Raw genomic sequence first — 140,551 nt, 5'->3', positions numbered from 1 at the left:
CCCAAGCCCTGCTTCCATCACCTCCTTTAAACCCTGTGATGTTCCTGGGGCTTGAGTGTCTCCAGTTGTTTCACAGTGAAGGAAACTGAGGTTCAGACTGGCCACAGCACCTGCTTGCACCCAGACAGCCAGCACCTGGCCTGAGCCCCAGCCCTGCTTGCAGAGCAGCGTGGGGACAGACCCTGAGTGGGGCACAGGGTGCTTGCCAGGGAGTGCAGTTTCCACCCCCAGGGGCCGGGGGTCCCACCTCTCCGTGGGGACCCCATGTCTCCACAGCTGATCCGCCGGAGTCTCCTTACTACAGGGAGCTGGGCGAGGGCTGAGCCCTGGGAAGGAAGGGATGCCGGGGGTCCACATGGAGCCCGACTGGACCCCGTGCTCCCTGGGCATCCCAAAGGTTTGAATTTCGCTCTGTCCTCTCTCCTCTTCTCTCTCCGTCTGCCTCTCTCTTGTTCTTTCTTTCCCTCTTGCCTCCTCTCTTTCATTCTCTGCCTGCCGCCCCCTCTATCTCTCTGAGCTCTGAGTCCTCTCCCCACCTGAGACCGTGGCAGCTCCCTGCCCCTCCCCTCCACACTGTCCCCTCCTGCCTGCGATTTTAAACTGTCATCCTCAACCTGGTTGCTGCAACGAAAGCACTGGCTAATCAAACAGTGGGATGGCTGTAAAATAGTTTAACACGAGGGCAGCCATGAGACAGGAGCCTAAATTGAGAATCCATGTCAGAGAGTGAGCCGCACTGTGGCAGGCACCAGACCTTCCCAAGGTGAGGCATCGGCCCCTGGGCAGCCAGAGGCACCAGCATGGGGACATGGGCGGGTAATGAGGGTGGTTTGCAATAAGGCAGTCGTGGAGCTGCTGGAGGAGGCTGAGGGCTGAGCAGAAACCTCAGTGTCCGCTGGAGCCGCAGGATGCTGGAGTGGACTGGCTGAGAGGCGGAAAGGTTATTCCAAGGCACAGGAAAGGGCAGGGCAGAGGTGCAGAGGCACGAAGAGAACGGATGCGGCCTTGGCGTGGCCGAGACACCAGTCCGAGGAATTAGGAAGTTTGGGCTTGTGTTCTTCACTGTGCTGTACTTTCTGGGAAAACCTGACCATGCTACTTTATCTCTGATGGTTTGGGAAATTGGGGGGAATGAATGAAGCCTGAGTGCAGAAGGCTGGGAGCAGCGGATTGGGGTAATGGTGAGGTGCTTCGGACCCGTGAGAGGCGTGCATACCTGGGGGACTCTCGACAGGTAAAGACTATCGTTTGCAGGCTCATCTGCAGTGTCACTGCCGCTTGCTGTCTCCCTGCAAAGGACAACGTCCCCAGTGCCGGAGCTTCCAGAGCTGTGGCAGGCTAGCAGAGGAAGCACAGGTTCCCCAATATTCCCCAGCTCCCAGAACTCTTTGCGTCTTAAGGAACGATGACAGTAGCTCCACTTATTGTGTGCTTCCAGTTGCCGTCTCTCCGGCCCTCATGATAGTGCTGCAAGTAGGGCGTTGCATCCACTGTGTGATGTATACACGTACAAATGAGGAAACCAAGGCATGGAGAGGAGCTGTGTGGCCCGGATGGCACAGCTTGTGAGAGACAGAGCTGGGATTCAAACCCAGCTCCACTTGACCCCAATTCTCTGCCTGGTGCAACGAGCGCTCAGCAAATGTTTGTAGACTGATGGACAGTCTGATAAAAGATCAGCAGACACAAAAATTGCATATTAGACCCATCGGCTGGCGGGGTCGGGAGACTGTGCCGCCCCAGTTGCTTCCTGAGAGCCCTTCACCCTCAATCCTTGATTACCTTCAGTGATGGAGGAGCTCAGCAGGGAAACCTGAGCTCCAGACCTGACAGTGGCACAGCTCGCCCAGGACCTTGTGTGGAGTGGGCATCCCTCTCTGGGCCATGTTTTGGCATCTGAAATATTTGGGAGTAGATCCGTCCAGCTGTCAGGCACTGCCCAGCTGGAATCCAGGTAAGCGTGAGGGCAGGATACCTATGTCCAGGTGAGCATGCCCAGAGCCTGACCTGGCCCTGGGAAGTGGGTCACGGGAGGAAGGAGAGATGTCCTTTTGCTTTGCTTCAGGTAAGGTGGGGCAGGGAGGGGGGTGCAAAGCAGTTAGAAGAGGATGCAGGGAGCTGGTTGAGAAGAGCAGGCCAAGAATGGCTTCTCAGAGTCTGTTTGGACAGTCAGGGAGTGGTTGGAAGGGCTTAGGGTCAGGGATTGTTCAGGAAAAGCTGGCTCTGTCTCGTCTAGGTGTGGAACCTACCAGAAGTTCCCCGCCTCTGCAGAGAGGACGTCAACTTCTTCACCTCTCTGTCCTCTCACCCTGGCCCTAGCCCCTGCCCCTTTCCTCCTCACTCTCTCACAAAACTGAAATGCTGTGGCCCCTTGCCAGGCACACCATTTCCTGTCCTTGCTCAGGTTGTCCTGGCTACCTAGGGGACCAGCTCTCCCCTTCTGTCCCTGCTGAGTCCTCCGCCTCCTCCTGCCACCTCCTCCAGGCAGGACCCAGGGCCTTCTCCAAGCCTCCCTGTCACCCTGTGCTGCCTTCTCTCAGAACTTTGACTCCAGGTTGCTGAAGTGATCTGTGCTAACCCCCTCCCCAGACTTGGTCTCCTGGTCTCCTCAGAATGTGCAGTCCTGGCCTCATCCCGGCAGTACTCAGTGAATGTGCCATGGACAGAGCGGGGAGGGTCCAAGGCTCCAAACATGGAATTTGCCCACTTGACGTTTTGGGCAGAGGCATGCATGTCCCAGCTCACTGCTGCCTCAGGGCCTTTGCACCACTGACCCCGCTGCCTGGGGCATTCCTCCCCCAGCTCCCAACGTGGCTTGCTCCCCTCCCCTATTCAGATCTCTGTTCTAACGTAACGTTTTTGCGAACCCATCTCCATCCACTCTGTCCCAAAAAGAGCTGCCAAATGAATGAATGTGCTGTTCTGGGGGAGCTGGGCCTATTCAAGTAGAAGTCCAGTGCCAGAACAAAGGAATATGTCCAGCAGCTTGCTGATAATACATCTGTGACTATATTTTACAGAACACGGCCGGGTCACGTGGCCAGGGAGAAGCATAACCCCAAACAAGCTGCTTCGCCTCGCCGGGCCTCAGTGTCCTCATCTGTGAAATGGGGACAGGACAGGACTGACCTGCAAGGGTTAGGCAGATCCTGGCCCTCAGCAGTGCCCTGTGAAGGTAGGGTCCTGGCCGGTGGGGTAGCCTCGGCCCAACTTCACAGTCTCTGTGAAGCTCCGTGCGGCTGCCTGGGGTCGGGTCCCCAGCTGCACTGGCCCTTCCTCCTAAAAGGGAGGCTAGGGGACCGTGAGTGACAGGCTGGCACTCGGAACCCACAAGCCAAGGGCCCCAGGCAGAGGATCCCCGATTCCAGGTGCCTCAGAGCGTCCTGGGGACTTGAGGTAAAGAGGCTCCCAGGTTGAGGCTTAGTAGATGCTGTAACGTGGGGCCTGAGATGCACCATTTGTGCAAGCTCCCCAGGGACTCCCACAAGTGGTTGGGGTGCTGGTGACAGTCCGTGGGGTCCCCCATGGTGACTGTGCCCAGGGCCCCGGTGGCCACCTCTGGCCCCTTCTTTCTGGTCTGACCCGGGTTGGGCCCGGGTTCAGGACTGAGGAGGCTGTGGGGGCAGCTCTGAGCTCCTGGCTGGGAGACCAAGGACTGCTCCATCCTGTCCCACCTCCCGCCAGCGTCTGCAGGGAGCTCCGGCCTGAGCCCATGGCTGGTCGGGCCTGTGGTCTAGCAGGGGAGGCCACGCTAGAGGCCCAGAGAGGAGAGAGAGCAAAGGAGGGTTGGGGCAGCCCCAGGATGGGGGAAGTGACCAGGAGCTGGAAGCCATTGACAGGCCGTGGTGGCAGGAGAAATGGGGGCAGAAATCAGGTTTCAGTTCAGTTTAGGGGGCATCCACAGTGGGGGCAGGCGGCTCACACACTTGTCCGTGGCTTCCAGGCATCCATGAGGGGCAGACTGTTAAGTCCTGCCCTGTCTCCTAATTTGGGATCCCCTCCCCCTTGAGACTCCACTCAAGACGCCTCCTGGGGCTGCTAGCTGCATGCTCTCCTCTCACCCCAGGCCCTGCGGCATCCCCGCCAAGGCTCTCACCACACCCAACTCTGATGTCCGCAGCGTGGCTGGCTCCCCCATAGCCCGCATCATTTTGAGGGGTCCCTCTCCTGGTCATCTCTGCTCCCCCAGTGCCCCTCTCTGCCCATAATGAGGCTGCCTCCATCCAGAGCTTCCCAGGAAATATTCCTGGGGTGACTAGGGGTGCAGGGGTCGGGGAGGGAGTGGGTGGCACCCACAGAAACTCCACAAGAGGGTGGTGGAAGACAGACTGGAGGGAGAGAGACCCTCGGGCGGTCCCCAGAGTCGGTTGAGGGTGGTCTTTAAGACAGGCTCACCAAGGCCCGTGGAGCATGGTCTTAAACGGCTGGGGCAGCTATGACAAATGCCACTAACTGGCTGTCTTAAAGGACAGGCATTTACTGTCACTGTTCTAGAGCCCAGCAGTCCCAAGCCAAGGTACCCGCAGGCCACGTGCTTGCCCGGAGCCCGCAGCATCCTGGGGCTGGCCTGCTTCAAGATCAAGCCCTGCGTTCCTTGCATCTGTGTCCTTCAGCTTCCCGCAGCTTCTGCTGAGAAGACCAGGGAAGAGGAGGGAGGTACGCCAACCCTGGGAAAACCATTTGGGATTGCCTGAGTCAGGAAGTGGGGTCCGCCTCTGCAGTGGGTGGGGATCTCAGGCTCAAGAGCAACGCAAGGAACACACTGCACTTGACTTCGTAAATTGTTTCCCAGAACTGTAGACTCTCCTTCCAGGGTGCTGACCCTAACCTCAAATAGCCTTTATTGGGTGGGAATGAAAATGGCACAGGGATGACCAAAAGCCAGAAGAGTCTCCTAGATTCCCCAGGCAATTCTGCACTTCTTCATTCAGGCCCATGTTGGGGGGAGGAGACCCCAGGAGCCGGGCCAGCCCAGCAGGGGTGTGAAAGCACCCCCAGAACCTGACCCCACCCTCTGCCTGGAGTCCCATGGCAGAGCAGACTTGGGGCATCCACAGAGCCAATGACACCAGATGGCATGTGCCTTGTGTTCAGTCACAAGTTCAAGGGCTCGAGCAGGTCTCGTGCAGTCAGTTACCCTTTGTGCTGGCTGGACTGGGCTTCCCGGTCATCTAATTAAATGCTTATCCAGCCATGGTGCAAAGGAATCTTGTAGACGTGGCTACTAACATCTGCCATCAGGTGACTTTAAGTAAAGGGCTTCTTGCCCAAAGAAGCGAGCAGTCCTCATCCAAGCGGCTGAAGGCCTTAGGAGCAAAAACCGAGGTTTCCTGGAGAAGGAAAAATTCTGCTTCAAGACAGTAATAGCAGCCCTGTTTGCGTTTCCAGCCTGCTGTCTTCCCTACAGATTTCTGACTTCCCAGCCTCCACAATTGTGTGAACCAGTTCCCTAAAATAAATTTGTTTCTCCGAAAAGCTTTGCGATTGCCTTCATGTAGTGCAGCTTGGGGCACGTGTGTGCCAGGCCTGTGTGAATTAACGCAGAGTGTCTGCTCCTCACCAGCCCGCCATGACCCCTCGGGTGCCAGCGCTCTCGTCTCATGTCTGGGCCCCTGCAGTGGCTTCCTACAGGGCTCTGTTCCACTAACATCTACTTCCTGCTTTTGGCACTGGAAATTCCACATCCCAGGAATCCCCTAAGTCCTGGGCAAACTGGGACAGTTGGTCACCCTAATTCACGTCTGCTCAAAGTGAAAGCCAAGTCTCTTCAGGGGCTCCCAAGCCCCCACATAAGCTCACACCCCCAGGGCCCCATCGCCAATACCGAGACTGTTCTAGTTTGCTAGGTGACAGAATGCAAAATACCAGAAACAGAATGGCATTTAAAAAGGGGAATAGTTGCTAGTTTACAGTTCTAAAGCCGAAAAAAATGTCCCAATTAAAACGGGTCTATAGAAATGTCCAATCTAAGGCATCCAGGGAAAGATACCTTGGTTCAAGAAGGTTGATGAAATTCAGGGTTTCTCTCTCAAGTGGAAGCACACATGGTAAACACAGTCAGAGTTTCTCTCTCATCTGGAAAGGCACATGGTGAACATGGTCAGGGTTCTTCTCTCATCTGGAAGGGCACATGGCAAACATGGCATCATCTGCTAGCTTTCTTTCCTGGCTTCCTGTTTCATGAAGCTCCCCGGGAGGCATTTTCCTTCTTCATCTCCAAAGGTCGCTGGCTGATGGACTCTCTGCTTCGTGGTGCTTCAGCATTCTTTGCTGTCTCTGAATTTCCCATTCTCCAAAATGTTTCCAAACATCCTCCAAAATAGGACTCCAGTAAACCAATCAAGACCTACCTAAATGGGTGGAGACATGTCGTCACCTAATTCAGTTTAACAACCACTCGTGACTAAATCACATCATCCAGGGAGATGATCCGATTACAGTTTCAAACATACAGTACTGAATAGGGATTCTTCTACCTTTGTGAAATGGGATTTTGATTAAAACATGGCTTTTCTAGGGGGCATACATGCTTTTAAATTAGCACAGAGACCCCCTGACCCCAGCCCTCTGCTCCAGCCACATGTTGTCCTGAGCATTCCAGCTCAGGACCTTTGCATCTGCCGTTCTCTTTGCCCACCATCGTTTTCTCCATGCAGCCTCACTGCTCTCTCTCCCTTCCCTGTCAGTGAGCCTGCCGTGTACAGCGTCTTCCCCTGCTGGTCTCCAGAGAGGGCTGCGTCTGCCCCTTCCCTGCCCTAGAACCCACTGCTCCTCACACCAGCAGGGCTGTCCTTTCCCTCCCCTTGAACCTGGGCTGGCCTTTGACTCCTTCCCCCAGCAGATTCTGGTGGAAGTGCTGCTGTACCTGTCCAGCCATTAAGAGATCTGGAGGCTCCATCCCTCGCTCCTGAGGGCCAGTTGCCCTCTCAGAAGCCTAACTGTCCTGGGGCCACCACGCCGGGACAAAGCCTTGACTTCCCCCTCCAGCTTTCACACCCAGTGGGGACCCCCGCGGCCAGCCATACATCTTGCCAGGCTCTGCGGAAAGGGAGAAGAATAAAACCCAGACCTTGGAATAGTGCCATAGAGAATGTACCCAGTCTGGAGTTCGGTACCCAGTGTCCGCTTGCTTACATTAAAAACAAACAGAAAAAGTAACCCCCCACTGTCTCGTGGTGGGCTTTCTCATGTGCCACCACATCCCCCCTAACTAGGGCTGCTGCCTCAACTGCTGGGAGTGCCGTCTCCCCCAGCCCGCGGGCACAACCCTACCAGGGTATGGAGCTCACTACCTTGTCCAAGGCCCCGCCTCGGCCCTGTGAGCCACAGCTAATGGAACTGCCCATCTCAACCCCGCTCAGAACTACTCTGAAGAGCCAGCCCAGCTCAGCACCCCTCGTGGGGTAGGCCAGCGCTGGTGCCCGGACCACATCCCAGCTCCACCGCTTCCTCTGCTCCGCCCTGCCTGCTTCCGTCCCCTCCGGTCCCCCAAGGGGTGCCCCAATAAAATCCTGCCCGTGGATCTCCATTTCACTTCCTTGGGAATGCAGTCTGACATAACGCCCATCCTCAACTAAACCAGAGGTCTCCGATCTCATCAGCTTTGGGAGGTCAGAAACCCTCGCAGGTTTGCAGGAACCAATCCGAATCACATCCCTCCTTCAGGAGGGACCTTCTGAGCCCCCCAGGCCCAAACCCTGTGCCAAGCTCTGGGTTACAGATGTGAATCCGATACTGATCTCGCCCTCGGAGACCCCGGAGTCCCCGGAGTCCGGCAGGGGGGGTGGCAGCTAACGCGGGAATACACGGAAAACGATTTGCCAAAGCAGCCTTGTTCTCTGGTGGATTCTTTCAGGAGGAAGAAGTCAGGAAGAACCCCCATGCTGGCGGAGGTTGTGTTGCAAGCCAGGTTGGCATCCATGGGTGAGTGGACAGGATCACACCCCAGGCCAGGGGACAGAGGCTGGAGGTGTGAACAAGAGGGACATTTGGGGGAAGGGAACTAAGCAGTTCCAGCATTCAAGGGGACAAGAGTGCTGACAACTGGGGGCACCGAGAATAGAAGAGCAAAATCCTACCATTGTCCCAGCAAAGGGCTGAAGTGGGAACCAACTGAGAGAGTAACTGTGCAAACTACAAATACGTGCATATTTATACATAAATACATGTGTAAAATATCCATGTGCAATTAAGGATATTTAACCTTTACAGAGAAAAGTTAAAGAACAATAAAGACGCTAAATTACAGCTCAAGACAGTAAGCAGAGGAGTGACTATCTCTACTGTAAACCTCTCCTTTCCCCCTTCTCGCTCCTGAGGGACATGTAGTGAATTGAACCAGCCTCACAAGGGATTCATGATCAATTATCAAATGCTTGGCACCTGAGGGCCCAGAAAGAGGTTGTCGTTTCACGGACACCTGGAAGGCATTCACAGGGACAGCGAAGAGAAAGTGCTAATTTGTTTTACTGGGTGGTTATGACAAGCTAAGTGTTGAACATGCCTCCTGTACTCAACCTTTGGACACATATTAATGAATATCTATTTAATGTGGTGGAATCTTTCAGCCCACTTGGCCCAGAGTCAAAACCTAATACTTAAAAGGAAAATGAAAACAGTCCTGGGCAAGTGGTTCTCAACCCTGGATATCCATGAGCATTTCCCAGGAGCTTTACACAACTCCTGATGTTCCAGTCCCAGCCCAACAAACTGAGTTATGTCCTCTGGCCAAATGCACTGGGCACTGTTATGTTTAAGAGCCCCAACCCCTCTGCCTAGATGTTTCTGATGCATAGCTCAAATAAAGACGTTCTGGTTTAGATTCTAGAAGGGTTGTAAAGAATTTTGATGGGACAGAACAGTTATTCACAGGGAAGTTCCTGAATTCCTGAAGATCCTTCCATAAAACAAAGGAAGGCAAGAAGATGGACTAACATTTTCAAAAGAGCCATAACACAAAGGGTAGCCTATAGTAAGAAAATAAAAGATAGCAGATAGTGGGAATAGAACCCCCAATGTTTAACTGAGTATAGGACAGTCAAGAATGGGGGCCCTGTCCCAGCCTCCATTGCTGTTGGGGGGCCATGTACCTAAGTTTTGGTTCATGGTCTGTGAGCGGAGGTGAGATGCAGAATTTCCAGGGTGTGTCCTCTGGGTAAGCACACAGTGATGCTCAATTAATGCTGTGGCTTGAATAACACAATAGGGCAGCAGTCAAGTAAATGCCAGGATCTGTGGTAGAGGGTGATTGTTGTCACACTCTTTGGAGATCTCTTGCTAAACGTATCTCCCCAGGCAAAAATGTACTTCTGAAGGAAGAGACTAATAAAATTACTTCTAACGGTGAAGAAAAGAAAAAACACGCATGTACGCATAAGTCAAGCCTTGTCCATATGCCAGCCCTGTGTTAACCTTTTCTATCTCATTTATTCCTCATCACCCAGTTGGATATGGGTAATTGTCCCAGTTTAAGGTGGTCTCAGAGAGGTTAAGTTACTTGCCCTAGGTCACACAGCCAGTGCCTCACGGGTGGCCTGGCATCATGTGATTGTAATACTCGCCCACTACGTCAGTCAGTCCAGTTAACACCAATGGAGGAGGAAAGGGCCCAGTGGGTGAGAAACTAAAATTTTACCATCCCCTTCCACCCTGTTTCCTCTACCCCCATACCACCAGCTCTTTGGGCCACCACATCTCAGGCAGTTTCAGCCAATGGGAGGCATCACATGTGGTCCTCGCTGGGGCAGGCGGAAACGGCTGTCACTGCACAGGCTGTTAACTGATCAGGACTTATCTGGTTGGACTCTATCTCGATTTACAGTGGAAGTCATAAAACAAGTGTGAGTGAACAGGCCATTTCCCCGCCTGGCAGAGAAATAAGCTCCACTAACATCATAAACAGCCCAGAGGTGGGCAGCAGTGGGAAGGGACATGGAACCAGCTAAAACCTGCTCCAAGTCTTTGTTTCTCAATCCTTGTGTAAATACCTGACGTCTAGCCATTGTGCAGAGCAGATGGAGGTGAGTGGTCAAGTCTCATGTTTAAAAATACTTGCTGGCCGGCCTGGGCTGGGAAGCCAGGACTGTCCAGTCCCAGGGCACTTTCTTTCATTGTTCTCAACTTCAGTTTCCTCATCTATAAATGTGATGATCATAATGGGATCTGCCTTTGGGTAGCTGTGAATATTAAGGACATAATTAATAGCAATCACTGCCCAGTGTCTGTCCTGGGGCAAAATGTGAATATCATTCTATTAGGAACAAAATTAGATGTAATGGTTGGAGCTCTAGCAGCCATTGTGGATTATGAGGTGACCTCAGGGATGAAACGATTGTAACATAGAGCAACATGAGAGAAAGAGCCTAGAGTTCCTTGATTCCTCTTACCAGCCCTGGACAGCTGCACCTGGACACGGTGGACATGAGGGAGAAGTAAATTTCTACATTAATTAAACTACTGCTGCCTGGGGGTGGAGGGTGGGGAGTCTATTATTTGCAATGGGACACGACCTCAACTGCTGCAACCATTTGACCAAGAAGACACATGAAGGATTAGTCAAGCGCCTAATCTGGGCCAGAGACTTCATACATGTTGCTTCCAAATTCTCGCGGCAAAACAGGAAGGCAGTGTGATTCCTGAGGCTCAGAGAGAGCACAGCATCAATGGAAGGGCTGGACAGTAAGCACACATCCCGGTTCTGCCCTGTTGTTCTTTCTCTCCCAGGCAGGGTCGCCAGGTCTGGGGAGGGCTGGTATCATTTGCACCACTGAGATTAAAATCCCAAATCAGATTGACCTGAGGCATTAAATATCAGCAGGCTGCGGCCAGATCGAAGTCCTTATTTGAAGTCCAGTGCCGTGTTTCAAAGGACACAAAGCCCGCTCCCAGCTGCCACCTCTCATTGTCCCTGCAGCGCTGAGGTCGGTGAGACGGGGGCGGGTGCCCCAGCGTGGACTTGCAAACCTGGGCTCTGACCATGCTTCTGCCTCTTACAGTCTGTGTGTCCTTAGGCAAATCCCTGCTACCTCTGAGTCTGTTATTTCCTCCTCTATAAAATGGGAAGAGAGAGAGGAACCAATCATTCCCCAGCATCCTTAAGGAAGAAAATCAAATGCAGGCCGATGAAGTGGCTTTCCTAAAAATAGTAGAGTAGGAGAAGCAGAGCTGGGCACTGAGCCCCAGAGCTGCCCCTGATGCTACGGCTCCAATTCCCTGACCCGGACCGTGCCTTGCCCTACTGCACCCCAGGTGCTGTTCTAAGGGCTTCAGATGCTCTAACTTACTTCTCCCTGTGCATCCCTAGGAGAAAGGCACCTTCGTTACTGTCAGTTTTGACTTTACGCTGGAGATTTACTAGCTCGTCCAAGCGCATGACTAATAAGATTTAAGGTGGGGGTTGAAACCAGGCAGCTCGAACCCAGCTTCCTTGATCCTACCCCTGGCCTAACTAAAATGACCTGTGCAGTTGTCCAGGCTGTGCACTGTGCAAGGATGCCTGGCCGTGGGGAGACATGGAGGGGGAAATCCAGCTGGAATTCTGTCTCCTGTGCAGTGTCCACTGGCGTGTGTTGCTTGGGGAAAGAGCCACCTTTGTACCTTTGTGTGATTTGCATGTGAGGACAGGTCCCCTGGGAATAGCAGCTGCTGGCCGCACCATGGCTTTTGTTATTTGCATGATTGATTTTTTTTGGCTTTAATCATGACCTTCTCAAAGCCATCTCAGAGCCCAGATAGATAGGCAAATGTGGGTGAAGGCTGTGAGATGGAACCCTGCCACCTGCTGCAGGAAGGCATTTAGACAACACCCAGATCACACCTTCTTCCTCAAGTTGACAGAAGCGGATGCTGGAAGCTTCTTTCCAGGAGGCTGTTTGGCAGGGCTGGGGAAAGGGGGAAGGTTCACACCTTTGACCTGCTCCCCTCTTCTAGGAACCGGTCCTGCTGAAACGCTTAACCGCTCCTGCCAAGATACTTGTGGAAGTATTGCTTGTAAGAGCAAAAGCCTAGAACCACCCAAATAACCGTAAGTAGGAGATGTGTTAAGTTATGAGTTGTGCAAAATTGGAATACCAAACAGACCTTAAAACAAAGGAGGCATGTGCTTGTAAAAACAATGGAAGTGGCATGAGATCCACTTCAAGTGAACATTGCAAAATACTAAGTATGCCGTGAGACTATTTTGATAAATAATACTTTTATGCAGCTGTGTGTCCCCGCCTCACACAGCTCGGGAGCAAACCTGGCCTCAGTCTGATACCACAGCCAGCTGCGGATCAGCCCGTTACTTAACTTCCTGTGCCAAGAAGGGGGTAAGGGCTCAGACCAGAAGCAGGTGGTCTGGGCTTGAATCCCGGATCGACCGCTTTCTTTCTGCGTGACCCAGGCCACGTAACTTGCTCTTGCTGTGCCTTGGTTTCCTTTCCTATAAAATGGGCATGCTGTGGAGCCATTGTGAAGATTAAATAAGTGATACCATGTGACACTCTCCCAGTACACCTGGAGAGTAGGGAGCGCCTGGTGAGTTCCATCGAGGGCTGGAAAGCACTTCCAGAGGAATGTGCTGGGCCAACGCTGATTGTCTCCGAGAAGCACTTCTGGTTGAGCTCACACATTCTGTAGCACTTGACCGTTTTGAAAATAAGAATGAATTGCTTTTGCAGTAACACGTGTATATATATATATATATATATATATATTTCAGAAAACTTAGGCTTGCAAACAGCACTCTAAGAAATGCAAATGTGTTCTTCTCTCGAATCCCTAAAGAGACCCTGGACTGGCCCCGCTCTGCTGCCCCTGCTCTGAGCTGCCCTGGCCGCGCGCCAGCCCTGGGGCCCTGTCTCCACAGCTCAGGACTTCCAAGGCTCCGCAAGCTCAGCCTCTATGAGGCTCCAGGGTCTGGTCCAGTGCCTGGCACACAGTAGGTGCCTAATTAGGGTTTGCCAAGTGAGTGAACAAGCGGCCCAGGGCTTATGAAAGGAAATTCCTTCAACAGCATCCCCTCTTACCCCTTAGAAATGCTCTTGGAGTGCCTCCCCAGTCAGGCTGGAAAAATGGACACTGTGTGTTAATTATGCCACAAAATAACACGTTCCAGACCCAGCCTCAGGACGCCTGACCCTTTGGTGCCACGCGGTCAGCCAGCTGCTGCAGACGCTGTCCCGGGAAGCGACCTCCAAGCCCCTAGTCCAGGGTGGCCCCGGGGCCTCCAGGGCAGGCCGGCTGGGTGGCCACAGACTCGCCCTGTTTGCACGTAAACCACACAGCCAGAGCTTTCACTTCCACAGGCACACACAGAAAGCAAAACTCAAGGAAGAATAGAAGAAAGAAAGAATGTCTCTCTGCTAATTTTCTTAAAAGCAAGCCCCCTCTATCTAGCTTTGTTTCATTTTTCACCCTGGAGAGACACAGGCCGTCCTGTCCTGACGACCGCGGAGCCAGTGTGCTCATAAGCAGGGTGGCCGGGGTGGGGGTGGGCAACAAGGCCTGAGGGGCCTGGGGGGAACTAGTGCCCCATACAGCAGGCCGCCACTTCTGCTGAGAGCACAACCCTGGGCAGCTGGATTTCTATATGAACTGTACTGATTTAGTTTTGTAAGTGCAGGATGCAGGGCACAGACAGACATGTTTGTGGGCCGTGGAGAGCCTGTGAGTTCTAGATGAATGACGCTCTATATCCCCATTTCACAGATGTGTAAACTGAGGGCCAGAAAGGGGTTCCAGCTGGCCCCGGTCCATGCAGGATACAGGACAGAGGTTTCTGCCCTTGGGGCCAAGGGTCCCACCCACCCCGGTGGCAGGGTCTCTCGGGGGAGGCCCCAACTCACCCTCCTCCCCTCTAGCCCCCAGCCCCCACCTCTTCTCCGATCTGCCAGAGCCTATGCGGCCAGCCTCAGGAGGGGGCTGGGGGTAAGGGGCTCAGGCTCTTGTGACGACATTGTGACACTGCTGCTCTGGCTGGTCACGCACCGGGGCCAGGCAAGGCCCAGCTCTTAGCGGCTGGCTGAGCTGGCCTCCGCTGTGGAACCAATCTGGTCTTCAGCGCACTCAGATTGACAAGGGGATTTAAAAGGCTGGCTGCAAAATCAAGTTCCTTTAAGTAAGGCCCTAGGCTCCCAAGCAAAACTCCTTGGGGAAAGAATTTGGGCCTTCTGGACTTGGTTTTTGCAGGAGAAAACAGAGCCAGAGAGCTCTGTGCAGTTTTAGGGGTCTGCATTAGGGGAAATTCTCACCCTCTGTGCTGAGGCTCTGTGGCCAGTGCTGGAGGTTGTGCTGGGAATAGAGACTACTCAGGGCTTGTTAACTCAGCCCCTACATGTGCAAGGGAGAGGAGGGGGCAGCATGGGGTGGGGAGACTTTGGGCTGGGGTGAGAAGGGCACAAGCCCAGGTAACAAGGACTCTCCTTTTATCGAACTCAATTAGCTGTGTGACTTTGGAAAAGTTATCTAAAGTCTCTGTTTCATAGAACAGAAGCAGTAGCATGCTGCAGGCTCGTTGGGACTGGTAACTGAGTGTGTATGACGCTAGTGCACAGTAGGTGCATAATAAATGTTACTTCCTCAGGGTCCCCAGCCCCATGATAGACCAGCTGGGTGGCTTCTCCTCTCAGGACCTCGTATTTCCCCAGTGGCAGCCTGCTATACCACGGTTGTGGTTTTCTACATAATCCAAGTACTTTGCAAAATTCATTACCCCATATTTTGTGAAAATTTAATGGATTCCCTTGTATAAAGTAAAACTAAAGACTTTAAATGAAAACATTGTATCACTGCTCTAAGTGGAGAAGCAGTATCACTGGCCATAATTGGAAAGTCTTGGGGAAAAAGAAGCAGTCAAAGCCAAGCGAGGTGTGGAATTCCAGCTGGCTCCGCTTCCCGGGGGCTCCCTGAGCCTGGAGGCGGCTCTGTCCTGCCTGAGGAGAGAGGAGCAAGTGCTGGAGGGCGCTGAGGCAAAGCCAGCCCAGAGCTGAGACTTGCTCCTTTCCGCAGTCAGGGGGATGTAAGGGATTGGCTTGGGAATAGTTTCCGTTCTGTGATTTTATTGTACCTGACGCCTCGGACATGCGCTTCAGAAGATGATCTGGGAGGCCCCCAGCCCCTCTCCATGAGGACGCTGCTCTGGGATGCACAGGCCTCGGGGCCCTTCCAGCTTAGCCAGTAAGGCGGTGTGCTAAGGTGTTAGGGTGCAGAGGTGCTGGGGTACAGGGGTGCAGGGGTGTTGGGGTACAAGGGTGCCAGGGTACAAGGGTGCAGGGGTGCTGGGGTGCAAGGGTGTAGGGGTGCAGGGGTACCGGGGTGCAAGGGTGCCGGGGTGCAGGGGTACCGGGGTGCAGGGGTGCTGGGCCGCAGGGGAAGGAGGGCAGCTGAGGTGTGCAGAGGGCCTTGGTGGAGGGCAGGCAGAGTTGGGACCTCCGAGAGTGCAGGCCCCTCCTGGGGACATCGCAGTGGCCCGAGCTCCCCTGGGCAGAGGCTCCGTGCTGTGGTGGCCGCAATGCCTGGGCAGGGCAGGTCAGGAGGTGACGGACATCAGGAGGACATGGTGTCCGGGGGTCCAGGGGCCGCAGGACCCTCAACCTGCACCTGGTGGGCGGCTCCGTCCCTCACAGACTGAACAGGGCCCCTGGGGACTTCCCGCAGTGGGCTGGACAGCGGACACGGTTTGGCCCCCACATCCCCGAGCTGATTCCCACCTCCCAAGGCTTGTGCAGAACCCCCCGCCCTCCCCAGCGTGTCTGTGGCGGCCACCACGCTTTGCTCATGAAGGGTATAAGCCAGCCCATGTTTCGGGCGCCTGCCTGTGCCAGGCCCCTGCTACCCACCTTGCGGGCAGTTCTCTCCGACCTCACCGCAGCCCGAGGGGCCGTGGCATCCCCCCCACGCCTGGGAGAGCAGGACCCGAGCGGCGCCCTGGCTGGGCCAGAACCGGCCTCCCAGGGTGTGGACACCTGCTGCGGGGGCCAAACAGCGCAGACTGAGGCCCGAGGACGGACAAGGGCTGGAGGCAGGTGAGGGGCAATGCCCAGCAGAGCAGCTGGGGCGGCCTCGGCCTCCGCGGGGGTCCGGAAGCCCTTGAGCCTGTAAATGCCGACCACTGGCTCTGCTTTAGCAGCCGGGAAACTGGAGCAGCTGTGCTTCTCTCCTACAGTGACAAACAGTCCCCCTTGATTCCTCAGTGACAGGCTCCCCTCGGGCCATCCTGGAGAAGCCAGGCTCAGACCCCAGCCGTTCGCCTCCTACAGAATGGAGAAGGGTTGAAGAGAGACCTACACGTGCCCCCCGGATGTCACCACCCCAGCGGCAGGGTGAGTGCACCCATGCCTCCCACCTCCCAGAGGGCACATCCGCGCGGCATTCCCCGCCACGAGCCCATCATCAGGGCTTGGCACACGCCTGTCCCCCTGAGGCCTCAGGGCCCAGGGCCCGGGGCGTGGAGCCAGGCCAGGAGGGGCCGTCCCTGCGTGCTGGGTGTCTGGGTCAGGGCCACTCAGCAAAACTCAGTAGGTGGAGAGGCTGCCCTCCTACCCTGCCCCCTTTCCTACCCCCTGGGGACTCCTCCCTTGCCTCTTCGCCCACCCCGGCCTCCCGTGAGTAGGGACCTCAGGCCAGCCTGACCCAGCACAGAGGGATCCTGACCCACTCATGGGCTTGGGGCCCACATGGCTCAGGTGGGTTCTGTTCGGGCTGCTTCTGAGTGGTGAAGGGCAGCTGAGTGAATAATTATGAAGCCCGCTGTCATCTGTTAAATGGGCATAATGGAGCGCATGCCACAGGGTTGTTGGAAAACTAAAGAACGTCCTATCTATGACACCATGGTGTAGTGGCAGGTACCTGGTAGCTGCTCAAGTTTGGAGTGCCTCCCACAGGTACCCTTTGACCCAGTCGAAACTCCCATTGCTCAAAGTGTCTCATCTCCTCTTGGAGTTTGGAGAACAGACAGAAGCAAACTAATTCTGATTAAAATGTGAGCGACTGCGAGTCCCTTCATGAAGGCCCTCTTTACTAAGTCTTTGCATTTTTAGGTACTGCATAACTCAGAGGGATTTGTGTGTTCATTCACTCTGTGACTATTTACTGACCACCTTGTATGTACCAGGCATTGGGCTCAGTAATGAAGATAAGATGACAAAATGCAGAGTACTTGCTCCCAGAGGGAAGTTTGTGGTGCACTAAAATAAAGGGACTGTCCAGCAGGATAGGGGCAGATAAAGTGGTGCTGGCAATCCAGGAGGACCTCATGGAGGAGGGGGGCTTTGTAGGATGGGTGGGTAAGTGACCCCACCATCTGCTCAGTGGCTCTTGCCAAAAACCGTGTGTCCTTTGGAGTTCTGTCACTTGCGTCCCACATCCAGGCACATGTTATTGCTACCTTCAGAGCTCGCCCCAGATCCCTCCTCCATCCCGACCTGGTCTAAGCCGCAGGGTCCATTCCAGTGGCCCCACCCCTTGCTGCTGTGCCTCAGTCCTCACTGCCCTGAGCTCTGATCACCGCATGACCTCCAGGGGGATCTTTTTTAGAAAGTAGATCTGGTGCTTTATTCCTCTGCTCAGAACCCATTCCCGGACTCACGACGACTCAGTGTACGGCCCAGATGCCCGCTCAAGGCGCCTTGCTGAGGACCCTCCCCTTGGCGCTCTGCTGCAGCACAGTGGTCTCCTCGAAGCTCCCTGTGTGAACGCTCCTGCCTTGGGGCCTTTCCACTGGCCAAAGCCTCTGCCTTCCTTTCCCCGTGTATCCGGAGGCAGGTTCATCTGGAAGCAGAGTGAGGGGCGCATTAGAAGAGAAGGACAAAGGGCTCAGTAACTATTCCCTCAGCACTCACTGTGTGCCAGGCACAGGGCGGCCCCAGGGCTGCTGCCCCACCCCCCAGGAGACAGAATGCTCTAGACTGTCAGGGGTGGGACAGATGTCTGAGACCAGGTGGGGGGGCAGAGAGAGGCAAAGCACCCTCCAGTTGTCTGGGGGTAAAACTGAGACTTCCCTCTCCTTCTTGTGCAGCCCTAGGTAAGTGTTTCCCATCTCTGGGCCTCAGTGTCCCCACTATAAAGCAGGGACCATGAACCCTGCCTCACGAGGGTTTCTCAAAAGGAGACCCTGCACCTAAGCTGACCAGCGCCAAGAGCCTGGAGTGGCTGTTCCCCCGGCAAAGGACAGAGCCTGCACCCCTCAGGCCTGCAGCTGCAGGCACGTCCCCCGAGTCCCAGCGGGAGGAGGCAGCCCTGGGCAGAAACCTCAGCAGGGCCCCGGGATCAGCGCTGGGGCCGAGTCACCCAGGCTCCAGGGAGCCACGTGCCGCAGCTCTCCCCTCCCCGGTTAAATATTTGCTTGCTTTGTTCCCTTCCCAGAGGGGGTCAGCCGGTCAGCCCCGCAAAACCATTTGGACCTGCCTTCTGCACACGTGGCCTCCGGGCTTAGGCAGCACTTTTGTTCTTAGGGTTTTTGTTTAACGAGAATGATAATAACAATGAGAGTGAAATAGACCCATTTTCCCTCCCCGCCCCACAGCCCCCACCCCACTCGGGCCCGAGGTCACCCAGGGGCTCTCAGATCACCCTGGAAGGGGACAGAACAACAGGTCCTGGTGCAGAGTCCCGCATCTGAATTCTCTCTGGGTCACTGGGCAGTGTGTCTTGGGCAGCTCCCTTCACCCCTCTGCGCCTGTTCTCTGCCCTCCTGCCAAGGCTCGCGCCCAGCCCCTGTCCCTTGCTCTTCTCTGCTGAACTCACTGTGGCTCTAACGGGCAGTGGGTTCCCTTCTTTTTTTTTTCTTTCTAAACTGTGGTAACACATGCACATCAACAGATTTTTCCATTTCAACTGCTTTCATGTGTGCAGTATACTAATCACATCCACAATATTGTACTACCATTGCCACCAGAATTACCAAAACCCTGTACCATTAAGCAATAACTCCCTATTCCTGTCCCCGTCTCCCCGTCACCTGTAATCTACTTTCAATCTTCTTCTAGGCATTGCATATAAATGCATCATAAAACACTGGTGCTTTTGCACCTGGCTTATTTCACTCAGTGTGATATTTTCAAGGTTCATCTGTGCTGTACCTTCTTTTAATGACTGAATGAAGTTCCATCAGATGGAAATATATGGAAAGACCACAATTTGTTTATCTATTCATCTGTCGATGGACACTTGCATTGCTTCTGCATTTTGGCTTTGTGAGTAATGCTGCTGGGAACACTCTACTGTACAAGTGTCTGTTCGAGTCCCTGCTTTCAATTCTTTGGGGTATAGACCCAGTTCCACCTAGAAGTGGAATCGCTGGGTTATATGCCAGTTCTATGTTTGAATTTTTGAAGACCTGCCAAACCATTTTCTACAGTGTCTGCACCATTTTACATCTCCACTAAGAAAGCGTGAGCTTCTATGTCTCTGTACCCTCTGACATTTGTTATTTTCTATTTGTTTGTTTTTTAAATAATAGCCAATCTAGTGGGTGCGAAGGGCTATCTCATTGACGCTTTGATTTGCATTTCCCTAGTTGGTAATGATGTTGAGCATCTTTTCATGTATTTGTTGGCAATTTCAATATGTTCTTTGGAGAAATGTGTATTCAAATCTTCTTCCTATTTTTTAATTCACTTGTTTGTCTTCTGTGGTTGAGTTGTGGAAGTTCTTATATATATATATATATATATATATATATATATATATATACACATACATATATATATGTTTGTTTGTTTGTTTGTTTTTGGCATGGGCAGGCACTGGGAATTGAACCCAGGTCTCTGGCATGGCATGGGAGAACTCTGCCACTGAGCCACCGTGGCCCACCCATCTTTATATATTCTTGATACTAGGCCCCTGTCAGATATATGAGCTCTTTCCCGTCTTGACTTCTGCTTTCCTGCCTGTCCATTCCCCCCCGAGGCAGCGAGGCCCAGAAGTGCAGCCAGGCTCCAGGGTGGGTTGTGTGGGCTCCGGTCTCATCTTCAGCTCCGACCTCTTCATCTTCAAATCTCATCTTCATAACTTACCTGTTAGGTAAAGTTATCTAGCCTTGCTCCACCTTGATGACCGATCTGTAAAATGGGGACAGGAACAGAGCCTTTTCAGGGTTGTTGGGGTACACAGAAGGTGATGCATGCTCTGAGTTTTCACTTTAAGGAAACTTGATAAATATCAGCATCACTGCAAAGTATTCCACCCCAAGCCCCTTTGCCCAGCTCAGCCCCTTCCCAGATGCTTCCCTCCCTGCCCCTCCCATTCTGTCTGTTCCTCTTTCCTTCCCTCACCCTCGCTTGGGTAAGGCACTTCCTCTTTGTTCCTAGAACCATGCTTACCTCTTATCCCACAATGGGTTTTTAATCATCACTGTTGCCTATTTTTCACCGAGTACCTCAGGTCCCCTTTATCGTCCCCAGGGCACAGCCCTTGATTAGAGCCAGTTTCTTGAATGAATGAATAAATGGGTGAATAAATAAATGAACTGCCAATGACCTTTCCAGCCCAATGGGAAAGAAGGTCTTGTCTTCACCAATCAATAGTGATCTGTGCTCCAGTTTCTAAGCCATGCCCTAGAAAATGATTGCTGGGCTTTACAGGCATGGCCCAAAGTTCACTAGACTGGACGGCCTGGCTGGTGGAGGAGACGGTGACTGAGTCCTCAACCCCCTTCCCCCTGCAGTGCATGGGGTATGGTGAGGGGACAGTGCACAGGTCCGTGCTTCCATTCAGCCCACCCACCGCGAGTGCTGGGACCCTCAGGGAAGCTCCTCACCTGGCCTCTGAGTGCCCCCTGGGCGAGCCTGTGTGGCGTGCGGCGTTGCAGTCCTGACCCCAGCGTTCACCCTCCCTGTGGGGTGGCCCTAAAGGTGCTGTCCCAGCCTGCTCAGAACCTCGGGAGGATCCAGGCCTATGGTTCCACTGAGGCTTTTTCTTAAGGAGCTTTATGAAATGCCAGGAGAAGACCCAAGGAGATGACCTAAAAGCACAAGCAGCATCCCCAAAAGTCCCCAAAGGTTCTGAGCAGGAGCTTTACGAGCCAGTGCTCAGTTTGTGAGGCCCCGTTCTCTTGGGGCAGTGGTGGAGGAGGAGACAAGGTGCAGCCTCCCGCGCTTAAGGCGTGAGTAGCTGTGTGGAGCGCAGCAGCCCCACCCACGCCCATGCCACGGGATATGAGGGAGCCAAGGTCATGTTCTCCTCAGCCACCAAGACTTGAGGACTGTTTGTTATCACAGCACCCCTAGCTTATCCTGACTGTCTTTCTTGGGAAGCATGTCTCCCTCTCATTGAATTCTTTCTCCCTCCTCTGGCCCACTTAAAACTCTTAAAATCACCCTCTGGGGCTAGCACAGGGTTGTCACAGGTGCTTTGTGAATGAATAAGCATTGACTTGACCACACTAGAGGAGAGGGCACACCACGCCATCCCTCCGCCCCCTTCTCATGGCCCCTAGTGCCCTGGCCAGACCCGACCACGGGGCCTTTTGGGGAAATGGTGGGATGTTGGGCAGCTCTGCTAGGGTCATTCTCACGAGTCTGGGGCTCAGCTGGCTCCTGGACCCTCCCTCTGGCCTCTGTGGAGCAGGACATCAGCGCCGCCCCACCCTCCCTTCTGAGGGACATGGGGGCCTGCATATTCCAGCTGCAGAATGTTCCCAGGCCCCCCAAGCTCTGCCTGTCCTGCTCCCACGTCTCCAAGATACCAGGCAGTACCTGGGGACCAGAAGGCCAGGTGGGCGCATACCTACTTTCTGCCTCCTGGAATTCTGGTTGCTGCAAAATACCTTGACTCCCACACTATGGAATAACACACAGCTGAGTGGGGATGGGAGCTACCACTGAAAAGAAAAAGATAAAACAAAGCAAAAAGAAAACAAACGAATAAGAAAAGGAAAAAAAAATAAGGAAAAGGAGAATCCATCCAACAGTGATGTTTTTACTTATAAACAAAACTGAAATGATTTGATTATGAAACTAAGAGTGGCAGAAAGTCAAATCCAGAGAGAAGCACGTGGACCAGTCTCCCGGCTCTGCCTCAGAGTCTATGGGGGTTGGGATAGGTCACCTCAGCTCTCTACTGCTCAGTTTTATCACTTTTAAAATGGATATTAGGTTGCAAATGAGATAGTATATATGGTCTTTATTTTTTTATTAAAAAAAATGTTTCCCATTAATTCATGGATACATACCCAGCAAAGATTATTTGCAAACAAATGGAATGTAACAAAATGAAGTTACCTGTAATACATGTGCAAAACACTCACAGTTTTCATTGTCTTATTTATTTTTTTTATAGAGTTGCAATCCTACCCCATTTGCAGAAACATCACCATTTCCACTTCCTGAACACACGGACAATCGAGGAAGTGAGACCAGTTCCGGCCAACGGAAGGTGGGCAAGACACCTCAAGCCTGGCCATAAAAGCCCTGTGGGGCTCTGGTGCTCTCTTTCCCTGTGTGCTGACGCTGGGAACACGAGTGGAGATGGTGCCGGCAGAAAGTAGAGGGAGCCCGGACACCCAAGCCAACACACAGGTCAGAGGTGTCCCGGACAGCTCAATGACCCTCAGTAGACTCTACTTATGCAAGAAATGAGCATTTTTTGTGGTGGCCCCTGAGAGTGGGGCTCATCTCTTGTTACAGCATGGTCTCGCATAACCTGACTAAAACGTCATAAATATTCCTAGACTGAGGTTTATCCACATGTTAGATATTTTCCAGTACGTTACAAATTGTTCATAAACATGACTAGGCAATGCAGCTAGACACTTAAGAGTTTATGACATGGAGCCAGACAGGCCTGGTTTCCATCTCAGTTTTCCAGCAATTAACTGTGTATTCTTCACACACCTTGAACAAGTTCCTCATGCTTCTCTAAACCACAACGGCATTATCTGTAAGAGGGGAATAATAATAGAAATAATAGTGACTGCCTCATGTTTCTCAAGGGAGCAGTAGCTTTAAACAGCATAATGCTTAGCATGATACTCAAAACATAGTACATGCTCATTAATATTAGCTATTTCCAGTAGCTAATGATAAATGTCCTCTTAAGAAAAAAGGCAGATGGAGATCTGAGATGCTGGCGGCCTCCCAGCACGGTCCGCAGAGCACAGGTGCTATAGCTATGTCTTGACTCCTGTCCCCCCAGTCCCAAGCCCCCGTGCCTGTGGATGTGACCCCATTCGTAAATAGGACCCCTGACGGTCAGTTACGGTGAGACCCGGCCAAGCCAGGGAGGCCTGAACAAACACGCCTGCAGAGGGGGGAGGTGAGGAGACCCAGCCTGGCCACACAGGTGGGACAGAGCTGTCAGTGCCGGCCTGCCCGCCAGGACGCCACAGGTCCTGTGACCCTGTGATGCTTCCAGTTTGGATGTGTCGCTCCCCAGCTGGGAGACAATAAATTCCTGTGATTTAAGCCACTAGTGTTTGCTATAGCAGTCCTGGGAAACTAAGAGTTATCCTGTATTTTAAGTTACTTTTAGTCTAGTAAAATGCCTCACCCTCTCCCCTGCACCTTTCTTTGCTTCGCATGCTTTCCCTGAAATTGGCTGCAGGATGAGCCGGCAAGATGTCGCAAAAAGTCGTAGGCTCTGGGTGGCTTCCGTGCCCTCCCAGCTGGGCTGGATGTGGTTGTTCTCAGAGCCCGATACGGCTGGTTGTGCTGGCGAAGGGCCTGCCGGGGCCATCTCGAGATAAGGTAAGTGGGGGTTCCGGGGGCGCCAAGAGGGGCTGTGCCGGGAGCATGAGAGCTGCATGGTCACATCACAGGGGACCGAGGAACAAGGCGTGTCCAGCTCTCGTCCTGGCCACCCCATACTGCTGGGGCTGTACCCACATAGCTGCCCCTCACTGTCCCCTCCCCTTGGCCGGGGACAAACCTGAGAGCCACGGACTGACCTCTCCCCTGACCTGCTTTTAAAGTAAGTTCTAGACCGATTAAAACTTTTAATATAACCCAAAAAATAAATCATTAAAAATAGGAACAGAAATATGGGTGAGTGTTACTGTTTGCTTTGTTTTTGTTAGAACTCAGCAAAATAAAATTCCAATTATTGATAGACAACATTGTTTCACTCGTACATCAAATAGGCCAAAAATAAACGAACAGCAGCTTCATAGAGAAAAAAGAAAAAAACCTTACCTTTGGCCTTTTTAACCATCTCACATAAATCAACTACTTATAGAACAGCTAAGTAAGTACCCAAAAAAAGTTACTGGAATGCTCAGAATAAGATTGTATTTTTTTGTCGTTTTTGTTTTTTTTACAAGGTTTTTTTTGTCCTTTGCGGCTATAATAAACACGGTCATGCCACAAGTAAAGTCAGAAGTAGGACCGAGAATGCTCCGAAGGCTGGTTTACTCATCCCAGATCATTGAAAAGGGCTGACCCTGACAATATGGACAAACATATAAAATGCAAGTAAAAATACAAACAGATTTTACCTTTTAAAGCACTTTTAAGAAGAGAAGCAGGGCCTCGGCAGCTTTGGTCCTTTTTCCCTCCTCTGTTACAGGTCCACACTGTGGTTCTGTTTGGTGGCAGAGGGCGTGGGCGGGAGGACGGCGTGGGCTGGTGTGAGCGTGGGCTGGTGTGAGCGTGGGCTGGTGTGAGCATGGGCTGGTGTGAGTGTGGGCTGGTGTGAGCCTGGGCTGGCAGAGGGCGTGAGCTGGAGTGAGCGTGGGCTGGAGTGAGCGTGGGCTGGAGTGAGCCTGGGCTGGTGTGAGCCTGGGCTGTCGGAGGGCAGGGGCTGGAGTGAGTATGGGCTGGAGTGAGCATGGGCTGGTGTGAGCGTGGGCTGGCAGAGGGCGTGGGCTGGAGTGAACATGGGCTGCTGGTGTGAGCCTGGGCTGGCAGAGGGCGTGAGCTGGAGTGAGTGTGGGCTGGAGTGAGCGTGGGCTGGAGTGAGCCTGGGCTGGTGTGAGCCTGGGCTGTCGGAGGGCAGGGGCTGGAGTGAGTGTGGGCTGGAGTGAGCATGGGCTGGTGTGAGCGTGGGCTGGCAGAGGGCGTGAGCTGGAGTGAGCGTGGGCTGGTGTGAGCCTGGGCTGTCGGAGGGCAGGGGCTGGAGTGAGTGTGGGCTGGAGTGAGCATGGGCTGGTGTGAGCGTGGGCTGGCAGAGGGCGTGAGCTGGAGTGAGCGTGGGCTGGTGTGAGCGTGGGCTGGTGTGAGCCTGGGCTGGCAGAGGGCGTGAGCTGGAGTGAGCGTGGGCTGGTGTGAGCCTGGGCTGTCGGAGGGCAGGGGCTGGAGTGAGTGTGGGCTGGAGTGAGCATGGGCTGGTGTGAGCGTGGGCTGGCAGAGGGCGTGGGCTGGAGTGAGTGTGGGCTGGAGTGAGCGTGGGCTGGAGTGAGCCTGGGCTGGTGTGAGCCTGGGCTGTCGGAGGGCAGGGGCTGGAGTGAGTGTGGGCTGGCAGAGGGTGTGGGCTGGAGTGAACATGGGCTGCTGGTGTGAGCCTGGGCTGGTGGAGGGCATGGGCTGGAGTGAGTGTGGGCTGGAGTGAGCATGGGCTGGTGTGAGCGTGGGCTGGCAGAGGGCGTGGGCTGGAGTGAGTGTGGGCTGGCAGAGGGTGTGGGCTGGAGTGAACATGGGCTGCTGGTGTGAGCCTGGGCTGGTGGAGGGCATGGCCTGGAGTGAGCGTGGGCTGGAGTGAGCGTGGGCTGGTGTGAGCGTGAGCTGGTGTGAGCATGGGCTGGTGTGAGTGTGGGCTGGTGTGAGCCTGGGCTGGCAGAGGGCGTGGGATGGAGTGAGCGTGGGCTGGAGTGAGCGTGGGCTGGTGTGAGCGTGAGCTGGTGTGAGCGTGGGCTGGTGTGAGTGTGGGCTGGTGTGAGCCTGGGCTGGCAGAGGGCGTGGGATGGAGTGAGCGTGGGCTGGTGTGAGCCTGGGCTGGAGTGAGCGTGGGCTGGAGTGAGCGTGGGCTGGAGTGAGCGTGGGCTGGTGTGGGCGCTGCCTGGGGACGGGACGGGGGCTGCACCCCTCAGTGATCAGCTTAGACTCTCGGGGGGGCTGCGGCATGGGTTGGCCACGGCCATGGCAGCGCATGCCTCCAGCTCAGCGCTTTCTTGTTACTGTCTCACGTCCTCATCAGCCCGCGTCTGTGATCTTCCTCGTCCTCATCTCCAGCCGCCCGCTTGCCCGAGGCTGCCTCAGCTCCTCATCTCCTTCCTCCTCCTTCCTCCTCTTCCTCCTCCTTCCTCCTCCTCCCCCCCCACCACCTTCTTCTCCTTCCCTTCCCTCGTTGTCAGCGTCCAGCCCCCCTTTTTCCTCGCATGCACCCCATCCGCAGGTGTCTCTCCTCTCCGCCTCCTCTGCAGCTTCCTCCTTCTCCTTTCTGTCCTCCATGGTGACGTCCCCCTTCTCCTTTACCTCCAGCACGGCCCGCCTGACGTGGGCACGCGGAGGAACTAGGAGGCAGGAGTTCGGGGTCACCATGGGGCTGCCGGTGTCCCCGCAGAGCCCGGCCGGGAAGAACGCAGAGGTGGCTTCCCCAGGCGGAGACAGAACCTCCCTCAGCAGAACTGTCGCTTTTGAGTGAGGCCAAGAAGACTTTCAATCACGACTTCCGAAAGTGAACCTGCAGAGAAGAGTCAGTAACCAAATAGATCAGCGCTATACTCAAAGGAATTGTGGAAACAAATTTGCAACTGTGACTGTTAAATTTTGATGCTAATATACTCAATATGTAAACCTTAGTCTGTATAATTCTTATGAATGGTCAGTGTTTCAGTTTTCTAGTGCTGAGTAACAAGTGACCCTAAACTAGTGCCTGGAAGGGCAATCCTTTTGTTTATTTGCTCACAATTCTGAGATGTGGATGGGACATGGCTCCTCTCTGCAATGGGTGCCACCAGCTGGGGTGACTCCAGTGGTGCTGGAGGAGACACTTCAAGACGGTGCTCTCACAGCAGGCACGCCAGTGCCAGCTTCCAGGAGCTCAGCCCGGCTGTAAGCTGGAGCCTCAGTTTTCTTCCAGTGGCTTCTCCACATGACCAGGTTAAACTTCTCACAGGCTCAAGGAAGGTGGACTTGTTGCATACTGGAGGTTTCCAAGGGTACAAAGTAGAAGCTTCTCAGCCTTCTGAGGGCTGAGCCTCGGAACTGTCACGTGTGACTCCTCACATCCATTGGGATAAAGTAGGTCTCCAGAAGCTGCCCATATTAGGGGAAGCTAATTAGGGGAAGCAGGAGCGCAGTTTATGGACAATAAACAAAATCCCAACAGAATTGACAGAGGATGTGAATGAAGAACTCACATGGCCAATAAATATGCAAAAATATTTTCAAACTAGCAAATAATTAAAGAAATGCAAACTTGAGATTCACCCAACTTTTCTCTACCCAAGAGCAGAAGAGGGTGTGTGCTGATTTGAAATTGTCATGTACCCTAGAAAAGCCTTGATCCTCTAATCCTAATTCAATATCGTAGGGTGAGCACTTTGATTAGATTGTTTCCATGGAGACAGGACCCACTCAATTGTGGGCGTGATCATTTGACTAGAGGGAGCTGTGGCTCCACCCGTTTCAGTTGTGTCTTGATTAGTTTACAGAAGTCCTTTAAATAGGGAATCCTTTTGGACAGAGTTCAGAGCCAACAAAGCCAATATGAGACCTAGACATTTGGTGATGCAGTAAGAAAACGCCCCCAGGGGAGCTGTTTGAAACCAGAAGCCAAAGACCCCAGCAGATGCCAGCCGCGTGCCTTCCCGGCTGACAGAGGGGCTCTGGACCCTTCAGCCTTCCTTGAGTAACCCTGGATGCCTTAGTTTGGGCATTTTTTATAGCCTCAGAACTGTAAACTTGCAACTTAATAACTCTCCTTTACAAAACCCATTCCATTTCTGGTGTACTGCATTCCAACAGCTTTAACAAACCAGTACAGAGTGGGACGAGGACTGAAGGCCACCGTGCTAGTTTGAAACTGTAATGTATCCCAGAAAAGCCATTTTCTTTCTATCTTGATCCAGTCTGGCGGGGCCAGACCTATTATTTAGGGTGGAAGTTTTGACTAGATTGTTTCCATGGAGATGTGACGACACACCTAATTGAGGGTGTGCTCTCTTGATGACATGTTTCTGGCCTTAGAACTGTAAACTTGTAACTCAATAAATCCCCTCTATAAAAGCCAACCCACTTCTGGTAAAGTGCATTCTGGCAGCTTTAGTAAGTAAAACAACCACTGTCAAAAGAAAAAAATCTACAAATCTTTTGGAGGGAAATTTTTATTTGTCTCAACAGTCTCTAAAATTAGTGACTTCGATTCAGCAATCCCACATTTAGAACTTTCTAGAACATTATAAAAAAGAAATAATCAGGCAAGTGAACTGCATTGTTTAGAATACTGTAATATTGAAAGGAACATGGCAATCCTTTAATAGAGAACAGGCTAAATGAACTGTGGCATCGATTTGGTGAAATACCCTGGAGGAAAAGCTAACTAAATGTATTTCACTTTTATGCCTTTGATTTTGCCTCAGAAAATACTTTCCAACTTTTCCCGACACATGTCATTCATCTATTGACCACCCAGTCCTGATTTTCTCATTCAGTCCAAAAATTTAATGCGGGCCGCCTGGAGAGCAAGACCTACATGGAAACATCCCCTGCTTTCAAAGTGTTTTCAGTCTTTGGAGAAAATAAGTAGAAACCTTAATTATTAATCTAACACAATGCGGATAAAATGGATGCACACACACTGACATCCACACTTCCTTGACCCAAAAGCCAACCAACAAAAGCCAAGCATGAGCCAGATAAAACCCAGTGCTGGTGAGGATGAGGATAAACCAACTCTGGTGGTGGCAATGGTAGTTGGTGTATCGTCCTATCTTTCAATGTAAACTGTATTAACTTCAAAAAAAACCTTTTTTATTGTAGTAACATATATACAACATAAAATTTCCCATTTTAATCACTTCCAAATATTAGCATTTTCATGGCATTAATTACATCCGCAATGTTGTGCTGCTATCGTCACCCTCCATTACCAAAACTTTTCCATCTGCCCAAGCTAAATAAACTATTATATACACATGAAATGGAACTCTATATAATTCTGAATAGAGACTGTTGGTCATTATATCCATAACATTATTAATATTAATAAAAATATTACAGAATTTGTACAGTATGTCTAAACAATTCCAATATCGTAAAGCATATAAATGGAAAATTGTTAAAAACATAAGAAACCATTTTGTGAGCAGAAGCCTCTGAGTGTGTATCTTAGGAGACAGTAGGGAAACTCCCTTTTCATTTTAGCCCCCAGGCACTAGCAGAATTTATTTTTACCCCTGTGTATATACATATGTGCATTTTATAAAAATAATTTCATAAAACATTTAAAATGTATCAATGCACTGCTTCACTCCAGTTCATCTCACTGGCATCTTTTAAACTCATTCATTTATTCATCCTTTGTTCATTGATTCACTGGCATCAAGCACCTGTGCGGCGGGAGGACTCAGGAGAGAGAAACTGAGCTCCAGCAGCCAAGCGTGTGCTGCTGGGCCCGGGGAGGGCAGCTGGAGGTGGCAGGCTGCAAAGAGAAGGCTGCGTCTGAGCCGGACTTTGAAGGGCATGTTCCCGCCGTGAGGACGCCAGGCAGGAGCCCTGGCTCCCAGCAGCACGCACGGTTTACGCTCCCAACTCAACTGACCTCTAGGCAGGAGTGAGATATTCACAAGCTAAAGGGAGGTGAGAAGGGAGAAGCAGCATCCCGACTGGAAGCAATATGCGGGACATTTTAGTGCAGGAGACCTTCCTCAAGGCGACTTACCATGGCAACCGAAGACCGGTCTGCTCAGAGTGATGGATGTTTGTCTTTCCTCTTCCAGCATAGCTCAAAATGCGATGACCTCCAGCCCAGTGCCACCCCTGAGGATAAACCACACCCTTTCTTAGGCACCGAAACACACGTCAGTGACACAGCAGCAGGTAGCTGAGCAGTTCAGTAGGGTTCTCGAAATCCTGCCGTGCAGGGCACTGATTCACGCAGGGCAGATGTCGTCAGGCCTTGGTTCCTGGAGGTGTGACCTTGGGCACACTTTCTTCTCTCTGAACAGCGAGCACTACCAGGTCTACTAACTCTCAGGATTGGTGCAAAGATGAAATGTGACACTGCCTTATGTCAGTTGCCACTCATACAAAATTCATCATCAGCTTGCTTCTCAAATGTCTTAGGTGTGTCTTCTGCATTTCTGGGTAAGTATCCCCTGCCAAGGAGCTGTTGACAACAGCCACTCAGGCTGCACGTCCAGTCAGTCTTTTCTCTTCGCCCTCCTTCAGCATCGTTCAGACCAGTGGCCTCCACGGCCACCTCTCTGTTGGGTTATCATCCAGTCTCATTAGGGCAGCCCATCAATAGTCTACTTGCCTCGATTCTTCCACTAGGCAGTAGGAGATGTCAAAGCATTCTTTGTAAAACACAAATCTGACCAGGCCACTCCCTGGCTTGCAATCACTTCATGGCTCCCAGTTGCCCAAAGGGCAATCAAAACTTCTTACTTAACATTTATGTCAGTGTCCAATTTCTTAAACTTGATAGCTGTACTTAAGGTTGTTAAAATAAAAATTACTCCTTACAAGGGCATACAAGGGTCTTCAGCGCTTTGCTGCACGAGTACCTGTTGTTAATTTTTTGGCTATATAACTAGGAAGCACAGCTGGGTCATATAGTAATTCTATGGCTGACTTTCTTGAGGAAATGTCAGATACTTTTCCACAGTGGCTCTACCATTTTGCATTCCACCATCAATGTACAATGGTTCCGACTTCCCAGTATGTTCACCAGCACTTGCGATTTTCTGTTTCTTTTTGTTTGTTTGATTTAGTAGCCATTCTAGTGAATGTGAGGTGGTAGCTGGTAGTTTTGATTTGCATTTCCTTAGTAGCTAATGATGTTGAGCCTATTTTCATGTGCTTTCAGATCATTTGTATGTCTTTTTTGGAGAAATGTCTATTCAAGTCCTTTGCACAATTTTAAAATTGGTCTTTTTGTTGTTGACCTGTAAGAGTTCTTTATGTATTCTAGATATTGAACACTTATTAGATACATGATTCACAACTATTTTCTCCCATAGGTTATCTTTTCATTTCTTTGACAATGTCCTCTCATGAATACAAATTTTTAATTTTGAATAAGTTTACTGTATCAATTTTTTGTTGTTGCCTGTTCTTTTGATGTCATGTCTAAGAATCTACTGCCAAACCAAGTTTATGAAGATTTCCTCCTTTGTTTTCCTCTAAGATCTGTATGATTTTTGCTCTTATATTTAGGTCCTTGATTCACTTTGAGTTAATTTTGTATATGGTGTGATATAGGGGGTCCATCTCTATTTTTTTTTTTTTTTTGCATATGCTCAACTTCCCTTTTAAAAGTAAATATTTTGTGACACTTTCTTTAATATCCAGATATCAAAATCATGGATAGCATGATCTACTTATACAAATAATTTTATGAAACTGCATATAATGCTCTAACTTTGGAGGGGGAAAAGGATCATGATTTATAATACAGTAATGTGTATTTCAACAGGCAAATACTTGGGCCTGACTACACTGGAAGATGAAACGAGGCTGTCAGATCACCTGTATCCATAAATAGCACATCATTTTGAATTCACAGAAATGCAGGCGGGCTCGGGTGTTTGCTGTGACTCACGACTGAGCAGCACTGCTCTGAGTGATGTGACTTTCCAAAACAGCAAACGGCTCTTGGAAAGATTCCGGACAAAACAGAACCCAAATTTCCCTTGATTTACACAGGTTTTACACCCGGCAATATTCGGGGTCTCTTTTGGAAGAGAAAAACCCCTTAGCTACAATAGAGCTAGATTCTGGGGTCCGATCATCATGATTATTAAAATCATTACTTTTAAAAGACGTTTACTTGGATGTCCCGTGGGGCATTCGGGATTTGTGTGAGGTGCAAGGCAGTCTTTGCTGCATGGTAACCAAGGAGCAGAGTTGGGGGCGCAGGTATGGGCTCTCAGTCACCAGACCAGGTGCGTTCCGGGGGGCTGGGGGGAGAGCTACAGAGAGACGACTAATGATAATGAAGATAGGAGCTGATACTTGTGTCGTTTTCACTATGTGCCAGGGACCGTGCAAATGCTTCCACTATGTTAACTCATTCAATCCCACAGGTTTGGTCCTGGTGTCTTCCCCATTTTACACTGGGGTTCAGTGTAAAGTGGGGACTTGTTCAGTCAGGTCCCACTGGAGGAGAGGAAACTGAGGCACAGGCGGGTTATGGGACTTCCCTGAGGTGTAGGGTGTTCAGTTCAGCACAGCAAACATCCATGAGCCCCGAGTGTGTGCAGACTGCACCAGGACCGGGAGTGAAGAGCTCGAGCTCGGGGTCCCCTGAGAGGGGTCCAGCCTGACCGCGCACCAGGGCCAGTGCTGGGTGGCCTGCCAGTGACACCTCAACTCCTCCCCCTCCCTCACGGGCTCTGCCTGCCCCAGCCCCGCCACCCCCTCTCAGTGGGACAGGCCAGGAGCTGCTCTCTCCCCTGCCTTTTCCAACCTTGTCCTCCTGTGCCCAGGGGGCAAAATGAGGCGCACATGTGTGGACCGACGCCCTCGCCCCGTGCCACCCACCGCCAGGGGCCCCAGGCACGGCCCTTTCCCGCTCACTCTGGCCCTGCCCGGCTGCACTCCAGCCCGCACGCTCCTTCCTTCCCCTCCTGGGCTGGGGTGGGGGGCAGTGAAGGGTGCCTGGCGCCCCGGTTGTGCCGTGGGCGGGCTGCGGGCTGCTTCTCTCTTCTCCAGACCTCGGCTCAGCAGGCGGGGCCTACTCTGAGTTCTCCCCTGAGGGGGGCAGGCCCGCCCAGCTCACCTGCTGTCCTCGCGCCCCTGCGAGACCCTTGTTACTTACCAATGGCGTTGTCTGCCGGCTCAACGAGCATGAAAGTTCCCTGAGGGCCAGCAGGCCATGTCCTGGGTGAGTTCTCAGTTCCTGGCATGAAGTGGGGTCTCAGTGTGAACAAGTTCAGTGGGTGTGTGAGAAATAAACTATTTCCTGCAGGACACCCTCCCACCCAAGCCCTAAGGTGAGGGTCAGCCTCCTTGCTTTGAAGTGAGCATCTGGAGCCCTGAGGGGGTGTCACTGCCCCCAAAACGAACTCCAGTGGGACTTAACCTGAACCCCAGATTTTCCCAGGGGTCCCCTCACTCCTATGGGGTCCCAGCCCCAGCCTGGGCAGGGAAATGTACTGCCGCAGGAGCAAGAGAGGCTTTGATGGTGCCCCTTGTGGTGCCAACCGGGGCGCTTCCTGGGGTGGATTCCCAAAGCCTGGCTCACCCTCTTCCCAGGAAAACTGAGGCACCCTCGGGCCACAGAGCAGGTGAGGCATACGTGCGTGTTTGGGACTCAATTCCCTCTACCAGCCCTGGAGGAGAACAGAGTCTTTGCAGCTTAGCTTTCCAGGCAGAGGTGAGAGGTACAGACAATAAATCCTGGGGTGCCTTGTCAGGTCAAGATCTGATTTCTAAAGGTCCACAGTTTCTTTGCTAGGTTTTGTAAAACTCTGGCCAGAGAGAAACTCCCAGAAGGCCAGGGTAGAGAGTGATGACGGTGGCTGAGACAGGGAAGCAGGAAACGGGCTGGGTAAGGAAGGAGACAGATGGAGTCAGCAGCCCTGGGGTCCCCTCCCCCACCAGCTGCCAGGCCTCCAGAACCTCAGTTTGCCTCATCGCAAAGGGGAGCAGGCCACAGCAAGAGAGAAGGATGGAGGCAGGCACTGGAGGGCAGTGTGCCCCTCCCCATTTTCCCTGGAGGGGGAACTTTTTAAAGTCCAGACCATGTTTTCTTTATTCACTGAGGGAGCATGTCTGAACATTGCTCTCTCTCATCTTAAGAAGGCAGCGTTCTGGTCCAGGAGTTGGGGAGGGAACTTAAAAATTCCCAAGCCAAGGCAACCTTTATGGGGTGAGGGCATGGAGTGGGGTGGAGGAAAGAAGCAGCCCTGTGCATTTTGCCCAGACTTGGTTGTTTGCAGAGTACTTTCACACTATCACAAACAACTTGGTAATATTATGTCTAATATATGCTTAACATACAGAAGCTCAGAGAGGTTAACTAGCTTGCCCCAGTCACACAGCAGCTACCAGGACTCAATGACGTCTTCTGAGTCCATACACTTCCCTCCTGCTCCAACAGTGATCCAAGGGCATTTGGACCCCAACTGACCAATGGGGAGGGGCTCTAGGGTTGGCCGAGAGCCTGGGAGTTCCCCAGATGGAACTTGAGCTGACTCCCCACACTGCTGCTCAATTCTCTTTGTGTTCTTGGGCAAGGCATTTCCCTCCCATGAGCCTCAGGCTCCACATCTGTAGAATGGGGTAATGATGCACACTGTGTATCAGCTGTGATGATTAAATGACATAAATGTACATACGGAGCTTAGCCCCGTGGCTGGCACAAACTCAGTGTTCTGTGAGAAGAAACCATCCTCAAGTAACACGCTGCAGAGGAGGGAGGGTTTAGGTCTCGACTCTGTCCCACGGCAGATGCAGCGGTGGTGGTGACAGCGATGCACTCCTAGGAGGGGAGCCCGGTTCTACCCAATTCTTATCAGAGACACTGTAACTCCCCCCCTTTGCCCTGTCCATGGGATGCGGATGTCATAATCACAAGGCTCATGTCATAATCGCAAGGCCCACTGTGAACCAGCACACTGCCAGCTCGTGTGTGGCCACTAAGACCAGATTGCTTGTGTTCAAACCCAAGCCCCTCCAGGGCCGAGAGGCGTGAGCTGGTGAAAGTTCTCTAGCCTCACTCTGTCTGTGCTGAGTCAGCTGTAAAAACACCTCATAGGGCAGTAGGAGAGCTAAGGAAGTGAACACGTGTGTTTCAAAAAAACTGGTCTTAATCTCCCACTCCTTTCTCCAGCAGAGAGCACTTGTACTTTCTCTTCTATTAGTGATTCCACCAAAAAAGCACATGCACCTATGGGGACCCGTGTGGCAGTGAAAGTTAATGCTCACCAGATATCTATGAGTTAGTTTGGGGTCATGTGACTATTTCCGGTGATTGGACTGTGAGCAGAAGTGACTTGGGTCGCTTGGAAGTCAATATGCCTCCCCTTTCCCTGCTGCAGCCACTTGCAGACCACGTCTCCCTACCGGCCCAGGGACAGGACAGTTGAGAGCAATCTGACCCAAATCTGACTCTGATGAGAACAAGATATAAGCTCTCACTATGTCCAGCCAATAAGATGTTGGGGCTTATTTATCATAGCTGCAGAGGCTAGCCAAGCCTGACTAATACAATGAAATAGTATAAATTTCTACTGGTGAAATTCCAGGTGCTGTGAATGAGATCACGTGGGTTTGGGGTTTTATCAGCCAGGATGCATGAGATCATGCTGCAGCAGACCCAAATCTGAGGGACTTCCAACAAGATGGTTTATTTCTTACTTACCCTATACGACTCCCCGAGGCTGGGTGAGAGCTCACAATATATGTTGTCCCGCTTTGGGATGGAGGCTGACGGGACCATTGCCATTTGCAAGGAGCAGCAGAGAAGCTGGTGCTTGGCGCACTGGCTCGCAAAGCTTCCATCTGCAAGGGCAGCCTGTCGTTCTGCTTGCACCTCATTCCCAAGCCTAGTCACGTGACCACATCTGGCCACATGCCCAACTCTAGCCTCCAAGGGCCAGCGACCCCAAATCTACCTTGTCCCTGGGAGGGGAAGGGAACACCTGGTGTGCAGCATAGTGAGAGCTTCTGAATTCTCACGGCTGAGGCCACCATTTGTTTTCCTTACCTCTCAGAGTTTAGCTCTTTTTTTTTTATCTGAGCCTTTCAGACAAGCCTCTTTAGACCAGTTGCCTCAGTTTCCCTAACTCCGTGATTTCTCTGCCTAAATCACCATCAGGGTGAAGGCTGTCCCCACACGTTTCCCTCTGTCACCAGGTGGTGACCTCCTCAAGGTCAGGGGCAGCATTTATTCCTGTTTCTCTGTTTTCCGAGCCCAAAGGGGCTATTCAGTAAGTCCTTTTGAATGAATGAATGGGTTCTTCTTGTTGCTGAGTGGTGTGCAGAGAAGAGTGCTTCCTATTAACCAACGGGATAAATCTGGTTAGACTCTGAGGGAGCGTTAAGTCCACCGCGGAGTTAAAACCCGGCCTTTAAGGGGCTGCCCTGACAGCTGTGCTGGGTGGGTGAAGGAGAGCCCCTGCAGGAATCGCTTTCTGAAAACGAAATCTAATTTAAACCTTCCCTGGGAGACCAGAGCTAGACGGGTCTGGTCTAGCTACATGCTCTTTACATTTCAAAATTCCAGGAGCCCAAATCCCAAATCCTCCCACAAGAGAAGGCTGAGCCTTCCAGCTACAGCGAAACTCTTCAAAGCGGGGTGCGTCCTTGCTCTCACCACTTCTTCCATCATGAAGCCTGCTGTCCCGGGGCTCGGTGTTTGAGGCGCCTGGAAATGTGTCTCAACCTGACCTGAATCTCTGCTCTCGCGGCGGGTCCGCTGTGGTTTCTGCAGAGGTCAAGAGGCTGGAGGCTGCTGCAGCTCTAGAGAGGAAGGACAGCACACCTGAGTCTCCGGGACAGAGTCCTTCCTCCAGCACCTTCCTGCACCTACCCGAGGACACAGCCCTGAGTGGGAGAGGGCTGTGGGTACAGCTTTGCTTTGTCCTTTTATTTTTAACCAGGGTAGAGAATTTCATTCATTCATTCATTCATTTATGCCAGAGGTATTTATTGAGCGCCTCACTGTTTTATGCATACAGGATCCGGTAGTCACGCCCTCATGCCATACAGTCTAGCGGGGACAGCAAGCAAGAGGCGAGCAGGCACAAGTGTTGCCTGCCATGGGGAAGTGAGGGAGATGCATGGGATAGAGAAAGAATAGGGGCCGGCATCTGGATACGGGGGCAACTGGGGAGCCCGCCGCTGCCAGTGCCCCAAGACCAGGAAGCCGCCAGCATGGCGGTAGGAGATTTCTGAGGCAGGGCATTTGTAGGGAAAGAGAAAATAAAATAACATAGGTTGAATAGTTACTATGTACCAGATTTTGAATCTACAGTATGTCCTTTATTCATTCTAAGAATGTTATGGGGTAGGGATTTTGTGCGGGTTTGAAGCTGTATGTACCCCAGAAAAGGCCTTGTTCTTTTAATCCATAGGGGGGACCTTCTGATTAGGTTATTCCAATTGAGAAGTGACCCACCCCATTGAAGGTGGATCTTTATATATATATATTATTTAATAAAACTAGCAATAAACTTAGAACCAACAAAAGGTGGGTCTTCACCCCCTTTTAGAAGCTAAGAGATGAGTTTAAGAGAAACCCACTGAGAAAAGCTGGGGAGAAGCTAAGAGAGGAGCCTCAGGAAACAGAGGAAGCCATTGAAGCCAGAAGCTGAAAGCAACAAAATCCAGGAGAGAAGGACCCAACAGACATCACCATGTGCCCATGTGACAGAGGAACCCCGGAGGCCGGCAGCCTGCCTTTAGAGTCCAGGTATCATCCTTTTGATGCTTTGAGTTGGACATTTTCATGGCCTAAGAACTATAAACTTATATGTTGATAAATCCCCATTGTAAAAGCCAACCCATTTCTGGTATGATGTATTTCGTTTGCTTTAGTAAATCAAAACAGATGATTTGTACCTATTTTACAGAGGAGAGACCCGAGGGCCAGGGGAGGCAGGTGAATTGCCAGAGTTTGCTCAGCTGGGAAGTGTGGGATGTGGGGTACAAACTCGGGTACCAGGGGACATCTGTGAGTTCTCAGCCCTTGAGGCAACCACGCAGCTTTGCTCATCACTTTGCTTCACTTCATTGACATTTGAACCTGATAATTCTGCTGTAAGTTCTGTCCTGCACATAGCAAGATGGTTAGCAGCTTCCCTGGCTTCTAACCATTGGGTGTCAGTAGCACCCTCTCCCCAGTCGTAACAACCTAAACTGTCTCCAGGCATATGTGTCCTCTGGACCCTCACCCCATGCCACCTGCTCTGGGAACCACTGGTCCAGGACTTATCTTGGGAGATAAATTTCTCATCACTGGAAGTTTAAGAGATGCTTCCTGCCCTCAGATCCCACTTACAATATGTTGATCCTCCAGATCAGTCCAGGTCTCTTCGTTCTGCTCCAGAAATGTGTAGTCATTCGCCATTGGCCATTTCCCAGGCCATAACCCTCAAGAACCTCAACCTGTCTGAAACTAGGTCATCTCACCCCAACGTCCCCTGGTGTTTCCTGTCTCTTCGTTCAGGCTAGAGGCCTCCAGGCATCCCAACTCCTCCCTCTTCCTCAACCCATCCTGAGCGACAGGTCCTGCCAATTGTGTCTTGGAGCAGTCCACTTCTCTCCACCCCATCAGGACCACCAGTTCCATTAGACATGCTGTGCCCTGCACCAGCATTTAGGGGGCCCGGTAGGGGCCCTGAACTTTATAGCTAGAGCACTGACCCACCCTGCTTCACTCACTAAAAGCCCCTCCCACCCATCCTCCCAGGACTTACCAGTCTCCTCAACCCATTGCGGCATCTACCCCAGCCTGTTGTCCACTGCCCTGCAGAGGCCCCCCGCTTCCCACAGCAGGGGGCCCAGCTCCTGGTCTGCAAGGCCTGGCCTCCACCGGGGCCTCCAGCCTCCTCTCCCATGGGCCTCTATAGCTTCGGCCGTTTGCAATTTCTTTACTGTGTCATGCTCTCTCACGTCCAAGGCCTGCCCATGCAGTTCCTTCTGCCCCTACCTCCAACTTTTCACCTGATTTCACAATCTTACTCCTATTCAGACTGTAGCATTCAGCTTAATTTAAGATCTCTACCTCCATGAAATCTTCCCCATCCCCCTGTCCCCCCACCTCCCCAGGTGCTTGCAGTATGAAATCTCAGACCACACCAGCGACTACACAAACACATTGGAGGGTAAAAGGTGTGACCAACCCGTTTCTAGCACTGAGTACGCACTCAGCCAATACTTAAAGACAATGAACGATAACCACAGCTCTTGTCTTTGTAAGCTCATATTTGGTGACAGACACTGGGACACATGGTCTGCACACATGAGGTCTCCACAACAACCCACATGTGTAGGAAATAGTGAATCCATTGTATGGATAATGAGACTGAAGCTCATGTCTTCCTCTAATAAAAGAGGACAATCTCTATACGCAAAAGGTACACTGTAGAAGGGGAAACTGGAACAAAACAGTAATGAGACAACTTTTTTACCTATTTGAGATTGACGAAAATTTTTAAAAAACTGACATTCTGTTGGTGAGCCAGAGTGGACATGGAGACATGGCTGGTAATGTAAACACCCGAATGTAAACTGGTACAAACTTTATGGAGGGAAATTGGGCAATACAATCAACATTATAAAAGCATGTACCCTTTGAAACAGCAGCCTCACTTCTGGGAATTTATCCAACTGATAAACTTGCCCAGTTACTAAGCGACATACACTATTGCAAGATAGTTTGTAGTAACAAGTTGGAAACACACCTAAAGGCCATCAAGAGAAGATTAATCAAATATACCTAGTAATCGATTTGAGGGAATTATATACAGATGTCCAAAAGAAGGAGGACATTCTTTTTGTAGCATAAAAAAAGCTTCAAGGACATATTGTTACTTGAAATAAGTAAGGTGCAAGGCAGTGTATATAATCTGCTAAATTTTTGGCAATAGAAGTGGGGTAATTAGCATAAATATGCACCTGTGTTTGTGTTTTCTGTGGAAGATCAAGTCTAAGAGTAATAACAGTGGCTATTGTGGTGGGGGCAGGGAATTCCACGGATGGGAGACAGAAATGGGAGTAAGAAATATTCCTGTGCACCTTTCTCCCTATTCAAAATTACTTAACATTGAAGCACACTGACAGACATTGTTAGTTCAGAGACAGAACATAGAAGAGGCACAGGTCAGAAGGAACAGACATTGTTAGTTCAGAGGCAATATACAGAAGAAGAGGCGCGGGTCAGAGGGGACCAACGACTACTGGCTCCAACAATGAACCTGCTAAGGCCTCTCGGATTCTTGGCCAGAAGGGGAAGGGGTGGTGGACCTGCTTTTTCTAGCAGGTCTTATGACTCCTGACTCTGTTAGAATAAGTAACCCCTTCAGGGGCAGCCCAGAGTCAGCATCCTGCCCTGCCTCTACATGTAGAGAATGACTTTCTGAAGATGAGTCCATGAAGAACGTGCTTTTGACCTAGGCTGCTCTGACTGAGGCAAGACACAGGCATTTCCCAAGCACAGGGAGGCACCACCCAGCAGGCAGGGGTGGAAGCTGGCCAGGCCTGTGTCCCAGAGTCAAAGCCATATGGAGGCTTGAGGAGCTGTCTGGATAAATCAATCCCTTTCCTGTTCCCGACCTGGCGAAGGTAGAGGTAGATGGAAGCTTCTCTAAGGGTCCACCGTCAAGTGGCTCATTCCTTCCCTTTCCTCCATGGGAATACCACACAGCCAAGTAAAGGGGAGTGTGGGCCTCGGATCAGAGCTGGTGCAAATTGCAACTCTGTCACTTAGCAGTTGAATCAACTTTGGGCAAGCTACTTACTCTCTTGTAGACTCAGTCACTTGATCTGTAAAATGGGTATCTGTAAAATGTCTATCTTGCAAAGGTGTTGGGAGGGTCAAAAATAATGCGTGTGAAGTGCTTATCATTCTGTGCTCAGTTCTGGGGGATTTAAGAGGCAACGACCTGAACTTCACTCTCAGCCCTGCCTGGACTCTGCCTTCCCCAAGAAGAAACCTCTGAACTGTTATCTGGCTTTCATTTAGCTTCACCAATAACTTGATGATTATAGTCACATGGGCTAAGTTTAACCAGATAGTAAGAAGGGACTAGTTCAGGCATGGCAAATGTGTTGGCTCCTAGCACCGCTATGCTAAGCCCAGGGCAGGCTTTACTAGTTGATAAGACATGGCAGATTCTTACCATGTAGCCATTACCATCGATTGCCAAGTGGGAAGGAGAGATGAAATCCACGTATCAATTCTAGACAGGCCTCCAAAGCTACTCCACAATCTTGCTGCCTCTGAATTCTCAGATTCTATGAGGAATTTAAATTTGAAACACTTTAAAGTATTTAATTTTAAGAGAGGTACAATAGACTGCCCCTTCCAATGGCTTAATTGGCATTGAATTAGCGTTGAAGCCTATGTGTCTGGTGTGAAGAGGATCGCAGCAGGAGACAGAGCTTTCCTGCAAGCCCTGCTGCACCTGGAGAGGCTGTGACCTTGCATGAGCCCTGCCCCTGCGGGGCTCACCTCTAGTGGGGAGACTGCAATCTCAGATGCCTGCCCTACTCCACATGTGCTCTGGAAATAAATTCTGTTCCCAGGGTGCTTGGAGCAAGTTCTCTGTGGACTTACTGTGGGAAGGGAAGGAACAGATGCCATTTATTAAGTACCTACTATTTGCCAGGGAACCTGATACATTGTGTTTCATCTCTTCTTCTAAACCCTTTGAGGGAGGGGTTAATATCCCCATTGTACAGGTGATAAAATTAAGGCTCAGAAAGTTTAAGTGGCTTCTTCCCTAAAGTTGCAGAGCTGATAAGTGGATTGAGTGAATTTCTTGCCTGTTTAAATAACAGCTATGAGGCAGAACACTCTAAACCTGTCTGGCACCAGATTCTGATTTCCTACGCCCTGAAGAGTGGAAGCGTGTCTAGGGACTGTAGCATGGTGGAGGGTTCGATTTGGATGTGTCTGGTTTCACAGTTATGGCTTGCTTTGCTCTGATTCCTCCAGCAATGGAGCAGGCAGGCAACCAGCTCCCAGTGGGCACAGCCACCTTTCCAGAGAATTCCCCAAGCTGGCAAAGGCTCAAAGGCCACAGGAACTCTCTGCCTCCCGCCAATGACGGCTCAGCCAGGAGTCCCGGGGTATCCTGTGACAGGAAGTAAAGTATCTATATCATCCGTGTCTTCTGACAAAAGCTAGTCCCCTGGGTCGGCGTGCTGGGGCCTGAGGCTCAGGCAGGGTCTCCACGGGCATTCCCCGCTGGGCCTTGCCACAGATGCTCAATGCCGTGGACGTGCTAGCCCCATTTTACAGATGCGGAAACTGAGACTCTAGAGAGAGAAGGCGCTTGTGGATCCGAACCCATGGCCTGAGGTCTTAACCAACCCTCTGTGTGGCCTCTCCACCAATGGTTTTCTCCACTGGAGACGTGCATCAGTTACCACCACGTCTAATTATGAGGAATAGTAATACAGACGCTTACTTCTTTCTCATGTCCAGAAGGTGCAGGGGGAGCTGTTCAAAGCTGGTGCAGCACCCCGTGCTATCAATGACCAAGCTCCTTCTCTCTTGTCATGCTAGTTTACTTTGATTTCATTCCTAAAGTCCCTCGTAGCCCACAATTGCTGCTGGGGCTCCTGCAGTTAGCTTTCACTCCTGCTGGCCTTAAGGAAGAAGCAGATTAATTCACCATGCTCCCTCCCTTTAAGCATATTTCCTAGAATATGAAGCATATGCTTCAGCCACGCCCACTTAGATCCCACTGACCAAAGCTTAGTCCTACCAGGGCAGCTGAGAAGTAGACTATTTCTTTGGGCAGGTGATAGAATGGAAACTGGGAAATATAATACATATTTGACTGTGTCCCAAATCCGGTGTTCCATTACAGGGGACAAAGAGGAGACAGGATAGGATCCGTGGTTTTGTGAGTGGTTTGGGGCTAAGACGAGAGCATGGCCGTGCAGTCAGTGATTCACTTCATACATTCTTCCCAGCAGCGTGGTTGGGGCCTCACCTGCACTCCGTGGTTCCCCATCCTGGTGACCGGGACCTGCCCCAGCAGCCTCACAGGCCAGCGGGGTACCCTCACTCGGACTCGAGTGGGCTGTGTGACTTCCGTAGACCAAACCCCTTCTCCAGCCTCGACTTTCCCGTCCACAGATAGAATATTTCCCAGCAGGAAAGACATCCATGCTACTTGGAGGAGCGCGAGGACCATACGCGTCTGGCCGCCATTCTGTCCTTGGGGGACAGCGGTCACTGGGGTGCGTCTCTGCTGGGGAACCACCGGGGGACCCAGCGGGGTTCTGGAGGAAATCAGGCCTTTGCCTTTAATTTTTCTCTCTCAAGCTGCTAAAGGGGAGGGGAGAGGACAGTACCGGCCATGTAAGAAGGGCTCATTTTCAAGCTTCCAAACATCAAGAATGTGGGGTGCCCAGGGCTTGGGGATGTCCGGGAGACTCACCAGCATCCAATCACTCCTTCCTGGGGTCCCCTGCTCTGGGACTCCTTCCCCAGCCTGGGAGAAGGGGGCTTCTGTGGCTTGGACGATGCAGGTAGCACTTCTCCACGAGGGGAGGAGCCAGGTCAAGCACATGGACCTGCCCAGGCCCCCCTGCCTGGTGTCAAATCCTGGCCTTGCCCCCACCAGCTGCGAGACCCCTTCTCACGTCAACTCTCGGTGCCCAGTTTCCTCATTTATAAAATTAGGACTGTGTGGTTATAGCTTCCTCATGGGGCTGCTGCATGCCCTCAGCTATCGGAAGCACCTAGAACAGGGCCTGGCAGAGAATCAGCGCCCACCGAGAGCAACTGTGACCTGCCCCTTCCCTCACCCAGCAGACCCCAAGGGCGGAAACCCCCATCCCCTGCCCTCCCCTGAGCATCCAGGAGCAGATCAGAACCCCGTGGTCCTAGGTGGGAAGCTTGTTAGACAAATGCCCGAATGAGTGGCGGATGAATGAATGGATGCTGTTTTAATGTTTCTTGGAAGAAGGCAAGTCTAGAGCACCAAAAAATTGTGTTTTCAGTTCAAACCTCTCTAATGTCTCCTTGCAAGTGCTTAAACACAAATGTAAGTGTGTTAAGAGGTACATGACAAGGAGAAACTGAGGTGGGGGATGCAGTGCAGCCATCAGTCACCCCCGGGGCCAAGGAGCGCGGGCCCTGGGAGCCGGCCAGGGCCAGAGGCGGGCTTGATGCGATCCGCGTGGGGAATGCGGCCGATGGGGAGGACGTGACCGGGCACGCGGGTCAGCGGGGGCAGGGCCAGGGGGCAGGAAGCTGGAGCGAAGCCCAGCGGCGGGCAAGGACAGAGAGCGCAGCCCTGTGCCCTGCACTGCACAGGCCGAGCTGGGAAAGCCCGGAGGAGGTCGGCGTGACAGCATGAGGCCGGCCGCTCATGAGTGCCGGGGCCCAAGGAGGCCCCAGAGTCTGAGTCCCCAGGCCTGGCAGCTTCCCTCACTCTCCCACGGGAACATGGCATGAAGCTCTGCACAGACTGCAGCCAGACCCTCAGGTTTGCAACTAGATGCACTGTTTCTTGGAAAGAAGAGCCTGCAGAATATTTCGTTGCATTCCGCACGAAAGTTAGAAAGATGCTGTGCAGCACCAAAAGGTGTGGCCGGGTCCTCGCCTGCCATTGCTGCTGGGGGAGCCCTGGAGACACAAGAGTCCTCCTGAGAAGGCCCCCTCTGGTCTCTCTTGCTCTCTTTGTCTATTGATTTTCTACCTGAACGTTTTCTTCTTCTCTCCATTTTCTCATCATCGATCCCTCAGCTCTCCTACCTGACACCAAAGCCAGGACTGTGAACCTTAGAATACAACTGCAAAATCTTTGATCATTCCAGAGAATCCTTTTGGCCCTGAATCCATATGATTCTGTCCAGAGTTAGGGTTGTCACCAGCAACCCCTGCTCCAAGTGAGCGAGCCCAAAGCCGGCTGGCCGCCCGCCAATTGGCCCATCCGTTCATTGCCATGTGCTATGCTTCCGCCACCATCAGCCATGTCCCGATGCGGAGGACACAGCGGTGACCGGGAGATTTCCTCAGAGAGCTCACACCCAAAGACCAGAGGCAGGCCTGGATAAACAGTAGGCTTCGACCTGCCGCTGCCTTCACGGACAGCCTCCTCCCGGGGTGCTGTGGAGGGGCGCGGGCATTGGAGATGGTCCCAACGTGGTTTTCTGGAGGGCCTTGGGAAGGAGGGCCCTGGCGGGGCTTGAAGACCGAAGCAGCCGCACGCCTGAGCCTTCCAGGCGGAGGCCCACGCCTTCCTCCCACAGGTGTCAGTGCAGCCGCAGCTTCTCCCAGACCACCCCTTCCATGCGGGCTGCTGGGCTGTGGGGCTTAGCAAAGGAGGCCCTGGAAAACGCTGCCAGGCAGAGCGGAGACACTTCCTCCCCCAGTGCTCTGTGGGGAATCATCCTGTGCTAAGGCTTCTCATTTACACTGCCCCATAACATGCTCTGTGGCAGTGGACATCGGTCCTGGTCAGTGTGATGGTCACTTGTCACTCGGGGCTATGAGTGCTTGAAATGGGGTGACTGTCTCATTTCACTTAATATTAATTAGCTTGAAGAGCCCTTGGGACAGGGCAGGCGTGGAGGGGGCATGCTCCATCAGGCCTGCACCCAGATATCTTCCAGTAAGTGTGTCCTCTGTCACCATCTCATGTAGGGATGGGGTGGCCCATTTCCTAACCTGCAGATTCAGGTGTGCCAGAAACATCCATTTCCTTATTCTCCAAATCAGATTAAAACCTGCCTTGAAGCCCCCAGTTGCCGGCTTGGTGGGAAAATCAGTCTCAGGGAAGATTGGGGTTCCCCAGCTCCTCAGCTCCCCTTCAGGAGAAGCCACCTGGGCAGTGTCATAAAGCGGGTAGGTCTGTGAAATGTGAAGTTCCTTCCAGGCAGAGGGGCTTCCTTGGGAGCGAAGGTCTCGGGGAGGGTGGGTGCAGGACCCAGCAGCCCCTCCTCCTCCCCAAGGAGCTGCTGGGGTCCCAGCTGCTCACAGAGCCCACAGACCCTGTCCCTACCCAGGCCGGAGATCCTCCCATCTCCACCTTCACACGTCTCTCCTTCCCTTCTGGAATTCTTGGCACATAAAACTTTCCTGTCTCAGGCCTTACAAAACAAGTCAGCAAGGGCTTGTCTTGCTTTGGGCCTCACCGCCGGGGCCAGGGGGCTTAAAACAGCCAGGTTCCTTTCCTAGAGCCCTGCTGGAAAATAAAAAATCCCACGATCGAACACTGCAAGAAATTACTCTTCCTCATGGGACTGTCACTCTCCACGTGGAGGAAAGGGTGAGCGGCCAGGAAAAGACATTTGCGGGAAAGTGAGCAGCGTGTGCAAAGCACAGAAGCCTGCAGTGAGGGTCCGAGAATGATGGCAGCAGCGGCTTACTGAGTGCCTGCTCTGGAATAACTGCTGAAAACCTCCTGCGCGTTAGATGTCGTCATGCCCATTCCTAGGATGAAGACAGAGAAGCTCCAAGAGGTCAGTGTGGCTAAGATCTCCCAGGACTCAAACCCAGGTCTCCTTTACACCCCTGCAGCCAGCCTGGAAACAGGGGGTGAGAAGGAGGTGCAAGGCGGCAGGTGAGACAGCAGCTGGCCCTGTGAGCTTTCAGCCAGCAGGTGAGTCAGGGAGACAGTCTGGAGACTGAGTCATCCAGGTGCTTCCAGGAATCCAGAGACCAAGTCTTTCTGGCATCCCAGTCTGCGAGCTGGTCACTAAACGCACACACCTCCCCCCACTCCTATTCATACGCAGCCACAGGAAGCCATCCACGGCTACTCAGTCAGTGATTAAGCCCATTATCACTTCTGCAGAGAAAACACTGCCTTGAAAGGAGCAAGGAGAAGGTGAGATCACCAGCCCCACCCTCCCTTCCTGAGAAGGCACCTCGTGACTGAGAATTGTGGGAGGACTGGGCTCAGAGTCACAGGACCTGGGACCTGGGCCAGGTGCTCTCTCTGAGGAGGAGTTTCGTCCAACTAGGAAAAGTGCTGATGTGACAGTCTCCCCACCAACATAACCTGAAATCATGTTTGTCGGGACCCTGGCATTTAACAGGTGCCTGGTGGATTAGGAGAAAAAAGGTGGGTTGGGAGGTCATCCACGCATGACAATCGGAGGCAAGTTTGGAAAACAATCTGCCCCAGGTCCCAGCTCCATCACTGACTATCTGGAACATCTTGGGCAAATTACTTGGTGTTTCCGTTTATAAAGTGAAGATGATAAAGATAATGCCCTATCTCTTGGAGTGGCAGCCAAGATCATGATGTATGACATGTCAATGGTTTACAGCAGCCCCAGGAACCTACGTGCAAAGAAAGCGTTAGATACTCCCAAGGTGGCCAAAGACCAAAGCGAACCCTTGGTCCGGGACCTTATCTCTTTGAAGCTCAGCTCCCTACGTAAAATGGAAACACCGTGACTCCTCGTCCATGGTTGGTGCTGATTGCATGAAATAATCCACGTAAAATTGACATTTGGTAATTGCAAGCTCCCCCCCATCGTCTTTCCTTCCAAGCATCGTTCTATTAGACACGCTGGGATTCCAGGGCAGGTGGGGCTCAGAAAGGCCACTAGGAGATGGGGGAGGCAGGGATGGCAGGGTGTAGGGACAAGGAAGGCCACCAAAGGAAGGACAGGCATTGCCAGATTCTTGGGGAGCTCGGCTGAAGTGGGCACCGAGTCCCAGGGAAGGTCTTTTGGGCAGGGAATGGTCCATCACTTCCTGGGTGAGCGTGCTGGAGGGACAGACATGGATGGCACCACTGTGGGAAAAGGGTGAGATTTTCCAAGGAGACTCCAGGAGCCAGCACTAACACTTCACAGGTGCTGTTTAAGAATGCAAGTCGTTCTGTTTGCTGGGCAAGAAGCTGGCGGTGGTGGGCCGCCCTGGAGAGTGGCGGTCCGTGAACTAGCCACCCTGCCAGGCCTCTGGGCTGTGGGACCTCGTTGAAGCCACCTCATCTTTCCAAGCCTCGGCTTCCTTGTGTGTAAAATGGGGGTTATAATACTTGCTTTTCAGGGCTGTTAAAAATTAGAAACAAAATGCACAAACTGCCGGATATATAATAGGCATTCAACAAATCATAGGTTTTTAAAAAATTAAGAGTTCCACTTCCATTATTCTCTCATTTGTTCTCAAATCAGCGAGCTGTATATAAGAATAAAGTTTGTTTCCCCAAGCCTTGCTGACTGTCGAGTGTGCAGCTCTAAGAGGGTGGTATCTAATCTGACAACTCAAGCTCCTGGTAGCAGAACCAAAGATTTAACCTAAAGCGATGATGGCAAGTTTGGCTTCAAACCTGGGAACTGAAAATGGCTCCAGATGTGGGGTGGGATTTATACTTCTTATGACCCAGCACAGAAAAAAGAAAAGCTGAGACGATATGCTTGATATGTTTTAATAATATGTGATGATATCTTTTAATAATAGGGCCCCCCACTTCTAATCCTTGGAGACCATACATAAAGTAAATGAGATCATTCCATCTCACCAGGAAGCAAGGACGTATGAGACGGCACAGAGCCCGCAAGGAGATATACCCTTTTTCACTAGCAGATGGGCAGATGTCCATGGAGGCGGGGGCACACCCACTCATTCTCGGTGTACTCAGCCCCAGTCGTGCTCTCAGGGCAGGCGCCCTGCAGCCAGGTACCAAGGCAACACCTCTAGGACTTGACCCAAAGAAGTCACTGGAAGATTATACAAAGATGAGTGGGAGAAGTGCATGCGTGGACCTTCACCTCTGCAGAGAACCGTGAACACCCAAATATCCAGCCATGTAGATAGATGATGGGGGATCCACCCATGCACAGGAAGGCTCAGTTAGGAATGGATAAATGTGGAGGTGCTGGAGACAGAGCTTCTCGAGAGGTGACCACCCCCTGTCTTGACCCAGGTACTGACATCTTGTTGGGTGTGCACTCGACAGTTATTCCATTATACTATGCACATGTGCTTTCTACACTTCCTGTCTTATGCATGTTATATTTAACAATAAGAAAGAAAAGAAAAAAATTGTGTGGCATTGCAAAGATGTTCATCATGTACAGTTAATGGGGAAATAAAAACCAGGCTATAGAAGAGTCAACATTGCATGACAGTATTTTTAAATGCTGCCATAAAATATATAGATCAATCAACAATTGTGTGCTATCATACAATCTTCACACACCCATGTGCACATACCCCCATAGAAAAATATCTAGAAGGACATATGCCAACATAATAATAGCCATAATTTCTGGGTGGTACTTTGTTTTATTTTGTGTGTGTGTGTGAGATGTATTTATTTTTTGGTTTTAAAATTTGTGTATTTGTTTGTGCATTTATTGTTGATCTACATTCTTAATTTTTCTATGTGGAGCATGCTTTGGGAACCTTTTTTTAAAATAATGACAGTTACTCTCATTTCTACAGCATTTTCTAATTATAACATGCTCGGGATTTAAACGTGATTGGCTGACGCCTGCCCTCTCTCCCATCCATGCAGTTAGTACACACCACTTGCATCCTGCCTGCACTGTGCAAGGTGGAACAGGCCCCAGATGGAGCGGGCCCCAGGTAGAGCGACCCCAGGTGGAGCAGCCCAGGTGGAGCGACCCAGGTGGAGTGGCCCAAGTGGAGCGGGTCCCAGGTGAAGCGGCCCCTCTCCATTTCACGGAGCTCTTCCTTGCAGAGACATAAGCAAAAGCACAGAGGTGCATGCATGCCTGGCACGCGAGGGAGCAGAGTCCTGCTGGAAGGTGCAGTTGGTGGTGGTGAGGCAGGGAGTTGGGGTGGAGGGTGGTTGGTGAGGCCAAGAAGGTGAATAGAGTGTGAAGGACCAGTGACACAGCATGAGGTGCTACCAAGTACACATGCAGGATCCCCCAATTTCCCAAGGCCTCTTAGAGAAAGTGAGGACAATTTCCCAGGGCTCTGTGCTCCTCTGAAGAGGAGGACCCTAACTGACTGATCTACAATGACTTCATAGCCTTGTGATTTAATCTAGAAGCCATCACAGAGTAAAACGGATGTGGACAATATTGAGAGATAGAGAAGCAGAGGCTGGTGACATCAGGGCTGGAGCCAGCCATGCCTGAAGCTAGCTCTCACCAGGACCCTCCTGCTACATGCACCAACAGCTTTCTTCCCCTTTTGTTGCTTAAGCCATTTGAAGTTGCATTTATGTCACTTATACACTGAGGAGTTCTAACCAATAAGAAGAAAGGAAAACACACAATGCTGTGGAGATGGGAAGGTGATAACGTCACCACCAAGCATACGCTGATGGCTTCCCACTTTAAATATGACTTTTTCAGTTCTTTCACTGACCTTTCAGAGCAGATTAGGTTCTTGGGTCACAGAGTCTTCTAGATCCCTCCATTCTTACTTAAAACCACTTGAACCATTGCAATTATAGCATTTTTTGATGTAGGAATATATTTTTTTCATCCCTTTATTCCTAGCACTTCACGCAGTGCCTAATTGTAAGTGCCCCAAAACATTCACTGAATGAGAAAATGAATCTAGCTGGCAGAGGAGGAGAGATTTCCTGGAGGAGCCGCTAGTTGACATGGCTCATTCACACAGGGCCTGGGTCTGGGAGGATGGCAATGAGTCGGGATGGCATCAGCCTGCAGTGACAAACTGCCACAAAACACAGTGGCATGTGGCAACAGGGCTTGTTTTTTCCTTATTATGGATCCGCTTGTGGTCAGCGGTGGCCCTGCCCCAGCACGCAGGGGACAGGGCCGACACACTCTGAGCGCTGCTGGTGGCTGCGGCAGGGCAGGCCGAGGGGCTGAAGCGTATGCTAGTTATCAGCCTTCCCATCCACAAGTGACACAGGACGAAGCAGGTCGTGCGGCTATGCCTAACGTCCAGCGGGGAGGAGCGGGCAGTAGGTGAGGTGGAATGGGAGCAGGGGTGTGGAAGGCTTTCTAGGATGAGAAACCAGCTTGTCTAACTGTGCAGAGGTGGAGGGCCAGCGGTGAGGCATCAAGGTTACTGGAAGGGAGCGTGAGCCAGCGAGGAAAGCCCGGTCATGGCTGGGGGGAAGGTCTAGACTCGCTCACCAGGGCATGTGTGGTTAGCTGGGGAGGCAATGAGGAGCCAGCAGAGGTTTTATTAGGCAGGATCTATGATTTAGGTTGTCAGTTTGAAAGCCAAGCATGGGCTGTGCTGAACTGGAGGGTCAGAGGTTGGGAGCAGCTGCTGCGGGGTTGAGCAAGAGATGCTGCAGGATGACACGAGATGGGTCAGCAGGGCTGCCCCGGGCAGGCTAGCAATGAAGTCTCCCTGCAAACATGCTACAAATATGTGTTACGTTCATACTGGCCATGCATCGGGTTGAGTATCCCCCACAATTAGCATCTACCCAGAACCTCAGAATGATGTCTTGTTTGGAAACAGGGTCTCGGTGGGTGTGACTAGTTATGATGAGGTATACTGGCTCAGCTCAGGTTGGGCTCCACATTGAATAAGGTTGGGGTCCTTATAAGAAGAGGGCAGGCATATGGAGACAGAGGCAAAGGGAAGGCCAGATGAGGCTGAGGCAGAGACAGGAGTGAGGATGCCACAAATCCAGGGCCTCCAGGAATCACTGGCCATGGCCAGATGCTGGAAGAGGCAGAGAAGGGTTCTCCCCAGGAGACTTCTGAGAGACGGTGATCTGCTGACTCTGGTTTTGGGCTTCCAGCCCCCAGGACTGTGAGAGGACGCATTTCTGTTATTTGAAGTCACCCTGTCTGTGTTAATTTGTTACAGCAGCCCTAAGAAATGAGCACAAACCAGGGCAAGGAGAAAATGATTTTCTGTGGGTGAAAAGCTGTATACCTCTTCAGTTATGTCCAAAGTAAGGGCTTGTTATGCACCCTGGACCTAGCTTAACATATGCTCTCCTTTGGAATTGTTTTCCTTTCACAGTTTTTCTGTGTCTCCTAACTGGATACTGCAAGCCAGGCATGGTCCTGGAGAACAGATATAATTACACAGGTCAGGGTCTGCCACTTGGGCTGAGGAAGCACATAGCAGGGTCCCTTCCCTTCCAAAAAGTCCAAGCAATGAGACTGGATAAAGTAGGTCGAGTCCAAAGAGAAACCCTTGCATTCTTTCACCTATTCAGCCAACATCCACTGAGTGCCTCTCTGGATCAGGTATTATACCAGATGCCAGGTGGGATGGGACAAAATATATAGGGCTGCGAAACAGAAATTTCCAGGGACCTTAGTCTGGAAAATCCAGCCTCATCCTGTGATGGTTTTGCAGCACATGGGCATTTAGCTAAGCACATTTAATTCTATTGCTGACCAGCAAGAATTTGAAAGGATTCAAGCAGCTCAGTGCCATTGCACCCACACTGGGCTCTGAGAGCTTCTGCTGCATCCGCTGGCCAGAGCTGAGCGTGGATGTGCAGGCAGCTCTCCTGGCCCCAGGTCTCCACTGCGCCTTGCTCCTGGGTGTGCATCTAATGTTGTACTTCAGTACAAAGATGGCATTTTTCCTACAGTGTAGCCACCCTAAGTGCAGGAAAACAGTTTCACCTGGTGCTTGGTGGAAGCAACAACGATTTGTTGCAAAACTGAAGGAAAACCTGGCTGGATGGACCTACCGAGAGAGGGAGCGAGCCTGGTTTCCCCATGTGGCCTCCCCAGAACTCCCCCAAGCTATTTTGGACTCTGTAGGGATCTCCTTTGGCCCCAGTTTTAGAATACTACTGCTCTCGGGAAATGCAGCTCCACTTTTCAAATCCCTCTTTTTCTTCTCTGCGCCTCTGGCACCTGCCCAGCCCTGCCCCCACCCCCCTCCCAGCTGACACTAGCAGCAGGTCTGGCTGTCCTGTACCTTCTGTCCTGGCCCAGAAGACTTCCTCAAAGGGACAGAGAATGGCTTTTCGGGGCAAAGTTCCCTTTTCCAGTCCATACATTGGGAGCTCCATTTGTTACCGAAGGCGTGAGCAGCCTCTGCTCCCTTTTGAACTTGACTCCATATCTCTGCCAATCAGTAAACCATAGGTGCTTGAAAGGTGTCTGCTGAATACCAATATGGGAGAGGTAAGGGAAAACAGATGTACTGGAATGGGTGAAAGAAAACTGTCCTTCAGACTGCTAGATCTGCGAGCTCCCCGGGACGCAAAGGTTTAGCCTGTCCTGTCTGCCTAGTGCTGGGACAGGGGCTGCACAGAGCAGGGGCTCAAGAGACACTTAACAAATGACTGAGCCCAGCTTAACCCTTTGGTTTTATGGATGGGGAATCTGAGACTTAGGGCTCTGAACTGCACCCTGAGGGAAGGGGGTTTGCCCTTTCAGTCCTTTTCCCCATGGCTGAGCCCAGGCCTGACTCACAGTGGCACCCACTTAGTGACTCTGTGGGGAATAAGTACCCCTTAGGGCCTCTGGATGCAAAGAAGGCCAGGTCCTGGGCCTGAGGAAGCAGGGGCCGGGGGAGGGAAGACTGGAGAGTCGGGGCGGGGGGGGGGCATCTAAGCCTGTCCTGGTGGCCACAGGCTCAGGGGCAAATTCAGGGCTGGACTCGAGTGGGCACGAGGTCCAGCTTGGGGTCACAGACTTCACTCTTGATACCATCTCCTCTGGCCCAGCGGATCTCCAGGCTGGAGCACCCTGAAGCAGCGGGAGAGCTCTGTAAAGATTCCGGTGAAAGTAGGGGTTCACTGGTTGGGGTGGGGCTCTGGCATCCACCTCGTAAAAGAGGGTTCCACAGGGGATTCTAACGTGTCACCAGGGTTGAGAACGGCCGCTTCCTTCAGCCAGAAAAGCACACCCAAAACGAGGCAGTAGAGTGAGCGCTAGGGTAGGCAGGGGTGCTTTGCCCAGGTCCTAGGAAGAGGTCAGAATCTGCCCTTCTGGCCAGGGCGGGGGAGTGGAGAAGAAAGCCAGGCCCATAAAGGGTGCTTGTGCTTCAGACTAGGAAGGGGAAGAGGGAAGAGGGAAGAGGAGGAGCTGAGGCCTTTAAAAGGGGGTGGACAAGATGGATGAGATTAGACAGGAGCAAAAATGCTAGTGAGGAGCCAGACAGCAGGGAAATGGCCTGGAGTGAAAGTCCAGGGAGCGGGTGGGGAGAAGTAAAGGAGGCAGTTGCGGGAAGGAGATAAATGGGGCTCCGTTGCTAAGACAGTGAGACCTGGAGGAAGTGGGGGGATGCTTCAGGAGAACGAAGCGGACCGGCGGGGGGCCGCGGCACACACACGGCGACACTCGGCAGCCCACTTGCACACGCACGAGCGCCCTGTGCGCACGCACACACGCACACACGCACGCGGCCGTGTTCTCCGTGCACGCAGCGGGCCTCGGCCTCCGGGGCGAGGGAGGGGACCCGGCCCGGCGGCCCCTCCCGCCGCGCCCCTCCCGAGGCTTGCGCAACAGGCGGTGGCTCCGGCGGGCGTCAGGCGCGCTCGCCGCCCTAGCCCAGCCCGGCGCGCGGGCCCGGCGGGTGGGGAGCCCGGGAGGGGGCGCGGGGACGGGGCGGGGCCGCCGCGGGCCGGGCCCGGGAGGGTCGGGGAGGGGCGAGGCGCGGGGGGCGGGGCCGCGGCGCCTATAAAGCGGCCCTCGGCGGGGACATAAACAAACGTCGCCCGGCTCCCGGCTCCCGGCTCCCGCGCCCGAGCGCACGCCCCTCCTCGCGCCCGCCTCGGCCCCCGCTGGGCCGCGCCGCCCGCCAGCCTCCAGCCCCGCCCGCCTTCGTGCCGCGCCTTAGGTAAGCCAGACGCCTCTTCCCCCCGGCGCCGCGGGCCGCCGAGCGGGGTGTCCTGTGGGTGCTGCTGGAGCATCTGGGCCGCCCCGTGTGGCTCGGCGGGATCCGGGAGCCCAGAGCGGGCAGGGCGCTGCCACCGTGGCGCGAGCCCGGGAGAGAATCCGCCGTGTGGATTCTGCTGGGGTGGGAGTTTCGATCAGGGGAGAGGAGTGAAGAAAAGACGGGTCCCTGTTCACCTCCCCCCAGCTGCGGAAGTGGGGTCCCGGGAGGAGGGCAAGAGGTGGAGGGCTGGCCACAGGTGGTGCGGCCGGCTGGGGAGCTCGCTGGAAGTGGGTGTAGGAGGAGGACGAGGTGTGTGTGTGTATGTGTGTGTGTGTAAGGGTGTGTCCCTGGAGTAGGGCGTCTGGGGAAGGGGAGGTTGCACGCGCCTGTGTAGATGAGGGTGAGTGGGGCTGGAGAAGATGTGCGGGTGTGTCTGTCCCCAGATCCAGTGGTAACCGGTGAGCATCTGGGGACAGGGTCTCATCCAGCCCTGAATCCAGGCTTGGGGGAGGGCCGGGGTGTGTCACAGCAGGCGTGACACGCGCGGGAGCGAGTGTCCAGGAGCGCTGCTGGGCAGGGTGCGACCCCCCGAAAGGCCCGGTGTTGGTGTGCAGGAGCTGGCCCGGGCGAGACGGGTCCTGTGGGCATCTGGCCATCCCCGCTCTGGCTGGGGCTCCGGGTGGTGTCATTTTCGCCTCCCCCCCCCCACGCCTCTTCCCTCCACTGCTTCCCCCGCCAGCCGCTCCTGCCCTCCAGGGGGGAGAACAGCTGGAGGCTCGGACAGCCCGGGGAGATCTGCTGCGGCTCTGATTCAGAGGAGACTCCCGGGGCAGGGCGTGGGGAAGGCGGCCAGCGGGGCTCCTGGGAGAGAAAAGAGGCTGTCACCGCCTCTGTCAGATGAGTCGCTGGAGCGGGGGCCTGGTGGGCGGTTTCCTGCCCCAGCGCTGGGCCGCAGCCCCTGTTGTCCTAAGTGTGGGGCAGGGAAGGCTGAGCTCTCCTCTAAGATGGAGAGCTGGCCGCGGAGGGTCCAGTTACCTTGTGCCTTTGAGCAACATTTTCTTTCGGCGTCTGGGCCTTTCTGTTTGTTTGGTTCCTGTGCATTCCTAAGAAAGGAGTTTAGCCAGTGGCCACTCTGGAGCTTTGGCTTCCTCATGATTTCCATCAACCATCCTTAACCTGCTCCTAAGCCACCACAAGTGAACATAATATCTAAGCACACACCACCTTCTGGCTAAGGAAATGCACCTTCAAAGCCAACGCCCAGCCCCGGCCACCTCCCAGACAGAAATTCTAAGTTTTTGCTAAGCTTCACAAACATGAATGGAAAGAATCAAGACACAGAGTGAAAACCCAGCAGCTGGTGGGGGAGACGGGCAGGTGAAGGTCAGGTGGCGTTGTGTGTGGACTGTGCAGTGGCCGACGAGCACCCAGCCTGGACGGGGATGGGATGGAGGTCATGGAAGGCATGGGGATGTAGGGATGGAAGTGATGGGAATCTTCAGGTGTAAGGGGTGGGAGCTGGGAAACCTTGATCTCTGGCTTTCTAACTGGGTGGGTCCCTGCATTGGCCCCTGCTGAGAGGGTGTGGACAAGGACTTTGTCTCTTTCACCCTGGCACCTGGCACCTGGCTGAGGACCTGGCACTTGGGAGGAGTTCATGTATTGGAAGGCTTCCTGCCCTTCTGGCCCATTCCCTGCAGGTGAGATGCGCAGAGACGGCCGACTCATGGGGGGGGTAGCCTTGGGCTGGACTCTCCAGGGTCTAAAAGCACCTGCTAGGGCCTCCTTTCCTAAGAGGAAGTTCTTCCAAGCAGGAGGCTGAGCCAGGATCACTAACCTTTGGATGGATCATTTAAAATGGAATAGAGGAGTCACCCATGGACCGGGTCCAACCTTTTCCGTTTTACAGACAGGAAACTGAGATCCAGAGATGGAGCGAGCCCAGGGCGTGGCAAGAGCTGCACAATGATGTCCTTCTCCTGGGGCCTCCTGGGTGGGATTGGAGGTGCTTCCAGGTCTTGTTTTCTGCCTGTCTGCTGGTGGAGGTGCAAACATATGTTAGATCTTCATGAAGTTCCTGGTGAGGAAACTTTAGAGGCAGAATATGGGTGGGTTTTGGTTTTTTTTTGGTTTTTTTTTTTTTTGAAAAATCAGGTGTTCATGAGAGACAGGCACAATCAATGTAGCGAGAAAGGGAACGAGGCAACTGCTGGACTTGGGCTCCCTCCTCCAGGTAGGCTGCAGGTCTGACCGGAGCTCACCTCTGCAAGCACCTAGGAAGAAGCATTGCATTGTGATTTTTGGATTGCCTGAAGCTGCACTTTTCCTTGAGACCCAACTTCAGAGAATCCATGTAAGACGTGGTTCAAAAGCCTGGGACCCTGTGCCTCAAGAGGAAGCCAGAATGGTAACGCAGCCTGTAAGATTCCAGCAAGGAGGAGAAGTCTTGGGGGACGACAAGCTGGGTCATCTTGGCCCAGAATGATGAGGAGAGGAGAGAGGAAGGGAGCAGCCCCTCAGCACATACCTGTTTGGTCTCCCCTGTGGCTCCAGTGTCTGGCAGTTGGTCAATGCTGAATAAATAGCCCTTGGCTGGCTGAAGTGCCTTCTGATTTCTGGGCATTGCCTCATTCAGTGAGGTAGGAAATAGTCTTCCTACTTTGCAGGTCAGAAAACTGAGGCTCCAGAAGTTAGCTTGCTTGTCCAGAATCTAGTGAGTAAGGTCCTGGTCCAGTGACCCCCTCTGTCCACTCCTTTCCAGCACTGCCCGTCAAGGCAGGCCGGACTCTCTGGACATTTCTTTTGAAGATGGACCTACTTTCCTGGATTCAATTGAAGCTGCCATTCCTGCCTTCCATGGGCAGCTCTGGTCTGAGAGCTTTCTCTTTAAGTTCAGAGACACAGAATGTAACATCTGGGAAGGCGATGGTGAGACTGATTTGACACAACAGAACAGGAATCAGTTCGGTTCCACAGACAGGTCTGTCTTTGACTTTTCTAATCCAGCATTTATTGAGGACCTGCCCAACCGTGCTGGTGGGCTGGGCCTCTGGACTCTTTCCGTCTGGCAGGGACAGATATAATCCTCTGGCGGGGGCAGTAGGACGTGAGGCTCAGTAACAATCTGTGAAATTGAATGCTCTGCTCCAGAGATCGCATTTTCTGAGTCCCCTCTCTGTTCAAGTGCATTTTTCAAACCCATATAAAAGCTCAAATTGGAGGGAAGTGGGACAAGCCCAGATCTCCACAACATTTACCCCATCTCCCCATCTCCACCTCTTTGGCTTCTGAAAGAGTACGGAGCTGCCCTCTCCAAAGATGGAGTTAGAGGGATTCTTAAGAGAGGGGTAATTCTAGGACTGTCTTGGCTGGGACACCTCACACCCTCCCCCACTTCCTTTTTGATCACTGAACTCCCCTCTTTAAAGGAGACGTTGGCTGCCCTCTCTGGACCCTCCTTGGACCACTTTGTCACCCTCCTTATCCCGTTACATTTAATCTGAGGGCCTGGCAGCTAGCTGGTAGGCACTCAAGTAATGTCTGTCGAAAGAAATCTCCTGTATCCCTGAGGGATTTGGGCAGAGAATTAACAAGTATTTACAAAGTCCCCTTGAGGGACTGGGGAGAAAGGAGGAAATATTCAACTTCCCCATCTGGGGAATTCCTCATATTCTCGCAAGCAGTAGGGACAACGAATAGGCTGAGCCCTCAATCTTGAGTTCTGCCCCTATGAAACTTATTCCTGCAAAGGAAAAGCTAAGCCTGCTTATAACTATGCCTAAGAGTCATCCCCAGAGAACCTCTTTTGTTGCTCAGATGTGACCTCTCTCTAAGCCAACTCAGCAGGTGAAGTCACTGCCCTCCTGCCCTATGTGAGACATGACTCCCAGGGGTGTGAATTTCCCTGGCAACATCCGACAGGACTCCCGGGATGAGCCGGAACCCAGCGTCATGGGATTGAGAAATCCTTCTTAATTAAATGAGGGAAGAGAGAAATGAGACAGAATAAAGTTCAGTGGCTGAGAGATTTCAAACAGTTGAAATCTAGCCTGAGGCTATTCTTATGCATAAATATAAATATCCCTTTTTAGTCTATGGTGTACTGGAGAGGCTGGAGGGAAGTATCTGAAACTGTTGAGCTGTGTTCCAGTAGCCTTGATTCTTGAAGATGATTGTATAATTATATAGCTTTTACAGTGTAACTGTGTGATGGTGAAAACCTTGTGTCTCCTTTTATCCCGGATATGGACAAAAAAGTAAAAAAAAAAATAGGGATAATAAGTAAATAAATAATAGAGGGGCTTAAGGGATAAAATGAAGTGGGTAGATTGTAATGCTAGTTGTCAATGATAGGGAGGGGTATGGGGCATGAGATGTATGAGTTTTTTCTTTTTATTTCTTTTTCTGGAGTGATGCACATGTTCTAAAAATGATCGTGGTGATGACTATACAGTTATGTGATGATACTGTGAGCCACTGGTTGTCCACCATGTGTGTATGGGCTGTATCAGTATGAAGGGTGTCAATAAAAATATTAAGAAAAAAAGTTAATGAAATAAGAAAAAGAGCTCTCCTTTTATTAAGGAACAACCGTGGGCTGTCTTATGCAGGAGGGGGTGGAGGGGAGGGCTGCCCTGGAGGTGGAGGCTCCAAGGCCATTTCGGGGAAGGACCTGTTAGCGTGGCAAACACCCACCTCGGGGACAAAGGGCTCTGTGTGGCCTGTGCCGACGCTGGCTCCGCGTGTGCGACTCCAACAAGTTATCTCAGAGACCGGCCAGCGCATGCCCGTCCCGCAGATCCGCGGAATAATCCTCCACCGTGACCGTGTCCTCCTTTCGACTCCCACTTCGGACGATCTTCTCTCTGCCGAGAACCTCCCCCACCTGTAGCCTTCCCTGTGAGCCGACAGGAAGCCCCGGGTGGAGGCACAGAAGCGGGTGGGGGATGCCAGGGTGTGCGCCACCGGCCTCTTCCCGGGGTCCCCTCCAGCCACCTGCTGGCCCCTCTCCCTGGTTCCGTGCACACATAGGGCCCGGGAGAAGGGTGTCGGCTCCAGGCCCACGGCCTGGGACCCAGAGCCGGGCCAGGGCCTGCCTTCTCCGGGTGCTTCTTTCTTCTACCGCCTTCTTCTTCAACACCTGCTGCATGCTTGTTGGGGTGCAGCACCCCGCGAGGCACTGGGGCCCTCCGGGAACTCCTGGGCTTGTCAGCGTCGTGCATGAGCCACTCTGTCAACTCCCATGACCCTGAGAGCTTGAGGGTCCCGTTCCTGACATCCTGTCCCCTAAACTGGGAGCGTGTGGGAAGGTGTGCCGAGTCCACGCATGCTGCTTATTAGGTCGACCACATAAGAAAACCTGCGGAATTCAGGCTGCAGCGTCCTCACCTCCCCAGAGCCCCCGAACACCCAGAGAACCCGTGAACTGCCTTGTCACTTGACTTCAAAATCTCTTTGGCAGAAACACAAGAACAGAATGCAGCCTCAGTAAGGCAGGGGTCTCCAGGGCGTCTCCCAGACTCCTTTCCCTGAGGTGCTGGGCCCAGGGACTGCTCTCCAGGACCTTTGGGGGCCGCGGCGCCCAGGAGAGATGCTATGCCGAGCGGCAGCCGCATGCAGCGATTTCCCCCCTTTAAAAATTCTGTTCTATAAAGGGCCCAGTGTGCTGGAGAGAACGCCAGCTTTCATGTGGCTTTGAAATCAGGCGTGACATGGAGGGGACAGACTCTGGGCTAGTTGCTGACAATAGCAATTGATGCGCCGCTTGTCAGCAGACGCTCCGGGCCCCCTGCCTTCTCTCCCTCATTGGAGGTTGGCGGGGGACTGCTGTCTGCCCACCCCCAGCTCCCACACCCGGACCCACACCAAAGGACAAAGCTGAACATCTTTCTCCAGGGAGAGGGCTGTGGTGTGGCCTTTTGGGAGGCCTGTTGTCTTCGAGCCTCAGCTTGCCCATCTGTAAAGTGGGGATGAAACTCCCGGGGGCCTCCTCGAGGGGTGGGAGAAACAGTATAGGCATCACTTTTTCTAAGTACTGGGTTTGTCATCCTGGGAAGCCCCCTGGGGAGAGCTAAAAGCAGAGGCCTTTCAGGGTGCTGTGAAAGGAGAAAGGAAGAGTCAGAGATGTGGACTTAGCCAGAACACCAGGGCCGACCCCAGGGGCTCTGTGCGGGCTGTGTAAGGGTGCGTGGTGAGGCACAACTCCCCAGCTGACCCCACACCCCCAAGGCCTCGTGGTCCGTGAGTCCATCCTTAGAGCACCCTGTCCGGACAAAGGGTGGAGGCGAGGCGTGCAATGTGAGCGAAGCGACTGCATTGGCAACGTTCCTCCTTAAAGTGGATTTCAACCATGTTGGCTTCGTGCTGGTCGACCTGGGGTGCATTTTGTGACCTCGTTGTGCCTCAGTTTCCCCCTCTGTCAAATGGTGAGTGTGGTGGTGCCTCCCTCCTGGGGTTGCTGTGAAGCTCAAGCCCAGGAAACGGTGAGAAAGCACCATGAAAGTTGTGGTCCCCCTTGCAGTGTGTCGGTGCAGGGACTCACCTGGAACTGGCTTTCCTGGGGTGGGTGCCTCTGGGAGCGCCTCTGCTACACCGTCGACGTATCTCTGCTGGGCGATTCCTCTCTCCCACCCCATGGGAGGTCCAGTGGCCCTGGACAGCTTATTCACAAGGGTATGCAGGGACAGGGGACTGAGGCCAGGAGAAGGAAAGGGCCTGGTATAGGCTGGGGGGCTAATCCAGGCTGAGCTGAGCCCCAGAGAGACCCCTGTGTACACAGGCCTGCCGTTGTTGAGAAGCACTTTTCTGCCTAGTCCCTACCTGAGTTTATTTTGGACCACGTGGTTCCATGGAACACACGTGACTGTGCCTATTTCACACATGGGAAAACTGAGGCCCAGAGAGGAAAAGGACTTGATCACCATCACACACAGCAAAAAAGTGGCAGGGCTTCCACTCGCTGGACTCCAAAGCCAGTGCTCCTTGCTGCTCGGCCCAGGCCCAGGCTTTTCGAGAACCGCAGGCTCTGTGTGTCCCCCCCACCCCCCCACTGGTTGGCAGTTCTTAAGTGACGGGGGATCAGTTGAACCTGAGAGGGATTTGCCCGGCCGCTGCAGGGCCTCTGTCACTGACTGAGGTCGCTAACGAGGGGCCAGTGGGGCCCTGGGTATGAGAGACGGAAACACCTGCTGTGGGGAGCACACCGGGTCAGGAGTGTGAAACACAAACTGCACCCTCGCGGGGTCCCCTCATCTCTGAGGCAACAAGACAGGAAAGCGCTTGACTCATTAAGCAGCAAATATTTGCCGGATTCTCTGGGCTGTTGTTGGATTGAAGCTGCTCTGCTCCTCTCTGGGACCAGGAGTTATCACGCCCATTTAACAGTTGGGCAAACCAAGGCTGAGAGGTTAGCTATCTTGTTCAGGACCTCAGAGCTAACAATGGTGGATCCCAGGTCTGCTGGCCCTCTGGTGCTCCCCCCAGCTCCTGAATACCTCTCGTTTCTCCGAACCCCTCCTGGGGAGGGTGGTGGGAAAGGCAGAAGTGCCCATACAACCAGTTCGGAGCCAGTGATGGGCTCTGGAGCTGTTTTCGGCACCGAGCAGGACTTTTGCAGGAGAAGGAGACCCAGCCTGGCCCCGGTGCCCTGGCTGGAGGGGCTTCCTGTGTCCTTTGTGAAGAGCAAGCCAGACTCAGGGCAGTGGGTGGGCTAGTGGGCCAGATGCCTGGATTTCACCCCGCATGGCTGGCGAAAAAGTTCATCTATAAAGTTCTCTTTTTGGCCAATTTTGGTTCTGATATTCCAGAACCGGCACTTTCCACAAGGCAGGAGAGAGGCAGCTCCGGTGCCGGGCCCCAAGCCCGGGGAGGCGCTGGGCCACCCAGCTGGGTGGGCTGGAGGGAGCCACTGCCCCAGGGGTGGGCCTGGGCTGCTGTCTGTGGTGGGGATGCCAGTGGGGACACACACTTCCTCCCGGCTGACAGCCAGACCCCCATAGGCAGCACTTCCTGTTGGACCAGCCTCCTTAAATGAGTCTTGGGATTGTGAGTCTGAATCCCATAAAAAAATCTTTAGGAGGAAGGGTGTGACAAGAAGTAGGACAGTGACCACAGTGGCACGCCCTCTGAGTGTCTGTGACCTCCTGGGGCTGTAGCTTCCTCCTTTGTAGACTGAGTGTGTGTGTGTGTGCACGCCTGCATGCTCTAGGTTAATAAGAATCGTATCTAACAGGCATTCTCTGGATCCTGGTTTCATACTAGGAACTGCCCTGGAGCGTGGTTGACGAGGACACCTTTGTCCCTGCCCCGGGATGTTTGGCCATGTCAGGACACATTTTGGTTTCACAGCTGGCGGGCTGCTGTTGGCTTCCATGGGCAGGATCCAGGGGTGCTGCTAAGCCCCTCTACAATGCATAGGACAGTCCAACCATAAAACGTTATCTGGCCCCAAATGTCAATAGGTTAAGAGCCTCTGCCCTAGAGATATGAAGGGACGGAGACACCGCTGGCCCTGGACGAAGAGACAGACCTGACAATCCTGACTCAGCACGTTGAGCTGGGGGGCCTGGCCCAGTAGGTAGTGGGTGCTGTGGGGTGGCACTACCGCAGTCCAGCTCTGCCATGAAGCAGGTCCTCGTGGCACGGCTGCTGGGGTTGCTTTTTTCTTTTTATTTTTTTACATGGGCAGGCACCGGGAATCGAACCCGGGTCCTCTGGCATAGCAGGCGAGCATTCTTGCTTGCTGAGCCACTGTGGCCCACCCTGGGGTTGCTTTTGTACTTGGCTCAGCGTTGGGGACGTAAGAGCCCGGCACAGAAGGAAAAGTCCCGATCAGCCGCTGGCATCTGGCCGCGTTTCCTGGAGCTCAGAGCTTCAAGGGCAGAGCTCGGGGCCGCGGGTGGAGAGCCGTTGCCGGGAGGGGGCGTCCGAGGGGCTGATGGGCTCAGACTGGGAAGCAGGCCCTTTGCTCTCACTTCATCCAACACATACCAGCTTTGAATTTTTTAAATCTGGTTTTATATATTGAGCGCTGTAAGATTCCCCTTGGACAAATAGCTTTTATAAAGAAAGAAAAACAAGCATTGGAATGTTCTCTGGCTGAGGTGACAGGAACAGGGTACAGGTGGTCCTCGAGTGCCCCAGGTTGGCAGAGCTGGGGTGCGCCCCGCAGCTGTCCCCCGTCCTGCACAGGCTGGCCGGGTACTGGGCCCGGGCTGACGGCTGGAGCTGCAGAGGGGCTGCCTCGCGCGTCGCAGCCTCGGCCCTGGCAGGCCGCCTAGGGCTGCATCGCCCTGTCCCCCATGCCCCCAGACCCTCCCTCCATAGCGCCTCGGCCTTGCCAATCTCCCTGCAGACCCCAGAGTCCAGGGCAGTTCAGGGATGCTTCCTGGTGTAGACGACCTCGCTCTCTCCACCTTTCTGCGGACTGGTTGCGTAGTGGGGACTGACTGTCCTGCCCGTCATGGGATGTTTAGCAGCCAGGCGCACCCCCTCCCCGAGGGACAATCGAAAGCATCCCCAGGCCCTTCCAGATGCACCTGGGAGACAGAATCGCCCCTGGCTCAGGCAACACTGTCCTGGTGCTGGGCAGCGTTACCTCTGGGCTCCCCTGTGGCCGCTGGGGTGTGAGAAGGGGCCCCTCCCACCCCCCCGAAGCCCCGATTCTCCAGTACTCGACGTTTATGGACTACTCGCCATCTTTTAACCCACGCCACCCCTGGGTGGGGAAGCTAAGTAGCACGAAAGGAAAAGACGATGTGGATGAAGAGATTTCAGCAGGAGCATAAGAGGTTTGAGTTCACTGTTTAGGAAGCCAGTTAAGGCCGAAACTGTTGTCTCCTCTGCTCAGAGGAAGTACAGGCAGGCCGATGGGAGCAGTCACATGCTCTGTGGTCACCTGTCTGGAAGCAGAAGAGAACTGACCATCTCGATGGAATGGCAGCAAGCCTCTGAGTCTCTATAGATCCGGGATTGTCTTTAGGGCATGATTATGCTCTTGTGGTTTATTGAAAAAACGAATCTAAATAAAAGCCTGTTTATTCAGCTACATGAGTTGTGGCATCTGCGGTAATGTTAGGAGGAGAGGTGGAGACGTGAACGAGACAGGAAACCTGCCTGCCTTGTGGGGGTGACAGGTGGGATCCAAGGTGACCAGCCCGGGGGGCACAGTGGGGTCGTGGTGACCCGCCTCCAGCAGCTTTGCTGAGCTGAGTGTGCAAAGGAGACCCTGTGAAGTGTGATGTCCCTCCACCCCCAGCATGATGGGTGGCGCTGCCCTGGGTTTCTGGAAGGCTCCCTGGGCTGCGTAGGCGAGGTGTCCCACGGCCAGGGTCTCGGGACCACAAGTGTGCTGAATCAGCAAGACCCACAGACCTCCGCTTCTCATGCCTCCTGCCTCCAGGCTGGCCCCTGCCCAGGAATGCTCACAAATATAAGACGGACTTTGTTTTCGGAATGTTCCAGAGTAGAGGCTCCAAAGTCTGCATAAATGCGTTCTCATGGGCTTTTACTGCTAGTGTGGGACCCAGGCAGGAGCGCAGGGCGGAGGGTGGCACCAGCCTGTGAACTCCCGCGGCTTGGGGGGAGCCCCAGCTCCATGCTGCCCGGCACCATGGAAGCGCTTCACAGGGTCGGGTGGGCACGGGGAGCTGGGTCCCGGGCCGAGCCCTGGGCTTCCGAGGCCTGTCCTCCCTCTCCTTGGCCGTTAACCTGGGGCTTGGGCAGCTCAGGGCCGCCGGGCTCCCACGCTGGAAAATGGCAGCATGGGGTCCTTGGTGAAGCTGCTTCTCCTTGAGTTCCCACTGTAGGAGCTCTGCCGCCGGGACTGGGCTCGGGGCTGTCGGGCACCTCGGCTCCCCCTTCTTGCCATTTTCTCCACCCCAGGTTTGCTTCTGCACGGACCCCCAGCGCCCAGCCCTCACCCTGGGTTTACTGGGCCTCAGCCCAGGTGTGGGTGGGGATTTACTTCTTCAAATCTGACTGTTGATCTGAAAGAGTAAGAGCCTAACCCTCCAGCCTCCAGCTGAAGCTGTCAGAGCAGGCTCAGCTGACGCCAGGGCGCTGCCTGCAAGCTCGTGCCCCAAGGGAGTGGTGGGAGGGGGGCGGGGGAAGGGTGCCCACAGCCCACGCTCGTCTTGAGCACCAGCCCTGTCTGGCTGGCCGACCCGTCTCCTCGCCTTTCTGCAGCTGCCTGTCTTAGGCCCGGGAGGACCCCCGTGTGTCCTCGTGAAGTCTTTGCCTTGGAGTTCCTTTTCAAAATCCTCCTGAGCTCCCCACCCACCAAACCCCTGGGTTGGAGGTTTTCCTGCCTGGCCTCTCCCCTGAGCATGCCGTAGAGGAGGGGGCATCAGGGTTAGTAGCGAGGAGCGATCAGGGGCACAGGTGTGATGGCCTCGTCACCTTGTACTGCCCTGCTTGCGAGGAACGAGCTGCCAAGGCGGGAGTAAGGCCAACCTTTCGCCTGTCCCATTCCTGGGCCGTCGATGCCCTTCCTTTGGGAAACATATCCCAGCAGGTAGTGCTGACCTCTGACCTCTGTCTCCTCCCAGGCAGGTGACCGCAGGAAATGTCCCGAGAGCTGCAGGACGTGGACCTCGCTGAGGTGAAGCCCTTGGTGGAGAAAGGGGAGGTAAGTGGAGACGCTCGCAGCTGCCCCACCACACTGTACGTGCACACCCATACATGAGCACACACGCATGTATGTGTACTCACACAAACCGCCTCCTTGTTCCCAGCAAGTCTCCCCAGCCAGAAATGCAGAGGGGCAGGAGGTACCATTTCGAGCCCCAGTTTGGCCTCTAATATGCTGAGGGATCCCAGCCGCTGGCACACCTCCGAGCTCTCATTTGTAAAATGGGGGCGTCAGACCAGAGGCCCCGAGCCCCTCCCACCTGACGTTGTGTAGTTCTAGGACGTGCAGGCTGGAGTCCAGCTGCGCACAGCATCTCCGCACCCTGTAGCTGAGGGGCTAAGACCACATAATCTGAGGCCAAAAGTTCTGGGTTCAAATCCAGGCTGTGACACTTTGCAGCTTTGTGTCCATGGGCAGCTCACTCAGCCTCTCCCGGTCCAGGTCCCCACCTGTGAAATGGTTCTCTGAGACTTGACGGGGTGGCTTAGTCCACTGGGGGCAGTTACAGCCCTGACAGAGCATGCTGTGCAATGAGGAATTCTGTTGTTAATTGTCATGATTATCCTTTTGGTCAAACTTCTCCTGTCCACAAAAGTCCCTCCCTGGGGCCTGAGCTGCAGGGTCCTTTGCTGGCTCCCTGCTCCGATGTGAACAAGGCTTTACGTTTGCACAGAGGTCTTTGCATTTTTGAGGCATGTTCACAATGCACTTCACACTAGGCTGCATAACTGCCTTCATGATACAGCTCTCTGAGGCTAATTATATGCATTTTAAAAAATTAGCATGCACTGAGCAGGAGCCACGGGCTGGCTGTGGGCTGACCCCACCTCACGGGTCTGCGTGATGAGACTGTGCGGTCAGAGTCAGCACTAGGTGCTGTGATTGTCTCCACTGGACAGAAGTGGGAGCTGGGTCTCAGGGAGCTCAGCTTGTCCTCTGTCACAGTCACCAAGTGCAGGGCCCGGATTCAACCCCAGGCTACCTGACTTGGGTGGACTTTTTAAAAAAATGTAGGTGAAATTCGCACAACGTAAAATCAGCCATGTTGGTGGGCACACCTTGGTGGCACCCAGGTAGCCGTCATGTCCACCAGCTCCAGGGCACGCCCGGCATCCCCAGAGGCCCCAGGCCCGTCACGCAGGCACTCCCGCCTCCACCCCTGCCCCGTCTCTGGCCACCCCCACTCCGCCCTCTGTCCTCGTGGATCTACCCACGCCGGACATGCCACAGGAGTGGAGTCACATGACATGTGGCCGTCTGTGTATCCGTGTCTGGCTTCTCTCACTTGCACGATGTTTTCGAGGGCCAGGCACCTGGCGGGCCACATCGGAACTTCCTTCTTTGTTCACCTGAACAGTGTGGCCCAGACCCCGTTGTGCTCACCTGTCGTCCATCGGCTGGAACTTTAATTGAGCTTCTCTGTGGCTCTGCATGTGGCGGCCACTCTGTTTTAGGTCTTTGCTTCATGAACTCTTCATTACAAATGTGTGAGGCACTATCTGAATCCCCATTTCACAGATAGGAAAACCGAGTTTCAGCTGAGAAGGGAAGTGCCCACGTTTGTTTGGATCCATGGCAGAGCCAGGATTCCAGGCCAGGTCTCGGGTCTGCAGAAAGCTTGCTCGTGGCTCTGCCCTGGTGGTGGGCACACAAATTCTGCAAAGGGCCAGAGAGTATATATTTTAGGCTTTGCCCACCATAAGGTCTCTGTTGCAATAGCTCTTCTTGACTAATGTGCTGTGAAATCAGCCTTAGATGATATGTAGATGATCGGGCTGGCTGTGCTGCGATGAAATTTTATTTATAAAACCAGTTTGCTGACCCTGCTGTACACGATGCACACTACAAATCCATTTCCTGTTTACTCTGGCTCTGTTACGCAGTCTTTAAATGCACACACACACAGTAATATGCAGACATATCAATATATTCTAATTCCCCCCTTTTAACAGCCGAATGAACAAGTATACTATCCCTTACTTTGTTCACTTACCAATGTGTTTTAAAGGTCTTCCCATCATCAGTTCTTAGAGGGCTTCTCTTTTCTCTTTCTAGCTGCATCGTTTTCCAACAAGTTTATTTAGCTAGTGCCCAGCATATGGACACTCGGTTTCTTTCCAATCTTTTGCTGGCATGATCGTCCTACAGTATATTTTTACACTCGTACCTTCCATGTTCACCATTTCATCCATGTGCTGGTGTGGCTCTAGGGTAAATTCTCAGAAGTCGAATCACTGGTCAGAGGGAAAGTATGTTCTTCAATGCAGACTTTATATATTTCATGCACCTCACGGGATCCTTCAACTATTTTATTTTCCTAAGAGATCGAGTCCAGGTCACAGGGAAGTCTGTCTCTAAGTGGAGAGTCCCCTTCCTTTCATGGCTTAGAAGGAAGTGTATTTCTTCCGCTTCCTTAGGGTGACTTAGCAAAGTAGTTTTATAAACATTTATCAATTTATTTTTTAGAGCAACTGTAGGTTTATAGAAAAATAATGAATGAATTCCAAAATCCCCATATACCATTCCTCACGCACACAGTTCTCCCTGTTAGTAACACTTTGCATTAGTGCACAACTGATGAAACAGTAGTGTGGTAATTATATTTTTAAATGGTCAGTAGTTTACCTTAAGTTTCACTCTTAATTGTTACAACTATTTTTAAAAAATTTTCTTTGTGATAATATATCCAAGACACATAAAATTTCCCATTTTAGCCACTTTCCAGGATGCAGTTCCTTGCTGTGAATTACGCTCCCAGCATTAGGCTGTCGTCTCTTCACGTCTCACCATCCCTCACTGTCACCCTCATTGTCCACACGTGTTTCTAGTTAGGCTTGCTGTCCTCCATCCTGATCGCCACTGCACACTTGCTTATGATTTAAAGGCTGAGGGTATACAGAATGGCTTCACACACACACATTCATTGTCAGCACCTTTGCCTCCACCAGACTTTCCCAGACTCCCTCAGTCCTTAACCCTAGCCCAGGGGGTGTGAAGCTGTTTATCCCCCAGAAGCAGGAAGGCGTCTTTTATGTCAGTCTTCCAGCCCTGCTGCTGTGCAGGGCTCTGCTCCGCCTGCCGCACCCCTGGCACTTTGTCCTGCCGGCTTCCTGGTGGGCGGAGCTGGGTAACAGAGCCAGAGTAAAGAGGAAATGGATTCGTAGCATGCATCATGTACAGGAGGGTCAGCAAACTGGTTTTATAAATAAAATTTCATTGCAGCACAGCTAGCCCAATCATCTACATATCATCTAAGGCTGCTTTCACACCACATTAGTCAAGAAGAGCTATTGCAACAGAGACCTTATGGTTGGTGGGCAAAGCCTAAAATATATACTCTCTGGCCCTTTGCAGAATTTAGGAAACACACTTAGTTTCTAAGTGCATCTGCACTCCACCTCTGGGCCGAGAGGAAAACACGTGGCAGCACTCTTGGAAATCCTGGTTGAACGGGACGCCGAGCTCCTCTTCTGGGCCACACTTTCACCACTTCACACGGGACAAGGAACCTTTTCCTTTCATTCCGGGACCTGTCCTGTCTCTGCTAGCCCTGGTGAAAGATGGGCTTTGGGAAATTCAGAACGGCTGGGCTGAGGGAAATGCATAGAGGTCTTGGCTCTCCTTCTCCACCCATGTGCAGGAACAGCAAGGGGAAGGGAGGCATGCCTTGCAGGGTGTAGAGATGGCCATAACTGGGTCTGAAGTCCTGAAGAAGAGCAGGTGACACTGAAAGCACTGAGCTGGGAGGCTGTGGGAAAATAGGAATGACAGCACCCACTTCCCGGGGATGTCAAATGGACCCAAGGGAATGTGTGTAAAGTGACAGGTCTGGAGAAGGCATTCAGAAGTCTGCAGATGTGACCTTGATGATTGTTATGACTATATCCCTAATAGGCCCTGTCTCTGCCTGAATACCTTCAGTGATGGAGAGCTCACCCCTTCTCACTTCGTTATTGGAGAGTAGAGACTCATGTGTCACTAGCTCGGTGCCTTCTGAGCATGTCTTTGGACTTTACTGTCCTCATTTATAAAATGAGAATTATACCTGCCCCCTACAGTTACAGTAAAGTTAGACAGATAAATGATTATATATTCATGGGCTAAGTATTTGAATAAAGACTAGAAGAGGAACTGGGGGTCAGAGGGTGCTGCTGTGAGATATATGGTAATACACCCAAGAAGAAATAATGGCCAGGCTGACCTGGGTGGAATCAGCACGTGAAGAAGGAAGGGGATGGCTGTTTATTGCAGAGGAAACAGCATGTGCAGAGACCTGAAATTGGGTGCAGCCCTGTCAGCCTGAACATCTGCAAAAAGTTCAGGGTCTTTCAAATGTTGAGAGACACACAGAGAGAGAGAGAGAGACCGACAGTATTAAGAATGAGAGATTGGATTTCAATTCAGATGATGTGCAGCCATGGAAAAAAATGTAAGAAACAAAAGGATACGGTCAGGTTTGAGTTTTAAAAGTGTAACATATGGATTGGAGACAGGGAGACCAGTTAATAGGCAATTACAGTCCTGTACCACTTAAATTTGTGGTCACCTCAGACCTTCAGATCTTTTTTTCACTATAATCAGAATGGAATCCAGATAAGGTATCTGCTTTTCCGCTGGACTATTATCCTTTGAGATGAAAAGGAAATTCTCTCTTTGTGAGGAATTAGGCAGGGCCCACGGTGGGTGGAGAGTGGATCTAGACTCAGGGTTTGGAGAAGCCCTGGGAGTTCTAGCGACATCCGTCTGCCAGAGGAAACTGACCAAGTCTCTTTTCTATCCACAGACCATCACCGGACTCCTTCAAGAGTTTGATGTTCAGGCAAGTAGAGGCTGTGGTGCCCCCTGCCCTTTCCACGCCCTATCATCCCTCTCTCCATCTTTCCAATGGTTTTAAGCAGATTGTTTTTCACACGCAGCCTGGGGGAGGGGCGGAGGAAGCAGCCTCAGCTAGCTCCGGTTGTGTTGCTCCCTGTGAAAAGAGGACAGAGAAGCAGCGCCCTTGGGAAGGAGCAGGGCAGGGCTGAGGGTGTGAGCTGGCTGGGAAGGGTCGGGCTGGGTCTGCCCTGGGACCCGGGGAGGGGAGGGAGCGGCATAACTAAAGGCTTGGTGCTCTTGGCAGCTGCCCCGGAAAGTGAAACCAGGTTGCTCTGCAGTGTGCTGGCTCAGGCCCTGAGTGTGTCCATCCCTGCTCGGGGGTGGGGGGTGGGGGTGGGGGTGGGGCTCTGTCCAGGGCTTTGTCCAAGAGCAGGCTCGCAGCAGGGGAATGGGCTGGCCTCTCTCAGCCGGGCCGGTGTGAAAACACGAGGCTTGGGTCAAAACCTCAAGAACCGGAAGTCCCAGGCTCATTGTTCCCAATTTGGGTGGCCAGGCCCTGGGGTGGGGCAAGAAGCACGAGCACAGGGGGGCCTGTGGTCTCCACTGAGCAGAGGTGGCACCCATATGGGCAGGCCAGTGACAAGCTGAGATTTGCTCACCAGAACCTCTGCCTGCATGCCACACAGGTGTCCCAGCCACACAGGTGTCCTAACTGCACAGGTGTCCCAGCTGCACAGGTGTCCCAGCTGTGCAGGTGTCCCAGCCGCACAGGTGTCCCAGCCGCGCAGGTGTCCCAGCCGCACAGGTGTCCCAGCTGCACAGGACCCCCAGCCACACAGGTCCCCCAGCCATACACCCGTGCAACTGGGACACCTGCGCAGCTGGGACACCTGTGTGGCATGCAGGCAGAGGTTCTGGTATCCCAGACACACAGGTTTCCTTGATTTCTGTCTGACCCCCTGCTCTTCTCTGAGGACATGGCACCCTGGGGTGCGGCACTGATTTGTCCCGAACATGCAGTTCGTCCACTCTGGGCACCGGGCAGACATGCTCCAGCTTCCGCACCCCTCCCAGCCCTGGGGTCACCTTCCCGCCGCAGGGCAGCCTCCGCTCAGCCTGACAGCCGTGTGGGGTAGGGTCAGTGCTGGCCACGATAGTGGGAGGATCGCGACCCTCATTCGAATAGGGAAACGAGGCCATGGGGGTAGCCCTGGCATGGGAGCAGTTGTGTCTGCTGGGAAGGAGACCTGTGTCCTCATGGTGGTGTCCCATGCTCAGGCCTCCGCTGCTCCCTCCGCTGGGCAGGAGCTCAGCACTGACCAGCTCTGGGTCTCCCAAGACACCTGGCCTGGGGTATGGCATGTGCTCTGGGAGAGTTGGAGACGAGTGGATCCTAGAGGGATCCCAGGATTATCATGTCCAGCCTCTGATTTTACAGCCGGGGAAACCGAGGGACAGAAAGAGAGCGGGATCTGATTCGAATAATTTTCACCTTCTTGAGGACAGGCAGAGAGGCCCGCGGGCCAAGTGCAGCTCTCAGGGGCAGCCAGCTGGGCATCTGCGGCCGCAGTTGTCAGCGGGCTCTGCTGGTGAGCAAAGCAGAATGTCACAGCCCCAGGGGCAGATGATCATAGGACTGGGCAGGCCGGGCAGGGCTGTCGCTGCTTGGTAGGAGCCCAGTCACCTAATTTCTCTGTTGCTGAAATGCCACTGTCCCCCGTGTATGGAGCCCCCCACCCCGAGGAAGCATCTGGGGGGCTTGTGGTCGTGAGTCCCTGCGGCGTGCAGTGTTGTCCTTCCTGTCTCGGGGTCAGGGACACCCAGAGGCGGATTCGAGAGCCAGAAAGAGCTGCAGCCCCAGGGCAAGGCACTTCACCTCCCGTCAGCCTCAGTTTCCTCCTCTGACATGGGGAGAGTTGCTCCAGTCCTGTTTATGGGGCAGCGGAGAGAGGACGAGGGCAGGGCAGGGATATGCCATGTCTCAGGTCAGGGGCCACAGAGAAAGCAGCCTGTCTACCAACTCTTCTGTGGATGTTAAAAAACTTGGTGATTGATTCTGGAAAACCTCGAAGTGGATCTGTTCCCTGTGAAGGTGACCCGTCCCTCTTGTGTCCTCATGGTAGCTTGCAAGTCATATTTATTCAAGTCTGAGGCTCAGGCTGCTGAGCAGAGAATGGAAGGCAGAGGGAGGCAGAGAGGAAAGGCAGACACACCAGGAGACTAGCCATATTCCCGGCAAGAGGTGGCGATCCCGAGAGGAGCTGTGCAGGAGAGAAGCAGACAGCCGGAGTGGAAGCTACAGACTGCTGGTTAGAACTGGGAGTCTTAGGAATTGGTGATCTCTGCTTTTGCCCTCGTCTGTCTGGGAAGGCGGATGTGGGAGGCAGGGGGGAAAGCTGGCTCCGTAAAGCCCCGTTTGGGGCCTGGCCTGAGTTTGAATCTGGAGCTCTGTGCTGCGGGGTAAGTCACTGACTGTTTTTGCCTGCTCGAGACCCTGCTGGGCGGTTGTTGCACAGGTGAAGTGAATGAACACATGTAAAATACTTAGTAAGGTCTCAGCGCATAGGAAATGTGCTGGCGACGAGGCTGGTTTAGCAGTGTGGGCATCACTTAGACTAGCAAACTTTGTCACTTGGATTCGGCCTCTGGCCTGGATGCTGAGCCTTCCAAGGGCAGAGATAATTGATTCCCGTGGGCTGGGAATCGGGTCGATCTTGCCAATGAATCACAATGCATGAACTGCAGCGGCGAGGCGAATGACATATTGACAAGGTTATCACCACAGAGTCCTGGCGCTGCAGGTCAAATCTGGATTCGCTGCCTTCGATCTGGTTGACTTGTGGTTTTTACCAGGGTTACCCCAGATTTTCCCGTCGCCAAACCGAGGGTGTGGGTTGTGCTTCACAGCCTCGGAGGTCCGCTGGCCTGGGGGTCCTGCTGAAGGGGCGGAGAGGAGAGTGACGAGGGCCCAGGAGGACAGCGGTGGTGCCGACCCAGGGGTCCAGCCAGCCGGGCCTCAGGATGTCAGGAGAGTGACCTGCCTGCGGGGACTCCACCGAGGTCTGCTGAGCCCCCTGGGATTTCATGGATGGCAGCCTGCACCGCTAGCCCCCCTTTACAGATGGGGAGCCCGAGGCCTTCCTGAGGGCAGAGTGAGCGGGCTGCGGGAACTCGGCTGTCTGTCCCGGGCCATACCTCGTAACGCAGAGGCTCCGCTGGAAATGCCAACCCAGGGCCCATGAGGGAGACTGCAGGTCACCGCTGCCCTGTCTGTGCAGATGTAGAGAATCTGACGGGACCTCAGTGGGCCCTGATTTAAGCCCCTTGAGGCAGAGCTGACATAAGACTAGGGTCAGTGTGCTCCTGAGGGCATGGACGCTTCTGTCACGCCCGTGCTGGGTTCCTCCTCTGCTCATTGCAAAGGGCCCTCTGTCAGGCCAGAGCCTGGAGGGCCAGCGCTGCCTCTCTGTGCGTCCCCGAAAGCAGCCGGTGTTCTTTCTTAGTTGATTTTTAGATTTTTCTTAAACTTTTTATTTCGAAATAACCTCAGTCTTACAGGACAGTTGAAAAAATATTACAAAACCACTGCAGAGAGCTCCAGTATATCCCCTACAGTGTTATTTGTTGCAAAATATTTGGTACTTCAGCATTTTGACTAATTCCGGCAGACCCTCCCTTCCTTTCCCAAAGTGGTCAAGAATTTAAGCCCTTTTCTTTTCTTCCTTTTTTTAAATTTTTTTGGTGTGGATCAGAATGCACAGTGTAGCCCATCACGCAGCAGGGAGAAGCCATGGAGGAACCTGTGGCTGGGCAGTTGGGTGGCCTGTCTCGGGGGACGGCCCAGCTGCCAGAGCAGAGGGCATTGCATCATATATTGCCCTAACTGACATCGTCTTGGGGGGTGTTTGTGGGGGCCTGGGCGATGTCTCAGGGCACACTGCGGGGTGCCCAGGTGGGTGAGGTTCTGCCAGCAGATGGGAGGCCCTGCACCGAGCCCTCTTATCTGGGCCCAGTGGGGCTGCCGGCCCAAGGTGCTGTGGCTGCCGGGGGACAAGCTTGGTTTGAACTGGCTCTGCAGTCTGCATCAGGACTAGTCGTTGTGTTTGCAGATTTGGGGAGGGGGGTATATTTTGGGTTCCAGCTTATTTTCTTTGGCTGGGATTTTAGAGTCCAAGACTCTCAAAGCTGGCAGATGCCTTTGAGAAGATCCAGCCCTACCCGTTCTGCTCCAGGTGGAGAGGCCGAAGCCTGGGAAAGGAAAGACTGTGGAAGGCCACCGAGAGAAGGGGAGGGAAGGGTGAGTCTCTGAACGCCCACCCGTGGTCTCAGGGCTTCCTTGCCCAGGTGGGTGGTGTTACCATTGATCGATAACAAAACTTGGAGATGTTAAGGAGTTTGCCAAGGGGTTCTAGCGAGAGTCCTAGAAATCTAGTAACTGTGGAAGTCAGAAAAGCTGATGTCCCTTGAGCTCACCGGGACTTGGCTGAGACGAGTCCCTGCTGGGAGGTGCTATTACCATCCTCACTTTATATGGGGAAGGTCTGAAGCCCAGAGACCTTTGAAGGTGTCTACAGAGCATCACACAGTGTCGGGATAGGTAGCAAAGCCTCAGTGCTTCTAATTCACTCCTAACTCACAGGCCCAGTTGCTAGGATCTACCCTCTCCTGTTGGATTTGCTGTTTGTGGCACCTTCACCTGGATCTTTAGCTATTCAGCTGGTTCTGTGTGGTTTAGTTGCCATGGGGATCTGTTTGCATGCTGGCCAGCTCTATGGGAAGGGAGCTGATGTTCCCTCTGGCTGGAGGGGCAGGCGGGCAGGGTCTCTTGAGGTCTGGATTCCCAGCCTAGGGAACTGGGCTGGCCTGGGAGATGTCAGACTCTAATTTCTCTCCCTGGGGCTGATCTCCTTTCCTGCTCTTGGAAGCAGATCCATTCATGGGGAAAAATGGAAACAGTGACCTTTCACTAATTTATTTCGTTCTGCACAGTTGCTTCTTGTTTTGAGCCCCCTGACTGGAAGTGGGCAGGAGTCAGAGGCTTGGAAGTCCGCAACCCACCCTGTCCACCTCCCACCCTCCCCAGCATAGCCCATGGGACTTAGAGGAAACCCCGTGACAGATGGCAGAAACACTTATTTGGCTCAGCACAAAATGAGGCTTTGGAAAATAGAACCTGGGCTACTGTCCTGGTGGATTTCACAGTAGCTGGAGCGGGAGGGATGCGCCCGCCCACCCCCACTCGGCTCCTGGGCTCCGAGCTCCGTCCCTCGGCCCCTCAGCCTCAGCCAGGGCGCGCGCTCGGGCCTGGGTGCTGCCGAGAGACTGCAGCTGGCAGAACCCGGCCCTGGCGCAGCTGTGTCGTTTGCTGGCCATGTGTCCTCGGCTCTTTGTATGGACCTCCCGGGGCTTAGCTCTCTAATCTGTGAAAAAAAAAAAAGGAGTATCACTGGCCCTCTGGGAACACTAAATAAACTCAGCGTCAACTCCACAAGCAGGCTTCCTTGTGCCTGCACCAGCTTGGTGCATGGCCGCCACCCACGCTTCCTCTTCTCCCCAATCCTAGGACAACTTTCCTTCGAATTCTTTTTTTTTTTTTTTTTTGCGAGTGGACGTGCTTCTTTGAATGCTCTTTTGGGTCTTTGACTCCGAACCCTCCTAGCTACAGCAGGGTGCCCTTGGACAAACCCGTGGCAGCCTCAGAGACGCGCTGTCCCTTTGCAAGGCTGGGAAGAGAGCCCTGGCCACACCTGGCCTCACCTGGCCACACCTGGCCGCACAGTACTTGCTCAGTGAATGCTGGCACCTCGCGGGGAACTGCTGTGCCCCCCACACCCTCAGCCGGGCTTCCTCCCACTTGATGCTGCCCTGGCTTGATGGGAAGCACCCCAGGACCATTGGCCCCGTCCTCCCTACCCCTCATGCCCCCAAGACTGGAGATAAACAGTGTGTGTGTGTGTGTGTGTGTGTGTGCATGTGCCTGTGCTATTTTAGAAAAAGGTGGTGGAGGGAGAGCCCCTGGACTTTTATCTTGAGCCTCACTTTTCCCGTTATTTGACTTTCCTGTCTCAGCAGGCGTCTGACTCGCCCACATCAGCCTTCCTTTGCCTCTCCTTGCGTTTCCCCCACCTCTGGCTATGCCTTGACCCCAGAGGGTGCTAGACTGTGGGGAGGGGTGGCCCTGCTGGCCCCTGCCCGAGTGCCTGGGGGAGAGAATCGTTCTCTTCCAGCCCAGCGCGGTTAGCCTCCCGGGCCTGCTGGAAGGAGAGGATTAGAAGGGCAGCAGCTGCTGGTCCCCAGAGGCCCCTGGATCATCCGACTCGCTGGTTTAAGCATCAGGGCTGGCCCTTGTGGTTTGATGGTTGTCAGCTCCAGTGTGGTTGACCTAACAACTGAAGGGAAGCAAACGCTGCCGTTTGCAGACCTGGTCTTGGGAGCAGCTCCCTGGAGCCAGTGGGCTGATGCTGACCTCTGTTCACAGGCATCCTCTAGGGCAAGAATTCTCAGAAGGGCTTGTAACTTGGGCAAGGTCATGTGATGGGCGTATCACTAGGACTCCCGTCAGTCAACAGTTCCTTAAACAAGTAAATGTTTGTCCTTCTCACTGACCTAGAAGTCCTAGGACAGCTGGCTCTGAATGTCCCCCAGTCCCAGACGCCTGCCAGCTTCCAGCTCTACCGTCCCAAGCTGTCCTCAGGCTCACATGATGGCTGCTGAAGCCCCAGGCGTCTCATCTGTGTTCTACGTGGGAAGCAGGTAGAAGAGAGAATGGGAAAAATCAAAAGGCCAAATCTGTGTCTTAAAAAAAAAAATTATGCTGGAAGCCTCAGCAAGTTTTGCTGACATCTCAGCGTCCCGCCAACCATCTCTGGATGCAGGGAGTCTGGGAGGGGACGGTTTTACAAGGCGCATTGTTGGTTGGTACAAAATTGAACTTGTATTGTATAAAAGAGGAGAAGAACAGATGTTCTGGAGGGCAGCCAACGTCGCCTGCTTTAGTTTATGAAGCTCACAAGCCAGGACTGACAGCAAAGGGAGGAAATGATTGAAGACTGCATGGTGGTGGGTGCTGTGCTCACCACGTCCCAGCTTGCGGGCAGTGCACTGTGTAAATCTGCAAGTTCCTCTGTCCATAGCCGAGCCAGCTTTTCCCTCTGAGAAGTGGCAAATTTGTCCCCACGGGGACGGAAGGACAGAATGTTCCTTTGGGACTAAAGAGGACAAAGGTGTGTGTTTGGAGCATTCCTATTTCCCCTTCTTGTCTTAGACACACTCCTCCTGGCTTTGGTCAGTGGTCCTGAGTGTGAGCTTAGGGGACAGGACCTGGAAAGGGGCAGTAATTAAATAAGCATTTGCAATTGTGGTAAGCCCCACGGAGAAGAGAGCCAGGGAGCCGTGTCAGGGTGCCGCAGGTGGTGGTGAGGGTCTCCCTGAGAAGTGACGTTGTGTCAGGGTCTGTCCTAAGCTGACACACCTGCAGACAGGACCTGCACACGTGCCGTCTGGGCCAGATGCACGCTGTAGGGTGACGGGAGGAGGCGATGTTTCTCTATACTGTAAGCCACTATGCCTCAGGATGTGTTTGTGGATTTATAGTCCTTTGGAGATGCTGGGGAGAAAAAAGTGATCTTCTGTCTCTTGAATAAATGTGGGAAACTAGATGCGTTGCATTCCCCTTTGAGGGGAGTGCGTGTTACAGAGTCCATGCTCCCTTATCCCTTTCTTCAGGGGACACCCACCACAGAATGTAGGACAGAGAAGTTAGAGAGCCCAGGCTTCGGGCAGGGACTGTCTCTAATTTCAGTCCTGCCCCACCCTTCCAGCTGTGACCTGGGGCAGGTCCCGTCTCCACCTCATCTGCAGCCTGTGGACGGTGCTTCCCCCGAGCGGCCGCCGGGCGAGGTGTAGGCGCAACCTTGCTGCGGAACCCAGGCAGGGACGAGGCTCACCGCCATGACTCGCGTCACCTGCATCCCTGAAAGGGGACCTTCAGACTCTGCCGGAGCAAGTGGGAGAACGTCCGGGCAGGCTGTTGGGTTCTCCCGCGTCCCCCTGATCTCCTGAGACCTGGCTCTGACTGTGTGGGGGCTTGGGCAGGTGGGGGTGTGTGGCTCCCAGTCCTGCGGAGGAGGCCCCCGGCGAGCCCCGGGGCGGGGAGAGACCCAGGGCGCCCCGTGCTCTGGGTTCCTCCGTGGCTGTCTTTGGAGAAGGGTGGGGGACACTGGGTGATTTCTTCCAGCCGACACACTGGTACCTCATTCCCACGGGGACAGACGGGCATACCAAGAGAGGACAAGAGGGATGTGATCCTCTTAGGGGCGAGGGCACGAGGGAGGGTGGATCTGGCATCCGCTAGGATTCACTGGCCAGAGCAGGTCAACTCAAAATGGTTTAAGTGGACATTTGTTGGCCCACATAACTGACAGTCTTGGGTGGTGTTTGCGTCAACAAGACTTGCTTTCTCTCTTTTCCATCTCTGGGCTGGTTGTATTTTCAGACAGACCCTTGCCTCATGGTAACAAGATGGCTGCATGCAAATCTAGCCATCCCAGTTTGGCTAGGTGAAGTCTAATCCACTTCCTACTAGCTAACTTTTCCCAAACCAGTCCCTGTAGCTGGAAGGGGGGCAACACTAATTGGCTTAACTTGATCAGCAGACCTACTTGGACTGAGGGTGGGAGTAACTGGGTTCCCCGTGGAATCTGGGAGCTCTTCTTGGAACTGGGGTATGAATTTTAGGGAGCTTTAAACCAGGTGAGATATGGGAGCAGATGCTCAGGGAAGCTGACTCTGCTTTCCAGAAGGAGGAAACTAGTTACTTGTCGAGAGTGCCCCTGGGGCCGGTGCCTCCCCGAGTTCAGGGCTTCATCTGAGCCAGGACTCAGCCTGGCTGAGCGTCCTCCCCCTCCCTTGTCCCTGGGGTGCTTTCCCCGACCAGGGAGATGTGACCCTGAGCCCAGGGTGTACTCGCGCTTCCTCACCAGTGGGCAGTGCGGCCGCACAGCCACGGCGCAGCCCGCCTGACAAGCCCTCCTGTCCGCTCTTCCTTCCCAGGAGCAGGACATCGAGACCTTGCACGGCTCCATCCACGTCACCCTGTGTGGGACCCCGAAGGGGAACCGGCCCGTCATCCTCACATACCATGACATCGGCATGAACCGTGAGTCCGGGGCCGCGGAGGGCACAGGGCATGGGGGCCACGGGGTAGGGCCTGGCTGCTTCTTTCCTCTGGCACCCCCTGGAGTGGTTCTTCTGGAAGAATCCCTGTCTCTAGCTGGAGACCAGAATGCATGGTCTCCAATAGCAGGCGTGAGGCCTGCTATTGCCTGTGAGCCCTGTGCTGCTGTCTGTCTGTCTGACAGTGATTTCTTTTTTAATTGAAGTGTATAATTCAGTGATTGTTAGTATAGTCACAGAGTTGTACAACCATCGCTGCCATTGATTTTGGAACATTTTCATTATTCGAAAAAGAAATCCCATCTTCTTTATCCATCACTCCCAATTCACCACCTCCACCCTCAGTCCCTGGCAACCAATAATCTACTTTCTGCTTTTATGGATTTGCCTATGCTGAACCTTTATATAAGTGGGATCATACTATATTTGGCCTTTTGTCTGGCTTTTTTCGCTTAACCTAATGCTTTCAATGTTTGTATTCATCAGGGCTCTCTAGGGAAACAGATCCAACAGGAGATCTCTATAAATATGAGATTTATTAAGCTGTCTCACATAATGGTGGGGATACACGAGTACAAATGCACAAGTGAAACTCTGATGAAGGTCTTTGATGAATTCTGCAGGAGAGGCTGGCTGGCTGAACTGGAGAGAAGAGCTCTCTCCTGACTGCTGAAGTCATCACCTCCCTTACAGCTGGTGGGATTCTCTCACTGGGGAAGACACTCCCCTTAGTTACTGATTGTAGATGTAATCAGCCGTAGATACAATCAACTGGCTTATTAACCAGCCACGAAATGTCCTTCTAGTAATGATCAGGCCAGAGCTTGCTTGACCGGACAACTGGACACCATCACCTGGCCAAGTTGACTCATGAACCCAACTATCGCAAGGTTCATCCATGCTATAGCATGAATCAGAACTTCATTCCTTCTTGGGGCTGAGTAATATTCCACTGTATGCACACGCCTCATTTTATTTATCCATTTGTCAGTTGATGAACATTCAGATTGTTTCCACTTTTTGGCTGTTGTGAATGATGTTGCTGTGAACGTTCTTAAGGTTATCAGGAAGCCTGATCAATGCGGGTTCCCGTTTTTCAGAGACAGGAATGGAATATGATCTACTTAATGTTAAAGTTTGCACAGAACAGAGGTGAAGCTCTGCGGTGACTCAGGAGGCACTTAGAGACCTTCTTGGCCCAGGAATCTTTGTGAACTCAAGTGTTGTAACCTGGTTGCCTGCTTGATTTTTTATCAGTAGGTTGCCTGAATTACATTTTTTTTTAGCAGGGATGATGTCAGTCACTGAAAAACACTTTTCATATTCATTTTCCCTTTCTTTTTTCTCACTTCTTCTTTGTATCCATTAGGTACCAAGAACCATGCTAGGTACTTTGATTTTGCATCATCTGTTTTGTTAGATACAGACAAAAAATGGAATTGCATATGGTGCTCTTACGCCCCCATTTTAGAGAGCTCGTTGTTCGTTAGTGCCGGTCACAGACTGCTGTAATAACAGAGCCCGCGAGCTTTGTGAGCATCACGTGCTGTTGGCCAAGACCCAGTCTTATGCCCACATCCAACAGGAAGGCTGGATACTGCCGTCCAGCTGTGCGCCGGCAGGCCCGGGCGGTGGTGGGGTGGATAACCTGCCCTGGCCTTGGGCCTTCGGCTCTCAGGAGACTCACCTGAGGCCACGTAGGAAGTGGCAGGTCCCGTACCTTGTCCATGATGTGTGTCTTTGTTTGAAAGCTGTGCGTGCTTTGGCCAGTACCCCAGATAGAGGGTGAGGGAGCCCAGGGAGAAAGAGCCCCACACAGGCCTGGTTCCTGCTGGCCCATCACAGCCCTCACAGCAAAGGAAGCCACAGCAGCCGGGACAGGAGCCCTCTGCCCTCTTCCCAGAAGCCCCCTTCGTGAACTACAGGAGGCCTGAGGCCCATTCCCCAGCGTGTGCAGTGGGGTTCACTGGCCCTCTCTATCCCGTACCCAGTCCCCCACTCCTTGATCTTTTCTTGCCTGTTATAACAGAGGAAGTGGGACAAGAAAACGAGTGACATGCACCCCTTCCTGGAAGTTCTTTGGGAATGAAACAAAACCAGTGCGCCTTGCCACGTGAGCAGTTCATTTACTCTCCCCTCACCTTCTTCATTTCTCTCCTGCTTGTTCTCCAGACAAAACCTGCTACAACCCTCTCTTCAACTCCGAGGACATGCAGGAGATCAGCCAGCACTTTGCCGTCTGCCACGTGGATGCCCCCGGCCAGCAGGATGGTGCCGCGTCCTTCCCCAGCGGGTGAGAGGCGGGAGCTGGGCCGGAGAAGGACGAGGCGCAGAGCCCGGGCAGGTGACACCTGGCTTGTTTGTCGGCAGTCACGCCGGGCAGTGCCTACAAGACTGAACAGCTGGGAGAAAGACCCAGAAAGCTGGGAAGCGCCAGAAAGGGAGGGAAATCGTCTTTATGGCGCGCCTGCTGTAGGCTGGGCCTGATCATTTCAAACTTAGTATGCCATTTCACGTAGTCCTCACAGCGGCTCTGTGTGCTTAGCCCCAAATTCCAGATGGAGAAACAGGCCTGGAGGGGGTTGCTACCTTCTCAAGGTCACACAGCCAGGAAGTGGGGGAGCTGGGACTTGACTCTGTCTGTGCACGGCAGGACGCGCACGCGCTTTGGAGCCTCTGTGCCTTCTAGGTGTCTGCACTACCTGAGATTTTTGGGAGTCTGAGGTCAGGATGTCTGATTGAGGCGGGCAGTTGGCAAAACGTTTTGGAGGAAGGCAGACCTTGCGGGGATACTTCCTCCTTCTGTCTCTCTCTCCCCCACCGGTGTCCTGATTATCGCAGGTAGAAGCAGGTTCTCAGGTTTAAAGTCTCCCTGAAGTGCCTTCTCAGCATTTACAAACAGATAGGCCTTCTCTCTTTTTTACTTTGTAGTGTTGGGAGTGACCTTTAATAATTAACCTTTGTCAGAGAAGAAGGGAGGGACTCCAGCTCCATGGGGTCCGGTCCAAAAACTAAATTATTAATAAAATGGGACTCGGTTAACTGTTCATCTGGTTTCAAGTGAGAGGTTTGTCAGCAAATCCATCTCTGAATCTGAACTGCTTGAGATGGAACGCCGGGTCAGAGCTCGCCCTGGGGAGTTCTTAAAATACTGAGTCCTGCGTCCCATCCCTGGGAACTTTCCTTCCATTGATCCTGAGACCGAGAGAGAGAGCCCGGTCCCCCGAACCCCCAAGTGCACCAAGTGGCTGCCCCGTGCAGCTGGTGGGGACACTGGCCACACAGAATCCAGCTCTTTCTGCTCCTGGGGTGGGGGTGTTGTGCCCAGACCCTCTAAGCGTAAGCTCCCTCCACGCTGGGCCAAAGCAGCAAAGCAGGTGTGCGGCCCTCCTGGCTGGGCTCCCTTTATCTCTGGAGGCCATTTCCTGCCCTGGAGGGACTCTGTGTATTGAATCCTGTTGCTGCCTTGCTGTGCACCCAACCCCAAGGGGCAGGGAGAAAACAGATGCCCCTGAAATTGAGTGGCATCCCCAGGATCTCGCGTTGGGGGGCTGTTGACTCCAAACTGAGCTGTGTCCATTTCAGAAAGAGCCTGGAAAGACGAGATGTCTTGATTTCTCTTCTCCCCTAGGCACTCTCCCTCAGTTCAGTGGTCATACCAGGTGCATTCTTTCTGGCCCTCTCTAGGACATGCTGGTTTTCTCACTTGAATATATTTCCTAGACTCTTCACTTAATGTCCCTTCTTCCAGAAAGCCCTCCTTGACCACTCAGTCAAGAGTGGGTCTCCCTGGATCAGTCCTCCACCCCCAGCAGTCTGTGAGTCACCTTCGTAGACTCTGTTCTGAGTTATAGTCGCCCCTGGGCTTACTCATTAGGCCCCTCCTGGCCGGCCCGGGTCTGCTCTGCTCCCAGGGTCTCCCCATCCTCACAGGCAGCCTGGCCCGAGTGAGTGATCAGTGACTACTTTGTTGAAGGACCTAGTTCCTGCCTGTTCTGATCCCCCTCCCCGAGGTTAAATTTGGGATCACCTTCTAAGCAACGCCAGCCCCCACCTGCCACCTCCTTCTTGTTTTTATGACATCCTAGACCCAGGGCCAACAAACAGTCACAAAGGGGCGGCTTTTCTGGCCGATCACCCCTTGCTCTGGTGAGGTTTCTCAGCAGCCCCTCCCAGGGCCTCTGCCCTGAGGACAAGGTTACCGCACCTGCATCAATAAGGGTGGCCTTCGGGCTCACAGGCAGGGCCTGGAGGAAGATAATTCTTTGAGTTCCTGCTGGCGAGGCAGGAAAGCAAACGTGGAGGAGCTCTGGAGTGGGGGCTGGTGGGTGGTGCCTGCCTGGGAGCGGCCGCTGGCTTCTGGAAGGTCCTTGGAAACTGAGCCCGTGCTTGCTTCAGAGGAGGCAGAGGGAAGCCCTGGGGAGGGAAGCAGGGGCGCTGCAGGGCAACCTGGAAGGAGAAACCTGGTTTCAGAGGGACACACTGGGGAGCGGGGCATGGAGGGGCTGTTCTGGGCAGAAGCAGGGGTGTCGGAGGCACTGGGAGAAGCCAGCCTGCGGAGTGACTTGGGAGGACCTGGGGGGTTGGAGATGGGCACGCCGATGCGAGGGGCCAGGGCACAGAGGGGAGGGAACAAAGAGCCCCCCTCTTTTCCCTGCTGAGGGCCAGGTGGCCTGCTGCATTCAGGAGACTGGGTGAGGTGCCTGTGCCAGTCTGCATCCCAAGCCCCTGCTAGAGTATCTCCTGGGTAGGAGGAAGTGACGGGAGGGAATTCCCCATAGCCAGGAATGCATGCCTGCTTCCTGGCCTCCTTTAGGGCAGCAGAAAAGGCTGTGAGTGAGAATGTGGGCCTTGGAATCCTGAGATGCCACTTGAGTCCTGGGTTCAAGTCCTTGCTCTTTGTGGGGCCAAGACACCACCTCTCACCTCTGCCATCTTCATCCTCGTCACATTGGGGGAAATCGGGGCAACCCCGTAGCGCTGTCGTGAGGATGGGGTGAACTTACGGTGCTTTTAAAATGCTTCGCAGGGGGCTTGGAGCCTCGGAAGCAGTTGAGAAGTGGTATTAACTTAAAAAAAGTAGGAGAATGAGGAGGGGGCGAGCCGTGCCCCTGCCCAGTGGGGCAGGCGCTCGGGTGCCGTGGGGCGCTCTGGGGAAGGGTGCCCAGGGGCCCAGGCCGAGTTAGGTTTGCTGCCCGGCCGGCTGTGTGGATACCCCACTCCACGGCCCGTGCTGACAGCGCCTCCATCTCCTGCCCCAAGGTACATGTACCCTTCCATGGACCAGCTGGCCGAAATGCTGCCCGGAGTCCTTCAGCAGTTCGGGTAAGAGTGCAGGCTGAGCTTCCCGCTGTAGCAGGGACGCGCGGCTGGCCGCACGGTTGCCCATCTCGGGCCTGGACACTCAGGTCTAGATCGGGGCTTAGCCATTAGGGAAGAGAGCTGCAGGCCACGCTTCCCGAACGTGACCCGCCGTGGCCTGGCGTCGCCCTGGCCTGTCTCCCGTCGCTTCAGCCTTTGTCCTTGCGGGAGTAAGTCCCCGCAGGCCGCCACTGCCACCGCCACCGGATGCCCCTCCCCGGCCCTTCCCCGTGCTCTCGTTTCCTTCTAACCCGGCCTTGACCGTGAGGACAAGGCCACAGGGTTCTTCCCGCTTTATTTTCCTCCCAAGCCTTACGGTCCCAAGTAAGGCCCCGGAGCGGAAAGGCTCTGCGCTAATGGGGCTTCTCGTAATGTCAGTCTCCGGGCCCCATGGCGGCGGCCGGGAGGGAAGGAAGGAAACCAGGACGAGCCTCTCCAGGGCCAAGGTCTTCTGAGAAGTCCTATAGCTGATGCCTGTCGGGTCCTCGGGGCCACCGAGGGGACTGTCCGCGCCCCTCCACCCCCCCAGCCCTCACAGGCCCCCTTCTGCCCCCAGGCTGAAGACAGTCATCGGCATGGGCACCGGCGCCGGCGCCTACATCCTGACCCGCTTTGCTGTGAGTTCTTCCGCGTTCTTTTAAACTTGCATTTTAAGTAACAACATTAGTTCAGGATTAAGGAGGAAACTTGAAAAAGCATTAAAAAGCCCAGAAGGAGAACGAGGCATTACCCATAGCACCGTCTCTCAGGGAATAGGCACCGGAGAAACCGCGTCCCATGTCCCCGCGCGCTGGAGAACAGGTGCTGTGCGTGCATGTCACTCAGCTCCCCGGGCCTGTCTTCTTCCTTTATAAAATCCTCCACGACCCCATCTTTTGCCATCTTCTCTGTTCATTAGAAGCCTATTTGGACAGTTCCTCGTGGCACTGAATATCCTGCCAGTGTCGTTTTTCTTTTTAATAGCGGTGCATTCTCTTGTAGTGAGGGCACTTGGGATCCTGTGTGATTCTAAAGTAGAACCAGAGAAACAGGCATTAACCTGACAGTGGCCACTTACATCACCCGGGGCCCAAATCGTGGGTACTGGATCCCTGTGTCCTTAATCAAACGATTGTTTAAACTGCAGTGAACTTCATTTTCATCAGCCATAATGGATTTCCACTGCCTGTTGTGTGCTCGGCGTTGCTAGAGGCTAGAAACGCTGGCATGGATACAAATGGTCTGGCCGTTTAGGCTGTGAGCAGATAAAAAGCAAACAGACGACCTTGACTGTATCCCAGGTGTCCTAGCCACACAGTTCTTTCTGCTGGCTAAGAGCTGTTGGACCTTTGATGTCAATGGTCTGTTACACCCATTTGACAGCTGGGCAAGCTGAGGTTCAACAAGGGCCCAGCAGGCCTGCAAAGCACATGTCCTTTCCCTCGGGGCCTCCTCTTCCCACGCCCTTGAGGACCCTCGTCCAGGCTCTGCTGCCTGGAACTGGAACCTCAGTTTTGCTAGGGTGGGACTGAAGGCTCTTGGGGGAAGGAAGGGGGACCACAGCAGCGGCCTAATTTCCTGGGTATTTCCCCTTGAGCTTTACTTTTACACTGAGCATTACAGGTGCTTCAGGGAGCCAGGTTCTCCCTCTCACCTCTCGCCTTGGATTGCAGCTGAACAACCCTGAGATGGTGGAAGGCCTCGTCCTCATCAATGTGAACCCGTGTGCGGAAGGCTGGATGGACTGGGCGGCTTCCAAGGTGAGGCTGGGCCTGGGGCGGGCGGGTGGGCCCCCGCGTGTAGACGTGCAGGGAGGTTCGGCCGTCTCTGCCCCGGGGAGCAGAGAAGCTTAGAGACACCCCCCAGACACCTAACCTTCCACCATCCCCCCAGCTGCCCCCAGCAAACAAAGCCACTTTTCCTCTGCTTTGCTCAGAACACTGAACATTACCTTGCCTACTTGTCATTCGGAATAGGAGTGTCATATCCAAAGGGATTCCACTGTGCAGGCCTGAGCCAGTTCTGACTAGCATAGCTCAGGTTAGTAAGTCTCTGCTGGGCGCCTCACCTGCCCTAGGGTTTGTTCTAGATGCTGAGGATAAAAAGATGAACAAGGCAAAAACTTCTAATCTTAGGAAGGCATATATTAATGTTGGAAAAGAAATATATATTTTGTTGCTCCAATGTGCCACTTCATTTTATGATAATGACAGCTAGTGACACTTATTCTCCTGGGTAGTAGGAGACCTGGAGTTCAGACTCTGCCGTGCTGGGGCTTCACCTCTGTGTTGTGCCCACTGCCTCCCCCGTGTTGGCAGGAGATACTTTCTCATTCAGCAGATGCTTGATGCCTGCCATGACCCAGCAGTACCAATGTTGGGGACACAGAGGTGAACAAGACATGGGCCTGCCCTTGGGCTCTGGGCAGGCAGGACGGGCTGCCTGGACAAAAGAGGCCCAGGTGTCTTGGGCAGCTCGGCTTTGACTTGTGTCCGAGGGTCCCTTGTGCATTTTTTTTGAATGATGATTGTTTTTTATCAGTGAGACCCCATTATTTGCCAAGTAGAGGAAACTGTTCAGTTGCAGCAGGACAAAGCTTTGCAAGGTGAAGCTGGGGTGATCCCGGCTTCTTTTTTTGAAAGTGTGTTTTTGCCAAGTTCAGGGTGGCTGTCGGGGGCAGGAGGTTTGCAGGGCTTAAAGTGGGGACGCCCCCCTCCCTGTTCCAGTCCTGGCTGCTCTTGTATTGCATTTCTTCCATGAACATTCTGCCAGAACAAAAGAGCCTTTCCCTCCTGCCTGCGTGACCTTCAGGAATGGAACACACTGCCTGGTTTTTTCCAGCAAAGGAAGTGCTATTCCAGTCAGGCACTTTGGCTCCCTGGTAGCTGTTCTGAGCCAGACTTGAGGGCTGGAGACACTGGTCACTGGCTAAAGTGCCGCCTGGGGGATATTTGTCAGGTTTCAGTATCCACACCATATCCTTCCTGCCAACCCCAGGCTTGGAAGAAAGACCCATGTCAAGTGCCTACCATGAGCCAGATGCTGGAACATCTGTAGATGCCTCGTGTAATCTTCCCCTTGACACTGTGACTCTGTAGTTCCCAGCACCCCCATTTCTGAGGCCAGAAGCTCTGCAGTGGGGATGGCAGGTCGGGACTCAGCTGCAAACTCCCAGGTCTACAGTTGTTCTCCTTTACCAGAGTCAGCACATGTTTATGGAGCTCCTGCTGTATTCCTAGTATTTATGGCATTTCTGCTGCATACCTAGCATTTATGGCATTGCTGCTGCATACCTAGCATTTATGGCATTGCTGCTGTATTTGTAGCATCTATGGAGCCCTGCTATATTCTTAGCATTTATGGCCACCTTGGTTTACACCTAGCGTCCTAATGGAGGAGAGGTAGAGGAAAGTCTTCAGAACCTTCAGTGACCTCAGTATATTCTGAGAGAGGAAACTGACTTGACGGAAAGGTAGATGATGATACAGGAGGTGGAGGCTGAGCAAATTCTGAGGTGCAGACTGGAGGACCTCAGTGTGTTCTTAAAAGTGGATGAGATGTTTTAGAAATGGGGTCCTTCTTGCAGAGGACCTGGGAAGCTTTTGGAGCTGGGAAGCTGGGAACAACTTGAGCCATCATTCAGCACGTGTTTAGTACCTCCTTTTGCAAGGGGCTCAGGGAGAAGGAACTGGATTGAAGAAGGAACCGGCCTTGCCTTCACGGGGCTCCAGGCCCATGAGGTAACGGGCCAGGTAGGCAAGCCCCTCCGAGGGGGGTGTCATCAAGGTTTGAGTGCTGGGGGAGCCCAGCGATGTCCCACAGGCAGCAGGATTGGGCCCACCTTGTCTCTCCTGTTAACTCCTGCTTCCTAATCCACCTGCTTTCTATCTCCCCAGATCTCTGGATGGACCCAGGCCCTTCCAGACATGGTGGTCTCCCACCTCTTTGGCAAGGTGAGTGCGTGGCCTGGTATTCTGGGTTTCTGGCATTCCAGCTGAGCAACTGCACGGCGCCCAGCCCGGGACCCTGTGGAAGGGGCTCAGAGACAAGGCAGAGTGGGGGCCACTGCACAGATGCCTGCAAAATGAAGCACCTGGTACCGTTCAGCATCATCAAGTCAGGCATTCTCTCTCTTTTTCTTTTTTTAATGTGGATTATTTTTATTGAGGAACAATGGACTGTACATAGTTCAAATATAAAATCTGACAAATTTTGACGTATCTATATAACCATGAAATCATCTCTGTCCTCAAAATAATGAACATGTGGCTCACCCCCAAAAGTTCTGTCGTGCCCCTTGGCAATCCCTCTTTTCCTCTTCCCCAAGCAACCTTGGAGCTGCTTTCTGGCACTACAGATTAGTTTGCATTTCCTAGATTTTTATGCGAATGACATCACATGCAAGGTTTTTTTTTTTTTTTTGGTCTGGCTTCTTTCATTTGGCACAATTAGTTTGAAGCCCATCCATGTAGTTGCATCAATCAATAGTTCATTCCCTTTTATTGCTAAATACTCCCTACTGGGGACATGCCACAAATTCTTTTTCCATTCACCTGTTTATGGAAATTTGCACTATTTCCAGCACTTGGCTTTTACAAATAAAGCCTGCAGCAAAGACGTCCATGGAGCTTGCTGTGTGCAGGGCACTGTCCTGAAGACTTGACCAGTAGTAACTCATGCGCTCCACCCAGAAGCCCTGGGGCCTGGCTGACAAGTGCTACTTCTGGTCCTAATCATGGATGAGGACATTGAGACCAGAGAGGTTAAGTGACTTGTGTTAGATCTCACAGCCAGGCACAAGTGGGACCAGGGTTGGAATCCATGAGTGGCTCCAGCATCCAGTCTCAGAGCCACTGCAGGACTCCGGCCGCCTGTGCCCCCGGGGCTGCCTGCCTGTGCTCCCCGGATTCAGCCCCCCGAGAATGGCCAGAACCAAGCCTGTGCAGCCAGCCTTTGCTGTGTGCTGTCCTCTCAGCCCCCGTTCCCGTACTCCATCCTGTGACCAGCAGCCCCAGGGGAGGCAGTGCTGTGCGCACTGACTGGAGCCCAGACTCTGCAGATGCTCTTGGCTGCCTGAGCCGGGGGCACCTGCCCCGTTTGCCCTGTGAGGGCCACAGACCAGCTTCTGCCTCTGCTGATCAAAACATGAGTGGCTGGCCCCAGGGAAGCTGTGCCCCCTGGATTTGGTCCACCTTCTTCTTTGCTTTACTTCCTAGTTCGTAATACTTTTTCTCCCCCACTGACTGTGCCGTCTGAAACTGATGAAATTTTGAAAAAAAAACGGAGTCATGATGTACATTTCCTTAGGGGAGGGGGAGAGGCTGGTGGGCCACCCACCCCTTGGAGGTGGGGCACGCCAAGTGGAGGTGGGATCTCTGCTGCCGCAGTCGCTGCAGTTGTTTTTTGATCTGAGACCCAGCCTGCCGCCTCAGACCGTTTTCCCCCTGATTTGTCTTTTCTGGGCAGCTGAGCTGTGTTACTGCAGTGATCCGTGGACTGTTTTGACGACAGCTTGGGCTTGGGGCTGGCTGTTCTTGGCTCCTGCCCCCTCCTGCTCTGTTTACCACTGATCCTATCAGGCCACTTGAATAAACCCACAGCGTCTGCTGATTTCCAGATGAGAAACAGCAAGCTCACAGTGGGTTTGTCCCAAATCACATTCAGAAAAGGAAGCGGAGAGAGGGCTGCTGAGGCTGCCCTTGGGCAAGGCCCTGGCCCGTCTCTGTGGGAACCCAGCTCGTCCTTCTTTCCGGCAACTTCCAGTTGCCTGGGTTGGTTTTGTTTTTCAAGCATGAAAAACTTCTTTTCAATTCTTCCCATGAAAAGATCTGCACATATTTCTTTGATTTGCAGCCTTTATTTTTCTGTTCACAAGGGGCTTTTGTGTGAACAACCTCAAGAAACTGCCCCAACCTGGTGAGGCAGGTAACACCCTGCCCCTTCTGTTTCTGAGAGCGCCGAGGCTTAGAGGGGCTAAGGGACTCACCCAGGGAAGGGTCAGTGATGGACGCAAGCTCTTGCTTCAGGACTGACTTCAATTCAGAACGCCCCGAATTGTGAGCCCAGCAGGCTGCGCTCCCCTTCCAGTCCTTTCTGGCCGACCTCCAAGTACCGTTTGGCAGCGGTGTGGTGACTGCTATTTCCAGGAGGTTCCTGTAGGGCTCCCCAGCAGTCTTGTGGCTCAGGGGTGGTGGCCTTCATGGTGTAGCTGACTTACCTGGGGGAGGGCTGGTGGCCCGCCGGGTGCCAGCCCTGCAGCAGCGTGTCGCGCCTCTGCCTGTGCAGGAGGAGATGCAGAGGAACGCAGAGCTGGCGCAGACCTACCGCCAGCACATCCTCCACGACCTGAGCCCCGGCAACCTGCACCTCTTCATCAACGCCTACAACAGGTGAGGGCGATGGGCCGCCCTGCGCGAGGGGGAGGAGGGCTGCTGAACTGGGGAAGACGCGGCCCCTGAGTTTGGGTAAAAGTGCAGGGTGTTCGGCAGGTCCTGTGGGGCCTGCTGGAGTTCTGAGCACTTGGCCGGGAGCTGAGCACTCAGCCTACACCCCTGGGGGCGCAGGGACCAGGGGCGCGCACTCAGCCTACAGCCCTGGGGACGCATGGGCCAGGGGCGCGCACTCAGCCTACAGCCCTTGGGGGCGCACGGGCCAGGGGCGCGCACTCATCCTACACCCCTGGGGGCGCACGGGCCGGGAGCTGAGCATCCAGCCTACACCCCTGGGGGCGCATGGGCCAGGGGCGCGCACTCAGCCTACAGCCCTGGGGAACGCATGGGCCAGGGGTGCGCACTCAGCCTACAGCCCTTGGGGGCGCACGGGCCAGGGGCGCGCACTCAGCCTACACCCCTGGGGGCGCACGGGCCGGGAGCTGAGCATCCAGCCTACACCCCTGGGGGTGCACGGGCCAGGGGCGTGCACTCAGCCTACACCCCTGGGGGCGCACGGGCCAGGGGCGTGCACTCAGCCTACACCCCTGGGGGTGCATGGGCCAGGGGCATGCACCCAGGGGGTTCAGAGGCAAATGCTTCCGAGAAGGGACGCCCCAGAGCACTCGGGGGGGGGGGGCAGGGGGCAGCTGGGGGGCTTTGGGAGGTGGTCATGCAGGGGTGAGGAGGGTCTCCACGTGGAGCAGGTCGCCATCTGGGGCTCAGCCGGGGGAGGGGGCGGCCGGCGCCACGAGGGTCAGCCCGGGACTCGAGCCTTCTCCACCTGCTGGTCGGCTCTGCCATGCACCATGGAGCAGGGGCTGCAATGAGCCCCATCAAGTTTGGGGTCGTCTCTCCTCAAATGTTAATAACCTCATTTCAGGAAGTGCATTTGTGTCTGTAACAAAATTTAGGATGTTTCTGCCTTATAATCATTACCACACCTCCGTGCTGAGAGAGACATTCCCTCTGCATAACCGCAGGGCTCAGCAGGGCATTTATTCAGCAGACACTGAGGGAGGCAGGCCTCAGGCTGGGCCATGGTGACACAGAGGAACCAGGAACAGCTACCAAAACCCCACAAGCTTGTTTGCCCTCAGGAAGCAGAGAAACACACTGATTCCCTGTGGAAACCCTGAGGTAGTGTTTGCCACTTACTGCTTCCCAGACACAGAGAGGGCTGGTTTTCTGGCCAAGGGCACATAGCCAGTAGGTAGTGGGGCATGATTTGAACCCAGCCCAGCCTGTCCCGCTCCAGGAAGAACCGAGGATGGAGCTTCTCCTCCTGAAAGCCCTGGCTGGTGAGGCAAGGCAGGTGCCTGCGGGGTTGATGGTGGGCGCTGGGCTGCACAGCCCACACTGGCCTTATATCTGTACAGTGGGAAGTTTTGGGGGGCTTCAGGACAAGTGAGGCAAATGCTCAGGTTTGAATTTTAAATGAGATGATTTGGTCTACTATAGAGAGGACTAAAGGTTGGGGGCAGGTTGGGAAAGAGACAAAGAGCTGGGGCCTTTTGGGAGGGCCCATCAGCCAGGCTGGGGAGAGGCTGCTCAGGAGCCCTGTGCAGGGGAGGGCATGATTTGCACTCTTGTAAAAAAAACACGCCCACATTGGGGACCGTGAGACGGGTTCCATGGGAAATGCTCGGGTCCTGCTTTGGACACGAAGAAGTTGTGGCTTTGGGAAAACCACGTGACCTGGCCCAGGTCGGGATGGGGGAATGGGGGGGTTGGCGGGTGGCCCGAATGGCAGGTGTTCTCTGGTGCAGGTGCTAATGACCTTTTCTGCCACCCACAGCCGGCGGGACCTGGAGATTGAGCGCCCCATGCCCGGAGCCCATACCGTTACCCTGCAGTGAGTTGTATTGCCCCCAAACCGACCGCCTAGGGGTGGGTGTTTGCCCCCTGTCCTTTCAGCCTTCCTCCACTTGCCAGTGGGGCCTTCTGAGCTTGGCAGGCTAGCCACACAGTATGGTCCGTGCAGACAGTATGCTCTCTGCCTGCGGATGGGGCTTCTCCCTAGGCAGGTGCCTTTAATTCCTGTGTCCACTCACCCAGGCTGGAGCCGGGAAGCGGACTGTGCGTTAGCCAGCATTTATTAGGCACCTACTTGGTGTTCAATGCTGCATGAGACTTTGCCTCCCAGAGCCTAGTATTTGATTAATAAGACACAGGACTCTCCCTAAAATGCTCCAGTAATCTGTGAGGAAAAGACATGGACATGACTAACTGTGAACCCAGTAACAATGACCGTGTATTTTTGTATTTTTGTCATCCCTGAGTGCCCCATATTCTTTGACACCCAAACCTTCGTGTCCTTTGTCAGTTAGGCCATTCCTGTCTCTTGATTACAGTGAAGTCTTCCCTCATGGTGAGGGGCCTTTAAACCCCAGGTCAAATGGATTGTCTTGCCGAAATTCACACTAAGTTGTGAATGACTACTAATCCATTTTACCCAAAGAGCATACAGAGGGTGGAGGGAGGATGGAGTAAAAAGAGCCAAGGGGACTGGGGAAAACAGAATACACTTTTTTAGCATCCTCGCCCTTGCCTGGCAGACCTGGCTGTGTGAGAATCTTTAGATCAGCCTTGTGCTAACTGCGTGTCTCTCTGCTCCCAGGTGCCCGTCCTTGTTGGTGGTTGGCGATGACTCCCCTGCAGTCGATGCAGTGGTACGTAGACTCTCCAGCTGAGAGTTCCTGCAGCCCCTGCAGATTCCTTGTTGGCCCCTTGTTTTCTCTCCCGGGGACTGAACATGCGTGTGGCTGGAAGGGCCCAGAGAGGAGGGTGAACTCCTCTTGTCACACAAGAGCAGGGTTGGGGAGGTGAAGCAAAACCACGGCAGTACATTTTAGAGGCAGATTTTTGAGTAAGAATGGCCTGTGAGTTTGGGAGTCCTGGGCTCTGTCCACTTCATGGTCCCTTGGCCTCTGTGTGAACACGGCCAAGTCTCCCAGCCCCTCCGAGTCTCGGCATCCTGTTTCCCACTTGCCGCTGAGGGTTCATGCAGGGATTTGATAAGCTAAAGTAGAACTGCTTAATCGATCTTAGCTCGTAGTTGTGTCTGGTGTTTAGGTTGGGGATTTGTTCTGAGTCGCAAAATGCCTTCACTTGTCCTGCTCCTGGGGCCAGCACTGTTCCAGGTGTTTTGTCAATGTCCTGTGAAATTAGTACTATGATCGCATTTGACAGAGTCAAGGAGGCTCGGGGAGGTTAATTGGCTGCTCGAGAGCGGAGTGGAGGCTGAATGCCCTGAGTCCTGCCGGACTCCAGACACGGACTTTGCCCCCCATGCCCTGCCTGCCCCCTCCCACAGGTGCTTTGTCCTGCCGTGAGACTCCTGGTACAGCCAGGTCTGGTCCCAGAGCTGGGGCAGGGCAGAGCTGGGGGTGGGGGTGACGGCAGTTTGAGGGTCTGTCGGAGGGAACATCCAGGAGTCTGGACGGACCCTGCCTGGGTGGTTTGTGGTTTGTGGAGATCTCGCACCGCAGGCTCTGAACAACTGCTTGCTGTTGCCAGGGCCCCACCCCTCTCCACCCCAGTTCTCCTGGGTCACAGAGAGCCCCTAGCCTCCATGGAGGTGGGGGTTCTGGCGAAAGTGGGCCCTGCCTGGCCATTTAAAGAGAGCAGCGTCTCTGGGAGGTGTGCTACGTACGTGCCGACCGAGAACTACGCCAAGTTTTGTGTCTCTCTTTAAATTGAACAGTCCCAGGCTGGGGGACTTTGTGTGGCATCTCCTGGCCATCTGGACAGTGGCATCTTTTAACTGCAATGTTGGCCTCTGGGTAGAGGCCTCAGCCTTTTCCCCTGGCGGCTGCCAGCTCCTGGTGCTTGGCAGTGGCCCTCTGCCCCTCGCTGGCTTGTTTACACGGGTGGGTTCCCTGCGTGGCTTTCTGGCCAAAAGTGTCCTCCCTCTGGGGAGTCAGGTGGAGTTTCCAGACTCAGCTAGTGCTCAGTCGTCTGGCAGGGAAGCAGAGACACCTGAGCATGCAGCTTAGGCAAGGCTTTCTCGCTCATTTCATGCCTTAATTCCCATCTGCAATGCTGCAGCAGCAAAGGAAGGACACCATCTTTCGGGCATCCCCACACCTGGGGAGTTAGGAGATTATGGGCTGTCAGTCAGAGTCCCAGGGTGGTAGCGTGCCCTGTGCTTTGGGCTGCAGAGAGGAGTCTGCGGGTGTTCACGTGGTAGATATCGGGGGTCTTCATGAACCATGAGTTGCACATGGGCATGACCCATAGTCATGGGATGCATCAGTAGAGGTATATTGTTCACATCAAGGGGGGTGATAATTCTACTATCAGCGTCTTGAGCATCACGAGTTACATATGGGCTTTCTGTCCAATTCTGGGTGCCACATTGAAGAGGGCCATTGACAAATTGGAGAGAGAAGCCGGCTTGGGGGATGTGCATTTGACATGTGAAGAACAGTTGTTGGATCTGGAGGTGCTGAACCTGTAGAATCTGTGACAGCAGATGGTTAATTAGAACGATTTGTTTAACAATTATCTTTCCAGAGCATCTTCTATGTTTTCACTAAACTTCATAATACCTGTTGGAGAAAGATAATCCCACTTTATTGATGCAAATGGCAGGGCTGGGATTTAAACTGGCATTTTTTGTGCAGAAGCCCACATTCTTTCTTCTGCATCAACCATAACAATGGAGTTTCTGACAATGGTAGCAGAATGGCAGGGAAGGGGGAAAGGTATGGCTTTGGCTCTGGGTAGGAAACTAACAAATTTCTTCTCCCTTCCCTTGTACAGGTGGAGTGCAACTCTAAACTGGACCCAACAAAGACCACTCTCCTCAAGGTACTGGGGAAACGATGACAGTCTGCTTCCATCCTTTCTTATAAAACTGACCTGTGCCTGACTGAGGCAAGGCTGATAATCCAAATCCATGGAATGTGACTTATCTATTCACAAAGATACATTGGACACAGGCTGGTTGTCTAAGCTGCAAAGATGAGGAGACCCCTCTCTGGGACCCTGGGAGTCTCTGGCTGGGGCTGGCCTTGGGGTGATGGCGCTCGGGGGTGGGGGTGGGCAGGAGCTCTCCCCAGGGTGGGGCCAGGACCTTCCTCGGAGGGGCTCTGCTAGCGGGGAGAGCAGGCTGCCTCCCAAGGCCTTCAAAGGGCATCAGTCTCTCCGGCAAGTTCTTGTGAGGGTGTGGTGTGTTTGCTTTCTCTGGAGGCTGGAATTGAGGGTTTGTGGCAACCTTAGCTGGTGCCCTACCCGTTGTGGCTGATTGCACAATCCAAACCGACTGAGCTTGCGGTGGCCCTGATCGGATATGCAGCATGAGTTAGGAGCCTGTTTGAGGGGACTCCCTGGCCTGGCTGTTTCCCCATGAGGGCAGGTTACCCAAAAGGGGGGCCTTATAAAGCAGGGTGCGCCCTGCATCTGGCCTCGAGAGCCTCTCTGGGTGTAGGATGCACCCCCCACGCCTCTCCCTTTCTGCCTGGGTGCTCTGGGTTCGCATGCCTGACCACCTTCATTTCTGCATAAATATGCACCCGAACTGGAAATGGCTGCCATTGAGATGAGGTGGCCCTGCACAGTAAACTACACAAGGGAACTACCGAGAGCCCCGGCAGGCCTGAAGCCTTACTATCCCGCAGCTGCCTTTGGAGGGAATCTCTAAAGAAAATGTGGGTAAAAGTCTTCGTGCGATGAACAGCTCCAGGTCAGACAGACCCTGCCGGAATCTGGCAGGTCCCTCAAGCTGTCTCCAGCCCACAGTCCGCCTCCAGAGCCGGGACAGTCCTACCCTGGCTGCCACGGAGTGGAGAGAGCCCGTCTCTTGTCCTGGCAGAGCACCTGGCCTGCTGTAAGCCCACAGCCAGGCAGACGCCGAGGCAGGTGGTAATGAGTACAGCGGCCTCGCTCTGCAGCACACCCCCAGACCCCCCCAGGCCCCACTGGGTGTCCCCTCAGGGCACGGCTGGGCCAGGCGAGTGGTGCTTCTCCGAGCACCAGGGGGCCTGGCGCTGACCCCCGTCCTCTCTCCTAGATGGCGGACTGCGGTGGCCTCCCCCAGATCTCCCAGGTGAGTTCCTGAGACACAGCTGCCAGGTGCCCAGGTGGGGTGCGTTCCTATCCCCCCACTCCCACACTCACCCCCCTCCACTCCCACGGCTTCACCTGCCTGTCCTCACCTGCGAGGCGTCTGAGGGCAGTGTGCATGAGGATTCATTCAATCCTCCAGAATCTTCTCTAGAATAGACAATCCCGGGCTTTGCAGAGGCGAGGGGAGGGCCCAAGGGGTTTGGCAGTAGCGGGTTAGAACCCAAGGACTGTGTCCACGCGCTGTCCGCATGGGCCCCGCCACAGGCTCTGCTGCAGCAGAGGCAGAGGAGAAGAGAGGAGACAAAAGTGTGCGTGTGTGCATGTGCACGTGTGCATGCACCTGTAAACAGCAGTGAATGTCGTGTGCTGGCTGCACAATTATAGAGTCCCCAACTCCCCACCATAACTAACCCCACCAGCCAATCTGGTGAATTCACTTTATAATCGAATCGTTTTTTTCCAAGTCATATTTTGGTAATGCATATAGAACATGAAATTTGCTGTTTTAACTTTTTAAGTGCACACTTCAGTGATGTTAATCACACTCAACGTTGTGCACCCTTCACCACCATCCACTTCCAAAGTGTTACCCGTGGAGTGAGAAACTCCCCATTCCTCCCTCCCTGCCAGCCGCCTCTAAGGACCTTCTGTCTCTAGGAATCTTCCTGGTCTTGTTATTTGATATAACTGTAGCTCTGTTTTGTGTTTTGAAATGTAGTGTTACGTGGATTTTCCACTGTCCTTTCCATCAAACCCTGCCCCACCTCCCCTCTTCCCTCCGACCCTGAAAGAGAATGCAGAGCTTCTCGGGTACACGAGCAAGTGGGGGGCTCCGGGATCCGTCCCGCCCTCGGGTTGGGGAGACCAGGTGCTCTTCTGATTCTCTCGCTGAAGGAAGCGAGCACCAAGAAGGGGCAGCCACCGGCTGGAGGCCTCTTGAGACCCTGCTTTCCAAGGAAAGGGCCGCTGCGCCCCGGGGCTCGGCGTCCAGGCCTCCAGCAGTGACTGTGCCTCCCCGCCTCCTCCTTGCAGCCAGCCAAGCTAGCAGAGGCCTTCAAGTACTTCGTGCAGGGCATGGGCTACAGTAAGTACAGCGTCTCCCGGCATGCCGTGGGCCAGCCTGGGTGACTGCCCTCCGTCACCGAGCAGGACAGGGGAGGAACCAGTTAAGGGTGTGGTGGATGGGTGGGCGCCTAGGGTCTGGTCTCTCCTTTATACCATAAATGCTCATTTTTCCTCCACTGTTGAGCAGATTCTGCTGTTTCACACCAGGGAATTTTTTTCGATTTGGGTGAGGATTCTCCCTGTGAGGCCCCAAGAAGAAAACTAACGGGCCTTCAATGAAATATGGAACCTTTTAAAATTGAATTCTAGGCTTTCTTAGTTAATTTGAGGGATGTTGAGAAAGATGGTTACGATGATGATGGTAGTGATTTCTGACAATAATGGTGATGATGAAAGATTATTCATAAGCGCTGTGGTTTTCTCATGGAACCATCATGATACCCCACCGAGATATTCTTGTCCTCCTTTTACAAACAAGGAGACTGAGGTTTCAAGAAGTTAAGCAAGGAGCCAAGCAGGGGACTGTGAAAGTTCTTTGAAAACTGTAAAGTGCCATACAGGAGGGTGGTAAAGTTTCCTGTATTCAGGACAGATCATGTCTTAAGTCATTAGATTTGGGAATCGAAGGAAAGAGAAGCATAATTCATGAGCCTGCTGCTGCTTCCTTTGGGATTATGGTTTATTTTTTAGGCAGACAGCATCCAGCCTTTTTTTTTAAGAATTGCAATCCTGTGACAAGACAGAGAAATCAAGTTTAAACTCTTTTAAAGAGCAGCTGCAATTGGTCTTGTTTGGAATTAGCCAGGGTTCCTAGGCTGACACCTCTTTTCACTCTTCCTGCTACTGCTGGGAAGTATAATTTGTGTGCCCCTTTCAACTAGAAAGTCTTCTAATCTCTTGTCTTTCTCTATGAGACTCTTTTGCCCAGGTAACATAGTAGCAGGTATGTGAAAGCCAGGCCTGGTGGAGAGACGCAGGGAGAGCTGTAGTCCCAAAGGCACCTGCTGTGTGAGCACCTCCTCATGATGGCCAGGCCGCACCTGGCCCTCCGAGGGCAGGGAAGCTCGCCTACATTTCTGATCCAGAATTAGGGGCTCAGAGAATGTGGAGGGACAAGTCGAGGGATTGAGCCCAGTTCTTTCAGATCACAAACCTTTCTCCTTGATGTGGGAATTCAGTGCAGCAGGGATTGATTCTTTTGGTGGGTGTCTGCCCAGGAGGCCGAGCAGGTAGTGCCCCCCCCGACATGTGCATGCATTGTCCACCTCCCTCCCTCCATCTGCACATGTGGCCTTTGCACGACATTTACATGGGGTGGGGAAGACGGTTTTGTCTTCATTGCATTTATGGGCCTCGTGCTATGTGCTAGGATATGCAAGTTCTTGGGGAAGACCCTGAAGATTGGAGAAGCCCCTTGTGGCCAGCGCCTTACGAGCTGGGGGCTCAGAGAAGGGAAAAGAGGCAACCGACAGCTCTGCCCCAAACAGGCCGTGTGGCTTGGCCCGTGCATCAGTGACTGCTGATGCTGTGGGGTGGCGGGCATACTCACGAGCACTGAGGTTGGGGTGCGGGGTCAGTATTTGTACTCCCATTTCACAGATGGGGAAAGTGAGGCTCAGAGAGGGACGCCCCCAACGTCACACAGCTGTCCAGCAAGGGGTGGGTCCGGGCTGCAAACCCGTCCTGCTCGGCTCAGCTCCTGGGGGCACAGCATGTCCTGTCCCTGCGGCGCCGCCGTGTACCGACTCGGTGGTGGCAGGGAGCATGGTGGCCGCACCACGTGCGCCGACCCCGCGAGGTGTGCTGGCCGCGCTCCCCGCCCTCAGGCCCGCGCCCTCTCTCCCCAGTGCCCTCGGCCAGCATGACCCGCCTGATGCGCTCCCGCACCGCCTCGGGCTCCAGCGTCGCCTCCCAGGAGGGCGCCCGCAGCCGCTCGCACACCAGCGAGGCCGCCCGCATGGACGTCGGCCCCAGCCCCGGGAGCGCCGGCAGCAGCGCGGGGCCCAAGTCCATGGAGGTGTCCTGCTAGGCGGCCCCGCCCGGACTCTGTGACCCCCGCGGCCCCCTCCAGCCCCCTCTGCCCCCGCCCGCCGCCGCACATAACTTGATATTAATCCGAAGCTTATTGGAGAGCGGACGACCTCAGATGGGGGTGGGGTGAGTGCGCGTGTCTGCGGCGGGGGCGGGGGCAGGGGGCCCAGGAGGCAGCAGCGCGCCGGGCTCTGTCCTGGTCACCGCGGGGCCCGGTGGCGCCGCGCCCGCCCGCACAGGGGCCGAGCTGCCAGACCCGGGCGGCGGCAGGAAGCATTGCGCGATCCGCGCGCGCCGGCGGCTGCCTCCACGCCCAGCCCACCCACTTCCCGCCTCCTCCCCAACCAAGGAAAAACTGACCCTGTTTCTGGAAACAAAACCTTTCCTGATTTGGGGAGGGGGAGAGCAGCGACTTGTGGGTAGTTCTTCTAACAGTCAAAACAGGAAGAGGGAGGGGGGAAAAGGTGAAATTTATGTCGAGGCTAGAGGCATTTGGATAAACAAATCACTTGTAGTTAACTTGAAGTAATAGATTTTTAAAGATGTGCATATGTAAACTTTTTAATGCTGAAGCATGCAGGCCTGTTTTTCTGGCATCCTTTTAATATACGACTAAAGTGGACAACAAAATCTCCTGGCTTTGCAAAGAAACGATCTTGGCAAACTTCTGATATGATGATTTTAAGGCTTTAGCTCTCCTATCTGCCTCCTCCTGTAGCCCCTACCCCCCACCCTAAGTGTGTGAGTGAGCGATTATTTTCATCTACGGGGAAGATCGTTTAGATTTTTAGGTACATACTTTGAAATGGAGGGGAAGCCTTCTGAGCAGGTGTACCTGGCCGGGTTAAATCTACATGCAGGTGAGGGTCAGAGATATTGGGATCTAGGGGGTGGCATTTGGTTTACCAGATATAAAGCATTCCTTTTGGTCCTGATGGAATCCAGTGCAGCTGTAATTTCAGTAGCTCCAAACTGGTTCCCAGGAATCTTGTGCAATCGAGTTAAATCCATCTTCTAATCTTTGACAGCTGGGTTATAACCTGAATCAGATGGCTGTACGTTTGTGACCTGATGACATCACTGTATCTTCAGGTCAAACGTTTTACTCTTGTGAGGGGTGGAAGTTCACGGGGGCATGGTGGCCAAGAAGACATAAGGATTTTGGAAGATGTGTTCCATGGGACTTTCCTTCCCTCTCCTCCGCCTTCCCCTCGGCCCCACCCCTCTAAGCTCCTTTTGCTGAATGGGTGGTGCCACTGGCAGATCTGGGCATCCTGAGTGTACTACTGCCTTTTGAGTTTCATTTTGCTAACCATGGATTTCCTCAGAGGAAGTTTGATCCAAGGGAGTGGACGGGCCCTTGTGAGTCAGCTGCTGGGGCCTGGTGATTTCCAGGACCCTGGAGTTGGTAGAAGGAATTCGGCAAGCCTTCTAGGTAGCTGGAGGCCGTGACTCAGTTTTCCTGCCATCTACCACCGTGGAGGCTTCTCCTGACCTCGTGCAGAAAGGTCAGGGCTCAGGGCAGGAGTGGCTGAGCTGAGACAGGGAGCTGCTGTGTACAGTCTCTCCGGAGGCGTTTCTTAATGAGATATTTGTAATTATTTCCAGACCAATAAATTTGTAACTTTGCAGTGGCTTGTGTCTTTTTTTCCCTCTCCCTAAGAGATTGTGCATGCCACATCAAGGGACAGGGGCAGGTCGTTTGATAAGGAAATTGCCAGTCCTTCACACCTGGGGCCTCCATTAGAAGTCTTTGCTTCTGAGCAGGGTCTGTCCGATAATAATAAAAAAAAAGGATTAAAATTTCTACAACATTTATCATCAGATGCCAATAAAACAAGTGATGCTGCCGTGTAAAAAACATGGTCAAGTTGTGCCCCTTAGTAACCTCTTTATTCATGAGCTCAGTAGGCCTAGAGGCAAGTTTCAATATTCTGTAATTTCAAAGTAGTGGCGAGCATAAATGGTATTTTGAGATCTCTGCCACAATTGGGTTGAAAAGAAAATGTATGTGATTTCATCTGGTGACAAAGTCACAGAATTATTGGGTTGCATTGCCTACACTTAGATAGAAGGAAAGCCTAAATTTCAGTTAGAGGTTAGTAAAAATAAAGATGCCTCTGTGTACATGTTTAATCACCCACCCTCATGCCCCCTGCAGTCTACCCATGGAGCCCGGGTGCGTCCAGGACCCCAGATTAAGGAACCCTGCTTTAGAGGTGGGAGGTGGGTAGGAGAGGTGTTGGCTCCTGCTTATTCACCAAGCATAAGACGTGCCTCGTGTGTCTTGGCCATGGGGGAGTTGGGGGCAAAGGTAGGGTGTGCAGGGGTGCAGGGTTAGTGGGGGTGGTCCTTGGGCTCCACCGCGCGAGCATGCTGCTGCAAGTATTTGCATCTTCCGGATGCTATTTAGAGCCAACGTGCTGGGGGTCTGTTTTGCCAGCTGGGCATCTATTTCTGATCTCTCAGCTGCTGTTTTGGTTTTGATCCCCTGACCTTGGTTTCAGCAGCACCTGGGGAGCCGGATCTGTAGGGAGGCCCCAACCTCCACCTGCCAGACCCCTGCCAGCCCCTCCCTGGGCGCAGCCTGGCTAAGAAAGCTGACGGCCGTGTCTCTCTATGAAGCCCCAATCCAGCCGGTGACCTGTGTGCTTGGGGTTCCTTTGGCCACTTGGAGACTCTTCAACACGTGCCTGGCATGGAATGAAGGGTGGAGGGTGAGGCCTGGCCCTGTGGGGTTGGAGATGGGATGGGGGAGGCGGCCTAGTGAGCTGTTGAGCCCCTTCCAGGATCAGATGGCATCGGCTGCCCCAGAGCCTGAGGCGGCCCGAGTTTGAGGGCTGATTAACTTCAAACCAAGGGGCAAATCTAATTGGCCCAGCCCGACTCAGGTGTCCACCCCCATCTAACCAGCTAGGACTGGGCTCACGCTCTTCTCCCCATGTGCTCATACACACACACATGTGTACACACATGTACACACACACACCGTGTGCCCACAGCAGGGGTTCCGACTCATTGAGTAGTTGTGGCAGGTGGACCGGCATGTCCTTTTGCACACTTGGTCCACACTCCGCCGCACTGTTGCAGAGCCGCCTCCCCTCCCCCACTCCGGGAAGCGGGGCGCTCACCCCCCGAAGGCAGCAGGGGTGCCCCTGTAGCTTTAGCTGCAGCGGTTCCTGCTGCATTTGGGTGCACGTGTGCCCACGAGACCTAGACCACTGGCAATTCCTTAATTTTTGTCTCCAGGGCTTCACCACGCCTCAGACCTAGCAGGAGGCTTCGCTTAAATAAGCAGATGGACACTTCCTTCACAGTCACATAGCGATGTTACGGTTTCTCTCCCCTTTTGATTCTTGGTCTATGAGGAGTTTTCCTGGCCTCATAGATTAAAAAAACCAAGGCTCAGAGAAATGAAGTGACTTGTTCAGCCACGCTGAAAATGGATTACATATTTGGCTGCCTTTGAAAACGGCCCGCTGAGCACACCACGGAAGCAATCGCTGCTGACAGCTTGTGATGACAGAGCATCAGTGCCAGGGACCAACCCCGTGAACACTTCGAAGTGCCGGGGGCGGGGGTGGGTTTTCCCTCCATTAAATGGTCCCGCTCAGACTCAGGTAAGCTTCTACCCGCCCCCCCCCATGGCATATTTGTTTATTTTGTTTACTGTCTGTTTCCCAGACTTGCATATAAACTTCACAAGGTGGGGAATTTTTTGTGCCTTTTGTTATAAGTTCTCCCCAGGGCTGAAAACAGTGCCTGCTGGGTGCTGTGTTCCATGAAGACTGGTCAGTCAATGAATACGGAGTGGGCGAGGCCCTGTGGAGGCATCACATCTGCACCCCACCCCACTGGGAAGTGATCTTCACGTCATCTCCCCATTTCACAGACACAGTAGCTGAGGCCCAGCAGACCCCGTAGCTGGTTTAAGAGGTGGAGATAGGATTCAAACCCAGGCCTCTGACTGCATGGCTCTTTGCCCTCTGCTCGCTGTGCACAAAGCGCTGGGTGGGCCTCGTCTCCACTGTAGCTCCATGTCAGTGGGCGGTGGGGGGAGCCTGTTTTATCTTGGACTGGCCTTGGGAAGGTCTTGCTGGTTAATAGGACCAAGAGCATAATAGGTGCTCAAGAAACATCTTGTTGGATGAATGGATGGATGGATGGGCAGATGGACGGACAGATGGACAGAAAAATATAGGTGGGGGGGGTGCAGAGCCCAAACCTGAGAGGAGGAAGGCGTCCAGCCAGGCTTTCCCTCTGTGTCTGTGGCTTGGCTCCTAGCTGGGAGCTGAGGCCAGAGGGAGGGACAGGCAGTGAGGAGGGTGGCAGCAAGCAGGAGGGACTGACACTCTGCCTGCCCCTGGAGGAAGATAGACACTCAGGGGCCTCAGCCGTAGGGCACAGAAACTTTGATTTGTGGTTGTTTTCAAGCTTCTTCCTCATGGAAGCTGCCCCAAGGAAGTCCAAGGGCAGCTTCCCAAGGAGGCTGGGGGGCTGCAGCCTGGCGCTGAGTGACGGGGTCCCCAGGGTTTGGGGCCGTGGGTGACCTGCTGTTGTGATCTCTTACATCTGGTGTGAAATGCTTCTGCCTCATCCTGTGGCTTTTTTGTCATGCTATCAATAAGCCTCTTAGCAACATCCTCTCCCTTGTTATTCGTCATGGACTAAGAAATGCACATTGTCAGAACTGCAAGATGCAAGGGCGGCAGGTTTCGATGGGAGAGATGGAGACACTATAGAGTATAAAATATAAAGCAGTACGTAGGCTTCGTGGCAGCGCTTTCATTTCCTTAGAGGTCATTTCTGCTCAGTCCTACATTTGGGGAGAACCCAGACTGCGCTCCGGCTCAGCCCTCTGAGCACAGAGCGTGCTTTTGTGTTTTTCTTTGGTCTGTATGGGTGAAGGAGAACTCTGCTACTCCTGCCATGTGCTTTTTCACTTTCCTGGTGAATGCTTCAGTCGTTTTCCTACATCCCGTTTTCTCACAACTCAGATAACCTAGGAAATCTCCCCAAGTTCACACGTTCCGTTTCATCTGAGGCACCCACAGGACGCCGTGATCTAATTTCCAATGTGCAAGACGCAAATACATGCTTCAGAATATTTCTGGGAAATAATTTACGTGACAATTATGTTTATTGGAACTGATTTCTCCCCTGGACTTTTATCACAGCACAGGAAGTTGGGGGATGTTTTCATTACCTTGGCTGCTCAGGCAAACACCATGCAACGGGTTGGCTTAACCCACGGGCACGTACTAGCCCACGGGTTTGAGGCTAAGAGGAAGCCTAGGTTAAGGCATCATTGAGGTGCTGCCTTCTTCCCAGGGCCTGGCGTTGTGGCGTTGTGGCGCTGGCTGCTGGTCCCCTGTGCTCCTCTGTCAGGTGGCAGCGCGCGTGATCTTTTCTGGATCCCACTGATTTCAGCTTCTTGCTCCGTGTGGCCTTCTCTCCATCTGAATTTCATTCTCTTTTAAAGGACTCCAGTAATAGGGTTGAGCCCGTCCTGATTTGAGGTGAACACACTTCAACTGAAGTAGCCTCATCCCAAGGCCCTACTTCCGATGGGTCACACCCACAGGAATGGGTTAGGTTGGAGAACATGGTTTCTGGGGCGCACACATCTCCCACCCCCACAGAGGAGTTAGCAGGCTGGTGGGAGACGTGGCTGGAAGGCCTCCCAAGAGTAGCTCCCTTCCTCTGCTCCAGCCATTGCCCGCCGTTCGCATAAGGCGTGTGGGCTGTACGCGGTGCTAGGTTTGCAAGGCAGAAAAGAAGGTACCACCATTCCTGCCTGAAGATGCTATGTTTTTAATCAAATCACAGCATGAAATGAAGACATAAAAATAAACCATTAAGGGAATGAGCGGCCTATGATTAAAGTATAAGAACATTCAATGGAGCATTAATGACACTTTTCCCTTATATATGCTAGTCTGAAGTCAGGGCTAAAAATGTGAGCTTTACATATGTACACATTGGCTCCAATTCTTACTAAAGCCTTGATGACTATTTCCAGTTTATGAGGATGCTGGGACTCAGCTAATAATAGATTTGCTTATTAAGTTCTTACCATGTGTCAGCCACACTCTAAACATTCTGCCTGCAATAGGCTTTTTAATTCTCACATCAGCATACCATGAGGTAGTTACTGTCATACCTGCATTTCACAGCTGAGGAAACTGAGGCTCAGAGGAGATAAGTGGTTTGTCCAGCAAAAGATAAAGCAGACCCAGGTCCCCCAAGTTAGAGCTGTTTCCACCGTATCAGGAAGCCTCCCCCACACTGCTTTTTCACACCCCATGGTTCCTAAGGCAGCTGGCAGTAGATGCTCCATCCATCCATCTGTCTGTCCATCCATCCATCCAACCCCTGCTTGCCTGGTCCCTGTTCTGTGCCCGGAACTGTACTAGGCTCTGGGGGTTAAGTCATGGTCCCTGACCTCAAGGAACCCCACAGTCTAGTTGGGGGTACAGTCAGGCATTAAATAAATGAGTGGGTGAATGAATGAATGAGTGTTGAACATTCTATTTTGTATTTACAGGAGATGTATTCCAGCCTGGACACACTGACAATCCTGGTCTTTTCTGAATTCTAGATTTCACTTTTTTCTAAGTCCATCTCTGAATTTCTAAGCTATTTTGATCTCCATATATAAAATAACTGGGATGTAATTTCCACCATCTGCACATTTATCGAATTTGCTCAATGCTCCATCATTACCCCATAACAAATGGATATACCAGAAAATCCAGGAAGTCACTTTACTTGTGATTTATTGCTTTAAGGAGAAAAGCTATAAATAGAGAATGTGAGCTATGAAAACCCTTCACATCGCACAAACATGCTCCACGCTACAGAAATCACGAGAAAAACGAGTACTATTGTAAAACATGACAGATGCCCAAGTGTTATTTTTTTCCCTATTGGGAAATTCCAAGACATTTCTTCATATATGTATTTAAAAAGTCACTTTACAAAAATGACAGTGGTAATGTTTAAATATTAAATCATAGTTGGAAAATAGTCACATACATACAGCTGTGTACACACCCGTGTGTACTGCACATGATTGACAGCTGAGCATAGCTGTCATTGCATTACTTTCCATCAAGGCAAGTCTTTAAAAAGTAATGACATAATTCATTAGGATAGTTGCTGAGCTACCTTCCTTCTCCACGGTCCAAACGTACATACAGTACAAAGTTTATGAGATTATCGACAATCTTAGTATTTCAATCTGCTTTCTCTGTTGACTCCTGAACCATCTTCAGAGTAAAAATTGCAGCTGTGTTCAAGCAAGCACCTCTTGTAATGGTTGTACCTTTTGATTTGGGGGCAGGAGACTTGGGCCTGTGTGGGGAGAGATGACTCAGGAGTCACATTTCGCCCTCCTGGTCTGCCGCTCCTTGGCGGGTAAGACCTGGGGCACATTTAACCCCTCCAAGCGTCGGTTGTCTTATCTGTAAGACCACATCTGGGAAATCTGCCATGAGGATTAAAGAAGATGTGGCAGTGAAGCCCGTAGCTGGAGGCTGGCACATGGTCAGCACTTGCCAATGCTTATCCTGAGGGTCAGCAAGGATGAGTGGTTCAATGAGTTCAGGACACTCTCTCCCCACCCGCGCAGCCCCCAGCAGTCCGCTCAGCACTGGTGGCTAAGGGATCCTCAGAGCACCTTTCTCTCATCTCAGAACGTGGCGTCAGAAGGGGTGGCAGAGGTGATTTTCTTGATGTATATGGACTCCCTGCCAAAGTGGGGTTCGTTCAGCCTCTGTCTAGAGGAAGACAGACTGCAGAGAAGGGGGTGCGCTGGGGCTTGGGCTCCAAGGCGCCTGATTTCTCAGTCCTTCGGAGCCTGATTTTCCATTTAAAAGAGACAGAATAGATTCTTCCACAAGGTTGCCTTGAGAAGCAATAGGATCATCGAGCCCAGTTTAGTGCTGACTCCAAGTGAGCAGGCAGGACAGGTTTTGCATTTCGATTGTGATCCTTGGGTATTGAGGGAGGCCACGCCCCGGCAGGAGAATTCTGGAAGGACATTCGTTACACCGGCCACAAATGGCCCTCCCTGTGCCTGCTCGGCCTCCCCCCTTGGCCGGCATAGAACAGGGCCGTTTCTCAGAACCGCAGGGACCAGTCCTCCCCGCCTATTCCATCCATTCCCAGCATAATCCCCCATTTCTCCGACCAGTCTCCTAGGATCTGGGAAGCTACACTCTGCTTTCCAAATTGTAATGCAAATTCAGGAAGAGCCTAGTTCTTGGGTTTCTGCTGAATTGCAAAAAGGGCTAGCTATTGTCTAGCTCTCTTGATTTGTAGATTGCAGATGTCTTTAAGAAAAGCCAATGTGATCCACACAGACTTATAAAAGAGAACATTTATGGGGTAAATTCTCTTTTTTTTTTGCATGGGCAGGCAGCGGAATCGAACCCGGGTCTCAGGCATGGCAGGCAAGAACTCTGCCAGCTGAGACACCGTGGCCTACCCGGTAAATTCTCTTTACACAAGCATTCTTTTTTTTTGATATAAAGTTTATTTAAATTAAATATTAAATGTCTCTTTTCCTATGTACTTCAAATAAGATGTGGATGTTAAAAATTAGATTTTCACACAACTTTGGAAGAAGAGAGCTTCTGAGTAAAAGTAAGCACACGTATACAACCTTCTTTATTCCCCAAATAGTCTCGAGTGCCACTGTGTGCCTTGCTTCCTTGGGATGGCCGAGAGGGGGGCACAGTCCCTCTCGTTTCTTGTTTAGAAATCCTCTCTACGCCAGGCACACTGCAGACTTCATGAATTACTCTGCATCATTCAATACTCGGCAGTGGGTGAATTATCTCTTAAAGGCATCCTGAGAGCGGGTTCTGATTTGGAGGAGGGGATGATCTGGTGGGAGCGTGTGGGAATTATGTTTATCTGTTATTTATGTGGCTGCTCAGGCACCTCAGTTATCTAAAACTCAGACCTCTTTTTTTCTTGGGGAAGGAACTAGAGAGATAGCAAAAAATGAGAGTGAGAAACCGTGGATTCCAACATGTTTTCCTGCTTTAACAGGTTTGAAAGCTCTAAAAGGAGGGGGAAAACTATAGGTTTTAAGTCAGTCCCTCTTGAATTTGAATTCTGACCTCCTCATGTGGCAGCTGGGCAACTTCAGCCAAGTTGCTTTACCACTCTGTGCTTCCGTTTCACATTCGTAAGAGGTGGCAGTAACCGCTACACAAGGCCGTTGCTGAGACTCAATGGAAGACAACACAGAAGGTGCTTAATAAAAGCATTGTAACAGTAAATATTTATATTCTGTAATAAAATAAATAATAACCCCATTTCCATTAGTAACAACCTTCTCATCTTTTTAGCTTCAAACCACCATTAAATATATTTGTTTCTAGACAACTGGCAAACCTCTGTCTTCACACCAGACGTGGGTTGTACAGGCCATTAAACCCCAGGGCAGTAAAATGGGTCACTACAGCCGAAAGACAGCGTCCAGCATTGGAGGCCACTCCAGGCCGGCCTGGGATGGGATGGACCCACTCCTTGGTTCGGCCCACACCCGACCCTGGGATGTGTTCTCGGTCATCAGAGATGGGTCTGGCCTGGACATCAGCCTGGTCCCCCACAGCTCCCTGAGAATGAGGAGACCTCCCAGAATACTGCTCGCGGGGTGCAGAGAGGCCATCTGATAGGGATGACCCCAACTTGTATCCTTTGCGGTACACAGTGGGGAAACTGAACCTCTACGATGCCCAGGTTAAATGAACACAACTTTCCATTAAACCAAACCAAACCAAATGATACACTGTGTCACCTCCCTCACCCAATGTTGGATGACCCTGGTGGGCACAAATCTTTGGGCTCAGGGAAACTTTTGGTATGCTGTGGCCAGACTGTCTGGTTGAGGGCCACTTGGCAGGGCCCCGACAGTGCACTGCTCTGTTGTCCCCACTACCGTCTGTTCTTCCGAACGTATCCAGAGAGTCTTGTGGTTTGGCACTGAAAGAAGGAATTAGTGATCCTGGATGTCCAGCTGATTCTGTTTCCTGGGACTCAGGCAAGACCCAGCAGAACTTCAGGCTTGGACAGGCTGGGCTAGGCCTGAGCATTGTGCAGACCTGCTGGCGACGGGCACTCTCTTTGGAGTGGATGCCGGGCCCTGCCAAGGAGGCTGAGGCTCACCAGCGTGGGCCATCTGGGTGGTCGGAGGCAGGAAAGGGGGCAAAGGGTCAGGACAAGGGGAATCAGAAGTGAGTGGCAAGGGGACAACTGTGAGAAGTTTTTCGCAGCAGAGGGCTGGCAGCCTTGCCCGCGCTGGACCAGGCCCAGGCCCCATGGCTTGTGCCCGCCTAGTTGGCAATCTCAGAGAAGTCGGGGTAGGAGTCCAAGTCAGCAAAGATGTCGTTGGGGTTCTTACAGCTCAGGTTGCAGAAGCAAGCATGGATCCACTGGACCTGGCGGGAGAAGCCAGGCCCTTCTGGACACTGGAAGGAGACGTCAATCGTCTTGGACTTATAGGGGACACAGCACCGGTTGTCGGTACACGCCCCGCAGTACTTGGGCTGGTAGGAGCGGGTGCTGGTGCAGCCTGCCAGGGTGAAGTTCATGGGCACTTCTGGCTGGTACACGGCCAGACACTTCTTCTCCGCCTGAAGCAAAGGAGAAGAGCTTCCAGTGGGTGCTCAGGGATTCCCACAGTAAACAACCTCTTCCCTTCAAGGCCTCAGTCCTTACCTTCGCACGTGGGAGCCCTGCCACTTTCAGTGTCTCAGCATCTTCAGGCAAGGAAGGACCTTAGCGTAGACAGCAAGACCCAACCATATTACACCAGAGTAAACTGAGGACGCAGAAGGGGACTGTCATTGCTCGGGTTGTAGCTCGCAGCCTAGACTTTCCCTTCTCCCCTGCATTTCTGCCTTACAAGTGTCCAGTTCTGTGTCACAGGGCTTACTGTGGGAAGCTCTATAATGCCTTCTGCCAGCCAAGCTGCCGTGGTCAGAGCGCATGCTTCACTGCACATCTCCCTCCTCTGTCTCCCACAGCCTCTCACGCACCCCCTTGGCATGGACTTATTCAACTGGATTGGCATTATTTAAAACCAGCCCCATCCCCCATGGGGCATAGGCCCCTCAGGTACCGGAGCCTTCTGTGTGTCTAACTCCATGCCTGGCACGAAGCAGGCATGTACTGAGCTCACCAGGCTGCTGGCAGTCGGGGTCGGCTCGTAGCCGCAGAGCTGGGGTGCCACAGAGCTGGGCTCTGTGGAGCCTGAAGCTGCACGACTTGGGTAGCCCTCCGAGCGCTCAACACTGCGGCACCCCAACTGGCTGGGGCCCTGTGCTCCCACTGCCAGGACTAGCGCTGGCTCATGCAGACCTGCCCTGCCTCCAGGGCTCTGGTGTTCGCTCAGCTCAGGCCCTCGGCTCCCCCCTCCTCCTGCTGCTGACACCTGTGTCACCCACGCCTTACTGAGCGCCTGCTGTGTACCAAGCACTGAAGTACCAAGGCTGCCATGACGGGAAATACCTAGAGAGAGAAGAGGAAGAAGAAGAGAGGAGGGGGAGGCAGAGGGGAGATGGAGCTGGTGGATGAAGAGCTGACTGCAGCAGCTGTCAGGGGGAGGGGCCCCTCTCCTCAGCACCCCCTCGCGGTCAGTGCTCCCCGGAGGGAATCGGTGCTGGGTTCCTATGTGTTTTCTCGGCGGGCCCCCGTGTTGACCAGCCCCCCGGCAGCACCGAGGAGTCCTATCTACTCAAAGTCAGGTAAATAGGAGCATTTCTAACTCAAGAACTGGGGTTCCCTTGTGGCCCGAGACATGCTCCATCCTTTACCTTAGACTCTCAAAGCTGGAAGGGATTCTAGAGACCAACGCTGCTCACTAGCGATGAGGGGGCTGGGGCTGAGCTGGTTTGAAAGGATGTATGTCCCCTAGAAAAGCCATGTTTTAATCTAAATCCCATTTCATAAAGGCAGAATAATCCCTATTCAATACTGTATGTTTGAAACTGTAATCAGATCATCTCCCTGGAGATGTGATTTAATCAAGAGTGGTTGTTAAACTGGATTAGGTGACAACATGTCTCCACCCATTCGGGTGGGTCTTGATAAGTTCCTGGAGTCCTATAAAAGAGGAAACATTTTGGAGAATGAGACATTCAGAGAGAGCAGAGCAGAGTGACATAGCCATGAGAAGCAGAGAGTCCACAAGCCAGCGACCTTTGGAGATAAAGAAGGAAAACGCCTCCCAGGGAGCTTCACGAAACGGGAAGCCAGGAGAGAAAGCTAGCAGATGACGCCAGTTTGCCATGTGCCTTCTCACTTGAGAGAGAAACCCTGAGCTTCATCGGCCTTCTTGAACCACGGTATCTTTCCCTGGATGCCTTAGATTGGACATTTCTATAGACTTGTAATTGGGACATTTTCTCGGCCTTAGGACTGTAAACTAGCAACTTATTAAATTCCCCTGTTTAAAAGCCATTCTGTTTCTGGTATATTGCATTCCAGTAGCTAGCAGACTAGAAGGGGGCTCACGGATGGGAGACCACCCACGGTCCGGGCAGTTAGCCCCAGAGCGGGCCTTAGACCCCGGGTCCCGACCCCCACTCAGTGTGTCCCGATCGGCCGGCGTGACTGTTGCACACGCACGTGGGTGTGGGCTGGGACGGGAGTGGCGGGAAGATGCAGTCAGAGGAGTGGCCTTCAGAATCATCCAGAAGAGCACGTGTGAGGGTTCCGGGGGTCTCCCAGAGTGCCCTGAGTCTAAAAATATGCAACCATGAAAGCTTCCATGGAGCGAAATTCACCGTGCTCCCAGATGCCTGCTACCCCAGCCCAGGAAGGCAGTTACTGTCCCCATATCGCAAATGGCCCCCAGCAGCAAGGTCAGAAGCCAGGGCTCCCAGCGGGCTGTCCGTCCCCTGACTCCTAGATGCCCGCCCTGCCCACCTTGATTAGCAGACGGACGTCGAGGTCACAAGGCCGCACGGTGCAGAGGCGGTTCTCCTGCTCAGGCCAGCAGCGGGCGTTGGCGTTGGAGATCCGAGAGGAGACGCCCAGGCCGCAGCTGGTGGAGCAGGGGCTCCAGGGGCTGGTGTAGGCAATGCAGTTCCTGTGCCAGGGCTCCCCCTTGCCCGTGGGTGCTGCGGGGACAGACTGACCATCAGCCTCGGTCCCCTCCGCCCCCGTAGGCCCAAACCCGTGCTGAGGAGCAGGGCCCCTGCAGCTCACAGATGGGCAGCTGTGGGTGATGGCTGGACTACCCCACAGGTGGCACACTGATCTCTAACCAGTCTGGCTTCCAGAGAGAGGAGGGCATGTTCCAAGTCCCTAATATTTCTATTATGATTGAGAGAGGCCATGGGGGGCATAGAGGAAAGAGGGCCTTTACAGACAGGTAGACCTGGGTTCAAATCCTGCCATACCACCTACAAGCTGTGTGATCTTTGACAAGTCACTCAACCTCTCTGGGCCTCAGTCGCATCAGAGCAATAATACTTGACTTGTGGGGTTGGTTGACACTTGACAATAATGGGTAGAGTATTGATTATGTATCAGGTGTCCTGCTAGGTGCTGGGAATAAGAGATGAAAGGGCATTGTCCCTGTTTCCACAGAGATTAAACTTATTTGGGGGAGTTCAGAGAGGCGTGCTGCATCCTCGTACCTAGTGTCTCATCTTGGTCCTGCTGAGAGCATGTAGTCTGCAGAGCCGAGCTACACGGGCTCAGATCTTCACACTGCCCCTTAGCAGGCTGTGCACCTTCCCTCCCACAAGTCAGCGCCCACACTTCCATGCCCGGCTCTCACTGGCCAACCGGCTAGACATCAGCTCCTCCCTCCCAGGGCAGAGACAGGAAAGGTGAGCTCACACTGTGGCGGTGCTCAAGCACACCTGGCCCTACTGAACCCGGGGAAATGTGGGGTCCAGGGTCACTGACCCTCAGCCAAATAAACTGTCAACCGTTGCATGGTTCCACTAGCACCTGTCCCCCCAGCCTCCAGAACATGGTGGCGGCTTAGCGGTATGCGGAGATGGCAAACATGAGAGAGCAGGACGCAGAGGCAGAGGAGGGGACGAGATGCAGGACAGGGAGACCCAAAGGGAAGGCCACCCAGGTACAGGCACGCGGATGCCTGAGAGGGACAGGCAGAGAAGGGGGCCAAAGGCCGAGGGAAGGGCGAGGGGCATCGGGGAGGGGAGAGGCAAGGAGGGAGGGGTGGACAGTGAGACAGTGGGGAGCAGGAAGAGAACTGATAAAATAACGGAGGGAGTGAGGGAGAGGAGGAAGCAAAGAAACACAGGAGAGAAGAGAAATGTAAGGAGGAGTCCGAAGGAGAAGCAGAAAAGGTAAAAGGGGCTCAGGTGTCTGCCGGCTGCCCTGGACCTGCTGGTGAGAGATTTCCCTGCTGCACCGCCCCCCCTCCCCCGACTCGGGGTGTTTCTCCATGAGCCCCACTGGCTCTCTTTGCTCAGCCCTATGGGGGATCCCAACACGGGCCCTGCCTCCCTGGCCAGGCAGACCCCAGGGGACCCCAGGGCACCCTGGCCCCTGGCCCAGTGAAGCTTACTGAGGACACCCGCTGTGTTTCCCTTCCTTCCAGTTTGGTCTCTCCTAAAGCACTTTCTTCCCTTGGTTTCTACCAAACTCTCTTTCTCCTGTTTCCACTCCACCTGTGGGAAGGGTTTGCCTTGCTCCACTTCTTTCTCTCCCTCTCCTTAAACGGTGGTGTCTGGGCCCCTCCTTCTACACAGTGATTGTCTATCAGGGGCGCTTTTGTCCCCTTGCCCACGCTGGCCCACACCTGGAGACATTTTCCATCATTGCAACTTGGGCCAGGTGCTACCGCCAAGTTAGCCGGGCTGAGGCTGCAGCAACCCTTCTCTACCCTGAGCAATCCCATATGCTTCTAAGTGAAAACTAAACCCCCAGTTTCCTTAGAACTCCTGCCCAGACTGCTGTCTTCACACCGGCACGGCCCCTGGCCTGCAGACACTCCCCCAGAAATGTCTTCACAGCGCAGGTCCTCTCGCGTGGCCCTGACCCTCCTCTCTGTCCCACTCTCCCTTTCCTCAGGCCACCCTCAAATGCCAGCCTCCCCAGCCCCAGGCCCCAGCCCCCAGCTCTTCTTCCTGCCACATCGCCCTAGAACATCCCGCCCCCACCACCAGGCTCCAGGCCGATGCCTTCCAGGACTCTCTTCCCAGCCCACTGCCCTCCTCCAACGCAGCCCCCACTGGAGGCGTTCAGGCGGCCTGGGCACCCTGCCTCGAGCTAACCTCTCAGAAGAAGCAAATCCCCTTGGCCTGAGCACAGCTCTTCCCTTGTATTCCACCCACATGATGAGGACCCCCCACCCCGAGGCAGCTTCCACACTCTCTCTCCTTCACCCACCCGGACCTGCAGAGTGGCCCGTGTGCATCTGCCTTTGCTTGACACCTCTGCTCTCGCGGCCTGAGCTCAGACCCGCATTAACCAGCCCACCCTCCCTCCCTCTCTCTTCTCCCCTTCCTTCCTTCATCAAACACCAGGTGCCCGTTATTGTCTGGCCCTGGGGTGGGGCCCAGGAAGTAGTCGTGAAACTCACAGGCCTGTCCCCATCCTCCCTTCCTGGAGCTTCCCCTGACCTGGCTTACCTGGCTGAAGCCTCACCTGCCCGAAGCCTCACCTGCCCACCCATCCTCCAAGTCCTCACGAAGCCTCCACTCAGGTTAATCCCATCCACTCCCTCTCCTGCCCTTGCAGCTGCTGCTCAAGCCTCCCTCCCCAGGGCCCCTCAACCCCTCATCCCATCCCCCCCAATCTCTCAGGTAGAAAGATAATGAATTGCAGGGGTAGGCTTTGTTCTTTACAAAGCATGTCCTCATTTTGTGCTCCAGGGATTCTAGAAGACAAGACCCGTAGGGTATTCCCATTTTAGAGATGGGAAAACGGGGTCCCAGAGAAGAAATGACTTTCCCAAGGCCACCCAGTCAGCGGTGGACTGGGCAAGTGTCTTGGAGGGGCGTGTGTCCTAAACCAGCCCTGGGAGCTCTCAAGGGGGTGGAGAGCCGCGGGGCCTCAGCCCTTCCCTGCGCCCGCACTTGCCCACCCACGGGCCCCTGCACCCACCTAAGGCGGCCGTGTCGTACTGCGCCGTCTTGTGCGGCCTCCTGGCCTCGTCGTCGCACACCCATTGCTCGCAGCAGCGGCCGGGCACGCTCACCCGGCGTGGGCGTTGGCACCAGAGGCGCGGGGGGCGCGCGCGGAGGCACAGCGGCGTGCAGCCCACGGCGCCGTCCAGGCACGTGCAGTTGTACCTGCAGCTGGGCTGGAAGGTCTGGCCGTTGTTGTAGCGCACGCCGTCCAGGACGCAGCCCACGCCCACCAGCTCTGCGAACACAGGCCAGCGGTCAGACCCAGTGGGCATGGGGTCCCCCAGCAGGTGGACCATGCCCAGCCCTGGGCAGCTCCCCATACAGGGAGGGAGAGAGCCATGGGGCATCAGGCAGAGAGCACTGCACGGCAAGGGCGGGGAGGTGAAGGAGGGGGCAGCGGGGGTGCCAGGTGTGGTGGGAGGGAGCTGAGAGTGGGCGCTCAGGGGGGCTCAGCTGTCACCTTGGAGCCGGGGGCTGGGCTGGGCCCTGGGAGAAAGGACGGAAGCTGGCAAGGGCAGGGTCCAAGCCTGCTGTCCTTTGGAGTCCAGGCCCCGCCCGAGGGCTGGTGGCCGCAGGTCCTAAGGGAGGCGGGACTGGGATTGGAGAGTGAACAAAAGAGAAAAACTGTGTCCCACGGAGCTTGCATTGTAGTGGAGCTGGCAGATGAAAGACAATCAAATAAATAAACCTCACACAATGGTGCCGGAAGCCCAGGAGAAAAGTGAAGCAAGGCCAGGGTTGGGAAGGAGAGGCAGTTGCAAATTTAAACAAGGTGGGCAGAGAAGGTGTCTTTAGGGTGATGTCTCAGCGGTGAGAGACATCTGGGGGCGGTGAAAGTGACCTCCTGGGTGTCAGGGCGAGGGCTTCCAGGCAGAGGGTGCAGCCCTCACTGCTGATTTACAGGCCTGGGATTCAGGAGGGACAGCTGGGGGCGGGGTAGTGCTGGAGGGTAGGCAGTGGGGAGGGTAGAGTGAGAGAGGAAGGAGGGCAGGAGGTGAAGTCAGAGAGGGCTTCCTTGTAGGCTCGAGGAAGGTACGAAGCTGTTAGAGCCTAGTATGGCGCCTAGCACACAGTAGGTGCTTTTTAAGTACCTGTAGAGTGAATGATACAACTGATGACTTACTAGAACAGCTGTGCTGCCAATTGAAAAGCTCTTGAGGGGGGCAAGGGCAGAGTTGGAAGCCACCCCAGGCGGGAGAGGGTGGTGGCTCGAGCAGAGGGGCTGCCAGCCCCGAGGAGCCAGGTCAGCTTCTGAAAGCATCAGAAGGGAGAGCCTCGGGGACTTGCTGCCTAATGGCAGTGGAGGGTGGGAGGAAACAGGCAGCTCCCACTCCTGGACTCAGCCCTGGGAGGGTGGAGACACTCTGTCCTCCTGAGAGGGGCTGAGGACCGCGTCTGGAGATGTAGGCAGAGAGCCCGCGCCCCCCAGAGGAGGGGGGTGCCAGCAGTCCCACCACCCGCGTCTCCGGTTTGCCCGGAGGTGTGGCTGTCATGTACTTGCCATGTCTAACAAGAGAGAGGGGGTCCAAGGTGCTCTCTCTTGCTGGGCACATGCCCTGCTCTGTGTCAGGCGTTATTATTATATTTTAATTAAGTAAGTAGGTAATCTGGCTTCTTTTATTTCATCCTATAAGGAGCCCCTTACAGAACTGCTGTCACCTTCATTTTACACACAGGGGACCCAGATGGAAGCGGCCGAGCCGCAGGAGCCAGGGTTCCGGTCATGTCCCGGGTGAGCCCAAGCATGGGGAGGGCGTGGGGAAGGAGCCAGCCTTCAATGACCCCTGGCCTGGACCCAGCACATTCCACACATCAGCTCATTCCGTCGCCCAGTGACTTCAGGAAGACAGTTTGATTTTCTTAAGTTGGCAGATTTGCTCAAGGTCACGCAGATGGCAAATGATCGAGTTGGGACTCAAGCTCAGGGGGTTTGACCCCACAGCCTATTTCCTTTCCACCAGACACCAGCAAAGGGGGAGAGGAAGCCCAGGAAGCACTGTGTGACTCACTGGCCTTGGCACTGTGACTCATCCCTGCCTGCACTCTCTCGCTCCAGGAAGGGCTGTGTGTGTGTGTGTGTGTGTGTGTGTGTGTGTGTGTGTGTGTGTGTGTGTGTGTGTGTGTGTGTGCATGCACGCGTGTCTGCGCGTGTGAGTCTGTGCTGGGAGGAAGTGTGACTGGGCTGGAGTCGGGGTTCCTGCTCCCGGATGTGGGAACTGTGGATGAAGTGTTCACTGCTCACGCCTGCGCATCACTGACCAGGGATTCTCCACCCTCATGGGCAGGGGGACACTCGGATAGCTTTTAAAACCTCCATGGTCAGCCGTGCCATGCCCTGGCAGGCCCCAAACACGGGGGTGGGACCAGGCCGTGGTATTTTGGGGCTCGGTGTCTTTTAACGCTCCCTAAGTGAACCCAGTGTGTGGCTGATGGTGAGAACCTCTGCATCTACAAGCTACTCCCCAGTGTCCTTGGAGCTTTGGGTGGGGAAATGGGGTGCTGGTACTGCTGGCTCTGACCGCCTGCCCCCCAGAGGCTTGAGGGAGAGCAGGGCACTTGTGATTCCTGTGGGATGGGCCCATGAGAAGACGCGGAAGTCCTTCTTCACACACCTTCCTTCTTTCTAATTAACCCAAGGCCCGACTGCTGGCAAAGCCGTGAGGCTGGCTGAGTCTACCTTTACCACCTCCCATCTGACCTCAGACTGCACATCCAGGCACTGCCTGGTCAGTGCTCCTCTTGTCGAGGGGCTTGTGGGAACCGAAATCCCCTCGCTCTGCCATCTGGGCCTTTCCTCTCTCTACCACCCCTTCTACCCGCAGTGGACTGTCCACCTTACAGTGAGTCATGCCTTGTGGTAACCTTACTGTATGATTCCCCACCAATGCTCATTGTGTGGATGGATGGATGGACAGATGGATGGGGGGGGCACCAAACTTCATTCGCTACTACCATGCATTAGGCATTTGAAATCCCAAATCACCTAGAGAGGTAGGCATTATTTGTCACAATTTTATGTGATGAGGAAACAAACTTAGAAGGTTGAGTAGCTTGCCTAAAGTCATGTTATTTGTAAGGGTTGGTGCTAGGGTCTGAACTGGGCTGTACAGCTCCAGAGACTATGTATGAGTTTACCACTCTCTCACTCTGCAGGCCGGGGAGTGTGTCCCTGGGACTAGGGCTCCTCTGGAAGGAGCTGCACTAGATCTCCTCTGACAATGACTGTGGATGGGCCCAAGAGGTCTCCGTCATGGAAAAGCCAAAACAGAGCACACGCACCAAAACAAAAAATGGATCACATTTTAGGCCTCAAAAACCACATGAGGTTAGTTTGACCATGCACGTAAAGTGACATGCCCAAAGTCACGTAGCTAGCAAGTGTCAGAGCCATGATTCAAAACCCAAGACTGACTGCCTATAAATGTCACCCTCTGTCCCCCCAGCACACTGCCCTGGGTCTGACCGGCTGCGGTAAGTGCAGGGTAGTGCTTACGCAACAGAAATAGCCAGTTGGATTTAGAGGTCAATCTCTGCCCACACATCTGTTTGGTTTGGCCCACGGAGTGTTTTTAAAAAGAATATTGAATTTATTGCCAACCTCTGCAAGTCATATGCAAATCTGGACTTTTGGATTTCCTTGAAAACTAAGCAGACTGGACCAAAAAAAAGGGACCAATCTCACTTTTTTTGCCAGCAACAGTGGGCTGGGGCCCAGAATGGGTGGCCTCTGATCACCAAAGCGTCCTGTCACCAGTTTGCCGTAGTCCCCCTGTTTTCTCTGTGTGTTATGTGTGCCAGTGTTGCTTATTTTCATCACCCACCAAGTCCTGGCCTAATTACATGCAAATCTCCCAGGATTGATTCAGCGTGTCCCGGGGACTGTCCGCCCGGTGAGCTGACCACTTGCTAAGAGATTGGTCCCGAGAGGGATGCCTCATCTTTGTGCCTCCCCCGGGCCCCTCTCTCGCCTTCAGACTCGGCGCTCTGCTCTTTCTTGTAGTCGGGCTTCACGGACTCCGACACAAAGGCAGGATTGCTGGAAAAATGTTCCGAAGAGCCGTAGACTAGTGCACTGTGTGTGTCTGTGTGTGCACACATGTGTGTGGGATGTGTGCGTGTTCAATGAGCACGTGTGTGGGGAGGGGGTAGGCAGGTAAAAAACCCACTTGAACAAAAGAGTTCAGTGTTCAAATAAGTTTGAAAAGAAAGGGCTGTGCGTGATCACTTCCTTTTGGAATTGAACAACGAATGTGAGTATTTAAATGACTTCAAAAAGTCCTATAGCAGCTGTTCATTCCAACATCTGCAAACCTACATGAACAGGGAACCCTCAGAGTATTGTTTTATTTTGTTTTCCCCAAAAATTAAAGGAAAAGAAATGCACAGAGGCTCAGGGTGGGAGATGACCTGAGCGGAGAGGCTGTAGCAAGCGAAGGCAGGACCTGAGATAAAGAGAGAGAGGGTGCAGGAGACTAGAGGAGGTGGTTTCCCAGGATCCTGACGGGGAAGGTAGCGGGAGAGACAGTTCCTAGTCCTGCGCGTTCTCTGGATCCATGCAACAATGTCTAGAAGATGTGGTGTCTGGCAAATATCCTCAAAATAGCTTTAGCCATCACTTTGATCCTAGTGCAGTGGATTGGCTTTTTAATGACCTTGAAGAACAGCCAGGAAAGAGGAACGCAATTACGAGAAAGTCTCCTATAGTTGGAGGTGGTTTCGATGCAGGAAGGCCAGGCCAGCTTTCCTACCTGGGTCGTGGGGACAGGGTATATGCTGACAGCATGTGTCAGCCGTCATCTCACACCCCAGAGGGCCTGAGAATCGCCTGGAAATCTTAAGTGTCAATTCCCCAACCCCACCTCAAATTTTCTCAGGAATAGCACTTTTAATCAGGCTGAGATACAATTCTGCACTGGTGTGTTGCAAGCTCTCTTTCACATGCTGTTTTACTATTTGCTAATAATGGGTCTCAGTCAAAGGAAAAAAAAATAATGGGAGGGTTGGGGAAGCAGGAGTGGTTACTTTCAAAGCCAAAGACAGGTGACGTGGCATGAAAGATGAAGCTGGAACCAATGATAAAAGAGCAGAAAATGCTCATAAATTAGCCATGAGACTCTTCTAGGATTGACTGACTTAGAACTAAGTGTATAATTCTCATCAACAATCTGCCTTGGGAAATGTCTGGGTTAGTGGAGGCTGGCAATACGCTGTATGTGACTACGCATCAGGGTCCATATGGAGTCACGGTTACAGGGAAGGTCTGACCAGTGCTAAGGGAAGGGGGTGCTTGGGTTTATGAGGCTTTGGGCAACTTTTCAGAAGTTAGGCAGCTGCGTCATGATATCTCAGTGCCTCGTCTCATCATGCTGAGCCATGTATCTTAAAAGGATGAATGCTTAGAAGATTCAAGCTAAGGAAATGCCAGTCAAGACAGAGGCAAGAGGCCAGAAAGTCCAAGAAAGGATATTTCTGGGAACATCAAAAGACAGAATACCTATGATGCAGCATCTGAAAAGTAAACAAACAACAAAAAATTCTCCCCAAACATGAGAGTGACCAAGAGTGCAAAAAAAGCAAAGGCAGTTAGAACTCCAGGAAAAACAAAAGGTTTTATAAGAAAGGAAATACAAACAAGTACACTCTTCATGCTGCAGTGAATAATATTTACAGAGTCATAATATTGCAAGTACTTATTACTGTATAACAAAAATTATGAAGATACTATTTGGAAGATGAGGAAGTGGGATTGTACTGAGGAGCTGAGTCATCAGCTACCATATAAAAACATTAATAGATGACAGAAAATTGATACACTCTGCACAAGACGTGCATCTTCTAGTGGTGACTACCAGAAAAAGAGAAGGCTAAACTAACTCAGAGCAACTAACAATGGGAAGATGTGGGTAGGTGAGAGGAAGGGATGGTTGCAGATGAATGGTTTTCATTTTTCCAAGGCTACTGGATATTTTAGAAAAGCGTTATTATCTTAATTCACAATATTACTAAGGTATCTGGAGCTATGAAGTATCCTGGTGTCCCCTGGGAGGCCAGGGGCCTCTGGCAAAGGACCTCAGCACGAAGAGAACAAACCAGGCTGAGGCCCTGCCTGGCGGCCTCTTCCCTGAGCAGGAGCGTCTCTGGGACTGAGAAGAAACGCGAGGTTCTGGAGGCCAGAGGAAGGCAGGCATCCTTCCCCCCCCAGGAAGGGGGTGTGGGTGTGCCGAGGGAGGGAGAGGGGCCCGGCCGGTGGGGGGGGGGCGCTCACTTACGTGCACACACGCCTATTGCGTACCTCGGGCGGTCCCCGCTGTAGTCGCAGTAGAGGCCCCGGTGGGGGTCGCAGACGCTCGCCTCCGTGCAGTTGTCGCCCAGCTGCTGGGCACACACCTTGCAGCATTCACAGCCGTCTGTGACCAGGCTGACCCCCAGTGGGCAGCGGGGCGGGGACGGCGGGCACTCGCAAGGCCACTTGCAGAATTGGGGGCGTGAGGACGTGTCCTCCGGCGGCGCAGGGGTGACGGCCACAGCCGTGGGGGCCGGAGGCGGGCCCTGCAGAGGGAACAGCAGAGGTGAGGGGCTGCCAGGAGCAGGGCGCTGAGTCCAGAGGCCCCCACGCCACCCGGTCTGTGTGGTCTCCACCAGGTTTGCATAAAATAATTTTTCCCATCCTGCCAGATGAGCAGGACTGAAGCGCTCAGTGTTCGGGGAAGCTAAGCGAATCGCCCTAATTCCAGTGCAGGCGAGCGGCGGGCCAGGTGCCCCTGCGGGTCTGTGGCCAGGGCGCGCTGAGCTCCTTCCCTTCCGCCCTTGACCTTCCCGAGCACCAAGGAAGGCGCGGGGGCCTCAATCCCTGGCCGAGGAGGTGGCGGGTGCAGCGCTCTGCAGTAACCCCCCTGCTGATCCCCGCGGGGCTCACACCCCGGGCTCCTTCACCGCTTCCTACAGCTCCACCCTCTGTTCCCCATAAGTGTCCTTAAGGCCCAGTCGGGGGACTCACACTTCACACTGTGCTTCGGCCGCTGAACCCTTCTTGCGGTCCCCTTAGAGCTTGTGGCCAGCCCCCTGCTGTTGTTGGTTGGGGGGTACTTGGGCTCCCTCTGCCAGTGCAAACCCTGCTGGAGGGGTCTTTCCATGGAGCATTAAGGGTGACGACCCCTACCCCTGGGCCCTGCCCCCAGTCCTCCCCAGTAACCCTATCCCAGCCCCCGGTACATCCTTACTGGGGCAAGCGTGATGGGCAAAACGACGGACATCAGCTGGGGAGGGAAAATGAGGTCCAAGGATCTGCCAGGGCCTGGAGAACTGACGGAGGCTGTGGCTCCGGGGCCCACGAGCACAAGGGCTTCGAGTGGCCGGGTCCCCAGGATGCAGTGCTCGCCCTGCCTGTCCTGGCTGCCTCCTGCATCGCCACCCTGTCCCCTCGCTCTTCACACAGCATGCGAGGCTGAGCCCGGCCTCCAGCCACCCCTCCAGCTCCCCATCCAGGTGTTCTGGGGTGACTCCCAAATCCCCAGTCTGGCACGGCTAGGGCAGGGGCTTCCGGGGGGACCAGTGGGGACCACCCCACTCCCTCTCCCTCCCCCTCTCCAGACACTCCTTTCCTTCTCCACGAGTGGGGCCCTGCCCCGTGGAATTGGCATAGAAAGGAATAGCACTCCTTTCTCAGAACAGCGGGTTCAGGGGTGGAGGCACCCGGACAGGGTCCTCCTTCCTTCTACAGAGCAGGAAACCTAGCTGCAAAGGGGCAACGGGACTCCTGCCAGACCCTCTGCCCACCTTGGGGCCAGAGACAAAGAAATCTCACTCATTTTCATACCCTTTACTTTGGCCTTCTCTGGTCTCTTCTATCCATTCAGCAAGCATTTGTGGGGCTCACAGACTCTCACTTTTGAGGCATTTGAAGGCTAATACAAAAAATCCCCTGTGCTCAAGGGGCCCACAGACTAGGGGAGAGACAGATTCCAGAGGGAGAATGTTGCACCTCAAGGCCTGGGGCCTCTGCAGCGCCAGGGGGGACGGGGGGCTCTGGACAGCAATCGCTTTGCCCCATGGGGGGGTGGGGTGGTCAGGGGATTGAGGTCCCCCAGGCATGGCTGGAGGCCGCACCTGGTTGGTGGACCAAGGGCGAGGGGAGGTGAGCTGAGGTGCTGCGTTAGCCTGACTCTCTGCTCTTGGTGGCCCACAGAAAGTGCAGTGAATAGTGGTTCAGTGAATAAAGGGCCTTAAAAGTCAAAAAGGCAAACCCCGACTCGATGCTTTCATCACCTGTGGGTTTTATCGCAGGCCCTCAATCCTATCCACTTTTCCTACCACAAGGACTTTGCAATGCTGTTCCCCGTGACCAAAATGCCATTCCCACCTCTCTTCTGCTGGGGACCAGCTACGTGTCCTCAGCTCCCGTTTAAAAGCCCCTGCCTCGGAGAGGACCTTCCTGATCCACTTCCCTCTGGGAGTGCGTAGTGTTCCCTTCAGACGGGCTGCACACTTAGTAAATTGCGTGTCTGCCTGTGGGTTGGGGGTTCAATGCCTGTGAAGAACCGGAGGACAGGGGCAGGGCCCCCCTGGGAGCTCAGCACCTGACACACAGTGACAGCAGGGGAGGCCCCTGGGACTTCAGGCTCCCTTTTCCCTCCCCGTCCTCTCTAAGGGAAAATGGGTGACCAGGAGAACCCTGCCGGCACCCCCTTTGGGCTAGGAGTCCTTGGGCAGGTGGCCCTCTGTGGTGATGTGCCCAGCGGGCCTGGCTGGCTGGGTACCGGGTGCTTTCTGGGGTTGGCAATGCCATCTGCACCCATCTGAGGGACATTAGCTTTTCCACCCTTGTTTGCTTTCCCTCAGAAACACAGGGCACAACAAAAGACCAAACCCCCCAATCAATAAATAAAACAAAACACACACACACACATAACACCTCTTTCTGATTCCTTGGAGAGAGAGTTTTTTTTTTTTTTTGCAAACTTGCCAGGCCATGAGTGCAAGAACCCTGATATTTTGTTCCCAGGTCCTCAGGACATAAAAAGCTCTCTCCTCCAGGAAGCCTTCCCTTCTCTCCTCCAGGAAGCCTTCCCTGCCTTTCCCAGGCGATTAGACATACCGCCTACTCTGTGCTCCCAACAGGCATCGTACATCCCTCGTGTCACCGCCTGTGGCCCCAGTAGAATGTGAATCCATGAAGGGCAAGTCTCCGCCTTACGCTGTGTGTGCCAGAAACATAGGGCACAGCACACAGTAGGGACTGGCAAATGTCTATTGATTGAATGGATGGACGGAGGGTTTGGTGTTACTTTGATATTTAGGGAGCTTCACAGCGTCACGTCCTGGGGCCTCTTCACCACCACTGGTTCAGTGTGGGTGTCAGGAAAACAGCATGGGACCCCGAGATAGTCAAAAGTGGGTTTCCATCCTGCTCCGACTCACTGTGTTGTCTTAGCAAACGTCTTCACCTTTCTGGGCCTCAACATGCCCCCTGGGCGCGGTACCCCCGCGTGGCTCTGCTGGGAGCAGGGGACATTCCGTGCAGGGCCGGTTGACAGCAGACACCCAGAGACTGCCCGCCCTTGCTCTGCTTTGGGTGCACAGCTCCCCGCCCCACAGAGCCAGCGCAAGGCCGGGGCTCGGGACAAGGAGGTCAGCGGGGATGGGCTGTGACCTGGTGAAGCCCCTTCCCTCCGCCCGTCCCCATGGCCCCCTAATCTATCCTCTTGTCCCCCTACCAAGTTAAAGGTCCCCGGGAGGCACCTCCTTCCCAGGTACCTGCCTGCTGGCCCCTCACCTGTGCCCTCCTGTCTACCGCAGAGCAAGCCTCTCTTACTGGGCAGGGGTGGGGTGGATGCCAGGGGCTCCGCTAGCCCACCCTTTGCTGCTGGCACCCTCTAGTGGTCAGAAACTCCCAGACCTCAGTCCTGCCAAGAAGCAGCGTGGGGTGAAAACCTCAGGACCTGCGACCCAGGGTTGGGGCGCGGTCTCCCTGATCCCCGGTGCCTCGTCCAGCACCGTCCCTCAGGGAATGACTGCGGGTCACTAGGAGCCCAGTCTCCTCCCGATGAGTGGTGGAGTAACAGCCCCCTCAGCCTGTTCCCCGGGTTTGGATGTGCACAGGAACTGATCACACATGGTCCCTGCTCTGAAGACTCGACAGTTGAGTTGGGGAAATGAACACTTACTCTTTCATTCTCTCTATCAGCACATGCTCACTGCACACCAACTGTGTGCCGGGCTTTATGCTGCGCTCAAAGGAAGCTAAAGTGCAAAAGATACCGTCCCTAGGCTCACAGACTCGCCATCTGCTGAAGCCAAAGATGCATAAACAGATCATCGCAATTCGGTATGATAAAAGCAATAACGAGGGGTTCACACATCCATTAGCCCCTTCATTTGTTCACTGAGCACATCTCTCGTCAGTCTTCACTTTGTGCCAGGCCCTGTGCTGGATGCTGGGTGCTCCACGGAGAACTCAGTGGACCTGCCTGGGGGACTGAAAGGAGAGGGGTGTGGCTGTGCCTGCTGGGACTGGAGGGGGCTTCTCGGGGGCAGGTGGCCTTTGCAATTGGGACCCACGGCTTCAGATTCCTGTAAAATGCCCTGCCTGAGAAACTCCAGGAGCAACTTGGAATGTGGGTGTGGTGGTGGTGACTTCCTAGGGGGCTCCCAGGTGGTCCCGCAGCCTTAATTGCGGTGTGAGCCCTGGCACCTCATGCCCATCCCGCAGCTGTACCCATGCATTTGGGCAAAACCTAAAAAGCAAAAAGGCCGTTCCCAACTGTCCTGGGAATCAGGTAATTGACGAAAGGTTTGGAGGCAACCTCTTCACAGCCAAACAGGAACTAAGAAGAGGCCTGTACAATTTCCTAGAAACTTCTCTAGGTTCTCTCAGGTACAGTTTCCCTTTTGGAACTGAGGCTCTTCCTGGAACCCCAGAATGTTTGTCCGGGTACTTAGAATCCCACGAAGCCAACAGTTTCTCCCCCCACCCTTTGTGTGTCTTTCCAGCTAAGCTCTGTCCCCTTCCCCCGAGACGCCTGACTGTTGCCCTTTATCCAGCACCAGCTACCCAGAGGTCCAGGTGGAAAAAAAAGACCTTTACAAACTCATTGCAACATAGATTCTACATTATTTTTCCCTACAGTAGAAGCTAAGAGGAAAAGACAGAGAAAAAAATTAGAAAGCAAGGAACATGTTGTCTAGGGAAGGCCAGAGAAGGAAGGGAATGCCTTGGGGCACGTCCAAATCGCTGCTCTTCACATAAAAGCTCCTTTCCAAAGCACGCCTGTGTTTCTGGAATCAGGTGCCTGCGAACGGCACCCACCGTCTACGGGGATGCCACGAAGGTGGCAAGTCCCGGCCCGCAGTCCCAAGGCGGGGCTACAGTGTCCCCCCCCCCCCCCCGCCCCCAGCAGGCCGCAGCCTCAGCACAGCCCACGGGAGCTGCTCGCCTGGCCCGCTGCTCCTCAGCAACCCCCTCGGGCCCTGCCAGGTCAGCGCACTACAGACCCAGCTGCACGCTGCAACCACTCGTGCACCTTTGTGACACCGAGGTGGGGTGCCGCCCCAGAGGTGCCCACTTCCCTGGTCCAGGGAGGGTCCAGGGTGCTGGAGCTTTCCAGGCTCCCCAGGTGATGGGAAAGGTAGCAAATTGTGAGACCCACTGGCCTACAGAGCCGGTTCAAGTACGGATCCCTGGACCCTACTTTAAATATTCAGTGGCAGTTGTTCTAGGCTGGGGCTGGAGCAGCGGTTTGACCTGCACCCTGGCAGCTTTTAGGGGGGTGGGTGACACTGGGCGGAGGGAAGGGAACGGGGCCGAGGGGTGCTGGGGATAGAGTCGTGTCCCCCACGAGAAGCCGTGCGGGCCTGGCCCCTGGCCATGTGGGTGTGGATGGGCCGTGACGAGGAGCGGAGTCTGCCTGGGCTCTAATCCCGATGCCTGGGTCCTCCACAAGCTGGGAGAGTCCCACAGAGGGGGCCCCGGGAACCAGCCAGGTCACGGAAGGGGAAGGAATGGCACTGCCGCGTGCATGGCTGCGTGGCTGTAAAGTTGAGGGCCATGACCGCGGGCGGCCAGCCCCAGGACATCAGCCTCCGGGGAGAAAGCACCGCCCGCCGAAGCCTCCCTTGCGGACCTCTCCCAGCCCTGCCCCGCGAGCCGGTCAGTTCCCATCGCTTCAGCCGGTGCGTGGCGGGTATTTGTTACAGCAGCCAGGAGCTCCAGCAGGGGTGGAGGCCGGCTTCCTGCAGAGAACGCCCGACTCTGGGGCGCCCGGGCTCGCATGCTCTGCCTCCTGATACCCTGCACGGCTTCCCACCGTAACCCTGGCTGGCCTGAAAGAAGGCACACTGGAATTGCACAAGTGACACCCTGCTGCTCAGTGAGTGGGGCGTCGGCAAAGAAAATGCCGTTGTACTTTGGCGTTGCTGCTTTGCTAAATGACTGAAAAATGGAATAAACTGGGGAGGGGGCAGCTCCCAATGACGAGACCCCTAAGTAGCCTACACTTAACCCCTGCAGAGGGCAAGAAAAGGCAGACGAAAGTCAACAGATCTATTCCTTCAGTCACACACTAACTGGACACATCACAGCTAATTAAAACTCAGAAGGTAAAAAAGAATTAAACCCTATGTAGAAAATGCTGCAAATACATTTTTTTTAAAATATGTTCAAAAGCGAGTGGTGACTACAGATTTTCAGTGGGTTCTAGCTTTCTGGAAATGGACCCTCTTCCTTTGGGAACATATAAGTGTGTAATTGGAACTTCGCACAGCAGTTTTACTTCATTTTTACAAAAATGCACAGTGGGAGGCATGGAAGCAGAAAGCAGGAGATGGCCTTGGTGGGGTGTGGTGGGTGCGGCCCCCAGGGGACCTGAGATGGCCATCTCCTCTGCCGAGGGAGATGTATCTGCCCTCTGAGTGTGCAGCAGTTCATCTGTGAAGGGGGAGGCAGGGGATCCCCTGCAGTGGATGGAACCCATTTCCCCACCCCCTCAGCCACTGCAAGCTCTGTGACCTGGGGCAGTGCTCACCCTCTCTGAGCTTCTGTTTCCTCATTTGTACAATGGCCGCGATGACGGCATCCTCCAGCAGCCCCAGGGGCATCACTGTTATTGCCCCCATTTCACAGACGAGGCAATTAAGGCGAGGTAATTGCTCAAGGTCTCCCAGCTGGGAAGGGGCATATGACCCCAGAGTTTCCCTCCAGAGCCCTTCCTCTGAACGGCCATGCCACCCTACTCTCTCATCTACTCATATCGACTCCCTCCGGCGCTCACCCACCCACCACCACGCACAGGGCGTGGTCTTAGCCTGCAGCGCCCACAGGCGATTACCGCGCGGGTGGTGAGGGCTGACGGCGCTGAGCTCAGGTGGGCCCTGGGAAGGAAGACCGTTCCCCCGCGGGGTGGATCAGGGCTCGCCCGCGGGCTCCACGAGGCTGTCTGGGCGCCCGCCGCGAGGGGGCAGGGCTGAGGCAGGCCTGGGCGGGCTCCTCCGCGTAAAGGACGGCCCGGGGCGGGGACGGGTGGCGTTTGCACGCGAGTGGAACTCGCCCCGCCGCCCTGTGGGCCCTTTTCCCCCATGCAGCTGTGCGGCCCAGGGAGCAGGGGGTCAGCACCTGCTTCCCCAGGAGCACTGCCCTCCTGGCCAGGCCTTGGAGAACCAACCTCTTGGGGGACACTTGGCTCCCACCCTGGGGAGACTGTCGGGGCTGAGCATTTGCACGGCAGGTCCCCATTGTGCCTTCGGGCAGGCTCCGATAGCAGGGACTCCCAGGACACCCAAGGCCCAGGGCCGACCTCCACGTTGGCCAGCCTACTCGTCGTGGGAGGCGGAAGGGGTTTTGGTGTGTGATTTTTGAACATTTATTATTTTCTTGTAAACATTCAGCCATGTAAGCTGCTGGTGGGGGAGCAGGTTTCTTTATATGGAGAGGCTAGAAGGGGGCAAGAAGCCAGTTTTCTTTCCAAATAATGAGCTCGCTTAGTACAAAGCCTTTCCGCATCCACACATTCATTCATTCATTCATGCATGCATTCATTCATGTATGCATTCACCTATTCGTCAAGCATAAAGAAAGCATCCCTCAGTTCAAAGTGTTGAGACCAAAGCAAGATGGAATGTGAAAGGACATTAAAGAGGAAGGGTCGAAACTCCAGTCCAGGAGCCATATAAGCAACCTGTTTTTGTAAGGGCAGGAAGTGGTTTTTGCATTTTAAAGGGTGGAGAAAGCAATAAAAGGAGGAAGAGGAGAAGGAGATGAAAGCAGCTCCCCCTGCCCCCCCCCAGTGGTCCCTGGGAGATCAGTTAAGATGACATCGATGTCATGAGACAGAGAAGAGCGGGAAAGGCATCCAGGCAGAAGGAATGGCATGGGCATGGACATGTGTTCAGAGGTGGGAATGTGTTTGGGAGAAGGGCCCATGAGGTAGGCAAGAAGGTGAAGTGGGAGCAGTGCTGAAAAAAGGGGCTGGGGCCAGCTAAAGAGGCACCTACTGAGCACGACTGCCCCAGGCCAGCCCCTGCACCTCTCCTACAACCTGCCTCCTTTGGCACAGCTACGCTCAGAGGTGACACCCCAGGTCACAGGCCAGAAAACTGGAGCTCGAGAGGTGATCCCCTTTCTCAATACAAACACTCTAGGTATCTTCCAGATCCTACTGGCTGAGTTCCTTCTCCTTCCTCCTGCTCCCGTAGACTTGAATCTGAGGCTGAAGGAAATCCCTAGAGGTACAGGGAGGGGTAGGGCCCGCTGCCCGTGGGTCCCCCCTGGGTAGCTGGGAGGAGTGGGGAGGTGGGAGCCGCAGGTGGGCAGAGGCATTAGTCACTGAGACTGGAGAGGCAGGCAGGGACCAAGGACCCTTCAGTGACATCCCATTAGCTACAACGTGCTCCCCCAACTTGCAAAACCTCAAGAAGCATTGGGAGATGGAAAGTGTTAAAACACAGGGGTCCTGGGCCCCTGGCCAGCCCAATTCAGTGGGCGGGGGGAAGGGAGGGGAGCCGACATCTGTCTTTGCCCACAGCACCCCAGAGATTCTGACGATGTGCTGATGGGAAAACACAGAGCTGGGACCCATTGACCATGAAGCTGCCACCGGGTTTAGTCTTATGAATATGGTGTGGGCCAGAGACCAGGTACACCCTGGGGACTTGACAGAAAAGATGCGAGCTGAGACACAGGCTGAGAGGGGAACGCTATTTTGGACAAGTTGAAAGGGAGGAAGCCTCTCTAGAAGGAAATCCCGGATCCCTGGATACACCTTTTTGGATGCAAAGGCCAACAACACGTTTCTGCTCTAAGAGCAGGAGCACGTGCTCCTCCAACAAGGCTTCTGGGATGAGCCCACATGAGCCCTGCTCTTAAATAACAGATCCGCCCAGTGAGTGAATGAGTGGATTCTAGCACTGTGCCATGGCTCCAGCTAGAAGTGAGTTTAGATCAAGTTCAACCTCTTCATTTTCAAGATGAGAAAATGAGCCCGGAAATGGCCAGTGACTGGCCCAAAGTCACACACTCACAAGTTAGTTCTCGTCTTCTAGCCGTTATGTCATCTGTTATGCACTCCAAGGACAGAGTTTCGAGCCTGCCCTGCCCCCTCCAAACGCATTTCTCCCCTTAGACTGCCCATTCCCCAACCCTGTCCAGCTTCGGGCAGATACACAGCCCATGCCCTGCTCTCCACTCGCAGGCTCGGTGCAGGACTCGAGGGGCAGGCATGGCCTCACCCTCCTCTCTTTGGGGCCCTCTCATTTCCTCTCACTCCCTCTTCTGCCCCCCATCAGGGTTTAGCAGACCCAGGGTCAACAGCCCCAGCCTGAACTTGCCTGGATTGCTGCAGATCTGCTCGCACCCACGCCCAGCTGGAATGTCCATTGTGCATGTTTTGAGAGGCCTGTGTCTTCTCCCTGATTCTGTCTTCTTCCCGCCTCCAACTTCCTCTTCTCTCATGGAGAAGAAAGTTGGCAGACTAACAGAATGTCAGGGCTGGGGGAGAGGCCATCTCCTCCATTAGTCCCTCTAATTCAGAGGTTCTCAAAATCAACTATGCAAAGAATCATCAGAGCAGCGTTAACTTCAGATGCCTGGGCGTCCCCCAGGGACAGACCTGTGCGGTGTGTCCTCTCCCTCTCCCGCAGCCCTCTTCCCTCCCCCTCTACCTGAATCCTCACTGCTGGCCTAAGACTCTGTCTTCTGCACTGACACCCTTGCCAGCTGGGATAAAGAGCAGACCTTTCACCACCCGTGTCTAGAAGGAGGAAGGGGCTCTGCACACAGTCGAGACGGTCAGCGCCCATTGAACAAAGTAACTGCACAGCCACGGGAACCACGGGACCTCGCCCTGGCTTGGGCATGTGAGAGGCGAGTCTCACCTCCAAATGGCAGAAGCAGCAGCCTCGGTGTTTCTCTCTCCCACACTGTCATCCGAGAGTGTTCATTGACTGCCCTTCATACATGCCAGGGAAGCTGGCCAGGATGGGAAGAACTTGGGATCCTCAGAAATGTCCCCAGCACTGACCCCAGCCCAGCCTGGACATCATTCTGTCCTCCTGCCACCCACCCCGCTGCTGAGCCTTGGTCGTTGTAATCCCTGCTCTCTGGGACCCGGGCTTGTCTGCAGCCTGCGCTGCCCCAGCTCAGGTGCAGCTTCCCCCAGACTGTTGGAACAATATTACTTGTTTCCCCTGCGTGTGCCAGGACGTCTTGTGCTTTACATCCATTCAATCTGTTAACCCTCACAGCCACTCCAGGAAGTGGGTACTAATGTTACACCTTTGGACAGATACAAGAAACCGACTCAAGAAGGCTGGGTTACTCACCCAAGGTTGCACAACTTGTAAATGGAGGAGCTGGAATGAGACTTCCCCCATACACCGCCCCCCACACACCTGTTATCACACCTGTAGGTACGCTTGCATCTTTCTGCTCTAGCAAACTCAAACACGAGCCGCGTGTGGAATTGTAAATATTCTAATAACCACGTTAGAAAGGTGAAAGGAAAGAGGTGAAATTTAATCATGTGTCCTGCTGAACCCAATATATTCAAGATATCATAAGTTCAACCCGGAGTCAAAATATAAAAATGATGAGTGAGAGTTTTGCATCCTTGCACACCTCCCAGGCCTCTGAAGTCTGGTGTGTGTTTCACACTTAGTGTGCATCTCAGCTGCGTCGCAGGAGCTGGGCAGCCACTTGTGGCCGATTGGACAGTGCAGGGCTAGACTCAGGGATGGCACCTGCCTGATGGGTGTGCGCGGGCTTCCAGTGTGCGCGTAGCGCTCAGCATCCATGTAACTGAGACAGAAGGGTGCAAACGTGCCTGACGAAGCCCTGCCCGTGGCGCTTGCTGCGGTGGGCAGCTCCCCCCTGACGCTCTGCTGTGCCCGGCCTTGGCTCCCTGGGCGGGGGCTAGCCTCCCCGGGGCTCAGCCTGGGCCCTGGCTGGTGCGCTCCCTGCCCCCCACCTCAGCACCCGAGCTGTGCCGTAGCCCCTCCCTGTGGCCCCCAGAGGTGGCGGCGGCAGCGCCAGGGAAGGGATCCCAGGATTTGTGTCTGTTCCGAGGCCCAGGCAGCCTGGCCACTGGGCTGCTTGTCCGGCCCAGGAAGGGGCCTTTCCTAACACCTCGGGGCGGGTGAGTCTGCTCAGGAGGCCGGGAGGGTGGTCAGCCCCGGGGGGCATCACGCTGACCCCAGGTAGCTGGGTGCCTCCACCCTCCTGCCCTCTTGGAGGGTGGCCCTTGCCAGGCACTGTGCCGTGGTGGACAGTGCCATTTTGTCTGCTTCTGCACCAGCGTCCCAGTCACGGTGGGCGGATGGGCCTGGAGCTGGGGACACGTCCAGGGAGCTTGGGAGGCTCCCGGCTGGGGGCGATGGGTGGGGCAGGCATGGAGACGGCTCTCAGGTCCCAGCCGCCACCAGAGGTCAGGAGATGCAAGGGCACGTGTGCACACGCCCCTGCTTTCTTAACAGCCGAGCCTGGCCACACACGCGGATCCCAAGAGCAGAAAGCAAGTCTGCTTTCCGACCAACACACGCACCTTGCACACTCATACACCACGGAGGCTGCATCAGCTACTACATTCTCAGACACACGCACCTCACACACTCACGTCATGGAGGCTGTGGCCCTCAGCCACCGCATTCTCACAGGCACACGTACTTCACACACTCACACCACAGAGGCTGCAACACTAAGCCACCACATTCTCACAGACACATGCACCTTTGCACACTCATATACCATGAAGCCTGCAGCATCAGCCACCACATTCTCATAAATGCACCCACCCTTGCATACTCACACACACCCTTAAGGTTTATGCCCTCAGGTACCTGACATTCTCACAGACACACACACACACAAATACCCTCCCTCCCCCACACTTGCACACCGATGTGTATCCCACATGCATTTACACGGGTGGCAGAGCCTAAGACCCATGTAGGCCTGTATGGAGACCACCACGGACCTGATGTCTGCCCAGGTCCACGCCTCCAAGAGTCCCCCACCCTGCTCTCCCGCGTGCACCCACAGGACTGGGTGGTGGTGAGGGCGCATGTCCCGGTCAGTAAATGGGGAAGCGGGGCCCCCAGTGCCGAGGGCTTTGCTGAAGCTGATGCAGTGCCCCAGGCCCCTCCTGAAGACAGGGTGCATGTGTCCTCCCTCACAAGCCCGTAAGCTCTGTGGGCTACGGACCATGGCTTCTCATCCCTGCACCCCTCAGGGCACATCTGCATGGGCCAGGGAGAGGCAGTGGCTGCATTGCAAAAAGCTGGGCCAGGTTCACATCTCTGCTCCACTGACAGCTAGCTGTGTGACTTTCGGAAATTTACTTAACCTCTCTGAGCCTCCATTTTCACGTTTACAAAGGGGCATTATGGGGATTACAGAAGGTACGAAATAAAGGTTAGTAGATTTTGTTAAATGGACTGCAATAGGATATATATGGCATAGAATACTTGGCACAGTACATGGTCATGTTAACGAAAAGCACCCCTTTCTCTTAGCACCTGACGGGTGCTCAGTAGACACAGAAGGAAGCAAAGTAGGAGGGGATGAAAACAATAAGCCATAACTGTAACACACCTTTGTCATATACTAAATTCCTGAATATATTTGGCTATGCTCCCATCTCATCATTCCATTCCACTCCTCGATTAAATCTCTCCCTGGGCGGCTACGTTCCTTCTTAATTATGGGGCCTTTCCATGGGCTTTAATAATTGAGAGGGCTTCTCTTTCCTAACGCTGTGTCCTCCACAAAAAAAGATTTTTTGCCAATTCTCACAGACGATTTCTTTCATATGAACATTTATGATCCTTTTTCCCATTAAAAGCCCCACTGGTCCCGGGTTGCGCTTGCATTCCATCTCTGTGCAGGCCGGAAGGATGGCTGCCGAGGGAATTTGGCTGCGGAGCAGCATTGGCTCACCACGCTGCTTCTCACAGCCCTTGGGGGGCTCTCGTGAGGCCCCGAGAACTCACGTGCTGAGCCTTTCTACCAGGAGCCCCCGTATCACAGGACAATCTGGAGTGGGTGGTCTTGGGCCCCCAGGTGGGGGCTGCATGGAGCCCTGCCTCTGTACCCCACTCTTCCTCAGCGCCGGTGGCTCTGGGGAGGGGGCAGGGGTTGCAGCTTGGACGGACCCTGGCACGGACTTTCCCCTTGCTTCTCCTCACTCACACTTGGCTGCTCTAACCTCTTCTCCATCCACTCCCTGCCCTCCCGGACGTAGCAGATGCAAAGCAGATCCTCCCCGCCTCGAAATAAAGGTCCCCGGGTCCCAGGGTGCATGCTCACAGTGCCCCCTCAACTAGGGAGCTTTGGGAGGAACAGCAGGGCTTGGCATCTAAAGACCTCATGCTGAGCACTGGCCACCTATAAGTGATGAGTCCCGGGCTCACTCGGTCTCCGTGTCTTTTCCTTTGTAAAACGAAGCTAATGTGAAATCTTTTTTGGAGGGTGATCAGGCAAGTCAACCGCAGGCAAGTCCCTCGCCGGGCAGGAAGGAGTGCGTGCCAAAGCTCTGGTGCTGGTTGAATCTGAATCAGAGTCTTTGAGGCCACAGGCAAGGGGCTCAGCCTTGAGCCTCAGCCTCCGGCTCAATGAATGAGGCACATGGATCCCAAAGGAAGCTGCCAGGGTGAGTGGTGAGCAAGCCCTTCCTTCCAACTCCCCTCTGTCCCTTGGCTCTGCCGCTGGTAGCCAACACTGTCTTGGGCCGTGGGGTCTTGAATTCAGAAGCTCTGCCCCACTGCCCCTTGCTGCCACCCCGTGCCTGCCTCTGCTCTGTCCTTCCTGCCCCGCGCCTGACACCGGCAGCCAGACTCTGTGCCGCCACGTGTCTGCTGTGCTGTTGCGGGAGTGCAGACCCTTGTCCCTTCCCCATGGGGTGCCTGACATTCCCCCTGGAAAGGAGGTGGCAGACAGATTCTGTGAACTGTGGCTGCAGGCCCAAGTGAGCTGACTCCATAAACAGTAGAGGGCTGTGCAATCCTACTCCATAAACTGTAGAGGGCTGTGCCAGCCCAAGGTGGCAGCCGTTGGGAATTAGAAACCATCCCAAGCACTGACCGCTCAAGTGAGGAGCTTTTGTTGAAAGCTGACATTTTCCTTTCCAACTTTTCTTGGCTTTTCCTGCTCCTTGAAGTCTCTCTGGCTACCCGGACCTTCCAATGTTTAGAGACTCATTTTCCAAACACAATGGACTTTAGAAGTATCCTAAAAACTTCCACGTTTTATGATGCTCAGAAAGGGTGTGTGACCAGCCCAAGGTCACACAGTCAGTCTTGGCAAGCCTGAGTCTGGTGTCCGGGTGCCCTGGGCTCCCCGTCCAGTCAGGCACCCCTTTCTGCTCTGTTTCAGTTGGGCAGGGAGGGCAAGGGGGCCTATTTGGGTTTCTCCCCCAGGTGTGCTTCCCCCCCGCCAGGGTCACCTGGCCCTGAGCTGCCCTGGTCCACACTGTGGGCCTCGCCCTTGGCCCCTGCCCCTCTCAGCCCGTCCCCCAGCCCCAAAGAAGGTTTAGAGCAGGCTACTGGGGGAAGGAACCCCTCGGCAGGACTCACCGGTACCAGCGCGCTGCCCACTGCGGCGGCTGCTGCCACTGCCGCCAGCGCCCAGGACAGGAGCCACCTCATGCCTGGAAGTCGGCGGCAAAAGCATCCACGGAACAGCCCAGGGGATCCGGCCACCTCTCAGCGGAGCTGGGCCCAGTGCGGCCCAGCCCATCCGGAGCGTCGCATCAGCCTCCTCCCGCAGCCCTCCGGGCTCTATTAAAGCGAGATCTGACGTCAGGGTGGAGGGCAAACCCTGCATTTCCCTCTGAAAAAACTTTTCCTGCCTCCTTCTCTTTCTCTTTTTTTCTTCCTTTCCCACTGTCCCCACCTCCAGCCCAAGCTTGGCCAGCCTCCCCGGCTCTGACAGCTCTTAAAGGGAAAGCTACAGGGCTGCGATTTCACACCGGGGCACTGAATTACCCCCTGGTAGGCTGGGGCTCTCCGGGAGAGGTTTCTCACAGGTGGGAGGGGAAAGGTGGGGGTGCGGGCAGAGGCGGGGGCGCAGGGACGCCAGGCGCACCTCCAAAGGGAAAAGGACTCCCGAGGCTGCTCCTACCTCTGGTTTTCATTTGTCATCTTTCGCTCCTCTCTCTCTAGCAGCAAAGGAGAGAGGCTCCTCGTCGACCGACCCAGAGATGATGGGAATTTGCCAGTGGAGTCAGAGCTAAGCCCACGTTGCCATCAGTACCTCTGCTAAAGACGAAAACCCTGCTTACCGATTCCTGAGCTCTCTTGCCTGCCCATTAGGGGTCCTGGCGCGCAGGAGACTCCTGGACAGCTGTCTTCCTGGGTGGGGTTGGGGCTCCTGGCCCTTCCCTCTGCCGGGCGCTTGACACAGAAGTCCCTGGAGAGAGAAGGGAGGTGAGGAGTCTTCTCTTAGGACCACCATAATCCCCCACGCGGACCTCTGGACCAGCCTCCTGCCTGCACCCCAGCTGCCCCATCCATGCTGCTCAGAGCAAGCAGGGCCTTCCATGGAGGATGTAAGATCATGCCACGCTCCTGGATGAAGCTTCTGAAGGCTGGCTGCCCGCTGACCTCAACGTAGGCTCCCTGTCCTGGCCGTGGCCCGCAGGCCAGCTCCCCCCCTCCTCGCCCCACTCCCCTGTTCCCTCCCCCCTGCCCTCCCCCCTTGCGCACTGCACTCAGCCCCCTCTCACACCCCACCGGTTCCTGTCTCTGGGCCTTTGCACTTGCTCGTCCCTCAGCCGGGGAACACTCTACCCTATAGTTGGTTTTTGTTTGCTTTTTTGTAAATTTTTATTAGAGAAACTGTGGGTTTGCAGAACAATCGTGCATAGAATACAGGATGGCTGTGCCCCCTCCGCCACCAGCACCTTGCCTTGCCAACATTTGTTACAGTTGATGATCACACTTTTTTTTAATCAGGCTTTTTTTTAACAGTAACATTTGCTATCCTTGATGAAAGATTATTTAAATAGTACTATTAGCTATCGCCCAGAGTTTACATTAGGTTTATTTTGCCCCATATACCACCTATTACTGATACCCTGTCACAGTGGTGTGCATCTGCTGTGACTGGGGAGCGATCCTCTGACACTTGTGCGGTGACCCGCACCCTCCATCTGCAGTAGGGTTCGCTCTGCTGGATACTCCTGTGTTTTACTTTTTAATTTTTGTTCTGGTAACATATGACCTAAAGTTTTTCTCCTTTTAACCACATTCATCTATATTCAGTGCTGTTTCTTCTAGTCCCAATATTGTGCTAACATCACCACCACTCATTTCCCACAGCACTGAGGAGCGCTTCATGAGTTCACGTGGCACCATGCACCACGGCCACGCTGATCTCCGTGTCGCTCCAGTTTCAGTCCCTGTGCTGCGGAGGCGAGCCCTGTCCTAAAGGGTTATCGTTATTCCTGTCCCCTTTCCCGCCCCTGGTTAGCACGGAGATGCTGAGGCATGTGCTGCTGCCCACAGGGCGTGGGAGGCTTGTGTCTATGGTGGTGGGTTACGAACACAGACGCAGCTGCCCCAGAGGGGACTCTGATGTGCTCCCATCCAGTCTGACCACCCATTCTGACCCATTTCTGTTAACACAGGTAACATCTCCCTGGGTCTCCTGGGACAGACATTTCTCTCCCTGACCTCCTTGTTCCTTGTGTGCAGACATGATTGCTGACGCTGCAGCAGCCGTTTTGAGTCTACGAGTCTCAAATAAGACTTGTCTTATTGCGCAAGTCGAAGCAACAAAATTCACCATATGGAGGATGGCGGAACAGAAGGAGAGAAAGCGCCTGGATCCCTGAGGCTCTCCAGCGTTCCTGAGCCAGGTCTGGAAACACCTCCGCCAAACTCCCCACTCCACAAGATGATCCCATGATTTTTTTTTTTTTTTTGCCTAAGTCATCGTTACACAGGTATTTTATTCC

At 53.8% G+C, this 140,551-nt stretch overlaps 2 protein-coding genes across 3 annotated transcripts; one reads left to right on the top strand and one right to left on the bottom strand.

Annotated features, from left to right (window-relative positions):
- Positions 1 to 54,315: 54,315 nt before the first annotated feature.
- Positions 54,316 to 102,611, top strand: NDRG1 (N-myc downstream regulated 1). Of its 2 annotated transcripts, XM_077167735.1 has the most exons (16): positions 54,316 to 54,387; positions 65,973 to 66,052; positions 70,839 to 70,874; positions 79,922 to 80,027; positions 82,217 to 82,337; positions 85,307 to 85,369; positions 85,962 to 86,022; positions 87,058 to 87,144; positions 89,281 to 89,337; positions 91,670 to 91,773; positions 93,611 to 93,667; positions 94,433 to 94,484; positions 96,580 to 96,627; positions 97,829 to 97,864; positions 98,917 to 98,968; positions 100,797 to 102,611. In XM_077167735.1, the coding sequence occupies exons 2-16, from the start codon at positions 65,990 to 65,992 to the stop codon at positions 100,976 to 100,978; spliced, it is 1,125 nt and encodes a 374-aa protein (XP_077023850.1). In that variant the 5' UTR covers positions 54,316 to 54,387; positions 65,973 to 65,989; the 3' UTR covers positions 100,979 to 102,611. The 2 variants fall into 2 exon arrangements, with proteins under 2 accessions (XP_077023850.1, XP_077023851.1); XM_077167736.1 differs by lacking the exon at positions 54,316 to 54,387 and having other exon boundaries at positions 65,531 to 66,052.
- Positions 102,612 to 107,741: 5,130 nt separating this feature from the next.
- On the bottom strand, positions 107,742 to 138,478 carry CCN4 (cellular communication network factor 4). The gene is made up of 5 exons (XM_077167734.1): positions 138,168 to 138,478; positions 123,383 to 123,662; positions 117,088 to 117,348; positions 113,926 to 114,119; positions 107,742 to 111,629 (listed from the first exon to the last, which is right to left on the bottom strand). The coding sequence occupies exons 1-5, from the start codon at positions 138,237 to 138,239 to the stop codon at positions 111,330 to 111,332; spliced, it is 1,107 nt and encodes a 368-aa protein (XP_077023849.1). The 5' UTR covers positions 138,240 to 138,478; the 3' UTR covers positions 107,742 to 111,329.
- Between the last annotated feature and the right edge of the window lie 2,073 nt (positions 138,479 to 140,551).

This window comes from Tamandua tetradactyla, chromosome 6, assembly GCF_023851605.1.
Source record: "Tamandua tetradactyla isolate mTamTet1 chromosome 6, mTamTet1.pri, whole genome shotgun sequence".
Classification (NCBI taxonomy): Eukaryota; Metazoa; Chordata; class Mammalia; order Pilosa; family Myrmecophagidae; genus Tamandua; species Tamandua tetradactyla.
Note: the sequence above shows the minus strand (reverse complement) of the source record. Positions and strands in the feature narration are given on the sequence as shown.

Bases quoted from the DNA above. Each gene is read 5' to 3' on its own strand.
- NDRG1 (XM_077167735.1), top strand. From the start codon at position 65,990: ATGTCCCGAGAGCTGCAGGACGTGGACCTCGCTGAGGTGAAGCCCTTG. The intron at 80,028-82,216 runs GTGAGTCCGGGG...CTTGTTCTCCAG, and splicing joins CCATGACATCGGCATGAACC to ACAAAACCTGCTACAACCCT. The intron at 87,145-89,280 runs GTGAGGCTGGGC...CTATCTCCCCAG, and splicing joins TGGACTGGGCGGCTTCCAAG to ATCTCTGGATGGACCCAGGC.
- CCN4 (XM_077167734.1), bottom strand. From the start codon at position 138,239: ATGAGGTGGCTCCTGTCCTGGGCGCTGGCGGCAGTGGCAGCAGCCGCC. The intron at 123,663-138,167 runs GTGAGTCCTGCC...TTCCCTCTGCAG, and splicing joins TGGGCAGCGCGCTGGTACCG to GGCCCGCCTCCGGCCCCCAC. The intron at 114,120-117,087 runs GTGGGTGCAGGG...CTGTCCCCGCAG, and splicing joins GTACGACACGGCCGCCTTAG to CACCCACGGGCAAGGGGGAG.